Source organism: Dermacentor silvarum, chromosome 8 (assembly GCF_013339745.2).
Source record: "Dermacentor silvarum isolate Dsil-2018 chromosome 8, BIME_Dsil_1.4, whole genome shotgun sequence".
Taxonomy (NCBI): domain Eukaryota; kingdom Metazoa; phylum Arthropoda; class Arachnida; order Ixodida; family Ixodidae; genus Dermacentor; species Dermacentor silvarum.
Genome location: NC_051161.1, coordinates 16,398,817 through 16,542,058, shown reverse-complemented (window position 1 = coordinate 16,542,058; position 143,242 = coordinate 16,398,817). Strand labels below are relative to the sequence as shown.

The following is a 143,242-nucleotide window of genomic DNA, read 5'->3' as shown; positions in this document are numbered from 1 at the left end:
CTTTCTTTCGTTTTTTTCCTCAGGCGCGCTTTTTTTTTTTTTAACTTTATCGGCGACCGATTTAAGTCCACTGTGGGGCGAAGGCCTTTCCCGGCGATCTCCATTTACCCCTGTCATGGCACAACCTACATGCCTATATATCATGTATATCGTATAGGTATATCAGCTAAACTTCCTAACCTCTCCTCACTACCTAATTCTCTGACGCCCTGCAGTGGATTTTCTTTCCTTTCACACTCGTTCTATTACTCTAATAAACAGCCGGTTAACGGCTCAAAATGCATTACATTACCTTATTCTTTTCTTCCTGAATGTTTTCTTCTTCTCTTTTTTCATTTATTTAGCTTTGAATTTTTAATGTTTCGTGCCCGCGTCGTCCAAGCCTTGATAGGTTACTCCCACTGAGCGAGCTACATGGGGTTGATGTCATCATCGTCGTCTTCCGTTCTTTGTATCCTTAAAGAACCGGTGTCGTCGCGACAAGTCCTCAACCTTCGCCTATACTGCATGGAAGGGCCGCCTAATGACCTTTACCTTGGATCAAGGACCGGAGGCAGGCTCGCCCTTCTGACAGAGGAACGATGACCGAACAATGGCGTGTGCTCAGTGACGCTTTATGACCTAAGCGTTCATCGTCTCTTGTATTTTGGATTTTCTCTTCAAGCTATGGAGGAAACCCGGTTGCAGTAACACCCCTAACGGCTTTCGTCGGTCGTCACTCGAAGCAGCGCGGCATTGTTATCTTGCATTGCTGCCGAATCCAACCGCTTCCGTCGCGCCGACGCACTTCCGCGCCGCCGTTATGATTTACCGCCTCGTAGAAGTGGGCCGAAGATGCTCTGCAGGTCGGTCGAAGGACAATGGCCCGAGTGTTCGTCATCTATTACATGCCTGTGTGCATTCCTGCAAATGGGGCAGCCCGCTGAACGGAAACGACACAAGAAATAAGATTTCGTGCATGGCACGAGGCAAGGTCAAGTTCTGCGGGCTGATAGCGGTAGCTTTTGTTTCGGATTCGCTGTCTGTGCCACCGTCGCAGTGGTCCACGTCAAGTTTCGTAGCGAACGAGCACATGACATAAATGCGGAGATAGTTCAATACCACTCGAAGCTTACATATATGCATATTTACATCTTTGCATGTTCCCCACACTTTGCGGGAGCCGTCTTGCTGAGTAGACAACTTGGCCCACTCGGTATGTGCCAGTGGCCTAGCCATAAACTTTTTTTTTTCGGGCAGGTTTCGGGGGAGGGCAGGTTGACCCACTTGGAGGGGAGGGGGCTGGGCAGGCTACATAATGCTATAAAAATTCAGGGGGAGAGGAGAGATACGTGTCCGTTGTGTCACTGGTATGTGCCACTCGTTTTATGACACCGTGTATGTATGTGCCCGGATCTAGACAACTTTGGGCCACTATCGGTATAGGCAACTGGATATTAGGCGCCCATTCATAGCAAATCTGGAAATAGGCATGTGTCACTGCGACACAAGGGGTATACCATACGCATTGAATGCATTTAGACACGTGTCGTACTTCTCTGTGCACAAACTCCTCATCAACGTTCTTTCCTCGGCAAGCATCGTACGTCGTCCCCGCGACACTCGCAGCTACACAGGCGACGAGGCTGTGCTTGTGCAATCCGCTAATGCTGCTACCTCGCTGACTCAACCATTTATAATATTTCAACGTTGCGTCTGGCTCTGCGTATTGGTTCATTCTTTCGCCACATAAGATAACTAGAATAGTGCTACAAATCGCGTTGATAGATGACCGTTACTACTGCGGTTGCAGTAAAGCGTGAGTCGCCATACCACGAGGCCAGGAAGACGTCCAAGTATGCCATTTATTCCCTCTCCGGGCGGTAGCCCAGTTGCACTGCTGAGGTCGTGGATTCGATCCCGGCCGTGGCGGCCGCATTTCGGCGGGGCGGAATGCAAAACCTCTCGTGCACGTAGATTTTGGTGCACGTTAAATAACTATTCGGGTGGTCAGAATTAATCCGGAGTCCCCCACTACGGCGTGCCTCATAATCAGGTCGTTGTTTTGGCTCGTAAAACTCCACAATCCTTAATTATTATTTTTATCCCTTCGGTTTATTACGTCTCAATATTCCGATATATAGGACTTCGCATACGAATTAAATTGCGTAAATTAATGAGGACCTGTATTTACAAGACAGGCTGTATGCTATAGCAGTTTGGAAGAACAGGCTCTAACCAGCCGTGATAACGAACATAATATTAGTGAAGGCAGCTGGCCAGTGACAGGCATTTGTATACGAACTAAAAGCTTTGTCGATTAAAAGATGGTATTCAACTTTATATACAGGGTGTCCCAGCTATCACGCAGCACGATTTAAAAAAAAGAGGAACGGCGTTACGCGAAGCCAACCTAGTGCGTATTGTTTCCAGTACAGTGGAGTAGCCGCCAGTAATTTTTTCGTTACTGAGATTTAATTAATTAATTGTAATTAGTTATCTAACTCGAGAAGTACTGTCCTAATTATCAAAGTGTCAATGAGAAAGTTGTAGAGCAACATGAAAAACTCCCGATACAGCTATCTGTTGCTCAATACGTGCTACATAAATGTGTTTTCCGAGCGTGAAAGAAGCCCGCGAATACACGCAGAATTGCCGCACGACTGGCCGCTCGAGGCACTTTGCGTGTATTCGCGGGCTTCTTTCATGCTCCGAAAAACACATTTATATAGCACGTATTGAGCAACAGGTAGCTGTATCGGGAGTTTTTCATGTTGCTCTACAACTTTCTCATTGGCACTTTGATAATTAGGACAGTACTTCTCGAGTTAGATAACTAATTACAATTAATTAATTACATCTCAGTAACGAAAAAAATACTGGCGGCTACTCCACTGTACTGGAAACAATACGCACTAGGTTTGCTTCGCTTAACGCCGTTCCTCTTTTTTTTTTTTTTTAATCGTGCTGCGTGATAGCTGGGACACCCTGTATATATAAAGGTGAATGCTATCTTTGAATCGACAAAGCCTTTAGTTCGTATACAAATGGGGATATGTATATAGGGTGTATATCTACGAATTATACGCATTGTACACCAAGCTTTGTCATTTGTTTTACCGTCTTGGAAACCTCGCTGGACTCCATGCATTATTTGCTTGCGCACTGCCAGTGAAATCTTCATTAATTTCCCAAAAAGCACGATCGGCTTTGCGTGGATAGGATTTCTTAAACGTCATCTTCGCCTCGCCCCACATCACGTAAGATTGCTCGCTTACAAGTAACTCGTTCGACCTAGAGTACGCATCTGCCGTATGGAACCCACATCATGTTAACCTCATCAACGATCTAGAAGCAGTCCAAAATCGCGCTACAAGGTTCATCCATCCCTCTTATTCATATGACGTCAGTGTTTCAGCTTTGAAAACTAAATCTGCGATATCGCCTCTCTCAGTTCGCCGTCGCATAGCCACTCTATCACTGTACCACAAGTTCTATTACTCTTAACTTAATCGTGCACCTTACATCATGCCAGCATGGTACATTTCTCACCGCACCAGCCACACCCTTCAAGTTTTTCGTCCACGGGTCGTAACTGTTACTTTTCAGCTTCCTTCTTTCCACGTGCAGCTAAAGATTGGAACGGCCTTCCCCAACATATCTTCGACATCACCTGTGCATCATCATTCGCTGAAAATTTAAATAACCTTTACTGTATATAAACACTTGTGGCTTTGTCATTCATGTGTTGCTGACCCCACCCCTTATGTAATACTCCCACGTGGGGTCTTGAAGGAAATAAAATGAAATGAAAGACCGTGATCCCTTCTTTCGGGAAAATCCTATAACGGTACAATCGCATGCCGCCATCGAGCGACTCCTGGCGCCCCACCGATCACGCCATTATTTCAATCAACTATCCTTATGTCGAGCAGGCAACATTCTTCGTGCATTCTCGCCGCTCACATTATTCGTCGTCGCAAACCGTCCGTCCTGCGCAACGGCCCTCAAGTTGCAAGAAACTTGCTCGCGCGATCCCCATGCACTTGCCACAAGGGCGCGGTATAAACGCTGCTGCGCTTCGGGGGGGTATAGCAACGGTCGGCACATAACCGACGCCGTAACGAGCGGACAAAGATGTGGGTGGGTGGGTGGCCCCGCCACCATTACCACCTCCAATAAACAAGAGCAAAAGGGGTTCCGACCCCGTGATCGCGTTCCCCACTCGCGGCGGGGAGCGAGGCCTGACCCGGAAAGCGCCCTCTCGCTTCTGGCGGCGGCACTAGTGTGGTGGTGGGGGTCATTTCTGCAAACGCGCTTCCGGGATGGCAGACCGCAGGTGCGCCTGTCGTCGCCAACCATAGAGCGCGCGCATCTCAGCACGGCCCGCCGAAAACGATCAGACCGGCCGCGCATATAAACGTTGTGTTGCCCAGAGGGCTCGCAGGTGCGGGTGCCCGCTGCCCATCCTCTGGCGGGGTCGAGCGGTCCCCATCCGCAAGCGTAGACGGCGCGCCCAATTAAGACGGCCGAGGAGAGCGTTGAACTTGGACCGCGCGCCGCCGCTGCTCTCTCTCTCGAGAGCGCCGCGAGAATCGTCTCATTGAACTTGAGAGGCAGCGCGCGCCGCGTGCGAGCGACTGGTCCTGTTCCGAGAAAGGCTGCGACGACCCCTTTGCCTGCTGCCGCAAGTTGGCCCGAGGCCGTCACCGCCGCCGGAAGGTAGACGAGGCGGTGGGTCGGCAACGTCGGTGACTTTGCCGGTAACGGTCTCTCTAATTGCGACGTTTTATAGCCCCGCGACTATTTGTGCAGAGATAGCTTTTGACGCCGTAGACCGTTAGCTTCGCGATAATGATGATGATGGACATCATCACGTCAGGCCAACGACAAAACGAAATATGTACAAAATACTCAAGAAAAGTAAAGGAACCTCAATCGGTACCGAGACCGGGATCCTCACTTTCGAAAATTGACACACCGGACAACTTGCGCCAGCATGGTATCGATAGCGCGATCGCTGCAGAGCCCGCCATTTCCTCCAGGAGGCGATAGTGGTAGAAGTAGAACTTTGTGATCTACTGGCACGTACTATCGACCAAAAAAGTTTACGGACCAAGGGATCTGACAAAAAGCTGAATATCTCTGCAGCCTCAAAACGCAGCCTGTAATTCCCATTTCCGGCCTCTACTGGTATATGCGAACAACATTGTGACGTACGGTTTTACTGGCTACTTTAAAAGACTGTTGGGATATTTAGCGTTTTCTGAGATCCCGTGGTCCGTAAACTTTTTTGGTCGATAGTAAGTACCCACTCATTATAAGTGTTCATGTGCATGCCTTCGCAAGCTCTCTATACATAATATTTTACTCTCACACACCCGTATAAAGCCCGTACTGGGCTGCAGTTTCAATGACGGGGCAGCTGACGACAAAGCCATAGTGAGCAAACACTACTGGCGACAACCTGAGCTTTATCACGATTGTCATTTCGTTCATTTCTCCATTTCCCGGCAAAAGATGGCTGCCCCTTAGAAGCGCTGCAAATTATGGTTTGTACGGTAACTCTATAGGCGGTAGTTGCGATGTGCGCCTCTATACGGTGGACGAACCAGCACCGAGCAGAAAATTTTTAATCGAAGCCGGTGGCAAGAAGTGAAAGACCAGATAAAACACGGGAGGCAGATATAAAACAGCGGCTCTCCACTGTCCGCGTGTCGGGCTACGAATGCTTCCTGTAACTGATACCGCGCTGAACAGTGTGAGTCTTAATGCAGTAGTATTGCGCTGGTTATCGGTGTCACTGCTTAGTACATTGCTCTAAACTACAGATTTTTTCGACGTAAATCTGACCCGGAGATGGCAGACAGTGGCAAGTGATTTGGCGTCGTTCTTTTCTGAATCCGGGGTTATTATGTCGAGTCGCTCTCAAACCGCCTTCGCTGGGGCAGAATGCGTACGCGTTTCTAGACTTCCGGTGCTAAGGACCCCCCCCCCCCCCCCTCACCACCATCATCATCAATTTGACCAAAGCTACTCTAGAACCTTTGAATACCGCGTCCCACATAACAACTAATCTACTAGTGAAACAGCGTGCTCGTTGGAGATCTACATGCCCGAGACAAGTGCCTCAGGATGACGCGATAAACACCGCGCATCAAGATTACGCCTCTATAACATACGGCGGGATAGACGGTCATTTGTTATTTTTATGTAGCGCTTTGAGGGACATGTACTGTTCTCATCAACAGCTGTCAAACAAGACATGTTTCAGGCTGGAACTAACGTTTCTACATAAGGACAAGTCTTCATCAGGGCAACGAATGTCACACGAAGATGGGTCCCCTTGTCGAAGCGTATAGGCCCTAGCCTGAAACATTCCTTGCTCGACCACTGTTGATCGGTTCAACTCGCCATGTTCCTGTGTACATTTGTCTTATTTTGATGTACTGTTCTAACATCTCACGCCTAACGCTGCGTTACATAACAGGTATGTGCTGCTCTAAACGGTGTTACTGGGATAGTTGCCGTGACAACTATCCCAGCACTCAAGTAGCAGTGTGACGTCTCGTGCCTGTGTGCCCTTAGTGTTCCGAATTATCCTTCCAAGTCTTACTATATAGTTTATAAGTGGGTGGGCCGGCAGCCCTACCTGTGACACATGCGATTGTGATAAAACAATGGTACATCTTCTGGTATAAGCCCACATTATATAGTATATGGGAGAGACAGGCGCTTTATATACCGCGTTAAAGACCAATTTGTATAGACAGTTGGTTCTGCGACATTCGCTTCACGTGTGTCTATTTTCCTAGTTCTTCACACCCTTGTCTAGATCTGCTGTGCAGTGCAGTGTTCCACCATATATTGCGTTAAAGACAATGGGCAGCCGGCCACTGCCAAGGCAAAATATATACTACAGTACAGTGATCGACGGACGTTTGTGCTAAAGGCAGCCAAATTGCTAGTTCGCTTCCTGCGGTCTACCGGCCTGCAAGATAGGCTGTGAAAGTGACGTGTGCCGCCTCAGAAATGCGTTTGCCGATTTCAGTTTCCCTAATCCCGTCTTTCTCCTTTCCTATCTCTCTCAATCCTTTTCCCTTTACCTCTGTGCAGGTATAGCAAACCGGACCCTTAACCTCCCCACCTTTTCTCTCTCTATGTCTGTCTACAGCGTTGGACTGTCACGTTGCTGCCAATGTCGTCGTCGTTGACTGACCCACAATTAAATCTCAACACTGTCGTCGCGCTAACGAGAACGAAAAGAGAAGAAGGAAGTGCTGCTGAATTCCTTGTCCTTTCAAGGTTTTAGTCACCCCTACGCGCATGTGGGGGCGTCGGTCGGGGTCAGTGCGGGTCGAATTAACCGAAGAGGCATGCTTTTGTGTTCGAACTAAACGAGTTTTCCTTCCATAGCAATGTGTGGTTTCTTGCCGGGATATTTCAGTGCGTTCGAATTAAGCAAAAAGTCGAATTAACCGTGTTCGCATTAACGGGAGTCGACCGTATATCCATATAAGCATCGGCAACGATGTCATACATGCATGCGAGGAGGGAACGAGCCCGCAAGTTTCCGCGCGTGTAACCATACGGACCTCGAAGTGTAAACAGCCCGCGGCCACAGCTCCATAGAAGAGCTCCCGTTTGCTCCGGATGCCCGTGACCCACTTCGGTGCTGCCGCTGATTGCATTGCTCCGGAGGATCGCTGGCGGCGCGGCAGTTCTCGGTACATTTCGGTGATGTCTGTGGCCGCGGGGGAAGCGTAGCGATGGGTTGAAATGCTGTTTTAATTACAGCTTTCGTGTGCCGATCTTGGGCCGCAGGTTTGTACACAAAGGGGGCGCTGCGGCGCTGAGTTGGGTGTTTAGTATATGCAGTTTTCTTCAAAAATTACTATGTAACTGAAGTCGTTCAGCTGCCATGAAAATTACGGACGAATACATTGATTGTCTAATACGCGTGCTTGCGGACTTCAGACGCACTTGTGGTGCCATTACTGCGATTTATCTTTCTAAATTTCTAAGCAATAGTACTTTTCTAAACGCACGATGGCCTCTGCGCGCATGTACAGTACATTCATTGCGAATTGTTGCGTATGATGCATTTTCAAAGTCACAAAGCCGTTTTAAACCAAAAGGACGATGTTTAGGGAAATCCATGTACTATACCTATATATGATTCCCATACTGACTGCACCGCCATGCTAGCAGCTACCGTAGATGAAGATTTATTGTCATCCCCTTTTAAACGGAGCGGTGACAAATGGTCACTTGTAGCCTGCATGCTTGAGCAAATCAGCCATGCTACACATGCTTATTTTTCTAGCATTATGCCTACATCTCCCTAATGTTTTCTTTTTCCCTTAAAACTTCTAGCGTCAGTCACTATAAAGCGCGAGAGCTCCCTCTAATGATTTTGTGGGAAACTCTGTGGCATATACTTAACGGGAATAAGGGGAGCTGAGGAGGAGGAGAGATAATTTATGAGAAAGGCAGAATGGTCGGCTTGAGCTAGCATGCTCTGGCCTGCTACTCTGTACAGGAGAACAAGGAAATGGGACGAGAAAGAGTGATGAAAGATGATGATGAGGAGTTCGATCTTTGATTAGGCACAACTACGAGACGCCAACAGATAAAGGAGCTAAAAAAAAAAACACTGTAGAAGTTATACCTCTGGTTTTAATTGAAGTGTATAACCGAAAGTGGACGAAAAAACAACTTGCTGCCGGTGGAAGCGAGTTCCGGCAGCAACCATATATTTAATAATATATGGGGTTTTACGTGCCAAAACAATCATCTGATTATGAGGCACGCCGTATTTGGGGGACTCAGAATTAAATTTGACCTGCACCTAACGTGCAGCTTTAACGTGCACCTAAATCTGAGTACACGGGTGTTTTCTGCATTTGGCCCCCATCGAAATGCGGCCGCCGTGGCCGGGATTCGATCCCGCGACCTCGTGCTTAGCAGCCCAACGCCGTAACCACTAAGCAACCGCGGTGGGTTAACCATATATTTCCACCCACTTCCTCGGGTATTTGTGTGTTTGTGCAATATCCGACCGTGGGAGTGTTAGCCAGCGCCGCCGTGGCCATGTGTGCGTCGGCCTCTTCGTTGTCCTCCGGCCGCCTTGCACGATGATTTGCAGCTGATAAGTTAACAAAGCTTGCCCCGAAAAAGTGGACCTTCCCTCTTAAGAAAAAAAAAAGACAAACAGACAAAGAACTTTATTCACAAGGTCCTGAGAAGTCCTGCCCTAGGGCAGAGCTGCGGGCCGCTCCCACGCGGGGACGGGTAGGCCGAGCCTAACCGCCGCATCGTAGGCTTTCTGGACAGCCCAAGTTTGTCGCGAAATTTCTGAGCTCCGGATGGCAGAGCTCTATTCTTCTTCCGTGATGCGATTGTGTCCCTGTAACGAGGGGCATCGCCAGAGCGTGTGTTCTAGATTGCTAACAGCCGCACAGTCGGGGCAAGTAGAGCTAAAAGCCTCTGGAGTGATCGAATGAAGAGGGCCAGGTTGGGATAGGACTTAGTCTGAAGCATGCATAAAGTGGACGACAGAGGTCTAGTCAGTTTGCTATGAGGGGGGGGGGGGGGGGGAGGGAATGTCCTCCTACCCAGGTGATAGTGCTTAGTGATTTTGTTGAAAGTAGCGAGAGTGCCCCGAAACTCGAGAACCCCGGCCTCTGAGCTCGCCCTTGCTCCCGCGCGGTGGGTTAGTGCGCGCGCTTGGGAGTCGGCGATGTCATTGAGATTGGGCAAAGGTGAGACGTGCCCCTGCCTAGGTGGCCCACTTCCGCCCACGAGCATGCATGGTGGAGCTCCCATAATCTTCCTCATAATCATCTGCAATGCGCCACCACCACTTTACTCAGAAGGATTACCATATTTCTTTCGCCCTATTACTCTGTAAGGCGGAGCGATGACTAGTCGTTTATGCGAGAGTAGCTGAAAGGCTAGTACAGCACAGCATGTACTAGCCTTTGGCTAAGGGGTCATACAGTGTTTGCACACAATTTGTATTAACTTTGAAGAAATAAACTTGAAACTTGAACTCCATTTTGGAGAGTTCTTGTATTCGTCGGTAGAGTACGTTTACTCTCCTTAAGCCCAGCCGGAGTGAACACTCACTTTCTCGGAGTGTACACCCTTTAGGGTATAGTTTTTGTTATATAACGCTTTAAAGAAAGTTTGCATCCGTTGGAGCTGATCTTGTCCCCAAACAATATTCGTCATCTACCTGGCATGCCTTTCTTTCTTTAAAGCTGCGCGCCCGGTATTTTCATGTCACTACTGACATGCTTGTCATCAGCGTGCCTGACATAGCACTCTTGACAGGAAAGTAGCGAGCGCAGAGTTTTCAAGAAAGGAAGCACAAGCATGACAAATTACATAGACAACATACAACAAGCACTAGGTGCAATGTTTCTTTTTTTTTTCTTGCTTTTTTTTAACGGGTGAACAGCTTTCTAATCATCATCGATCTTGCGGGCCTTTCCTTTCTTTAACGCTGTTCGACCGCTAATTTCCCGTCAGGTCGCGAGGCGCATGGCGTTACTGGCAGGAAAGTAGAAAGCGCACAGCTTAAAAATAATAACAATAATAATAAAACATACGCGAAAGACCAATTACGGTGATTGTTATGAGGCAAAATCACACCATATAAGGCTGTGCAGTGTTTAATGTGGTGCGAGAATGCTCTAAAGCTAGGTTAAATATTGTAAGATAAGTACACCCACACAGCTACGATATAGTCGCTAACACAGCCTTTATTCTGAGAATGCACCACTAAATTGGCGGTGGCGCCGCACGATCCCACTGACGTCACGTACGGTGTCGCGAGTCACCTGCGGACAGCGCAGTAACCTTTAGGGTCACATGCTTAAGTTACATGCTACATACTAAAGTCACTTTTTTTTTCTTTCTTTCTTTATTGATACTGTTAACCCTCGCTTGAGGGTTGTTACAGGGAGGGAAAATAGTAGAACACAAGCAAATTTGACATTTCATAGCATCAGGTTGGGTGCCCACGATACAAAATATCAATCGAGCATTCAAATTTGTGCACATCTGTCTGATCTACAACAACATCAGGTAAGGCATTCCACATTTCAATTACATCTGGAAAAAAAGAATAACGAAAAACATCAACACGTGTGTTATAAGGCTTGACGGCTCTGCTGTGGTTTATTCTCTCGCTACGATTTGCAGGATAGTGGGCGTATTTTTCCATTTTTATCTTCAATAGCCTTTGAAGTATCTGAAAAAAAAAATCTTAAGTCTGGCTTTTTTCCTTCGGGTTTCCAGCAACTCAAGCCCACACGAACGCAGAATTGTTGTTACCGAGTCCGTCCTTCGGTATCTTGAAGCAATAAATCGAGCAGCCATTCTCTGAATTCTTTCTAGTTTGTCTATTAAGACTTTTTGGTGGGGGCTCCAGACAACACAAGCGTATTCTAAAGATGGCCGTATGAGAGTTTTATAAACCATTAATTTGGCATCCTTCGTTGCATGTTCCAGCTTTTTCTTCAGTGAATACAGTTTTTGTGAAGCCGTCGAGCACAGGTTGTCGATATGTTTACGCCAGTCTAAATTATGTGAAATTGTGACTCCTAAATACTTGAATGTATCTACATTTCTTAGTTTGTTACTTGCAATGTTATAAAAGAATGGCACCACACTTTTTTTGTTAGTAACATGTGCAAAAGTCGATTTGTTGTAATTGACTTCCATGTCCCATTTTTCACACCAAAGGTGAAGGGAATGAAGGACCCGGTTTATTCTAATGTGGTCGTCAATGTGTGTTACTGTAGAATAAATTAAACACTCGTTAGCAAAAAGCTTCAATTCCACAGGAAACTCGACAATCTCTGTAATGTCATTAATATAAACCAAGAACAGCAACGGGGCCAAAACGGACCCCTGTGGGACACCAGAAAGCACTTCTAACGGAGAGGACAAGCGCTCGTCCACACGCACAACCTGCCTGCGATTGTGTAGGTAGGCTTCAATCCATTTTAAAATATTATCATTTACTCCTGCCTTAACTTGAAAAGTAATTTATTGTGTGAAACTTTGTCGAAGGCTTTCGCAAAGTTTACGCAGGTGACGTCAATTTGCTTTTGGGCGTCTATAGCTGAAGTAAAATCATGAATAGTTTCTATGAGCTGGGTTACTGTACACAGTCCCTTTCGGAAACCATGTTAGTGCTGATAAAAAAAAAGTCGTTATTTTCAAGAAAAACGAGAATATGCTTACTTATGATATGCTCTAATACTTTACAACAGACGCTAGTCAGGGAAACTGGGCGGTAGTTGTTTATTAGCAATCGGTTACCGCTTTTAAAAACAGGAGTTATGACTGCGCAACGCCAGTCTTCTGGCAACGAGTGAGTTTGCAATGACTTCACAAAGATTATATTTAGGAAAAAGTACACCCATTCCGCGTATCGCTTTAGAAATTGGGTTGGTATTCCATCCGGGCCGCTATAGCTTTCTTGGAATCTAAAAGTAGCCGTTGATTAAACACGCCTGCTTGAGTGACAAGATCTTCCATCCCACATGAAAAGGAAGACGGCAGACAAGCGTCTGCGCAATTGCTGCTAGGCGCTGAAAAAACTGACTGGAAGAAATTATTAAAAAGATTCGCAATATTTGCTTTTGCGTCACTGTTTCACTGTTAACTTGGATCTTGTTTATTTGTTCGTTTTTGTCATTCAGATGAAGCCAAAATTTTTGAGGTGATGTTTTCATAAAGGTATTGAGTGTTTGGTTAAAGAACCGCTCTTTCGATTCCTTCAGAGCCTTGTTTGAGAAGAGGGGGGTGGGGGAGGGGGGGGGGGGGGGGTTGATCGCCGTTTACATCGTATGCTCACCCTACATGCAAATTAGGTGGTCACTGCGCTTTTTCTCAATCCTGACCACAACGCCGCAACGAGCTGTGGCACACTGCGTTGCTCTTGTTGTTGTTGTTGTTGTTGTTGTTGTTGTTGTTGTTGTTGTTGTTGTTGTTGTTGTTGTTGTTGTTGTTGTTGTTGTTGTTGTTGTTGTGTTGTTGTTGTTGTTGTTGTTGTTGTCATGGAAAAGGTTTGCCGGCGCTCCGTGCCCTTGTGACTCGCGGAACCAGCTCGATCTAGTCCGGAGAGCGCGCCAGCCGGCCGTGGATCACGCATGGGGTTCTGGACTGAGGACTCGAGTCACGCGCAGAGCCCCTGCGGGTCTCTGTGTCTTGTACGTAATAAATGCTTTATCTCTCTTCTCTTGCCGTCTGTCGCTGACCCCATCTAGAGCTCAAATTCGTGTACAAAAGAAGCGTATTATTGGCTTCTCCACTGCGCGTATTGCCTTCTCCAGAATGGAGCGCAGCCGTGCGACCTGCCCGTCCATTGTTGCTGCAACGAGCGCTGCAGCAAGGTGGTGGCGTTGTTAAAATGCGCCGTGCACTCGCCTCAGACGCCGACCGACTGGCAATCAACCGCCCCGGCCACCTTGCTCGTGTGTTGCGTGCGCGCTTCTCTCCCAGTCGTAATTTCTTGCCAGTCGGTACGGCGCAGGGAGGCGCCATCGGCTTCTTTGTTTTTTATTGGTCTTTTTTATTTGTTTGCTTCTTTTTTCTTCCTTTCCTAATTCTACTGCGGACTTTTATTGCACTACATCTGCTTTGCTTTGGAACAGCTGCGCAGACGCCACTTTTGTTCGCGCCATCTTCGTCTGTCTGGTTCCCTAAGGTCCTGCAGTTGCTTCTTTTCGCTTCGGCGGCAGTCAGCTTCGAAGGCATTGCTGCCGCGACTATGCCGGAAGTACAGAACTCGCCTGCTCTCAACGCGACGCGACGTACTGGCAATGTGGCTGGCACTACCACCACCGTTTCGCGAGCCTTGTTTGGGAAGGAGGGGGGGGGGGGGGGTGATCGCCGTTTCAAGTTGAATCAACTTCGACGAGCAAACTTTTTGCACGTGCCGCCACCTTGGAAAGAAGCGCTGACACCGATCGACACGCGGTCGTTGACGCACTACTGGATGTGGTTAGGGACAGTGGCGGAGGAAGGGAAGAGGTATAGGCGGAGACAACTCCCAGACTTCACAATGTCTACACCACTGTAAACTGCACACATAATTTCATTTTTCATCATAACCATCTGGAGTAGCACACTATAGGTATGCCGCCAGGCATACTTCTCCAGAATTCATTAAAGAGCCCCCCCCCCCCCTCTCTCTCCCTCTCTCACTGCAAATACTTGGCCAGGATGCGAACGAGGCACCGCACACGCCAATAAGTTTGCGGGCGCTGCTCGGCACCAGTTTGCGCTGATGTCGTTGCCTCGCTAAGCCAATGCCAAACGGCGCAGGCATTTTGGAGCACGCTATTTTCCAGCGATGGCCTTTGACTCCGAAAATTCTTAGGCTTAGTCCCCACTTTCCGGGCTGTCGCGTGGGCGAGCCAGCGATATTGCTCGTCGAGTGTTTGCGTATAGCAGAACGAACTAAGCTTTTGCGATGTACTTTAGCCCGGTGAACGTTGGCGACGACCGCGGCTTCCTAAGTCACGTGGTGTGCCTTAGCTACACCAACAACGGCGTGCCGCGACGTTGGACAGCGCTTCTTTTAAGAGCAGCATCCTTTTAGCAAGCGTTTTCATTATTCTCGCACATGATAATGCTCGAACATCATTTGCTTACCCGCTGCACTACCACAGCACACTATGCCGTACAGGCACCTTGCACCCGCCAGAGGGCGTTACGACGCTTTCATTTATCGCCCCCATTGTCGCCGATACCGGCCGCTAGGGATGCGATGAAAATGAAACGCCATTACAAACCATAACAACCCATGCTCCATCGCTTGTCCTAGCGTTAATTATTACGTGCAACGAGCTTTGCTGAGCTTATGCTCGGGGGAACAGTGTTCGCGCTTCTGGTCTCAATCGTAAGTATTACCACACATGCGGGCTATGCGCATTTCGACGTTCTGAGATGTTGGACACCCTCGCCTTGTAATAAGCGACTCGAAGTGCCACGACCCATGTGCATCGGATGCCTCCTATTTTGATTCTACCACTCCCTAGACAGTGTGTTCTGGCGCTGTGCCATACTGTGCAAAGTTTCAGCGCCAGGTGCCTGCAGCGCATTAATCCTATATGTGTCGTTTGCATCCATTTCATTCGATACTTGTCGTAGGGCTTGCCTTGCGTGAGGGAGGCGGTAATTTGCCTGGTGCCATTCAGATTGACCTACCACCTCAGCACATAGATCGAACTCAGGTATCCAGCTATATCCTCTGGAAACAAAATCAACTCTACGAATAGCTCGTAGAGTTGATTACGCTACCTCATTATACGAGCCTTATCATGCGATTCGCCAAAGTAGGAAGTACACCTTGATGCAGTTCGATTTATTGGCCAAATAGTGCATTCATATAATCATAGCTGCTGTGCTCATTCAACTGCTCCACGCATCAAGTCAGCACACACGCCTCCATTTTTCTTTCTTTTTTAATCTATCTCTCTTCAGCGGTCACTCGGCCGAACAGCGCACGCGGCGATCGCCTTCTGTTTCTCTTCCCTCATTCCAGCAGGTGATGCGCATATCTCTTATTAAAAATGTCACAGGCATGCACGGGACTCCAGCCTTCTCGAATATACGAAGCAAACTCGCGAGGGCAAAAGTTAGAAGAAAGAAAGAGCGAAGAAACAACGGGCCGAAATATTTCGAAGTCACTTTTGAGGAAGTCGAGCTCTCTGGGCACGGCACGTACACATGCATGCACGCGCGAAGATATCAGTCAAAGCTGCGCTGACACATCGTGGCTCCGCGGCGCCGTTCCGGCAATATTGATATCTAAAGTGCGCGCTCGGCAGGAACCTGTTCGCACGCATGCGCAATTCCTAATCGGCGTCTTTCAGCGTGGAAGCGCTAAAGAACTTCTCTCTCTTCGGGAGGACCCTCGCTTCGCGAACTCTCATGGGGCCGGTTACTCTGCTTTCTTTCTTTCTTTCTTTCTTTCTTTCTTTCTTTCTTTCTTTCTTTCTTTCTTTCTTTCTTTCTTTCCGCGTGGATTTTTTTGCTGCTCCTGCCCTCTTCGGAATTACTTTTGCTCTCTGATATTTTTTTTTTCTACTTTGGTTAACCAACATCGTCGTCGTTCGTGGTGGCCGTTTCCTTACAGTCGCTTCGGCATTTGCCGTCTTTTGATTGTTTATTGTCCGCCCCGTATTAAAACTTATTTTTCTTCCCATTCTATATCTCCTCGTCGACGCATTCGAATTCTTGCTTCTCGTCCTTTCTCTCTTTCTTTTTTCGTTTCTTGTCAAAGCCTAAGGGCAGTAAGTTTGTATTCATCGAGGCCAGATAACGGAGAAGCGCGCCCACCATATATACATATATATTAAAAATCTGCTTACACTGCAGCCTCTTTAACATCTCGTTTTCCGCGTCCCGTCGCAGGAAGTGCGCGTTTCGACTGACCTTGTTTCCTGTTAATGATTCGGACGCAATCTATTTCTCAGGACCTCGTTGCGGCAAAGTACGCACACGTATACACAAGTATATGCACAAGCAGCTACACACGATCTGCGTTTTAAGTAAACGTTGTCAGTTTACTGCCTCTGTACAAATAATTGTCAACTCGCTCCTATCCACTGAGATGCAACATGCAAGTCGGCAAGCAAGCGAGCTAGTCGGATGTCTGGCACGAGTTCACAGACGTATAGGCAGACGGATTCAGACAGCCAGTGTTGCTATTTCTTACAGGTTTGAAGCCAATTCAAACCTCCTGGTTCTCTTTGCGGCAGCATGGTGCAACACTAAGCACACTTGCTTCCACAATACCGATTGCTGGCCTGAAAAGCAATGGCCCAGTTGGCGCCGGCTTTTAGAGCGAATAGCTTCCTTTGGCTCTTTCGCCCGTTTTCATGGTCAGTGGTCGGAGGTTGATGGTGATTGGGCTTCCTCCGCCGAATTACGCAATGAAACAACAAAGAGTGCTTAAGTATTCTCACTACGATAGATATACTGCTTCAAGCGCATTGTTCTTTTAATAATGCGAACGGCTTTCTCGAAGCGTTCGGCTATTCGCTTGATGAAAGTAAGAATTGACATCCACCCGTATGTAGCACAAAAGCTACGAAGGGAACCAACGCGAGTTTCTCAGAAAAAAAAAAAAAGCTTCGTAGTTGAAGAAAAATTCGTCCTGGTCCGGGATTCGAACTTGGGACCAACGCCTTTGCGGGGCTGAGCTAACCTGGTCTAGGCTAGCAGATCGCAGCGCGAGGGCGAATTGACAACTCGAAGCACAAGGACAATGAGCATGGCAAATCAGTTCTGCAGAATTCCGCAAGGTGAAACAGCGTTCATGAAAGGAAAAAAAGGACGTCCACACGAATCTAGCATGGAGCTACCTTACTCCCCCTTGCGGAATTCCGCAGAACTGATTTGGTAGGCTATACATTGACGGTCGTCGTCGATGGTTCCTGCACAATTTCTTGCAGCGATAACTATTTAGGGTAATTTCCCCAGCTTTCGTGAAATTTGTCGTATAGATACGATGACGGTCATCGTCATTCTTACTAATTATATTTATATTTATTTATGTTGTTCACTTAGTCATACATTATCTGGGAAGAAAGGGCTAAAGGCAGATTCAACTGCATGACGAAGGCTCCGCTATACCCGTAGATTGCTGAGAATCGGAGAGCAACCAGAACACAGGGAAACAGTACAGAAACATCGCGAAAAGTAAAAAAAAGATAAATAAAAAGCAATGCAAAGGTCAACTAAAGAATATATACAAGAAGCTAAAAATTGTTTACAATTTATACGTGCATTATTCTCGGTATAATGCGAAGCAATCAGGAATAATTCTGACAAACAACATCGTTGAGAAATCATGCAAGTCCTTATACCATAAATAAATAATGAAAACACTAATTAACACGACCGCAGCAGAACTGCATACAGCACGAAGAGTGCCGTTCTACAGAACCAAACAAGAGATAATCCTTAGCCATATATATAAATATATATCTCTTTTGGTCAATAAACCGACCTGGATTGGTAGTCGCATCAGCAATTTCGCGATTCTTCTTTTTTTTTAAGAAATCGGGTATTCGGTAAACAAGTGTCTGTGTTCCATATTTAGTTCCGAACATTGGTGTTCCAAGCCGGCTGTGACTAAGGTGGTATTGTGTATTGTCCGGCAGAGAAGATGAGGACTGAGTATATTGGTTACATAGAATGTCCTTTTGTGTATACATAGCAATTGAACTTTAGTTGGAACAGCTGATTACTTTTAAGTGCGTGAAGATGGTGCTGTGCGATCTCTTCGTTTTAGGTTTTCTATGCAGCGCACAGCTCTTTTTTTTTGTATATTTATTAGTCTCTCTGATTTTGTCTTAATACTGGTACCACGATAGTGAATGAATCAATGAATTCCGGGGTCAAAAATCACGATTTGATTCTGAGGCACGCCGTAGTTAGGGAATCAAGATTAATTTTGACCCCCCCCTGAGGATCTTTACCGTGCCCCCAATACACGGGACACGGGCGTTTTTTTGCAATTCGCCCCCATCGAAATGCGGCCGCCGCTGCCGGGATTCGATCCCGCGACTTCGTGCTTATCAGCGCAACACTATATCCGCTAAGCCACCACGGCAAGTTACCATGTTGGTCATGATCGTGTTTGTCATCATCATGTTTCTTAGTTCAAACTCGCCACGTAATCCAGCGGGTGACCGAAGTTCAGTTAGCAGCGCATTGCATCTTGCCTTTAACTTTCTCTGTGGCACAATTAATTATGATTGATGAGTTAGTTATACGTGTTATCGAGATAAAGAGGCGCCCCGTGTCTTTCCTCTTGTCAGAAGTTTGCGCTCGTTCGTTTCTTTAAGTCGCATTTCTTAGGGGAAAAAGAGGACGGAAAACTGAACTAGTAGGTTTAACCTTGAAATAGAACAGCGAGAAAGAACGAACCACAGGACAGAAGGAAGCCTTTAACAAGCACTTCCCGTGTCCTTTTCTCTTCCTTTATACCTGGTCACCTCGCGCTGTTTTAATGCGTAAGCATTCTTTGACGAGTACCCCAGCAAAATCTGTCCGTTCCATGATATCTGCAAATCTATCTGCGCCGTTATATGTGCAAAATAAATGCTCAATTGGTCGACACATGTAATCGTTATAACAGTGTAATAGCATATGATTGGTAGTGATAAAAAATTTATAAACTGCTGACGTCGCCTTGCCGCGTCAAGGTCGTAACAAAAAAGGACAATAAAAAAAAGGCTGTGGTGTGGAAAAAAAAACAGTTGGGACAGTTGTGAAAAAAAAAAAACAAAAAAAAAACAGGCGTTTCGGCTCAGTTGATACGATATATCTGCGAAATAAATGCAAAATTAGTCAAGTTAACACACGTAATCGTTATAATAGCGTAATAGTAGATGATTGGTAGCGATGGTTAAGCATGCATAGCGAGCTGAATAACTAACCAAAAGCGAAGTAGCAGCCGAGCAAAAGAATGCTTACGCATTAAATGTAGATGTAGAACCTTGGAGTTACTGGCACATACCCACTCTGGGGGATTGGCCAAGAACCGGGTAGTTTGAAATAACAATCAGAAGGGAGATGTATAAAACAATACAAACATAAATGTGGGAATATATACGCATCTGAGAATGAATAATTAGAATATATCAAATGACTTGAATAGAATAAAAGAGTAAATGATGACAAAAAAAAGAAGTAGACAGCAAGTCATCAAATTTGTAAAAATATTTCGGAACCCTACGCCATGATTCTGTCATCTAAATATTTCTGACCCTGTAATGTAATTCTGGATGGCATCTACAACCTTCCCGTCGCTGTGCCCAAGGGTAGAGGCCCCCAATGATAGTAAATTTTGAACATTTAATTCTAATCTAAGAAGGCGGAACGGTGTTTCTAAGGTTCTTTTTCGCAATTCAGAATATCTTTGACAGGCAATGAGAAAGTGATCTAATGTATCATATTGTCCACAATAGGGACAGTTAGGTGAGGGAACCAGACCAGCTCTGCGTAGGTAAAAATTTAAAAATGGAATTCTGCAGCGTAGTCTAGTGATTGCGACTTCAAGTGATCGCGTTTGACAGAGTTTGCTATTCCAATAATGCGACAAGTGCTGAAAATCTGACGAGTTTGTTAAAGAAGGGGCGTGAAATTCACGCAGCATCATTTTTCTCCGAAATCTAGCCCCTATGATGAAAGCTGAAATCGGTAGGATATGAATTACCGGGCCATTCAGGGACGCTTTCGCCAACGAATCTGCCATTTCGTTTAGAAATAGGCCATTATGCCCTGGTACCCACACCAATCTAATCAAAGCTAAGTGAGGGGGCACTAACGATCTGAAAGCTCGCGAAACTGGGGAATTATCGGACGCTGTGAGGGAGGAGCACAGAGATAAAGAATCCGTCACGATCACTGTGGAACATGTTGGTGTATTGAGTTTACGGAGGGCTAGAACGACAGCTAAAAATTCCGCTAGAAAGATCGGTACGAAGTCTGGGAGGTGAAGAGAGAACGACCAATCAAGAATAGGAGAAAATATTCCAATTCCACACTTTTCTTCATTTTGAGAAGCATCAGTGGCAATAACTGTCTCGATCGGAACGTGCAAAAAGTAATCATTTAATATTGAGCTTAGCATGCGGTAAGATAATGCCTTTGCATTTTTAGGGAAAATATCATCATACTGAATTTTAATGGAATTGGTGTTGTAAACAACAGGACTCACCTCACGAATTTGTATGTTTATTTGATCTAGGAGAGTTTGAATAAAAATAATTTGTGGTGTGTGGAATCGCGGCCAGTACAAGCCGAAAAACAAGTCCGGCTGGGAGATGAAAACTGTTTGTGAACGCCTTATAGGGGATTCATATAGTCTTAAATATGACTGCACAGCTAATAATCGAAACCTCGTAACAAGAGATGGCATCCTAGCTTCCAGATGCAAAACTTCATTTGCTACAAATTTAGGTAACCCTAAACATTGTCGCAAGGCCTGCCTCTCCAGAAGAACAAGGGGGCGAAGTTTATATGCAGGAGCTCCAGAGTACAGTACGCATCCAAATTCCAATACCGGTCGAACATACATGCGGTATATTGTTAAAAGCGTTGCTCTTCGCATTCCTGATCGACTATTGCTCAGCCTACGCAGCAAGCCAACCGCACGAACACCTTTTGTTGCAATATAGTCAATGTGTGCCTTCCATGACAGTGAACCGTCATATATCACCCCAAGATACTTGACTGTCTCTACTTGTGGGATAATATTTAGATGATAAGAGAGTGAAATATATATGGGGTCCGTTAATGGAAACGTTAGCACCGAGCATTTGTTAACGTTGAGACAGAGATGCATCGCATCAAGCCATCTTTCTATAGCAGACAAGTATGTCTGTAATACTTGATAAAGTTTCTGGATGTCATTTGCCGATGAAAAAAAAAACGCTATGTCATCAGCGTACACATAAATATGTACATCAGCATGACATGGGATGGAACTCATTAGAATATTAAATAAGACTGGAGAAAGTACTACCCCTTGTGGAACGCCTCTTGACTGCGCGTAGCCGAAGAAATGCCGCTTTGGAAGCAATAAAATTCTCTGTTCCTTAAAAATTCTGTAATCCATACTTGAAGGTATTTTGGAAGGTTAATCTTTTGAAGCTGATTGATCAATATCACATGTTCAACACTGTCATATGCTTTTGAGATATCTAGAGTGACTAATGCCGCATACTGTCTTTGGCGCCTTGCCAACTGAATACGGCTGTCAATATGGGCCTGCCATATAGAGCACTGTGATCTGAAACCAATTTGTTTCGGACTTAGAATCGATCGCTCATTAAGAAAATTTACGATACGAATATTGATAACTCTTTCAATCAATTTTACGCATTAGAAGACGATTCTCAGAATTCTTGTAGCATTCTTCGGTGTGTGACTCTCCCATAGTGGACTGCTGTCTCGGAATCGACCCCCGGAAACCAGCACGATTTTTTTTTTTTTTTAGCTGGGCAGCTTGCTTTTCGAGGACACCGAGATGGGTCTCCTTGTACGTACATGTGTAGAGCATACCGCATGCTGCAGTCAGATGGATGGCAGCGACCTTAATCGTGTTCCGTCGTACATTTCACCGCGTTTCGATCATGCGCGAAAGGTGGGAATTATGTCATGCCAAATGCAAGTATGCTTTCAATCACTTACTCCCTAGACCTCACAAAACTCCATGGGACTGCTTTTGTTTTTTCTTTCTTTCAGTCACGTCAACGGTTATTCGCTCCCAGTTTCGTATTGTTTTAAATATTACAGTATAACTAGGTAACTAATAAAGAAGTCTATATCTATGCATGTTTGTTTTAGCTTGTTAACTTGTTATACATTATATTACTTCATATGTTAGTCATTCCTGCCTTTGTTTTGCTTTCGCTAATATTGTATTAACATGAATATATCAATACCTCTAATCATGTACCTATGTACGATTCGCGTTTATACTCATATAAACTCATATTTCACTAAAGCACAGCATGGTTCCCGAAAAAATCACATTCCTGCGAAACTCAACTTGTATCTTCATCAGTCGCATCGCATCCTAGATCGATAATTCTGCACCGACTGTTTTTTTTTCTGTTTTTTTTTATTAATGCATTTGGCAAAGTATGCGATAAACTACATTTTAAACCAACCTTGCTTAATACCGGTCCTAACCCTCTGAAATTTCCATTTTGTTACTAACCGCTTATAATTAGTTACCGCTAACGGTAACAACTGTCCGCTCACTAAAGTTCAATCAGCACAGATACTTGTATTACAAGGGTCTCTGCTGAGATCCCTATTGCTTCTCGTTTATTTAACGATATGGCTGCTACAATATCCTCTAACATACGGCTTCGCATACAATTGTGACATCTTCACTTAAATTGTTAACGCTGACGGGTTAACAAGCACCGTCTAGATTACAGAAACTGCTCTACAAAACCCTAATACGCTCCAAGCTTGAATATGCATCTGCAATATGGGATCCCAGTCACGTTAACCTTTTAACTTCACTCGAACTAAAACCAAATAATTTTGTTCGTTTCATCCTTTCGTACTATAAGTGTAACCTCATAACCTATAATTGTTCCACAGCCTAACAGTCTCAGCTTTCGCCCGTCTTTCACTGTTTCATAAATATTTTTTTTTATCATACCACACTTCACGACGACCTTATACCGGGGCCTCAGTACTGTTACGTCTCAACCTGGGCCAGCATATAACTTGGGCGTTTACCACAAGGCAGCCCCTTTCGTCAGCGTCGCCCAGACGGCGACAGTGCTCGACACCGACGATGGCGGGCGGACAAGCGTCCCAAATCGGGAGTGGGCATCCTTTGGTGTTGCCCCGAGGCAGCCCCTTTCATCAGCGTCGCCCAGACGGCGACAGCGCCCGACACCGACCCTGACAAGCTGACCGTCACGAAGATGCCACGGATTGAGGCGAGAGGCCAACTTCGAGGAATTGCTACCGTGGAAGCGGCAACGATATCGGTTTCCGAGTTGACCACACAGTGGCAGCAAATGCAAGGGCGAGGAGGCAGCAGTAGATGCGGAGTTCGGTGAACAATACAATCCCTCCGATTGGCCGCACCAAGGTCAGCAGATTCCCCAGTCGAGTCTCCTAGGAAAGACGCAGGGATTAAAAAGCGGTGACCGGTGGTGCAGTGCAGTGGTGTTGACGTGACCTGATACGAACTGAGACGTTGATTATGCTCCTGATGGAATGGGCTTCCGTACCAGGGGGCCAGTGTACATAATGTAAATTAAACCATTTCCCTATTTCCTGCTACTGGATGTGCTCATCGATGGGCTTGGTGGATTCTTGGCCCAAACGCCACCTCGAGCCGCAACAGTACATTTCAAACCACGTCGGTCATCCTAGTAAGGTATATACGAATCGATTCATGTTACACGAAGTCTTTCTTTCGGTCTTTCATCCTTTACTCCCAAAATGGAATTACCTTTGACCAAGTGTCGTATAGCCATCACCAATAACTTTTTAGTGAAACGTGAGCTAATACAGATGTCACACGGCCCCCTTTTGATCACGATCGAGCCCGATCGGCATCGAATTTTTCAGTCGCAATTGGCTCGTTTGCGCAATCTGCCGGAGCCAGCCAATCGCGGTCGAGAATTTCGATCCAGATCGGGCTTGACCGCGATTGAATAATCAGGAGAAAACTCGCTCTTCTTGCTTTTATATTGCTTTGTAACAACTTCCCTCTTTAATGTCATATGACTCTGAATATATTACAAAAAAGTTGTCGCAGTTTCACCTGAAAGGCGAAGCATCAATTGCGATAGCAAACTTGTAGAGAGCTAGACGGAGTAATGATATTAGCTTTATCATCTGTATAAACTTGGACATGCAGCAGCATCGGCAACACGCAGAACTGTTGTCGACGCCATCGGCGTTTTGCCCGCGTTAGCTCAAAATGCGTGCGGCGTTGGTGACTGTTGCCGGAGCCTCTGATATAAATAGGCACTTGGTGCCGCAGCTAAACGTCGCCTCCCTTCCCTCCCCCTCCCCCACGGCCTCTCGCGCGTCTGAAGAAGGCGCGTTTGCTCTACATATATGGTGATTGTAAAGGAGAAAAGAGACGCCTACTTCTGCAGCCCTTAAGCGAGCACGGCGCAGAACGCGCGTTTGTTCTCCGCCGTGCGTTCACTCCCCGTGAAAGACGCGCCCCTCGCGCCCTTTCACTCGCACACACAGCGTTCGGCGCGCGGCGACGATTTTATCTCCAAATGACGTCATACGGAACCTCACGGCGACGGCGACGGCAGAAATCTGCTTTTGAGTGTCCATATAATTGCTATCGCAATAATAAACAATGCCCCTGGCCCTAGCTGAGGGTAACATAAGTATAAGCAAGCAAGCAGGTAAGGTAAGTAGAGAAAGTAATCAAATAAATAAATACATTTTTTCTCAAACGTACCCTGGTCTTTGGGTCTTGTCATCCTATATATGCTAATAATTTCGTCATAATTACACATATCGGTAGCTTGTGCTGCCGCGGACGGCTAAAGTGCTTTGACTGACTGACTGACTGACTGACTGACTGACTGATCGCTTGACTGAGTGGTTGATTGATTGATTGGCTGACCGACTGATTGATAGATTGGTTGATATGTCGATCGCTCGTTCGATTACCATCGACCATCAATTTACCTCACTTCACACGACCTTTGTCGGCAAGAGCAGCTCGCCGTCTTTCCCGGGCCCGCCCATAACGCCAGCGCGGTGAGAGTGTCAGACGAGGTTCCCACGGAAGCGCCGTTATGCGAAAGCTCTGCAGGGCCGGTACTGAGGGCGGCGCCGCTCGCCGGTCGAACTCACTGTTGTCCGGGCTCGTTGAGCAGCGTGCGGCCCGTTACATTCAAGCGCGCACGCAGCGCGGGCCACTCAACGGGGGCGGGTACAAGGGTTGTTTCGCAGTGAGGCGCCGTTTCATTAGCGCTCAATTTTCGCATCCGGGCGCCGATGCGAGCAGACTGGTTCAACGCCCTTGGCCATCGGTGGGGGTCGTCTCCTTCCGGCTACTTTGTTGCACTGGGCCAGCAACAGCAGTGCAACCGCGTGCGCTGGGACGGCCGTGCGAAACATCGCTCTTTGGAAGCAGGCTCCAAAGAACAACAGGCTACGCGAGAATCTCTCCGATATGTCGATATACTGGGTGTCCCAGCTTACACGGAGCAAGCGGTCATGTCCATAGTCTTATTTCTATGAAACGTCGTTAAAGAAATCCTTGTTTCCCATACTTCCCACTGAAAAATTTACATGCTGTTAGAATCGCCCGGGACCATTCAACAATTTTCTTGTCTCCCGGAGAGTGTATTTGTACTGCTGTTTAGGAAAAATATATGGTTAACGTTGAGAGCATTTTATTGCGATAGCAATTAAACAGAGGCCAGAGGCCGCCGGCGTCGTGCTGTCCAGCCATCGACGGCGCACGCGCCGCTCGCACGCCGAGTGTTAAAGGGTCTCCAGAGACACGAAGTGCGTTGGCTGCAATAACGATGAAGCGAAGTGGACGCACCGTCAACATTCCGCTCTATCGCTCGGTCCAAAGTGGAGCCAGCCAGCGTGCTTCCTTCCGCTATATACTGGCGTGAGCGTTGTGAGCAGGCGTACTATAAGCACGCTTAAGAAAAGAAAAAGCTCCACCGCCAGCCGGCTGAAATGCTACATGAGACCATGAGTTCTTTCTCTATGCTGACACCATCATGCAAGGGCAACGGTGGGAGAGCGCTAGGATGAAGAAGACGACGGCAAGATAAAGAGATTGCGCTACCTTGAAACTTGTTGATGCGAGAGCATCAAAAGGCCCATCGAGCGAAAAAAGCCGGTGTCTGTAGCAGCGAAACGGCACCTAAATTCCCATTGGCTGCAATGTCACGTCACGTGCGCATCTCGACAGAGCAGAGCGGGCGAAAGGTCACACCTGCTGGCGCGCAAGGTCAGCCCATCGTTGACCAGGTGTAAGGGGAGAGGGCAGTGACCGCGACGCCACCCTCGCTCTCAACGTTCTAACTTCACCTCGGTAATCGCTATAAGGAAATTAATGTATAAAATACAGAATAAATATGCAAGGAAAAACGTTGCCGGTTGTGAGTTTCGAACATACGACCCCACGCTCAGAAGCCGAGTGCCTTACCCACTGGGCTAAATCAGCGCCTCCTGTAGATAGCAGACATGTGCCCTCTGCTTTATGACGTCATGCTACTTGCACCGAAATTTCCACTGCCAAGCCCGGCGTGACGAAAACGGTGGCATCAAAATCACTGCAGCTTACTCGGGAGCGTCCCCATTAGATTCTATGGCAGTCGGACAAGATAGCATGACGTCACGGATTGAAGTGCACCTGCCTTGTGCTGTCTAGGAGGCGTTGTCCGAGCGTTTCAACGCGCTCGTTTGCACTAAAGTCCCTATATATTGTAGCACTTTTCAGTGAAGCACACTAAACAAACTGGTTTATTGTGGGCGAACTTGTGCCCGGAAACTTAAGACTAAAACACACACACACAATTGGCAAGCACAGTTAACAGGAACGCGTTCCACAGTCAACCACGTCCGCAGATTAAGCCCACGCGCAGCCGCGTTCGCGTGCACGAGAGACACGCGCTGTCACGCCATGCGCGTGGTGTTGCTGGCGCTCTTCTAACGGCGGTGCGATGAGACGCCTGGAAGGATACTTCGCGTGGAGAGATCTCTGCGGCAATATATTTTGCTTTCAACATCTAGGGACTTTAGTTTGCACGCGAGGAGTTCATGACTCGAAGGACCGCTCAGCGGCGTTCAATTGGCAATTAATGCTTTCGCATTCACAACTCATAAGAAGTACTTAGGTTTACTCGGATTTTTTATACAGGTTGTCACAACTATCATGCACCAAGATTTAAAAATATGCAAACGCCACGCAGCTGGACAGAAACAAGGTAATGTTGTTTGTCGTTGATTGGAGATACTCAGATTATGTTTTTGCATTTCGCCTGATTATATAATTTGTCCTAATTATATATAAGCAATTAACTTCTCAAATGTTATAATTTGATCAAAAGTGTCAATGAGAAAATTGTAGAGCAACATGAAAAACTCCCTGTACAGTTTTCTGTTGCTCAATACGTGATACATAAAAGTGTTTTTCCGAGCGTGAAAGAAGTCCGCGAATACACGCAAAATGCCTCGAGCGATTAGTGGCGCGGCAATTTTGCGTCTATTCGCGGGCTTCTTTCAAAAAGCACTTTTTATGTAGCACGTATTGAGCAATAGAAAGCTATATCGGGAGTTTTTCATGTTGCTCTACAATTTTCTCAATGACACTTTCGAATAAATTATAATATTTGAGAAGTTGATTGATTAATTAAGACTAATTATGTATTTAGGCGGAATGCAAAAAGTAATCTCAGTATCTCCAAGCGACGGCAAACGTCATTATATTTGGTTCTGTCCAGCTATCTGGCATTTGCATGTTTTTAAATCTTTTTGCATGATAGTTGGGACACCCTGTATAGGGACCTCACACCAGCGTTGTGAGACGCGTGGTAACTGCCAGGGCGCTGTTCCTTCTGCGACAAACAGTAGACTTGATTGCGTGCTGGGTCGCGTGAACATGTCGCAACCGCGTATGGTTAGAACACCGTCCGAGGAGTTCAGCGCTACGCTGGACCTTGCTATGACTGTCAGTGCATTGCCCTATACGGGTGAAAATGCCAATTATATTATTTTACTTTGCTTGAAAGGCGTAATCCTGTAATTACACCCATTACAATCTGACGTTGCCATCGTTCTCACGTGTCACACACGTACAGTAATGGGAGCAATGCAATATCTTCATGCAATATCTTCATGCTGCATTTAATACAAGGCTGTTGCGTGAAAACTGCCTCGTATCAATACCCGAGCCAGCTAATTTAAAAAAAAAAGTCACAGGCCTGCGCGGCATACGCAGCACAGTCACATCGTAAGCTGGTGGAGCGGCTCAAGAGTAGCTACAATTTGGGCAACACGCACAACAGGGTTCGCGGCAGTCTGTTCGCTTCGTTTTGACGAGAACGATCTGAACTGTCCGCCCGGCGTCGACGACGAGCTGCGGCTTGTAATGCTATCTGCACAGCAGTCTGCTGAGCCCGATCAAGCCTTACAGCTGCAACTTACATGTCGGGCACGCTGCGTTTGCAGGCACCTTAACTAGATCGCGCCACCATACCGGCGAAGGCTCGGCAGCTCGGGCAGTTCAGGATCGCGTTGATTGCGCGCCTAGTCTGAATCGCATCTCGTCGTCTGCGCCTGCGCACGCTGCGTTTGCCACCACACTGGCGGAGGCTTGGTTCGTTTGCCCCTGCGCGCTTGGAAGCGTTTTAGGGCATTTTCCGGCTGCCCGATAGCAAGCGCTTACGTGGCTTAGTGGTAGTATCTGGCTCCCACGCAGCGGGCGCAGGTTCGATCCCGGCGGGAATCGGGTACTTTTTTCGCATTTCCGGCGATAGTGGTTACGGCGGCAACATCGCGAACCGAAACGGCTATTGGAATGAGCCCATAACTGCTTACGCTGTAAAAGAGAGAGAGAGAGCCAAAATGACCACTGTTCTATACTGTATTCCCACTTTATGGCACCATCACTCTCTGAATTACCACTCCTGACGCCACATTGAACGGAGCTGCTGGACTTCTTGGGAGTTGAGCCACTTCAGGATGCAGTGGATGTGGAAACAGTGCAAACACCGACCCTACACTGCAAAATAAATATTTGGAGAAATATGTCACAGTGTCGCCGGAAAGGCGAAGCATTGATTAAGAAAGCAAGTTGTTAGACAGCTATACGAAGTAAGGTTAGTCGTTTTATCAGCTGCATAAACCGCTGTAAACATTCGCTTACTATTGACCCTTTTCGCGGCGATCCCGTGGGCGCTGCCATATTTGATCACGTGGTGACGCGTCAATTGCTTGCCTCAACTGCCTTCGTTGCCTCCTTGTTTACAATGGAAGTGTATGACGCCGGCGCGGCTTAGAAAACCTCTGTTTTCGGAGATATCGTAGACTGTGACTAGGTGAACGACACGAATCTTTGATCATAGCTTCAGAGAACATGCAAAAGCGCTTCCGGAGCTGATTAAGCTATATGTCGAAACGACGCAAGCAGCGTATATATGGTGCTTGTTCTAAAAGCGGGTCTAAAAATGTATTCCAAGCTGTCCAAGCTTTCTAATTATGAATTCAGTCAGGATTAGTGTGTTTTGCTCTTTGTTCTTTATTCGTTAAATATTTTGAAGCAGTGGCTTGTCAGTTTCCGACTCAGTGAAGTTCCTCGGTGCGGCCACTATCTGATTATTTTCTGCCTAATCGCTCGCGAGTGTGCTCAGTTCCGATAGATTTGTTCTTGCTGCGCACAAGGCTTGAAACGTAGCTGTTTTGTACATTGTAATCCCTTGTAGCAAATATATATTACAGCTAGTAAATCGCTTACTCTTGTCGACCGTCACGAAACATTCAGCTTCGACCATTCGTGCGCCATAGGTGTAGTCCGTCGTTTATTGTGCGTATACAGTGCGCATATATTCAAGTGTGCGCCCGTTCACTTATACTTGATACGGCGGCTATAGAGTGGGCGTAAGTTTTCCTGCCATTTGGGACAACGTGCGCGAAACTTACTATGACAGGAAGCGGCGTTACTCCCTTTGTCATTGTTTAACGAGTGGTACTCACTCTTGCCGACGTTCTGGGGATGAAGCCCTTTCTTTGAAGGTTAGTGATACAAGGCTGACGGATGAGCTAATTTCTGTATCCTCGACGAAAGCCGCACATCACGGAGTGCTGGTAACACGTTCGGACAGTTGCAGCAGCGGTCCGCGAACTTGGCCACACAGATTCATTCTATTCCTTAACATGCCATGTCACTATTTTTGCAGCCAAGTACTGCACACATCTTCAATCCACGTTATTCAATCTAGCATGTGTTAGCGAAAACTCAGTCGCATTTGCGACAGCTGATCGCACAGAAGCAAGGCAGAAGCGGTAATGGTTTCGTATTAGAGCGCGGGCGCTGAGGAGAGGTATGGCGCGCAGCCGTGAGCGCCATCTCGTTTGTCTAAAACAAACTGCTCCGCGAAAAGGGTCAATAGCTAAATTAACAAGCACGTTCTCTCGCGCCGCACAGGCAAACACGAACACATCTCACTCAATGGGCGCAGACACGCGCTGTCATGGCAACGCTGGCGTGATAAAGAGCGGCAGCAGCAGCAAGCGAATTTTCCTTCCTGCTGCCTCTCGTTTCAATGCTAACTAGGCGCGCGAGACACAGCGCACACGAAGCAATTAGCTAGCTCAGGTCCGCTAGCCTTCGAACCCATCGCAGAACCCAACGTTTAGCTGCGGCACCAAATGCGTATTTATATAAAAAATGTCACAGTTTCGCCCTAAGGGCGAAGCAATGAATGCGATAGCAACACAGCAATGTCATACGAAGTAAGGTGAGCGGCTTTGGTAGCAATATGAATTGTAGTAAACATGAGCTTAGTAAGTAAGCAGGTGTGCTGCGGCGTAAGTAGACCGACATGAAGAGAGACTCGATGACCACGAGAAGGCGCGTGTGAAACGGTGGTGTTGATGAGAAGCGCTTCCCGTGGGCAGCGCGTGCGAGGGGACACACCTGTAGCGCTGCACTGCCGATCCGGGCAGCATTGCATGTGTAGCGTGCTTTGGAAAATGTGGCCCGACTATTACTAACTGAATGAACAAGCGTCGTGTGAGCGCGCACAAACAAACATGAATAGATCACACTGAATGACTGCAGACAACGACTGTCAAAACGCTGGCAGCACGCGCATACGCCGCAGCGGCGAAAGTACGTGCGGTCTATCGCTTCAACGGAAACTGAGCGGCGAATGCACGGCGCACAAAGGTCAGAGCCGTGGGGAGATAAGAGACGGTGCGGGCTGAGCGACGAGTGCGGTTGTTGGCAGAGTAAAAGTGCACCCCCCCCCCCCCCCCGCTCCCTCCGGCGCTGGCTTCCCGCTTCCTTGCTTGCGCGTGGGAGATTGAGTGCGTTCGCTCTCCGTGATAGCGCGCGTCCCCGCACGCTTCCGCTCGGGCATACGGCGCGCGGCGAAGATTTTATCTATAGGGAACCTCACGGCGACGGCGACGCCGACGGCAGAAATCCGATTGAAGTGTCCATATAATTGCTATCGCAATAAAACGTTGCGAGGCGAGAAGGTGGTAAAGACTTCCGACGCTGCTCTACGAGTGCCCCGTTGATCTCGTCGGAAACCTCCGAGCCGCCGCCAGAGGCACCGACACCAGTCACCAACGCCGCGCGCGTTTGGGGCGAACGCTGGCAAAACGCTGACGGCGTCGACAACAGTTCTGCGCGTTGCTGGTGCTGTTGCATGTCCAAGTTTATACAGCTGATAAAACTACTATCCTTACTGCGTATAACACTCTACTAATTTGCCATCGCATTTGACGCTTCGCCTTTCGGGTGAAACTGCGGCATTTTATAATTATAACTTCTAGGATAAAGCTTGGCTTCAGAAACGTTGTCATACTGAATGATTTCGAATCCATGCATAAAAGAAGCACTGTCCATGTAGGAATTGCTTTACCGATCCTGAAACCTTGCCAACGACCAAGCAGGCTTTGGAGGTGGGCCCATAAACGCTTCCTGCAACTCTTGGCTCATCAAAAATAGTACATCATTACACTTTCACACAAACGCGCCAGTTTATGCACAGTCAAATCTGAATTCTGGTCTGTGTAACATTTGGAAAAATATTTTTGACGTAGGTTACATCAGTGATAATTACAAAATAAGCAACAACAGAGTGATGATGTTCATAACACAGATCGCAAGTTAACACGTAGCTTGGGATTTTGATTATTTTGTCTGTTTTGAATAATGTCTGACGCGTGCAGCCTTCTTTCGTGTAGAGGGCACGAAGTTCTGCGCATTGCTGGTGCTGCTGCATGTCCAAGTTTATACAGCTGATAAAACTACTATCCTTACTGCGTATAGCTCTCTACTGATTTGCTATCGCAATTGATGCTTCGCCTTTCGGGTGAAACTGCGACATATTTTTCTTACATTGGCTGCTGTGGCTCAATAAATCTTCTCGAAACATGATAAGTTCAATTTAATTGGCTTCTTTAGAATGGCATATAGTGCATCTTTACCGATTAAAATTTAACTAGGCGCGAGCAGACGCTATTAAAAAATTGTGCAGAAACCATTGACTATATATTATTGTCATGAACGAACGAATGAACGAACGAGCGAGCGAACGAACGATCAAATGAATGAGCGACCGTACGATGAACGAACCAGCAAGCGAACGAACGTTTTCCTTATCGATCGCTCCACAAAGCTCACGTGCGACTGTTCCCCCTCCTCGGTGCAAGGTACCTATCAAGCAGTTGGCTGTTATCTTGCTTGGGGAATGCTTTTATTCTGCAAGCTATAACATGAACCCAGATTACGGTGCAATAAAATGCACGCAAGTTTTGATATACATGTAAAGGGGCTCTCGAATCAAAAAACTAAAACGTGGAATATTACCCACCCATAACAGGTAGCTTTCGCTACAACGAGGCATACCATAATTTATTCCTACATTGTGACATTAGTGACATCTGTACCACTTGACACATATCTTCACCAATTCACCGTGACTGCAACTCCGAAGCCGCCAAAGCTGTCACCGTGTTGAGCAGAACATCACACATCGTACGTGTCGGATACAGTGGCGTCTACTACACGACAATAGCTGCGTCTGTGCAGCAGCCGTGTTGTCGGACCACCAGAACCAATTGGCCAGAACCTGCACTCGTTTATTATGCTGCTCAATCGAGAGAAGCGCTGATTTCGCTTCTGCAATACGGAGATTTCCCTCTGAACCTAAATCGTAATCGCATTAGCGGACGAATACACACACGCACGCGCGCGCAAAGCACCCCGCTCTGGAGTAATGCTCATGCACGAAGCCTACGCGATCATTTATTTGCAGCTCAAAGCTTTACAAAGTGTACCCGATCACACCCCCGAAAACGCAGTTTCGGCAGTATTATTTTACGGCACAAATCTCTCGCACGTACTACGACGCAATACGGCGCAAGTACTGCGACGCCGCATGCCGCGACAGGCGTCGTCGTCGTCGTCGATGAAACGCGTGCACGGCGTCTCGAACTTCAGCTTACAGCAACGCTGCTCAGCCTGACAAATGCAAGCGCGCCAGTCAAGACGCCAAACATTCTAGTGTTTTTCAGGCAGTGGGCTGCCAATTTCACAATCGCCAGTGAAAATGTCTGTTACATAGTGCACGCGTCAAAAGAAGAAGAAAAAAATGAGGGAAAAGAAGAGGAAAAGAGAAAAATAAATGGAAAACGCCGGAGAAATTAACACGAAACGCAACAGAAACTTTCCCGAATCAGCGCCTGATGAAGCGGGCTATGGTAGCACGAAAAACTTTTGGAGGATTGAAACAAACTCGTACGTTTAATCATTACTTTCATCCCGATTACAGCGTACTAGAATTCTAGTACACTGTATCCCGATCCAACGAACTTGCCGGGTTAAAAAAAAGAACGGTCAACGGACAAAACACATGACGTCACCGCTTGACATGACTTCCGCCGGAACAGGGACTACTTTTTACCGAGAATTTTCTCGAAGCTTCTAGAAAAATCGAGATGTGTCCGCATAATACTGTTTCCGGTAAATAGTTCTTACAGCTCAAGTGCGTATATTTTATTTGTAGACTTAAAGTCAACAAAGTATTATCGCGAACTAACATAACACGCAGAAATTGATATCGATAAAGGCCAGGAGACCTTCGTGTTTTTTTTTTTTTTTTTTTTATGAACCGTAGGCTACCTGCGGGGTCGGCACCGGAAGTGCGGAGCACTACAGCAAAGAGATAGCTGCCTGCGCGGCCCAGAAGATTCGACCACATTCGACGACGTCTTCAAAAAGCCGGTACCGACGGGCGTGTGAGGTTGTTCGTCGTTTGAGTGAAAGTCTAGCCTCTGTAGTGTCAGCATTGCTTATTTCCGTGCCCAGCAACGGTTGCAAGTGCACGCACTTTTGTCAAAGTAAGTACAATGGCGATTCATTGTCTTATTGTGCGGATATTTCCTTCTGGTTTTGTTAGCTGTAGCTGTTAGTAGTTCTTCTTTTTTTCCTTTTTTTTTTTCTTTTTTTTAAATGCGTAGCGTCTTCTTTCTGGGGTTTTACGTGCCAAAACCAGTTCACATTATGAGGCACGCCGTAGTGGAGGGCTCCGGATTAATTTTGACCACTTGGCGTTCTTTAACGTGCACTACAACGTAAGCACACGGGCGTTTTTGCATTTCGCCTCACTGTGGCTTCATTAACGTATCATAATACTTTACTAACGCCGTAATTATTAGGGACATTGTTTCCTCATTTCTTTAATCGTTTGTATTCGCGCGCGTGTGCATGTTTTTTTTTTTTTTTTTTTTTTTTTTTTTTTTTTTTTTTTTTTTTTTTTTTTTTTTTAGTTTGAGCGTACTTAGAAGTGTGACGAACGCGAAGTCTGCAGTCCTCTTAATCGGTTCTGTGCATCTGTGCAGATGCCTGAGGAAACACGCATAGATGACTCCGGGGACGTGGAGACTTTCGCCTTCCAGGCGGAAATCGCCCAGTTGATGAGCTTGATCATCAACACCTTCTACTCGAACAAAGAGATCTTCCTGCGTGAATTAATCTCCAACTCTTCGGATGCCCTAGACAAGATCCGCTACGAGTCTCTCACGGACCCGAGCAAGCTCGATGCCCAGAAGGAGCTTTTCATCAAGATCGTCCCCAACCGCGACGACCGCACCCTGACGATCGTCGACACGGGCATCGGCATGACTAAGGCGGACCTCATCAACAACCTGGGAACCATCGCAAAGTCTGGCACCAAGGCGTTCATGGAGGCGCTCCAGGCCGGCGCCGACATTAGCATGATCGGCCAGTTCGGCGTAGGCTTCTACTCAGCCTACCTCGTCGCGGACAAGGTGACCGTCACCTCAAAGCACAATGATGACGAGCAGTACACGTGGGAGTCGTCGGCCGGCGGTTCCTTCATCATTCGCACGGACAACAGCGAGCCTCTCGGACGCGGGACCAAGATCGTGCTCCACCTGAAGGAGGACCAGGCCGAGTACCTGGAGGAGAGGCGTATCAAGGATGTCGTCAAGAAACACTCGCAGTTCATCGGCTACCCGATCCGCCTGTTGGTGCATAAGGAACGCGAGAAGGAAGTATCCGACGACGACGGAGGAGGAGGAAAAGGAGAAAGATGAAAAGACAGAGGACGAGAAGCCCGACGAGGAGAGCAAGCCCAAAATTGAGGACGCCGAGGATAACGACGAGTCGTCTGAGAAGGACAAGAAAAAGAAGAAAAAGATCAAGGAGAAGTACTCGGAGGATGAGGAACTGAACAAGACCAAGCCGATCTGGATGCGCAATCCCGACGACATCTCGCAGGAGGAGTACGGAGAGTTCTACAAGTCTCTGACCAACGACTGGGAGGACCACATGGCTGTAAAGCACTTCTCGGTGGAGGGCCAGCTCGAGTTCCGCGCGCTGCTCTTCGTGCCCAAGCGCGCGCCGTTCGACTTGTTCGAGAACCGCAAGCAGAAGAACAATATTAAGTTGTACGTGCGCCGGGTCTTCATCATGGACAACTGCGAGGACCTCATCCCGGAGTACCTCAACTTCATCAAGGGTGTCGTCGACTCCGAGGACCTGCCGCTCAACATTTCCCGTGAGATGCTCCAGCAGAACAAAATCCTCAAGGTGATCAGGAAGAATCTCGTCAAGAAGTGCCTCGAGCTCTTTGACAGCATCGCCGAGGACCGGGAAATGTTCAAAAAGTTCTACGAGCAATTCAGTAAGAACATGAAGGTAGGTACTGGCTATATTTCGTTCCCTTACATTACGTAACCTAGCTGCACTTAACGCGCCGCGCACAAGCGCCGACGTTGGGCTTCTCCCCAATCTCCGATGTCGGCACTGTGATGTGTGTGGTGGTGCACATGGAAAAAGATAACTGGACGTGACTCGGATACGTCCTCTGTATGCCCAAATCACCGGCACGCTTATTCCGCAAGTCTTTGCCTATTGCAGTCATTAGCATCCACTTAAAGAAAAACCCGAAGACGCCTAAGAACTTCCTACGAGTTCTGAATGCGAAGGCAATTATGTCAAATTGAACGCCGTTGAGTGGTCCTTCGAGTTGTGAACTCCTAGCTCGCGGGCAAGCGAGCGCGTGGAGGCGCTTGGCGCGTTTTGATTTGGCCTTACCGACGCTTAGAACGCGGGCTTGCGCGGGCAAGGAACGCGCGGAAAGCACAGGCTTCCGAGTGCGAGGGTGATGTGGCGCAACATCTATTTCTGCTGCCCAATAGGGAGCACACCTAAACAAGTCTAGGTTGTGCTGTGTTGCGTCGCGGCGATGCCCTCTCATGCAACGCCTGGCGTGCTACTGCATCAGCAGGTGTTCTTTCGATCGCTCTGCTCCGTCGAGGCGCGCTCGTAGCGTGGCGTCGCAGCCAATGGGGATATGTGCCGTTTCGTGGCTAAAGACATTTCGGCATTTCGCTCAATTAGCCGTTCGACGCTTCCGCATCAAAACTTCTTCATTGCTGTCTTCACTTATGTCGCACATTATTCATATCTGGTACAATACGCGCTACAAATACTCGGCTGCATGTTTTTAACCCTCCTGATTTTTTTTTTTTTTTTTCAGCTGGGCATCCACGAAGACTCCCAGAACCGCAAGAAGCTTTCCGAGTTCCTACGCTACTACACGTCCGCTTCTGGTGACGAGATGTGCTCGCTGAAGGATTACACATCGCGTATGAAGGAGAACCAGAAGCACATCTACTTCATCACGGGCGAGTCCAAGGACCAGGTGGTCAACTCGGCCTTCGTCGAGCGCGTACGCGAGCGTGGCCTCGAGGTCATCTACATGATCGAGCCCATCGACGAGTACTGCGTTCAGCAGCTGAAAGAGTACGACGGCAAGACTCTGGTCTCCGTCACCAAGGAAGGCCTCGAGCTACCCGAGGACGATGCTGAGAAGAAGCGCCAGGAGGAAAACAAGGCCAAGTTCGAGAACTTGTGCAAGGTCATGAAGGACATCCTGGACAAGAAGGTCGAGAAGGTGATAGTATCCAACCGGCTAGTCAAGTCTCCGTGCTGCATCGTGACATCGCAGTATGGCTGGACCGCCAACATGGAGCGGATCATGAAGGCGCAGGCGCTGCGTGACTCCAGCACCGTGGGCTACATGGCAGCCAAGAAGCACCTCGAGGTGAACCCCGACCACCCCGTCATGGACAACCTCCGACAGAAGGCGGACGCCGACCGCAACGACAAGGCGGTCAAGGACCTCGTCATGCTGCTCTTCGAAACGGCGCTGCTCTGCTCGGGCTTTGCTCTGGAAGACCCCCAGCTGCACGCAGACCGCATCCATCGCATGATCAAGCTCGGCCTGGGCATTGACGAGGATGAAGTAGCTGGTGCCGGAGACAACACGTCGGCGGGACCCGCGGTGGAAGAGATGCCGCCGCTGGAAGGCGACGACGAAGACGCATCTCGCATGGAGGAGGTTGACTGAGCTGACCACTATCTGTGCCTTACTTGTCACATCTTCACTCGCACCATCACATGTTCTTGTGTGCTTTCTTTCCTGTCTTTTTTTTTTTCTTGTTTGTTTGTTTGAAATAAATTTGTTCGCTGTTTGTGCACTTGGTATCTCATTAAGCTGATATGACACGCGTTTATCTAACGATAATTACAATATTTGCTTGCAATTGCAGTTAAGTGCTGAATGTAAAGCAAAATGATGAAACTAGGTTGCCCTGTGTCAAGCAGGGAATGCAAATATGTCGTTAAGTGGAGCACATAACAGCTACCTGAGGGCCGCGATGTAGAGGGGAGGGGGGGGGGGGGGACCTCTAATGTATTAAATATATGATGTGGTATCGCAATAAGAAAAAGTTTGTGTAGGCGAAATATTAGCCCCGGCTCCTGCCCCAAACAATGCACAGCCCTGCTTGCCACTCTGCCTCGTGAAAGCTAGCGCTTGAGGTGCGTCCCATACAGCAACAATTATAAAAAAAAAAAAAAAAAGAGCTAGGGCGTCCGTTTTGCCCATCTTTCCCTCGGGACAGCTAGCGCTTTTGAGGCGCTGTGGCATAGCACGCCTTCGGTATATCGGCCAATGTTTACCCAGTGACAAATCCATGGCGGTGCCAGAAAGGGGGCGCCCAGCGTTACGTAAGTACGTGTTGTGTAACAATACACGACAGAAGCAAGACACGTTTGTCACGAGGTTCACGCACAGTGGCGCTATCATGCCTGCACTGGACTGCGAAGTGCAGCCGTGCAACAGCCGCACAAAACGACGACGCTTCAAACACATTAAAACGAAAAAGTTCAGTGGCGATTTAGTGGTAAATGAGAGAAAGGCGTTAGCATTACGTAGCACCTTTTGGACGTCGCGGATCCATATGGTTTAAACACTGCGTTCATCACATGTATAATGTATACGTATATGTATACCACATGTAACCACACACGCATCCCCCCACACATATAAACATAAATACACTGGGACCGGCTTCACAAACATGTTTCCCCACTTTGACACTCCTGATCGATGCTAACCCATTAACAGTGGCGCACCGACGCGGGGGGGGGGGGGGGGGGGGGGTTACAACCCCCGAATCCCCCCCCCCCTCCTTTTGTTTAACCCCTTTTCTTTCCTAACGCATTTGAGTACTGCAACTAAGATGTAAGACGCGCAATCGTCTGTACACTCGCAAAAAGCGCATTTAAAAAAAATTTCCCGTGAAGAAATCGAAATGAGTGCTGTTTAGATGGTATTGGCAAACTGTCACCCCCCCCTGGCAGAGATCCTGGGTGCGCTACTGCCCATTAATAAAGAACACAAGACAAGCACGTTATGGTGCAAAACATGTAAGGTTCGCTTACTTTGACAATAATTTTTAATTACTTTTGCCATTTTTTGTTTTTGTTTTGTTTATAGGAAAGCGGTTTAACACTTGCAACGAAGGGATACCAGGAAGGCGAGGTTTAGGAGATCCTACAAGGGGAACAAGGTTAATTCAGGAGAGACTTGCACCAAGATACTCTCCGTTGACAAAATACACGGTAATACATCTTGCCTCAACATTCTGCTCAATGTTGCCTTGCATTCAAGCACAGCGGAAAAGCAGCAAGGACTCCCGTCAGCAACTTGTTTAGGTGGCTTTGGCAAGGTGCACATATGCGTGATTGAATCGTGAGCATGATTGAATCGGTGTTCTCCAAGCCAGAGAACCCACACACGCCACTTAGTTGCTTTGGAGTAGCATATGCTGGGTCATTTGCTGCGAAAACCGAGTGCGTACTTCAAAACGTTTCTTGCAGTTATTCAACACAACTGCACAGTTGTATGTGTCCCAGCCTAGTCCTAAAGTTCGATCCATTTCTATACCTATCGCCTGTTAGTTTGCTTCACCTCATACATGTGTGTATTGCAAAGAAGATCGATTGCAATGGGAGAGTGATAGAAGGATGAGAGGCCCCTGCATCATTTGAGAGGCCTAATGGTGTAAGGCCTTTCTATAAGGCATAAATTTTAATATTGTGGAAGAGGACTTTCCCAATATCTGAATTTATGTCTTACAGATATACATTTAATTGTTTCCCAATAGTCGAAGGCATCTCAAAGGATATATTCTCTCAATAAAGTTAAATATTGGCGCCCATGTACCTTTGTGCTCCTCCGATTCATAAGCGGATGGCGTGAGGCCTGGTTTCGTTTCGGAGGGGAGGAAAGACAGAAGAAACTTGAAGAGGATATGTTGTTGGATTAGTTGGTACACGAAACAACGCAACGAACGCAACAGGAAACAAAAGTTTTACAGAGTTTTAAAAAAATCGCCTGTTGCAGATAGCATTATACTTGAGTTGAAATTTTCGAAGAGGCGGACATTACAATGAGCACGAGAAATCGAAACACATATTCAACTAATTAACGAAAATTCACTAATTATATTCTTAATTATATTGCGGCCCCTATAGCAAATTACGAGTCGTAGCCGGTGAGTTCACAAGACGTATCCTTTGAAATGAATTTCGAGGATGACAAGAGCCGGTTATTTCCTAAAGTGTGGCACGAAATACATGGGCGTTCCAGTTACGTTTGTGCCTCAATACACAAAAGAGCGGTTTTTTTTTTTTTTTTTTTTTTTTTACGACCGTTCATTTTTACGGCGTTTGATGACGCATATCTCCAAAGTGGTGGACGTCATTCTGGAAATTCGTTCCAATAGAGACACCTTGCAAACTCACTGGCTACAATTCGTAAATTGTCACATGTGCTGTAAAGTAATTAATAAGAAGTTAGTTAGGAAAATTGTGTTAATTATGTTAATATGTGTTTCGATTTAGCGTGCAAGTAATGTCTGTCTCTCCGAAGAATCCAGCTCAAGGACTACAATATGTTATCTGCAGCAGGCGATTTTTAAATATTCCGTAAAACTTAAACATGATCACCCTGTATACTTAAATAAGCGAAAGAAAAACAATTCGAACAGATATGAGCACTTTATTTCTTTATTGGAGTATTTGACTGAACGGTCCTTTGAAGAGGCTGCATACAGGCGAGCTCCGTGCAGGCGGCGTGGCTGAGTAGTACGTCGACGGGGTTCAGTGGCTGCTTAATTACGCACGCAGTGCAGCGTTTCTGTGTTACTCCTTTACACACTTCTTCTCCACCCCTTTTCGCTTCCCTGCTTTGTTGCAACTTTTTGAGCACAGCTCTTAGGCGCCAGTTCTTGCGGCGAGCGTCGGCGTAACCGAGCGAACGAGCACAGCGAGGGATGAAAGACGGCGATAGCGAAGAGAGCGCGAGGGGAAAAGCGGAGGACAGTATGAGAAGAAAAACGCATACGTTTCTGTCTTTCTTCTCACGCTTTGGCCATACGGCACTATAGTGCCTCGCAAGACGGGCTCTGCGGCGACGATGGCTACGAGATGGCGCCAGAGTAGCATGCGTCGTCTGTTCCCCTATGACGCCACCGATACCATATATGTAAACAAAGCGCTGCATGAGCGGAGGTCTGTCTGCGGCGGCTGCTGTGAATCGCGCCCACGCGTCGCCCACGCGCTGCCTCTCGCGATCTCCAGACCAGCGAAGCAGTCGCGCCGCACTTCACTCCGTTTGCAACGTGCCGCACTTGACAGATTGCCCCGCCAGCTAATATATCGCGAAATGAAAACACGCGTACAGAGCTGCGCTCAAATTTCGGATTACGGAGTATCGTAATCGTCGGCGAACCTTTAAATTGTAATTTGCACTTTATCGCATTCACATGTGCTTTCTCATGACGTAATTAATCTTCAGTTGGCATGAACTGCAGCGTTATTTTGATCCGTAACACTTACCGGGAACAAAAATACACCCTAGGGCTATCACTACCATATTACTTATCACAAGCTAGCGGTTTCAGTAAATGATATATATATATATATATATATATATATATATATATATATATATATATATATATATGCGCGCTTTGGATGAAACGTTTCGCCTGCTCTCTGGTAACTTTGGACAAATTGCGCCGCATTTTAGAGAGCGCGCGCTACCTGCTTGTCGGCACGAATACTGATCCTTCTGCTCGAAATAATTAAGCTGTTAAAAAAAAAAGGGGGGGGGGCAGGGGTAGGGAGGGGGGCTACGATTGGACCAACGGCGTTTTGTTAGCAGTAGCCTTGCGCACACTCGTGAATATTTCTGTTATCGTTGATTAGCTAATCAGCCAAATTTATTGCCTCAATTTATTATTAATTACCCCTTCTTTCTTTAGTGCCGGACTTGGTGCATGAACTCTCTCCCTCTCTTCTTTCTTTCGTAGGTTACTTCAGGTCCGTTCGATTCGCCTGCACCTCTGTGAATCACAAAAAGAAATATTCAGTGGCGATTTAGCGGTAAATGCGAGAGAAATGCGCTAGCATTACGTCTCACATCTGTGAGGTCCCGGATGCATAATTTAAATCGCAGAAGGATTAACAATTGGGATAGTCGGTCTGACATTTTGACTGGAAAACTAAGCGCGAATAAATTACGCGGGGACACACGGGAAAGCGCTTGTCCTCGTTCGATCCATGTGTCTGCGTAAATCATTCGCGCTTAGTTTTCCAGTAAAGAAGCAGAAAAAAAAAAAAAAAAAAAAAAGAATTGAACCGCGTTCACCACATTGCAAACCACTTCCACTCACATACACGCTCCTCTAAGTATAGAATAAAGAACTTCGCTTATAAGCTCTCCCATCTCCTCTGTACCTCTGCCGCGTGACCGGCTTCCCACACTTGCCACACAAACATTTTTTTTTTTCTTTGACACTCCTAATGCTAAAAAAAAAAAAAAAAAAAAAAAAAAAAACGAAATAGAGGAGGGCATGAACGAATGTCGGTCTCTGGATGTTGAGTGGGCTCATCTCAGGACCAAAATAAAAGTTCTTTGTCTGTCTGTCTATGCGTGAAAGGGGGAAATAAGGTTATGTTTACCAACACGCGCCTGACGTGCGAGGTGCGGTGCACAGACGGAGCGGTTAATTTACCGCAGAAAAATCATGTGTTGCGTGACCCATGCGCCCAGCATAAAGTCGCAGGTCATAGGTTTGAAGTGAAGTTTTTCGTAGTGCGATCGGGGTCGCTACTAGGTACGGTTTCATACAAACTAGATGACATACTGGGATCGCAGAAAACCGAAAGCGCTCCTGGAAGCGCGTGACCACGTACGCTAGCGTTATCGACACCACGAGAATTTTCAGTTTCCTTCCGGGCCGCTTCGGACCAGCAGCTTCTGCGTCGGGCTGCGGGTAAGTGTGCTCGCTGCGCTGTATTTCAAACTGCTGCTATCCTTTCACTTTTATTCTTCTTGTCTGTATTTATTGCACGTCAGTCTTAGTTGCAATAAACCATTTCTTCTTCTATATCCTTTGACCAGAGAAATAATTGATCTATTCGAAGTCGTCTGTGCACGTTGTCTGCAGTGCAACATCGGTTTGTTATTAGCATTCTAGTTGATCAGTCTTTCATTTTGTATATATGCCAATTGTCGATATTAACTTCTATAAGCTGATGTTGCCGAGTTAAAAAGCCGGTTGATGAATATCTAAAACTAAACTAAATGTGAAACAGCCGGGTTGTCCGTTTGCCCTTGAAAACGTGTGTTTACCACTTGCCAACAGCATATACGGTCTACTGCGCAGATTCATGGACGGCCAAGGCTCGTAAAATCATGGACGTCGCGCCCAAAGTTCACGCTCAAGCGGCAGCGCCCGCCGAGGAGAAGAAGCCGGCTTGCAGGCCGTGCTGCCGAGGCAAGAAGTTGAAGAAACCCAGCGAGGTACACACCGCGCTTTAATCGCCACTGTACATATGTGACAAAGGCGTTCCCCCTTTCGCATGTCAAGCTGTCGTCACTCTCGTACCGTTTACCGATTTTCACATTAAGTCAGTTCGCGCAATCTTGTTCGTACGCATGCTTCACTACGCGTACGCGTGCCATTATTCTGTGGTTTCCACTTATTGACTGCCCAGGACCCACTTTCTCTATCAATATATAATTATGATTGAAGTAGGCAATAGTGTAAGTGTAACAATGTAAAGAACTATGGGTTGAGGTTAAGTTGGCCCTGCTGATATGTGCAAGGCACGAATGACTGCAAACCTTTTCGTGGCCTGTTTTGCAGTTGCCGCTCTACAGCTGTCCCTCGGAAAATGTTGAGTACGAACTTGTAGAAGAGCCTCCTGGTCAAGTTGAAAATGCGGTTCATTATGTGAGGACAAGCCTGAGCCCATACTACAGTGCAGTTGAGGTAAGGCCCCATGGACACATTTGTTAATGGATTTATCCTGTGGTGTTTTCATTATGTCGATACATAAAGCTCTGTCAAGGCATGGCATATGTAATTATTGTTTTGTTCAAATTACCACAGTTGACAGTCATGTTAATTGCAATCGCACTCACGGAGGCTTATGTGAACATGTTTTTTTCAGCCACATATTTGTGTAAGCACAGCATCTTCTGCAAAACTTGCATGCAGGAACTTGAATTGATGGTCTCTAAAAGATTTTTTTTTTCTTACAGTCAGCAGGTGAAAGGGTTGGGGATCTGTACACAACTGCCATTGAGCATTCAAAATGTGAGTCTCTGTCTCTTTGATTTGCATAAGACATTTGAGTAACTTGATTGCTGAAGTTCTTGATGTTGACTTTTTCATTTCAGCAAGCTATGAGTATGTAACAAGGGAGGAAAACATGGTTTCAAGGGCCATGGCCATATCCTTGGGAGGTCTTACAGGAATCGTTCTTGGCGCCAGGGGTAAGCATAATAATTCTCAGAGGAATGATTGTGACATTTGATAATACTTAGGTTACGCTTTCTGTGTGGTGCTCTGCTGGATCTACAAATTGCACAGCTGAGGGAACAAAGATGACAACAAGTGTTCTTTGAGTATTTGCTATGTTATCACACTAGTAGAGGATCTGGGCTGGCATTTTGTAGCGATGCCTTTTTGCGATGCTAATACCGTTCCATGCGTTAAGCGTCCACTAGTGGACAAGCGATACTCCACCCCAGGCAGAGTGTCGGACATGTCCACTCATGAGCATGAAAAGCACCAAAAGGTTATAGCATCAAAAAAGGCATCGCTACAAAATACTGGCCCTGCTTTGCCTTTTCTGGCTTTTGGGATGGTCGGCACTTAACAGGGATTTATGATGTGCTCGTCATACGAAAACTGATTGTGTAGTCCACGGAGTAAGATAAGACAGGAGTGCCGACTCCGCTCGTCTGGAAGGGACACATTCTGCAACGCCGGCTCCTGCTTCACAGCGTGTTCGCCAGACGGCACTACGAATGAAGAAAAACTCTGCAGCGGAGAGGAGCAAAGGTGCGGGGGACTCTCTCGCGGCACCTGCTTGTCAGCTGCTTCCGCGCACGCCCTGACGCCTGTAGCGCGCATAGCTCTTGCGGTTCACGGAGTGATGTTAGCAGGAGAAACAAGTCATGTATCATTTTATTTAATTTATTTTATACAGGCCAAATGCAGGGCATTTGTCAGGTGGCCTACATGGAACATTACAAGGCACAGGAACAGAAAATAAACAAATTACGGAAACTAAGACGGAAAGAAAAACTATAGCAAATGGTAAGGCGATATAACAGGCAGTTCGGGTGGTCTCAAGCAATGACGGACGACAACGAAAAGAAGTTTTTATGGAAAAGCTGACGTTTATCACTCTTTTTTATCTGAGCACACATCAAGTGCTAAGATGCTTCGCTTGCTTCTTCGTTTCTCGCGGTGCTTTTCGTGTCGCCCGGTGCTCTTGCGAGCAGAATCGCCACATTCTCATTAAACATAATAATTAGGAATTCCTGCCAGTGTTTCCTGCTCATTATTTCACAAGAGAAGCTCTGATTATGTGTCTGCTTAACTGGGGGAATCATCTCGAAGGCAAGGCTGAGAATTTACAGGGTAGCCAGCTGGTATTTGCACTGGCTAACCTCCTTGTCTTTCTTTCCCTTTCTCTCTCTCTAAATTACGGCATTGTCTCTGGACAAGGAAAGGCACCTGCACTGTGTGTAGTTGTAGACAAATTTAAATTGGGCTTCTCTCGTGCTTCCGCATTGGCGTCTTCTGGCTCCTCCTGGCATTCAGCATCATTGAGCTACGCCAGGCTTCCCTAAACAAATTGAAGGAACGGCTCCGCTTCGAAGTCGAGGCACTTTCTTTACATCTAGTAGGACATCGCCTTTGTCTTTGCTGAAGTAACTATCAAAAATAAGCTCCTTCTCGAAGTATCGCGCACAAATTTTGTCCAGTTGCTTTAAGCGCTCGCTTATTTCAGGAATTTTTTGACGCCACTGGTGCAGTAGTTGAAGATCAGATGGCGATGCGAAGAGCGAAAACTTCTCGCGTCCTTTACCATAACCAGATTTACAGCCGGGAACAAAACACTGTCCTGTTGCTCAGTCTCTTCACGCACAAGTGTCAAGATACATTGTTTCGTCAGGCATGAATAAACATACTGCAGACACGGTAAACAAAGCGACGAAGTCGAAAATTCGCACCTTCGCTTCCGCGCACACGTAGGAGTGAAAAACAAGTACTTCTGTTGTGTCTTTTTGTACAGTATCATTTATCATCTGTTTCCTCTAAAGGCATCTAAAAATGTTTCGTATGCATGCATAAAAGCACTACCGCGTGTTTATTTGCGCTTTTATTATTTGTGAGCATATATTTTTGTGTTTGATTGCTGTCAAATTGAGACGGCCGAGGGTCCAGGTTTGTTGCAGACGGCACGCTCTGCGGGTGCCGCGCTGCCCATTCTGCGCCGCCCGCCGCCGGTCTCCGCCACTCAGCGCATGCGCACATGGTAGCAAGCTGTTGAGTGTTTTACACGTGCCTCGACAGATGGCGCTATGCGATGTATAATTTGCGTTGCACGGTTTCTCCCGAGCGAATGCGTTGCGCGGCGACGGAGTCGGCGCTCCTGTCTATCTTACTCCATGGTGTAGTCATACGAATGCTGATTGTGTACAGAACGTTTCATTTAGAATGCATCTATTTTGACCTCCACAGTGACAATTTAGAGCGAATGGTACAGAATAACTCATTTTATGTTTGTTCTCAGTAGCAGACGTAATGTGAGCACAGTTGAGGTATATATTTGTTTTGATGGGCTGTGTTTTCTTTTCCAAGGAGGAATGTTCAAGAAGCTGATCTATGGAAGTGTGGGAGCTACTGCGGCTGCTGCAGCCTGCTATCCCAAGGAAGCCAAGAAGTTCTCTCAGGATTACCTGGTTGTTGCTCGTGACCATGCTGCTGCTGCTGTGAAGCAGGCCACAGGCAAGCTAAACTATGAACGAGTCGTTGAACAGGTCGTGTGCACTGCAAAAATGTAAATATAATCGAGAGGACCCAGTTCATGTAATCAGCAGGTTCATAAGTATGACTGGTATGCAGTAACATGCCAGATCTACTCAGGGGTGGATCATTGAAAAGGTGAGGGGGAGGTGTCCCTTCTTCGTATCCACTAGTGGTATCACGTAAAATAGGCGACAAAAGGCTAGCAGCTGGTTACAGGAATGAAAGCATGACATAGGTGTAGTATCGTAAACAAAATGGGAAATTGATTTTCAAAAAATAAGTGAGAGGAGTGGATAAAAGACAATGTCTTTTTTTTTTTTTTTGTAGGGGCTCGGCTTAACACATCAGTGCTATCCATTTCTTAGTGCTTGTGAAGTAGTGTAGCCCATGCTTTTGGCCAGTAACCTGTTTCACATTCTTAAGAGTGGGTTGCCATGACACTGGCTGCATTTATGGCTGTTGGCCTCCTTTATTTATTTCTATTCCTTTTTGTCTTTAATGTGCCAATTTGAAAACACTGCTTCTGATAGGTGGTTGTGTGCATTGATCAGTGGTGGCCCATTCATTCGTATTATGTCTGCATTTATATGCTCTCGTAGTAACATTTTTTTCTTTTTTTAACTGCCAACGCAGGCCATGACCTAAACGACCTGTTTTCGAAAGTGCAGCTTCCAAAGTTGCCCGACTTCTCTGCGAAGACGATTGACCAAGTGGGCCAGCAAGTGAGTGACGTTCAGTATTATGGTTTCAGGCTGGCCGATCCTGAATCGGTAAATACTGTGTTCTCCACTTCACAGTTGCTGCATTTTGTTTATTGTAGGCCGCAAATTCTGTGTAAGTGTTGTAAGTGATCGGGGAGTTTTTTGCTTGTAGTAACCATTGGCTTCCTTTCTGTTTGTCTTTTGCAGAAGAGCTCGTAGTATCGTTGCCTGTCTAAACACTTCAGGCAAGTATGAGTTTCCATCCTTTCATTTAACATAGCTCAATCATTTAACATAGCTCAAGCTGTGTATTACATTGGGGAAAAGTAGTTACAACTGTATGAGGAAAACAAACAATTCAGCTAGAGAGCATAGGGGAAATTGTTATTCTTCATTGAAATGTTTAAGTAATAAGTAAAAGGGAAATGAAAGTGAATGAAAAGACACCCTTGTCCATGATATGGCCACCACACACTGAAGTAGACTCGCAGCTCTAATATGGCTGGCTGGCATATTAGACGATGTAGTACCTATTACATTGTAATAATACAGTATGAAAAGACAACTTGCCACAGGTGGGAGGCAAACCCACATATTCCACATCATACATGAAGTTGGCAGTCTGTTGTATACAGCCAGCCACTTTATTTTGTGGGCATCGAAAACTGTACAGTGCTGTCATACTGTGTCATTACAATATAATAGGTACGGAATTGTCTACTAATATGTCAGCCAATCATCGGAGCTGTGAGTCTACTTCGGTGTGTTGCAGCCATATTGTGGGAAAGGTGAAATTGGCTTCAAGGAACTGTTCTGAAAGGATAACTCCCGCATTCCAGAACGTTCCTCCACTCAACATTCCACCTCAACACAAGAAAGTAGATAGCCGCGCCAACCCTCTACAGAAGCGGTCACTGCACTTCATGATCATCCACAGAAATTCTTGAAAAGTGTAGCGTCTTCTTCAGTCAAGGCTCTGTGCTCAACTCGGCGGTAGAGTTACTGTTGTATGGGCTCCCTCTAAAGGGAGCCTATACAGTAACTCTACTCGGTGGAGTGGAGGCAGAGGTTCGAGTCGAGGATCGTTTGGGAATACGGGTGTAAATCACTTGTGAAGCCATGCCATGCTTCCTGTGATGGCTGCTTTGTTTTCACCTGCTATTACAGTGCTTTTAATCATTTCCTTCCATTCTTTTTATGCACAGGTGCGGCCTTCCAAGCCAGTAGGATGAACAAGTGCTAACCTGTGCAAGAAATTTAGGCCAACGCAATAAATGTCACCTAAATGTTTGATTGGTGTAGTGTTCTTTGTTTTTATCATTGGGTTGGCTGTAGTTGAAACCACAGTAACCTTACAACTGTTGTTTTGCTTTAATTAAGGTGAGAACTGGCCTAGACGAAACCGGTCATGATGATTTAATTTATCATCAATATAGTGTACAAGTAATATCTGACCAGCTGCAGTGCTGCAATAATGCAGCGAGGCCAGTCAAGTGGTGCTTTGTAAACAAACATGAATTATTGATAACTTAGCTGGGTGTAAGGATATTGAAAAGTCGCTACTTTAGTAGCCGCCATGGAGTTATTGGAAAACAATTTTCAAAAGCAGTAACTTCTCAGCATTGCTGTAAGTGCGAATACTTCCTGATTCGGTATTTGGCCGCTGTGAAAAGCCGCTACTTTGTCTTTAAGAGTGAAACGCGATAGTATTCAATGATCTCTGACTGCTGCTCACGCTTCCCAGTGGCGCTGGCGGCGAACGCTATGTACGAAGGTGAGCTTTCTGGTAAAAACGCGGCCTCTTGCGTGGGCCGATCCCGGAGGTAGTGCACAGCACCCCCCCCCCCCCCCCCCCAAAAAAAAAAAAATCATTTTCAGATTTCTGTTATTGTTTCGCACCTCTAATATTTCAGTGTGACAAAATTTAACATAAAAGGCATGCGCTGTCGTTGTTTTGTTTCATGACGTTTGTGGACTGTCATTGTCAAAATTCCGAGGAATAACTTTGTCAAGTATGTAAGACAAGGTATAAGCAACTTTAGTGATAGGATGGTGTAGCAATATAACCCACATATGCCGCAGGTCATATAGCAAGGCGTGGCATATACATATACCTGAATATAATTTTCTCCCCTGGGGCCGTTAACGCTCTGTCTTGGCTCTGTCGCGTTAATATGCGTTGCCTACCAAACCCCACGCGTACCACACGCAAGTCAGGTGGTCAGGTGTTGCCATCTGTCGATAGCAATATGAACGTATCTGCGCGTTGCTGAAAACATACTTGTAGTACCCCTATAACTTGAAGTTGGTAAAAATAAAGCGCAAATAGGCAGAAGAAACAAACAAAAATGCTGAAGTGTAATGGTATTTGCCATTGCAAAGTATTTATCGAAGAGGTTGCTCGAACATCTATCTACATGTTACTAGCACAGCCGGAACTTCCGGTAATTTCTCCCCCCCGAAAATGTAAACTTCCTGGGAGTGCCTACTTTCGTGCTTCTTGACCGAAACTGCAAGAAGCATGATCGTCTCCCCATGGAAGTCATTACCTGTGATATGTTACTTAATTATAGTGACTTCAAGTCATGGTAAGTAGCAGTAATAGAAGCCCACGGCAGTTTCTTGGACGAGGCGCAGATCAGACTCGTGTCCGACTCTGGATCAAGCTCGTTTTTTCACACTCTAGTTGGAGGCTGTTTGCTTTCCTTGTGATAGCTGCCTGTTTTCTTTGTACTGTTTTGTTCAAGACCACATATTCCTTTTTTAAGCCAAGCACTGACATCTGACATTCTTTTGCAGCCGCCAACATCTACGATCAGCTCAAATATTTTGAAACTTTAAAGGTTACCGATCTGAGTCATTCCATAACAAAGCGAGGCACGCAGCCAAGCAAGCATAAATTCAACACAATCAAAGAAGTAAGCTTCAGAGCCCATGGCAGGTACGTGTGTTGTTGTGAAAGCATGTATTAGCTATGTTTGCTGTCTTCGATGGATAACCGTTTTCGTTGCCGATTAGGGATTTTCGGCTCATCCTGAACCCGACCAAAGGCTTGTTGTCAGCCCACTTTAAAGCATACACAGTGGATGGTTCTGGCAACAAGAGACCTGTATGGGTCGACCAAAATCAGTTCTTTGAAGGCCGAGTGTTTGGTAAGCCACCATTTTTTCCTGGGCTCCTTGTGCACTGGAATATTGCATAGTCAATTATCTTGCTGCTCACTATGCCGAGGTGTAAGGCGCACATGTGAAGTGATGTTTCATTCAAAGCGTAGCAGTTGTACAGTACACTTTAGGAGATTGGCAAAAAACTGCCTGACAAGGCCATCCCCCTACAATCAGTCGTAGCATTTGACAGACAGCAGCAAAGATACTTAATGACACAGCGAACATAAAGCAGGGTCAATTTAACAATATGAAAACACGCATTGAATAACATCGTGTAACACCTGACGGCACTTGCACTGAATACATATACTAGTTATTGTTATGTAGCAACCACTCCATAATGCACTCTTTGTAAGCCCTAAAAGAAGTACTCAGATAGATGAGGTCTTCAATGTGTTTGTTAATGTTAAGAAAATCTATTAGTTGAAATTCAAATTTAAACTTTAAACATCTATTTCTCTCATTCTTACATTCTGCATCGTTCTCTGCAGGGGAACTTGTCTCTAATGTGAGCGCGCACATTGATGAAGGCGTTATGACAGCGTCAATACGTCTCAAGGACGACATATATGTTGTTGAACCGTCGTGGAGGCATATACCCAATGACCACAATGACACAATGATTGTGTACCGAGCATCTGATGTCAAGTACTCCTGGGATCCAACACAGGGAGCCCAGTCTTTGTGAGTAATTTTTTCTTCTCTGAATTTACTTTTATTTACACCTAATCACAACATTGTTTGCAGACTTTGCCGATCTGGTGGCTAACACATTGCATTGGGTTTGTTGATTTATCATGCTATACCAGCGCTATGAAATGGGACACAAGGCAAAGGCTAAAAAACTACTGAACTAGCAACTGAAGCTTCATTCTGACATGCATCTAAATAAATATTGGGAACATTATCCATACAGTGTAGGTAAAGGTGCAAATAAGAAATATATAATTTAAGAATGCAAGGCAATACAGGTAGCATACATATGCAGCAGAGCAGGTCTTTTTGAAGGCTAATGTTAGTTCAGTGCCGTGTTGTGCCGCCTTTGTCTCATGTCCTGTCCCTTAGCACTGGCATCAAGTAAATAACCTAGTGATTCCTGAAAAATTTCTTCGAAGAAAGTCTTTCACAGATACAACAGTATATTTCTGCCCAGTAACTGCATCATTCTGCTTCTGTGCCTACAGTCACGAGTTTGAACCCTAGCTTTGGCTGCCGCATTCCGATTGGTGAAATGCAAAAATGCCATGCTTTAGGCACATGAACCTCAAGTGCTAAAAGCTATTCTGAAGCCGTGAATCACAGCACCTTGCATGGCCCAAGTGTTGCTTTAGATTGTTCAGCACTATCAATAAATTTAGCTGCGTATCATGGACTTGAAGTGTGACATCCTAGTTTGTTACTTAACCACTGAAGAAAGGAAACTTGACATTGCTGAAACAGTATTTGCTAGTAGGATTGAGTTCAGTAGTACCTGGCGATATGTTTGAGGGTTCAAAATAACCTTTCTCAATAAAAGAGATAAGAGGCCAAAGAAAGCTTGCTTCAATACTCTCTAACAGATTGTAAGGCTTGCTGCGAAGTGAAGGCTCTCTCAAGGAAACCTTGAAACCACACCAGACTTTATGTTAGGTTGTTATGCCTTGTTTATGCGTATTACTAATAAATTCGCTTGACTGGAATGCAGAACCAAGTACTGTGGCTATGTCAAGGAGAATGGAAATGCCACGGAGGTTACCGGCGACCTGTCTGAGAACTTGAGCCACTGGAATGATGGAAGCAGCATCACGTCTCATGTCCAAAAGCGACAGGCTATGGAACCCTACCACTGGGAACCTGTGCAGACTCGCTGTTCTCTTCTCCTGGTGGCTGACCACCGTTTCTATGAAAACATGGGGGGCCGTAACCTCAAGAGCACCATTAATTTCTTGGTGAGTGTCCCTGAACTTTATCAATCCTTAACCCTTTAAAGAGCAAGCCCAAGCTGTACCTTTCCTGCCGGTTTGTACCAATATTGCCAAGGATGAAGCCTGCTCGTACGCCACACTTTGCTTTGCTTTGCTCTCCAGTGACGGGTCATACACATCAGCTCATTTCACCAATAGCTGTGGGCTGTGAACACTTGTGCGTATCATTTTGTAATTTTCATGTGGTTTGCTGTCATGAGTGCAAGGAATATTAGGAAGACTTTATGTACTTCTGCTAATGCTACCCTGACGGGATTGACGAAATTGATCGAATTATCCGCCAGGTCGAATTAAACAAGATGCAGAAGAAAAAAAATGCCAAAACACAAAGCTGATTCATTAGGCAGTATTTGCCCGATTCTAACACAGTCAAACACCATCAAACGCTCGTCCACTTTCATTGTGTCCAAAGTAGAAAACTAACATAGCAAAGGCATTAAAGCTCCTAAACAAATTAGTAATCTAACGCACACCCAATTTTTGGGAAGAACAATGAGCAAGGGTCTGCACAATAGTGTTCCACAAAGGTGTCCTGTTTCTTAACGTCAGCTTCGCAGCAGTACATCCGTCTTATACTGCAAAACATACAAATGTTGCAAAAGTAATTTTGGTTTCGTATCTGATGGCATCATGCAGACAATTTTAGGCACAATTCCCAAGATCAAATTAACTGTAGTCAAATTAACGGAAGTCTGCTGCATTTGAGAAAAACTCTCTGCTGATGTCTTACTCAATGGTTCCATTGAATGCTAGAGACAAACCATACAACTAATATTTTGGAAGAGGAACATTACATGCGGGAAAGTTGCAATGTAAAAAATAAATTGGGAAATTTTATGCATTTTTCACGGAAACAACCTGAGAATTTTTTAATCTGCAATGAGCTTGTGGTCGTGCTCAGGAAACATGCTGGAAGCAGTGATAGGTGAGCACGATAATGATTACACACCGGCATTGGTCGGAAGTAGGCAACAAGTGCGGTCCCAGCTGTAAGAGTGTAATATTTTGTTTATGAAGCCGATGCTTCTGCGGTTTTCTGAAGTGTTGAATTATTAGGCGGGGGTGTGCAAATCTTCACCCCAGCGACAGCTGCCTCCAAGTAACAGGAACCAATGTCAAATGGTCAACGTGCTGATTGTTAAAGTCAGAATTTGGGCTAAATCACCTTGAATTTTCCCCCTTGAATTGTTTCAAAGAGATAGCACTGAAGCTGTTGTTCATACAATGGTGTAGAATATGCTTTCCAAGCTGCAAAGTGAATTTAATTATCAGCTACCGCATGGCTCTCTCTTGCCTCGTAATTTTTGCTTGTGTAATGGCTGTGGCTTTGCAGTCCCACGAGCCCTGCACATATTATGCCATGTGCAGATAACCCTGATCGATCGAGTCAACAAGATCTTTCTTGACACTGAATGGCGAGACAGCGACCGCCATCCTGGCTTTCGTGGAATGGGCTTTGTCATTCAAGAAGTGATGGTACACACTGAACCGACGCCTGTGCTTCGTAACGAAGTCCATTACAACATGGCGGGTGTGACTTGGAATGTTCGAGACCTCCTGGAGGCAAGTTCTATATTGGGATCTTCGTGTTGCCTCTTAAAGACATGCTGCAGTTATTCCATTTCAATCAGTAGATATTGCCGCCTGATTGTCGTGACGTGGCACGTAGGAGGTAAGCAAGTAGAGAACATGTGCATCAGCTTGAAGTAGATTTCAACTTTCTATTATAAAATGCCTTTTGCCATCCGACGACAAGTTTGGTACTTAGCATCCACCAAGTGCCGCCTCACGACACCAGGTGGAGGTGTAGATACCATATTTTCTGGATTCTAAGTCGCACTTTTGTATAATTCACACCCCCAGCTTCTCGCGAGTTTCGGAAAAAGAAATTGGTATGTCTATATATACATGGAAACTTTATTTAAGGGAAAGGGGGTGAAGGGGTCAAGGGTGGGGCTCTCCGTCCAGGGCTCCACTGGCCTCGGCTGCCCATTGGACCTATCCAGGATACTCCTGGATGGCCAGCTGTGCCTCCCACTGCTCCGTACTAGAGGTTCGACAAGTGCCTAAATTGGTATTAAGATTTACGGATTTCTGCACACACCCCCGCAATATGTGGTAGAGCATGGGCCTTACTCCACACCCACAAGACCTTAAGTGAGGAGGAAGCAACAGATTTAAGAAAAATACAGACGGACATGTACCCACATTTATCAAGATTACATGCCATTCACCCAACACACTCTAAGGGCCCGTGGAAGTGGTATGCAAGTCTCACTGGTATTGAAGTGCAACTATTTTAACTCGGTTGGCACAATGAAACAATACATGCATGTACACTCATCCCAAAATGCCAAATTTGCCCATTTCAGGGCACTAAATTTCCGTAAGCAGTATTTTTATGTACCACAAATTCTAGTGGGAAAAAAATCTTCAACGAACACTCCTCTTAGGTGCAGCAAACCAATATTTGTTGCACTTCCCTCGCAGCCATCAATGGCCTCGTGCTTCGACCCAATGTCAAATACTTCAGCCACTTCGGCTGGCAGCATCGCATTCACAGACTCATAAAAAAGGTGAAATGGGGATTGGAAGCCAGAAGCACTGCAACTTTTCGCCCAGCAACTGATGATGATGGTAACCAAGTGGTGCTTTTAGTAACGGGTGTATTTTGGGCAGCACACCGTAATAGTAAAAAATTGTAGCACCCTTTAGGCATTTATTGAGTCAGTTCTATGGGTTTAACCTTTTGTTTAAGAAAAACGAAATTAAAACAGCAAACTATACCATGACCTCCAATCACAGAAGCACCTGTATCACGAAGGCCTCGTAAACGGCCTTCACTGCTGTTGCCGCACTGCCTCCATGGCGAGCCATAGGAGCTGACGTCTGTTTGAATGGTTGCTCCATTGTTAATACAAGATTAGATTTTTTTCGTAATGCTGTCTGCTGTGCACGGTTTCTCATACGTACTAGCAAAAAAAAGCACATATTCGTCACGCCCACGTGCATGGTTTTATGCATGTATAAGTCACACCATTGTAAAACAAGTACAGGCAAACATTTGGGGAGAAAGCCACAACTTATACACTGGAAAATATGGTACTCATGTATTATCAAGTCATATTTAATAAAAAAGAGAAAGAAAATGCAATACGGAAGTAAGAAAATGACAGGTCATGCATTCATTATCTGAGGAAGAGCACTTGTCCTGTCTTTTGATGTTTTGTTACTTGTCCTATTTCCCATATGGTTTGCAGGATTTGTCCTTGTGAACTCACTTAGCTCTATGCTCAGGTGCAATTTTATGTGGAACTTGATGGATGCCATGATCTTGAGTGCTGTTTGTGTGGAAATAACCAATCAGTTTAAGTTCCCCCATTCTCAGCTTGTAGCATTTAGTTCTTGTTGGCTTCGAAAGGTTCCTGATTGGTTATAAATAACAATGGTTTTATAGATAGAACAGTATTAAATGTTTTCATATGAATAAACGCTCACATAACAAAAGAACTGCATTTTGTTATGCTGCATATCTAATTTAAATACCAAACGAGGCTAGTTGATAGGTTTTTGTAAATATTAGTCCAGTGCCAGGAGGTGTAGTGGGGCATTAAACATGGTACTATTAGGAGCACTTTATTCATAGCGGTGTAATCAACTGATTTATAGTGAAGTGATTTGTAGCATGTCTAATTCTTAAAAATGTTTTAATCTAATTAAATTTATTGCATTTGTCATTTTGTGTAGACATTACATAATTTGGACTTTTTACATAGACCCTAAATGTACCTATGCACAGAGTTAGTAAAGAAAAATTGTATTTTGCATGTTATGGTGCAAAAGGATATATTTTTATAGACATTGTTCAGCAGTCAGTTGGCTTTTATTAAAAACATTTGATTCAGATTGAGGGGATAACATACAGTTGCGTGCCTCTACAATGAACACCTCTAAACGAAATGGCCTGTATAACGAAGTAATAATTCTGTCCCAGTGCTGTTGTGAGGTGTGCACAGCGCCATCTTTACAATGCAGTGAGCTCTACAATTGATTTCGGAGGCCCCAAGCACTTCGTTATAAAGGTGTTCAACTGCATGATGAAAGTGGCAATATTCTTTGGGCATAAGAAGGTGTGCGTGTCCACACGTCATCTGGTGGGTATGCACACATGCATGCACGTGGGCGTGCATGCGTGCACGTGTGTGAGAGGGAGTGTGTGTAATATATGAATGTTCCATGGTGCAATTACCACAGAAGTACCACAGGTTTCACTCTGATAGTAGCATGAACAACATTACAGGGTCTTTGTCAACTGGGACTTTTTATCTAAAGTGCTTGACTTAGTTTCAGTGGGTCTAAGTGCACCATAGACAATGTTAGCACGAAATAGTTTTGATCATCCTAACAAACTTGTATTCATGTATTTATGTGCTGGTTTTAAGTTGCCGGAATATTTTAATATATCATTCTTAGGGCTCTTCAACTTTTGTGTTCGTGTTTCCCATCTGTTGTTTGCCATTTGTGTCATGTATGTGGCATCACGTTGCATGTGCATGTTACCTTGCACTTTGGTTGCATGTTTCTCTGTTTTTGCAGGCATTTTCCACTAAGTGTAGAACCAGCACTTGCTTGTGCCACCTGTTCACAGACCAGTCATTCACTGATGATGGCAATGTGCTCGGGCTGGGATATGTGGCCTCTGCTAATCCTTTCTCCCCGGGTGGCATCTGTGGCACCGAAGGTTGTTGGGCACCATCCCTACTCCTCCTTCCTCACCTATCCGCCACCTCTTTCTCCTTCCTTTGCCTTAACGCTGCACTGCATGATACATTGCTTGTCAGTAAATATTGCAATGTGGACCACTGGAACATCATTTATGCGCCTTTATGTGGTGCACAGAATGGAATGTCGGGTGACTGCACATTTTCTTACTTTAGAAGGACTAATTGTTCCTTGATGGGCTCTGAATTTTTGCTTGTTTCTGAGATGAAAGCAGATATTGCTGCAGGGGAAGGCTTGCCATGTGTTTCCACTTCAGGAGATTTTAATCAGGTGGTTACTCACTGCAGTTGCTCAGTAGCTATAGCATTATGCTGCTGAGCATGTTTGCTGCATGAACATGCCGCTCACATGTTTCATTCTCAGCACTGGCTGCCACATTATGATAGGTCAGAATGCAAATACGCTTGTGTATCTAATTTAGGTGCGTATGAAAGGACCCCTTGTGGTCAAAATAATCTGGAGCTCTCCTTTATGGCATCTCTCTCAGCCCGTGTGCTGCTTCGGATGCCAAGATCAATCAATCATTCAATCAATCAGGTGATTACTGGCTACGTCAAAGTGCTACTCCAGCAACTTCTTTAAGTTCACAAGTGTTGCTAGCAGCTTTATCAAGTGATACTTGTGACATTATGTGAGTACCTGATGATACAACTTCAAGTAAGCTTTGATTTTTCACAAATTAAGTATGGAGTCTCAGCCCCACAATTGTGCTGTTAAGCTGCTTTCTTTCAGCAGCCTCTTTCTTCTAGTTAAACATCTGCAGCATGCTCCATCGTAATGTTTTCTGACGCATACCTACAGAGGATGGCAGTCTCTTGAGTGATACAGCATTGCAAGTTGCATCAGTCTGGGTTTCTGTTTATGAAGCGCTGACTTTGATTTGCACTTTTTTTCTTGGTATAAGATGGTGTAAATGGTATAAGATGGTGGTAAAATTATTTCACTTTTTTAAGACAATGTTATTTTTTTTTTAGTTTTATGATGACCTTGTAGGTTGTTGAATGAAAGAGTAGGTGTTGCGTGTTGCCACACAAAATAATTGTGTAGATGAAGTAACTGTGGGCTTGAATTGGTAAAGGCAGTGTTGGAGTTTTCCGTTATGAAAAGAATGAAGCTTTTGTTTTTATTGCTGCTAGCTATGTGGAAGTGCATCTGAATGTCAAATTAATGACATGGAGTAATCATAGCATAGTGGGAATGGGCAAGGTAGTGACACATTCTGTGCAAACACCTGTGACACATTTTGTTGCTTCATTTTCATTCTATGAGAAAGCTACCAAATTTATGAATGATATAGTATGCCTGGCAAATAAAAAAAAAGGCTTATTTTCTTCTATTTCTGCTTTTTATTAGTACTTGTATATTGCTCAAAACTTTCAAAAATTTTAAAGCAGTTGTCAAAGTTAAAGCAGCTTGAAATCAAAATGATGTTCCAGTGCATGTGTTAAAAGCAAGGGCATTTCTGCTTGTGGGCTTGGTGCTGGCTTGCCTTATATTGCAATTTCTTTTGTTTACCCACATGAAAAATGTTTTCCCTGCACATGTTTCTAGCTTTTATCTGTGTGCATCATATGCATTTGCTTATTTAAAAATTGGAATCAAAGGATGCTGTATTATTTATTTGATCAAGGGGTCCTGTATTATAAAGAGGTTTGCTAATTAAAATTGAAATGCCATTGGAACAGTTGGGTTTATGAAGTGCAGTATCCTTAATTCTAAAAAAAGTATGTGTGTATGAAACAGTTCAGCACTGCTTATCATTGCTGCAAGTACAATGTTGAGAGGAATATATTTTCAGTGGGCTGTGAGGTTTCTGAACCATGTTTGATGGCAATGCAACTAGGGGACACACACAAAAGAAGTATTGCAGTGGACACAACAGCACTTACTTGCAACTGAATAAGCTTAGTGAAAAAATGTTCCACATACATTCAAACACAACGCATCACAGGTTCTTGCACTGCCATTAAACATAGTTCGAGTCCTCCATGTGCTTGGAAATGGAAATGTTTGTCATTGGCAGTCTCAGTGATGTGTTAATGTCTAGTACTCTGTGTGTCCTTGTGGTGTTACATGTGGCCACTGCCGTTCAGGTTATGTTTGCCCAGTCGTCTGGGACCGAATAGGCTGCTGTTAAGTGTACAGTGCATCTCAACTGTTCTAAGCCTTAGTAATGAACTGTCGACGCGCACCAGTCCGTAGTGTTTCTGTGAAATTACATGCCAGCACATTTGTGCATGTGAGTAACTGTGCTGCCTCTTACTTGGTTGGGTATTGGCTTGGACTAACCTCACAAACATTGGCATGTCCTCCGCCACCCGGCAGGTCTTCTCTCGCAGCCTGAACCACCGCTGGTTCTGCCTGGCGCACTTGTTTACCGATCAGAAGTTTGAAGGGGGCATCCTGGGCCTTGCTTACGTGGGCTCCCCTCGCCGCAATTCCGTGGGCGGCATTTGCAGCCCCGGTATGAGCACGCCTTCCTTTCTTCTTTTTTCATGTGGCCTCCTTTCCTGTCTTCGCTGGGCTGCTTATTTGCGAGTCGGTAGTTGCGCATATTGCAACTACAGTGAGCCTGTTGCTGCAGCCATTGTCAAGTGTTTCAAAGCTGCCATGCAAATGACAACAGCTTTGTCACGGCTGTTTTGGCAGGGCTTCTGTAGCACTTTAGGTGCTTCTATGCTCAATGGATTAAGGGGACCTGTACCTATGAATCTGCAGAGCTTTGCAGCACCAGTAGTTACACATGGGTTTTTTATGAAAAATACAGTGCAAGGAAGATAAAAAAACACAGAGCCAGAGAGGTACGCAGGACAGGTATTTGTACAGGTCAGCACCTCTGCTGTGTAATTCTCCGGGTCTGCATTTTTGTCTTTTTTACGCTGTGTTTACCACTGTGAAGTTCAACTGACCCACCCAACTCACTATTTTGCTGCTGGACATGGGTACTTTGGCTATTTCTCTAGTCTTGTCTAGGGTTGTACAATCTCCCTAAAGCATGCTAGAACATGGCACTTGAGGCTGAGACTTACTATGGGCTATGCATTGGAGAGTCTGTTTTGCTCTCGGTTCTCCATCATTCTTAAGAGTAAGGAGAAGCCCCGTCCTTTGCCCAACAGAAACATAAAACGGCAAAATTTTTATGACTTCCACTAGATGACTTTATATTGGCTGTGGTTGAACAAGGCATGGCCTGCATAGGGTATGGGTGACAGAAGGTGTACTTGCTTAGCAGCGCTGCTTGTCATCAGGTGTCGTTAAGATGAGGTGAGGTTCTGTATTTGGAGAATTAAAAAAATGAGATTTTCATTTTTTGCCAATTAACACATCAGACAGATAAATAAAATCACTTTTTGTATAAAATCTGAAAGAGAACTACTTCACTGGTTAAGAGATATATTTATAAATGCTGTTAAAGCAATTCTTGCACGGAATGGTAAAATGATCAGTCTAATTTTAACCCTTTCAGACGCTGTGTGCACCAAGATAGTGCATCAACAGCAAAAGCACTTATGAAAGTAATGACATTTAACATGTGTTGCATATATCTTGAAACACTCATGATTGGAGTTATGCTGCAATTTTGGATAACATGTGCAAAATGTTTTAGTAAAATGAGTGGAAAGGTAGATGGTTGGGTGTTCTTGCTCGGTGTCAGTATGTTGTTGTATGCAGCAGGTTCACTTCTTCATGGTTTTTCACAATGTCATGCACCAGGCATAATTTTCAAGTGGCTGGATAAGTGTTTTTCAAGCTTTTCAATACACGAAATACTTGATCTTCTCATATTTGATGTTCCTGTAGCGATTTTTTGCGTGGAGTCCACATTCTGTGAACTTGACAAAACTCACCAAAGAATTGAAAATTCGTAATCTTTTCTGCAGCTGTACACTTTCTATGATTCTGAAGATGCCATAAATGTGGTAAAAGTAAGTTTTCAATCAACAGGATAAAGTGGCGTCTGAAAGGGTTAAACAACACACACCATGAATATTTTGCCAACAAACATTAACACCTGTAGTTATTACAGAGTAGCCATCTCATGCACAAAAGAATATGCACAGAAGTTTGGAATACCGGTGGTGGTGTGTTTGTGAAAGCAGTGGTATAGCTCTGCATTAAAATATTTAAATTATGCCTTTTTGCTTTGTAATATGAGTATATGCCTGCAAAGGCTGGCATCTCTGCTTGCAATTTGCTGAAGCTGCAACGCCATCTAGCTTACATATCTTTCCTTATTTTCTTGCCAACTTCACTTATTTGATCATTTTGTTGTTATCTATTTGATTATCTTTATTTGTCACAAAATCTTGTGGTGGTGCTAAATTTTGTGCAGTAATATGATGTTTATTATACATTGCATCTACAGTTGTGGAATGTCTATGCATGCTTTTATGGACTACGTACTACTATAAGGTCATGACAAAACTAGTGTTCATGCTGAGACATTAATAGACCATTAAATATCCTTGGTGAGACTAGTGGGCTTGCTGACGCTATCAGTGAAAAATGTTTCAGAGCAGGTGGTGGCCAGAATAATCTACTTGATTCTTGTGGCCAAGGGACACAATGTTGCAAGACTGTGCATATTTTTCATAATAGATAGCCTAGATCACACAGATGCTCTGCTCAAACTCTCACCAGACATATAGAACCGAATGATTCATTGGTGTACCAGAGATCTATCAGTGCAAGTCTAGTGGCATGATGGGGTATGTTTAGTTTTTTGACAGCATATTGATGTTAGGCTTTGTATTGCAAGATCATCTCAATAGGGCACATAGCTGGCTGATAAGCTGTAGGGCCCACCAAGTGAAATGTAAACTTTTTTTTTTTTTGTCTTACACAAGTATAAAAATTCTTACAAGCGTTTCTGGCAGGTTATGTGAAAAATGGCTACACATTATACCTCAACTCTGGTCTGAGCACGTCACGAAATCACTACGGACAACGAGTAATCACAAGAGAAGCCGACCTGGTCACAGCGCACGGTAGGACTGCTTTCAGCTGTTCGTTTGTTTTCCTAACTGTGGTTATGAAAAACACCATTAATATGTTTTGTGCTTGTCTAAACTGTAAGCATTATTGACTGACCTTGAAACTTTATTTTGTGACTTTACTGCACGCATTTATTTAATAGTACTATGCTGTATCACAAATTGTGCAGTTAAATAAACAACTGCAAAACTATAACATTCATGAATGACTCTGATGCACATTGACCATTCTAAGTCTTTACTTGCATAGGTGCTCTTTTCTCAAAGATTTGCCAAGATTTTTAGTTCTCTCGAGACAATTACTTCATTTTATTGTTAATATAGTTTTTGTAAAGTTTTCATTCGTAGTGACTATTGCAATTAGCCTGTTATTAGTACCCATGGTGATACCTGTAATGAACTGAGAAAGTTGAACCACAAGGGCGGCATCCCATGATCCATAGTGCTTATTTCAGAGGAAGAACCTCTAAACATAATTTTTCTCTCTATCTCTTTTTTTATGTGTTGCTACATCTGCTGCTGTGGCTGAATTTAGAATTTGGTAAGTGTAATCTTGCTACTTTCTCCAAATATTTCTGCTTTGTCATTTAAATGTGTGTCAGAATAATTTATTTGAGATATCTTGTCTATGTGAACGTCTTAATGCCAAGTTGAACCTTGTTATAATGAAGTTGCACCTGACACAAAAATATCATCTTATATCCAGTATTTGTTATAGATCTACACGCTGATATTAACGGAAAAAGGAATGTCCTGATTGGCTCTGTGCAAAATAAATTCAAATGTTATGCCTCCAGTGTGCCAGTAAAGAGTCTCCTGTCGATTTTGATTACCCATCGGTGGCTTGTTGTGCTGATACCTGGCGCGTGAACAAACCTAATTACAAGTGCATTTTGTATTGTCAATATGCGATCACAGTGAATTACATGTTGGCGTACTGGCTCTGGGTGAGCCAAGGCATGCTGTTGGCCAAACATGGATGCAACTCCAGTATTTGCTTTTTCAAGTTGCTTTTGCTAAGTACTATTTGACACTTTTGCTATGAGGATACATACTTTGAGTTGCGAGCAAACAAATATTTCCTTCGCTGTAATGAATATTGTCTCACATCTTGCATTTTCAGTTTCATTACTGCATTACAATACTCACTGAAATAAAGCGTTGCGAATCAAACTTTAGGTTATGCTTTGTTATATTTGATAAATTTTTTGCATGTTCATTATGTGGAGGTTTGACTGTATTGATAATGTCTTCCTTGTCCATCAGCCTGTCTTTATATCTCACTCAGTAATTTATATCACATCAGTAACTGTTTATATACATACGAGACATATGTACATGCAGGTCACAACTGGGGCAGTGAGCATGACCCAGACCTGCCTGAATGTTCTCCGGACTCTCAGCGAGGTGGATCGTATTTGATGTACACTTATTCTGTCAGTGGCTATGACCCAAACAACAAGGTTTGTTTTGTTTGCAATAAATGCACAATGTGGACAATAAGGCAATTTATTGCAGATTAAATTGTTGCCTCCTTTCATTGTGTTTTTCCCCCCAGAAATTCTCCCCTTGCAGTGTGCGTTCCATCAGGGCAGTTTTGCTGGCAAAGGCAAGCAAGTGCTTCTCAAGTAAGTGTGTTATTTAGGGTTTTTTTTGCGGGAAAGCTACCACAATTGCATAGATATTACGCAAGTTTCTCACCCTTATAATTTATAGCCTAAAAAGCATGCCTCACTTGTATTTAGAATTGCTCCTCAAATATAATAGAAAGTTGGGCTTATGATTTTACTGCATGATGCTTGACCGTTCAGCGTATCAGCTATGAGGAGAAGCCATTTTGTGTGGCTGTTTTTTTAGCAGGCCTCACAGAAATTTTGTGTATACACCTATCCTAAGCTGGATTCACACATTCAGCCAAATCACTTGTTCAGCCTGTGGAGCACGTGTGACGTAACTTGGCAGTACAGAATCAGACTTTGAGGAGTTACTAACTTGCAGTGTGATTTGATGCTGTTTAACCTCATTGTACTTAGTTCACGGATTGAATTGAAGCAACAAGTCAGTCTGTCACACAAATCTTACTTCAGTGTTGCTGCACATTGTAATGGTAGGGGCAGCTTGAAATTGGCAAGAACCCAACTCCATTGCTAGGTTGCCCTGCTCATAGGCCGTGCAAAACTAAGCAGAGACTACAAGTAAGTGAATTAATAATTTACAAGTCTAGCGACTGTGCTGTTTTACTGCGCTGTTTCTTATGTTGTTGAAAGGTCTTGACTGTGGTTGCAATGGATGTTGTCTGATTGAATTATAATTCTGATACTAGTGTTCTTATAAGATTCTTGGTATGTTAAAAAGTCAGCTCGAGCACCATTTTTTTTCATTACTTCAAAATGATACTAACACAACGACAGTTCAATTTATGCATGTGATCTAGTGACAGTGGTATTTAGAAAGTGTTCTCACCCTGTTGTCTGCCATTTGCAGAGCCTGAAGAGTCGTTTTGTGGAAACTCATTGGTGGAAGAAGGAGAACAGTGTGATGCTGGCCTCATTGGTAGTGAGGACAGCGACCCCTGCTGTGATGAGGAATGCCGGCTAAAGCCTAACGCAAAGTGCAGGTACCTTGGCAGTAGTTTGTTTCTTGAACAAATGGATGCTCTGCTTTTGTAGCTAAATTTGTTAACTGTGAGTGGTGCTGCTTTACTGAAATAGCCCAATTTTCAGTGCTATAACCTGACATTCTAGGAGCATGGAAGGTGTTGAGAAGTCATGTTTTCAAATGTGCACTAAAGTGCTCACATGCAGAAGAGCAAACAGTATTTTTCACATCAAAGATACTAGGACCTACAGGGAAAAAACTTTTTTTTCATTGCTTCCATGTTTCATAAGTCATTGCTGTAGTACTTATGTAAGTACTAATTTTGTACTGGAGAATCTAACTACATGTGCTTCCACTTTCGTAGGGTTGCTTAGAAGCAACAGTGCTGCTATTGCTGCTGTAGTTGCAGTTGAGCAAATTTTAATACAGTTGATCCTGCATATATCAAACTTTGGTATATCGAAATATTTTCTATATCGAACAGTAGTAACATCTCCTAGAAAATCCCATGCAAAAGTATAGCGCTGTACTACGTGTGTATCGAGCTCCCATTCACCGCCGCGTTCAATATATTGAATGCTGTGCCGCGCTGTGCTGCACCCCTGTAAGTGTGCTTCTCCTAATGGAGTCATGATCACTTATTGCACTGTTGGAGATATTTAATGCCAACAAATTCAAAACGACATTGTTTTGGCAGATGCTATCAAACAAGACATTGAATCTGAAGAGCAGTACATGCTATGGAGAAAGAATGAGCAGCGTACATGTCTCAGTTTTTCTCACTGCACCTCTGAGTAGCTCATGTAAATTGTGTCCATTCACCATCAGCAAGAGCAGATCAACACTCCACTTCAAGAACGCGAAAGGTCTGCCAGTTCAATACATGTTCCAAATGAAAACGTGGATGACACTCGATCTTTTCACTGAGTCGCTCCGGGCACGGGATGCCAAACTGAAAATGTCTGCGCCGCATCGTTTATCTTGTAGATGTAGGCAATGCTTTCTGTGAACATTTTAAGATTTCGTGAGTGCCCATAACATATCTGACCTGAGCCGCTACTTGTACAGATTTTAACATTACATTTAGGATTTAACAAAACCACCACATGTCACATCTTTACTTCGAAAGACCATTGTGGCAGCATACGCAAGACTCGTCAATAAGTGATTCGCGAGCCTACAGTGTGCGTTGAATGCATTTCGTTCACGCTTGCAGGGTTACATGCGAGTGGACTCTGATGTTCTACAAGCTCAAAGTCACTTTTGAATGTAACAGCGTTTGCCTGGTTTACTCATTGCCGGCATATGATGACCGGCCGTTTAAACAGTGTATTGCAAAGGTCACGCGGTTGAACATGTTCACGCACGATTTGCAGCACAAGTGTGCGGTTGGTGGCACAGCGCTAATTCATGCAGACTGGTTTGCTTGTGCACTGCGTCCATGTCTACCTAATCCTGAATAAAAACGCACAAAAAGCACTTGAACATGCACCAGGTACACTGCGGTCTCGCGTCCGTGTGAAGGAGGCTTTTAGGTTTAGCATTATGATCAGTATATCAAAGACCACTTCACAGCGGGAGTGACTTGCGGCATTCGTGTGCCAAAAATAAGTAAACTTTTGTGCGGTTGACATGGCCTTGGGGAAACAAATTGGTAAATTCCCACTTTTCACAATCTCGAGGAACAGTCTCAAGATGTGCAGAGGTTCCAAATAAGCTTCAGAGGGGCATATTTTACTTTTGGAATTATCAATATATTGAACTATTTCGACTTCTCCTTCAAGTTCAATATATCTGGGATCAACTTTTGCTCTTCGTACATACATTTTTAAAAAACTCTTTTTCCTTTGTATTCGAGTTTTTGCACCTAATTTCTCTTTTTTCTGTTTGTATAGTGACAGAAATTCGCCCTGCTGCCGAAACTGTGACTACTCCCAGAGTGGGGCGCTGTGTCGGGAGGCACAACCCAACGCTTGCAAAAATGAAGCCTACTGCACATATCCTTTGCTGTTGTACTTGAGCATGTGGAAATTTTATGGGAAGTGTTTGGTGCAGTTTATCTGCCAGATGTGAAAAATTGAAGAAAGTGATTTCTGCTATCTGCTGTGTGTAACGAAGTTTCCATACCATTTTGTATGCTTTGTTTGTTGTAAGCTAATACTCTAGACTTCTGTTAATTCAACCATGAGACAAAGTTTATCAAGTTACACGGCGGGCCGAAATAATAGAAGAGGCACAAAAAAGTCCAAACACACTTCGGCTTTATTTGGCAGTACTATACAGTGGAATCCCGATGATACGAATCTCACGGGGTCATGAAAAATATTCGTATTAGCCGAAATTCGTATCATCGAAACACAATTAAAACTAACTAAATTATGGGGGGATGAGGGGATCAGATCTCAAAAATTGCGAGAAAAATTGATTTTTAAAAACCACGCGTTTCGGTATCTGCAACACCTAATCTACGCTGTATCAAAATGGTTTGGCTGAAAACGCACTAAAAGTGGCCGAAAAAGATTTATTCGTCAGTGCGCAGGGCGAGAAAACAGCTTTAAATCACGCCAGATCACCGCAATTCACGGAGACATATCTCGTATTTCCCGCCACCGAGCGCCGCTATCTTAGTATCGTTCGAAAGCTCAAAGTTTCGCTGTTCTGCTTCTCAATTCGTCCGTCATCGCCATCTTGTAACAAACGCGCAAACTCAAAAGAAGCGTGGGTCTGCGATAGGTAGTCACACGGGCCCTCCAATGAAAGCGGGCCTTCGATTGGCTGCCGCGCTGAAAGGTGTCTCTCCATTGGTTGCTGCTGTGGCAGGGGCAAGATGGCAACCGCAGTTGTCTGCTTTGTAAACCACGCCGGCGTCTTCACTTGACACGCAGAATTCGGATTACTAAGAGCTCCCAGATAGTGATGGATCGTCGCTCGTTCGAGAAGAAATTTTGGACGAAGCACGCCTTCGGAATACGGAAGCGTAAGCCTCCTACGGCAAGAAAAATACGGCGATTAGCGGGAGAAGCGGAGGAGCACCCGACTGAACATGCCACGCTACCTTGCACCGTGTGACTCCAGCAGCGAAACCGACAATCGCCCTGTGCCATCGGCACTGATAACGCAGTCGACGGAAGGCGCCAACGCCAAGCGTTGGCGCCAACAGAGGCTCCCGCGGCTCGGCGTACCGCCGCGTGAATCAGCCGAGATCGTATCTCGGTCGACATAGCTCGCTGCGACTAGGCAAAATGGCGCAAACGCAAAGAACGCGGCCTGAAGCACAGCAGCCACTCCGTCCGATGGGCGGCCGCCGAAAAGGAGGAAAAGCACAAAAGCAACAAAAGCGCCACCGCTTCAAACTCTTCGCGCCCAGTCACGGCCTCTGCGCTGTCCGGCGTCGCGTCCGCGCCTCCGAACCAAAAGAGAAAGGGAGAAAGCACGTGACTCCGCGCTGTTCTCTTTCCCGGCCGTCGGTGGGGCGGCATTTATTCGTATCAACCAACGCGCGTCGAAAATCTATTCATAACAACCGTACTCTAGCACGTTGCAAAGTAATAGGGCTCGGCCGGGACCGCGGAAAAATTCGTATCATCCGGAAATTCGTATTAGCCGTGATCGTATCATCAAGATTCCACTGTATTGCTCGATTATAACATTCCCCAAAATCAAATACGAAACCAGCATTTATGGGTTCATGGTACAAAAAATTCTTGTTACCTTGCCAAGCTGTTGAACATTATCTTTGTCTCCTGCATATTAATCTTTAACCCCACTCTTATACTTTCTCAGTTAAAGTTCTCAAACATTTGTTGTAATTCGTCCCCATTGTTGCTAAATAGGACAATGTCATCTGCAAACGGAAGGTTGCTGAGATATTCGTCGTTGATCCTCACTCCTAAGCCTTCCCAGTTCAATAGCTTGAATACTTCTTCTAAGCATGCATGCATGCATAAGGGAACAAGAATTCAGAATCGCCAGTCAGCCTCTAGAGCCTGTAAAGCAGTACATTTATCTAGTCAATTACTCATAGGGGACCCTGATCATGAGAACGAAATTTACAGAAGAATAAAATTGGGTTGAAGTGCATACGGTAGGCATTGCCAAATCCTGAGTGGGAGCTTACCACTGTCGTTGAAAAAAAAAGTGTACAATCGTTGTATTCTACCGATGCTAGCATATGGGGCAGAAACTTGGAGGTTAACAAAGAAGCTCGAGAACAAGTTAAGGACAGCCCAAAGAGCGATGGAACGAAAAATGTTAGGCCTAACTTTAAGAGACAAGACGAGATTGGTGTGGATCAGAGAGCAGATGGGGTTAACCAATATTCTAAATGATAATAAGAGAAAAAAATGGCTCTGGGCAGGCCATGTAATGCGTAGGGTAGACAACCGGTGGACCGTTAAGAGTTCCAGAATGGGTTCCAAGAGCAGGGAAGCGCAGTCGAGGACGGCAGAAAACTAGGTAAGGTGATGAAATTAGGAAATTTGCAGGTAGAAATTGGAATCAGCTAGCGCAAGACAGGGGTAGCTGGAAATCGCAGGGAGAGGCCTTCCTGCAGTGGACATAAAAAAATAGGCTGATGATGATGATGAGTACAAGAAATGTGCACCCAAATCTAGCATGAAGCTAATTTTATAGCATCGTGCCTCTGATTCTGGCAATCGCAAATGAGATGAAACCTGTAGAGTTTACCTTCACAAAATTGAAATTTATCTACACTTAATGTTCATCATTGTCAATCTCAAACAGCCTTTTATTGCTGTATACAGTCTACATGTTGTCCTCCATGTGATCCATTGTGTTTGACGTTCCACACATCTTGAATGACTCCGCAACAATCATGATTAGAATAGTGCCCTACGCCTAGACTAACCACTTCACCAGTTTATCCTGTGACGCATGCATGTCTCCGGAGCACCAAAACATGTGACACGACTTTGTTGTCACTAGCTTAGCAAGTGAAATAACTTTTCATTTGAACAAGGCTTTGTAATTAAAGCCTAAAAGTGGTATGTCGTTGTCACCATGCCATGCAAAAACATTTGCCGGGGTATTGTGATAACAATAGCAGTGACACTGGCTCTGATGGTAGACTGTTGCTAATGTTCTGAACGGGGCATAGGTTTTATACGGTTGTAACGTGCAGGCAATTTGCGGACAATTTTTCTTCAAAAAAGGTGTGCATTAGAATTGGGTAAATATGGTAATCATTGTGAGCTGCCATTCTGGCTTTGAAAACATTTCTTGTATAGAAAAGAAAGAAAAAAAATGGGAGTTCTTTAATTTCAAGTGCTGGCTCTTATAATGGCATACCCATTATCAGGGTGCTTCTTCTTGCATTTTATTTTGTGATATAAAAAAAAATACATGTTGCTGTTTGCTGTGCAAAAGTTGCAATGGCCATAATTGCACATTTTTTCTTAACGAGATGTTCACTGGCAGATCAGCAGAGTGCCCTCCATCACCACCACAGCAGGATGATAGCCCATGCTTGGACAAGTAAGTAAACGATTTCTGTTGTGATTGCGTCTACGTAAAAAAAGTAGTGTGAACCTACAATAGGAAATAAATTTTGCTATATGGCGAATATGCTTGTACAGTAAAGCTTTGCTTTAACAAGCTGACCGTCTACGATTTCATGTAAACGAAGCCATCAAAATGTTCCCAACAGGCATTACGTTAGACCTTGTGCAAAAAAAATTTCGGTTCAATGAACTCAGTTCGAGGCAGCTCTTTCAGTTCTAATAACTTTTTCATTTGTACAGTCAACCTGATTTACAAAGTTTTTTGGCAATGATACTGCTTAGCGACATAAACTCTTACACTAATTAGCATTTGTTGAATGAGGGAAGCTTCAGGCTGGAGCCAAAGTTTCGACATGGAAACTTGCTCGTCTTTGCCCTGGTGAAGACAAGTTCCTTTATCGAAACGTTGGCTACAACCTGCAGCTTCCCTCATTTGATGACTGCTGATTGTTTCAAGTCTTGATTTTCCTGGGAACTTCTGCCTCGTTTGGAGCTCTTACGGTGTTATTCCTTCCTTGAAAAGTTGCTGAGAAGGAAAAAAAGAAAAAAGAATGTATTGTTGAAAGCATGAAAGCGAAAAAAATAGCGTTTTTTCGCATGATTATGTAAGCTACTGGAACATGCCCGAAATTTTCTGAAGTCATAAAAAATAGTCCATAATTGCTCCAGGTTTCATTTCAATGTTTACACATACTTTGATCTTTGTGTAAAAGCTGTTGTACACATGGTCCAGGAAAAAAGCAATCATTTCGGTGGATTCCCTTGCAGTTTGTTAAGTTTTAGTGTATTGTTTGGAGACCTCCTAGCTTCTTTAGCAGTTCACAGAAAGTGCGGACGTTTGATGCCTATGTTAATATGGTGTCCTTGCTCCCTTTTTGATATGTCATCTCCACTTTAGAAGTATTTTGCTTAACCTCATAGATATGTACCAAGAAATTTTCAATAGCAAAATGCTGTGAATATGAAATGATCTGCTCATAATATTTGGTTTCTGGACAAGAGTAGGCAGGTAGTGTATTGCTGTATATACAAAGCCAATTGAAAACTATTTGTGGCAAGAACTGTGCAGAGGCAGTAGTGACTTGTGAAACATTGTCTGTGTGACAGCCACATCTTCATCCACGTGTTCTTTTATCCTTAGGGGCAAATGCAGAGCAGGGGACTGCATGCCATACTGCGAGACAAGAGGAGAGGTTTCTTGCATGTGTGACACAGGTGAGAGCACCCAGAGTGAAAACATCAATGCTGCTTGCTTAGAAGAATGAAGCATAAAATGGGGAAAAGCCTGTTTGTAATGGTTCTGTGGTAGTTCTTCGCTGCATCCTGCATCGTTTCTGTGAAGTCATGGGGCACACTTGCACAGATGAAATTTGGGGGACGCGTTTACTGGAACGTAGGCAATGTAGACTAAGGCAGTTAACACAGTCACTGTAACAACACATTTTGAAGTCTCAATTCATGTGCATGATGACCCACTGGTAGGTCACTTGTCCAATTCCTCTGGTGTGTTGTGACCCACCAAGATTTTTTTTTTTTCTCTCCATTAATTTCTAGCAAAGATGTCGCTTCTGCACTGCAGGAAAGCCTTGCACGGCCATACAGGGGGAATAACTGCTGTGACCCATGACACTGTGAACGTGCTAAAAAGGGCCTAAGAGTTTTGAGGAGTTTCTTACTCTCAGACTCCTGCCACGTTTGTGGGCTGCAGTGTTTTTTCTTCTCAGAGTGACGGTTGGGGAGAGCACTCTGGCCACATGAGGTGTCAATGCGTAGTACTGTTTAAAAGTAGCTGTACAGGATCATGAACTGTTGTACACTGTTTTGGTGTGGTGCAAATTGTTACCACCTGATGGGAAGTGGCAATCATGTCTTGAGTATGTTGTGGAAGCATTGCTTTTGCCCTGCACAGCTATAATAACTGTACTATAACTTGTTCTATATCCGGCACTAATATTTCCTATATACGTAAACAAAAAAATGTAGGAACCATGTAGTAGACCATTCCTGGAAAAAGAAAGCTTTAGGAAGTGCTGAGACACAGACTCAAACTACAAAATGCAGGCAGCTGAGAAAAGCTGCATGAACTACATACTCTGTGTGTGGGTTTAACAAAAACTGCATGAAATCTGCAATGTGTGTCCATTTTTTCACCAACTTGTAGAGGTGGATGCGTGCAAGCGGTGCTGTCGACCTTCACACAATGCTACCTGCAAGCCGACGGAACCAATGGAAATATTGAGGGACGGAACACCATGCATACACGGCTACTGTGAAAAGGTCAGCTCGTCCGTGCACCACACACATTACGACACAGCATAGGCACACTATATTGCTGTTAGCGTGCGCACCATATAGCAGCTCTACATTCTCTGGATGTCATTTTGCTGTGCTGGTGCATACTGTGGCCATATGTCGATGCACGAGCTGCATGCTAAATATGGCAGGAATTTTGTCAGAACTTTGACCCCTATATAATAAATAACCTGCCTTTATATCTTTGAGGTTGTCACCTTCTGTGCCGCACGGCCTTGTATTTTCTAGCCAAAAGGATGCATAGTGCGATGTTTCAAACCATACTGGCCATCTAAAACTTTTTGATTGCATCAGGCTTAAAAACTTGTGGTATAGAGGAACTCTGACCCTATACTCATAGTATAATCTGTAGGTGGATGCGTATATACAAGGCACATGCCTTGGAACTTAAAAAGTGTAGGCCCGGATGATAAGTTATTTGACTTTTAGATTCCTCAGCGTAGTAACCTGCTGCATAATTGGCGACAACATATCCAAGAGTTGGAAGGTCATAATTGCTGCACATAGTAAACAAATTGGCAATCTTTCGCTAGCGGAAAATTTTCTCTTAATGTTGCTGCTGTTTCTCTTTGTTCTGTGCGCATTGCAGGGAAGATGTGAAAAGACAGTTCAAGACATTGTCGAAAGGTTTTGGGACATTATTGAGGACATTGACATCAACACAGTTTGTGAGTCTTGCTTTTTATTTTTTTTTTATTCTACCTTTTGTCTTTAAAGAACCAGCCAATTTTCTTGGGTTTTTTTTTTTTTTCTCAAATTTTTCTTGCTTTCATAGAAACTAGTGTAGCTCTGTTGGTCACATTGTTGGAAAGGCTAACAAATGTCCCATGTTTTTGTGAGTGGGTGAGACAGCGAGCTGTACTGCAAGCATTTGTGAAAGCATGTCTAAGTGCAGTACACTCAATAGACTTGTGGGAAAGTTAAACGCAGGTGCTTTTATGATAGCTGAAGGGAGCTAGTCCTTTCTTATTTGTCAATTTTAATGCCTAGTTCACCCATACTTTATTGTTCTTTTCTTTCAGTGAAATTTCTGAATGACAACATTGTGGGCACTGTCATTGTGGTGTCCATGATTGTGTGGGTACCAGGAAGCTGCCTCATCAGTTATGTGGTGAGCATTGTGGTTCATGATTGGTGCATGCCAGCATCCTGATTTGTGATAACTGCGTATTCTGCGAACCCTGTGCACCAATATGCTGGCACCTCTCCCTTTATACATGCTTTGCCGACAGCATTTGCACTGTTTTTTATTGTTTTTTTTTCCCTCTGCCATGTTTCAGGATCATAAGAGGAGAGCAGAGTATGAGAAGTCCAAAAAAACTTGCCGGAAACGGGATGTGAGAACTGCTTGCTTCCTAATTTATTTATTCATGCTGGAAGTGTTTATTGATTGGAGGGTTGAAACATATCTCAAGCTAAATTTCTGAAAGAAATATGAAAGAAACAAAAATGTTGTTTTCGAATGTGTACATTCAACTGTCTTTTCTTTTTCTCACATGCTAGACTTTTGAGCAGTATTACCACTAGCACCTCCAAACGTACACTGGCAAACTATTAGGGTTGGTTGTATACATCTACCAGTAACTTCATAGGCAAACCTTTTCTTCTTGCATCAAGACCCTCTGCTAACGTAGATACTCTCTTTTATTGCTTGAATTCAGTGTATGTGTGCACTTGTGTTTCAATGTGATGTGAGTCAATTTGGTATCAGGCACAATTGTGTTCTTTTTCTTACTGTTGTTTGCAGCAGAATGTGGTATATATAGGTGCTTCATTAGGCGTGCATTTTGTCAAAAGCTGTACGCTGCCAATTCTATTGTGTTCTACAAGTGCACCTTGTTTCTGCATAGCTTACATTATTATTTTCTGTACGTACTTTCTCTTAAGAAATATATGGGGATTGTACGTTACATGCGGGTGCGTTTGGTAGGTGGCTTTTGTACCCTCACTGTGCTCCTTCTTTCTCTCCCTGCAGAGTCTTCAGCCATTTCGTCTGCCATCAGACAGCAGCGTCAAAGTAGTCCATATTTCACGCCGGCAGCCACCTCCACAACCAGAGCCGCAGCCACAGCCACAGCCTCAGCCACAACCAAGAACACAGCTGCCTTTGCAGACACCATCAGATGAGCAAGTGCTGGCTCCAACACTGCGATTGCCAAGCCGGGCTGCGGCAAGTTCCGACTATTGGCCGGCGCCAAGCCCCTATGCTAGCTCAGAAAGAGGGTAAGCTGCCTGTTGAGTGCTGAATATAACTCATGATAATGCTTCAATATTCAAGCATTTCAACATGTTAAGAATTCAGCAGATCATGCCACTGAAGTGCTATTGATATTTGTTTGAACTTCTTTCTGGTTTTGTGGATGGCTGTTATGTGTTTTACGAGTCCTAAGATGCAGTCGTATGAGCAGCTGCTCAAAGCATAGTTGTGACTTTTTTAACTGGAGATCAAAGATTGGGCTCAGTGCTAAGTGCTATGCTTACACTTTATTTGCTTAATAGTGATATGTTATCTCAACTGTGTAAAGTGAATACATCTAAAATGGAGAAAATTAAAGGAGGCTTGACTCGTGCAGATGGCAAACAGTGCGGCATCATCTCGATCAGCATACTCACGTGCAACCTGCTTCTCTTGTAATGTTTGCGGGACATCATTACGTTCCTTATTGCACCGAACGAGCGCTGTTCTGCCATGTTTGGTCATTTCGGTCACTGTCTTGCATTACTGCTGTAATCTGTGTTTGTGTAGCTTTTCCAGCCATCCGGATGGCTGATAGATTGTCATTATGTCTTTCATAATGCATGGAAAGAGCGCAAGAAAGGAAATGAGGACAAGATTGATGGCAGGATGAGCGCTCAGTCACAACTGAAGTTTATTAAGTAACATCGGGGATATATATATATATATATATATATACGTCAGAATAACACTCGACAGTTAGCAAAATTTATTACACTCCTAATCTAACAGAGTCACCTATAGTAATAGAAACAGCTTGAACATGCGTAAACAGAAGATTACATTTAATGCCCTGAAAGATATTGCACCTCTTTGTCCGAGAGCATGACGGAAGGCTGACTGAGTCACGCATTACTGTGCGAACTGTGATATCACAAGCATTATGGCTTCCTGCCTATTTGGGCTAAGAATGTCTGTTTCATGAAAAAGTGCAGAACTAAGCTAATTGAGCTAAGTTAATTGCTCAATTCTCTGAAAAGTTAATAAGGAAGATTAAGAACAAGGATGCACAGAGAGATGCAAGAAGTGATATGGATAAGCCAAGGAAAGTAGCTGTTGTTCCTTATGTCCATTACATGGTTTAAAAAATGTTGCTAATCGTTATAATGTGACTGTAGCCCTCGCAGATCCTGTGAAGCTTAGGCAAGTTTGTGTGGCGGTCAACAGAAAGAAAAAAACGAGATTCCACAATTGATCGCAACTTGTGTAAATTGAACCCCAAGGTTAGGTTTTGGCTTTGCTGCACAGGTGTACTACACAAAATTACATAATCTTGTAGCAAAGTTTATATTGGCCAGAATGGACAATGCGTAAATTATCGACTCAGAAAACATAAGAATAACATTCGTATAATGTGCAGTCTTATTTAACTGCTTATTGTAACGTGTGAATATGACGCCATTTTTCATGAAACAGACGCTCTTAGCCCAAGTAGGCAAGAAGCCACAAACCTTGTGATAGAGGCCTATCACATTATGCACAGTAATATACAGAGGTGAAATATTTATCTGGGCATTGACTGTAATTCTATGTTCATGTATGCTCATGTGATTCTATTACTACATAACCCTGTTACATTGAGTAGTAAATTTTGTCATCTGCTGGTTGTTATCCTGACATGTATATATATCACATTATTTCTTAGTGAGTGCTCCTCCTGTCTTCCATCTTGCCCTCGTTCCCCTTTTTTGGGCTCTTTACTATCATTATGAACAAAAACCAACTCGCCAAATTTTCTGTATTACTGTCATTATGTCTGTCTGGTATGTACCATTATGTCTGACAGTATTGAGTACACGTTGTTGCCAGTTGAGAATTATTTCTTAAATATGCACAGCCTCTGCTACAAGTTTCAAAGGAATTACATGTGACGAGCTGTCATCAGGCATTGTGGTGACCAGGCAGCACTCCTTATATTCCAAAGCCAGGAGTGTGGCTGAAACTTTCCTCTTCTACCTCGGGACATTGGAGCACTGCAAGCTTCACAGAGGTCCCAGTACATGGCATGGAAACAGCCCTGGTTGCTTACATAGTCGCTTTGAAACTTTTGGCAAAACCTGTGCATCTTACCGCAACTGTTATCAGTAGTTGTGAATGGGAGCCCTCATAGAGGGCATCTCATATCTAGCTATCATAGGGCACAGATAGCTTGCATGAGGAAGCCCTTTCTTGTGATGTTCTAGAGTTGTCGCAGACGTTTTTGATTCCAGCGACCTCACATTTTAACTGCACTTTCTTGAAGAATAATAAATATGTCTTGCAAAAGCAAGTTGTAGGTAAGATCCAGAAGTAAGCACTTGTTTTGGTAGCAGACGGGTGAAGGAAGTCTAGCGGACGATGTGTGATGAAACCATGTTGGCTCTTGTTTCAGCGGCATGCATCCACCGAGGTACGAGGGACGGCTTTACGCGAGGCCGAGCAGCGTTACTGAAGGTGGCAACTACAGCAGGCATGACCCGTCTGACTACTACCACCACCATCCCCTGCACACTCAGGGCTACGGGCGACCGAGTGCGGCATCTGTCTCGTCCGAGCGACCTGGCAGCCGTTCGAGGCAACACATTGAAAACTACACAGCCCTTTAGCTAGCAGTTGTCATTGTCATTCACATATGCTTTTCTCATAATTTTTGTCTTGGTTTGATGAAAATGACTGAAGTGATGTTACATGTTTTTGAGAAAAAAAAAAGGGCAAAATAATTTATTTCACTTGGATGGGAGACTTGGAGCATTAAGAAAACTCCCTGTCTGAGAATACAGCCTTGAATGAATAAGGGTGATGCTGAACATGGCAGAAACACAAACAGCTCAGCTCACCTGATATTCAGTCAGTGTTTGTGCTATCCTGATTACTTTCATTGCTTTCCTCTTCCTGTTGTTTCTTGCACATGAAACTTGGATAGTATTCTGTCATTATGAAACAACAAAGCTCAAATACAGGTGACTGACACATCACGTTTGCACATGTTGCATTATATGGTGTACTTTCGGAAGAGAAAGCAATGTATGTGAACAGTGAGACAACAGATAGAAGCACATTCTCACTTGGTTTGCAAATTTTCTATTTTGACCATGAGTGTGAGCGTGACATTTCATTTTGTGTAGCGTGGATGAGGATGACTTTTGTAGCAGTGCCCTTTCCTTGAGCATTGCTGCAGTTCCTAATGTAAATGGCCTAAGTGACTACCTGTGTCATTGGTTGTGTACTCTGTGGCTTGTGTGCATATCACCTTTATGCCATCTTCGTTTCCTGTAACAAGGATGTATTTCTTTTAGGGGTGTGCAAATATAAAATTTTTTAGGGAGTAGGGTATACAAACAGAAATTGAAGAAAGGAAAAACGGAAGTGAAGAGGAAAGAAAGAACAATATGACAGATCACAAAGACTGATGTAAAACAACGACAAGGAAATACGAAAGTACATAGCAGCAAACATAAAGAATTGTGTCTGCTCCCACACTGCCAGCAATGTATTCGATTTGTTTTGAATAATATTCGTATCGTATCAAGTTTTCAAAAAATTTCAAATACATGGTTTCTTAATTGAATACAAATAATAAAACATATATGTATGACTAGTATTTAAAATTTTCAAATATTCCCACACCCCTAGTTACTTTAAATGCCACTTCCACAGAGTCAGATCACCAAATAAACCGGCCCAAGTTTCTTTTGTCTTCCTTTTTGTTGGATACTGGAGGTATTCCTCTTTGCTCCGAGTGGCACCAAGAAGATGCATTTTAACGCAACTGATAAAACAATCTTGTCTTTACCTTGTGCCGACACTTATTCATGCTTATAAAACTTGGAGTTGACAAGCATGGACAGATACTATGGAGAGTGTTGGCAATATGTACAGACAAACTTCAACCAAGAAATTGGTCACATCAGTAAACAGCTGAAAACAGCTTTATGTTCCGAAACCAACTGTTTCATTACCGCACTGGGTAAAAGTTTACGAAGACATTTAGCATGTTTTGTAAGACAGGGAGCTATCACTGCAGAGGTGTTGCCTCTCGAAACATAGAGATGTATAACTGCACAGATCAATTGTGTGTGCGTTTTTAACTATGTTGCCAGTATGTTTTAAAACCAATCACTTATTGTCTTTCTCTCCAGAGAAACAGCTGCGTGGCAAAAGCACGAAGATATTCAGTGCAAGCCTCCAGTAAAACCTATCCATATTGTTCTAAGCTTGTATATTTTAAACGCTGGGAGGTCAGAAAAGTTCACTCCTTGCATGTGAAAACAGTTCGTGTTGCCCAGTTCTTACAGACTTCTATTTTTTGCGGCCTTTTGATTTTCACATCCCAAAAAGCTATAAGCAACTTTCATTGAAGGTATTGGAACAAAATATGTTTGTGTAAATTTAAGAAAGAAGATAGAACACTCCTGGCCTCCATTTTCTGTTTTTATCAGCAGTGTCAGGAGTGGGGATGGAAGGACTGGGCAAGTGGTTGCCTTTGCTTCTCTATCTAAACAGAGCATTGGTAAAGCAGTGACTGTCATCCCCCCCTCCTCTAACCACTTATGATGCCCCTTCCTTCAATCCTGCATTACATTTCACCCATCTCGTTTCATGATATTGCTATCTGTTCCGTCATGAAAGGTGGCAGCCGTCATTGGCAAGTCTCTTTGTACGGCAGAAAAAAGCATATTCACAGACCTGTAAACGAAAGAGATTAAAAAAGGGAAATTTGGTCTGGTTACGTTGAACTGAATAAGCAACGCGGGAATTGCAGGTGTTGCACTCTGCCCGCTCTTGTAGCTTACATTATGTTACAAGAGCAGACATGTCAGGACAAACATGACAAATTGCCATGTTTGATATTATGATGGGAGCCACAAAGCCTTGTAGATAAGGACGTGCAGTTTTCACAAGCAGCCCTTGGGGTCCCTTTCATGTGTGGAATGGTAGCAGTTTTATGAGGCAGTGGCATGGTTGTAAATAACAGACCAGGTTACACTTGTTGCGGGTTATTTTACATCTTGTTGGTAATCGTAACAGTGTTTGAAATGGAGGGCAAGTCCTGTGTCCCGAATTAATCATTTCAGTTGCAACAAGAGTTTATTTTATCGAAAAGTAAAAACATTTTAGTGTCTGCTCAATTGCTATTTTCATCAGGTAGACAGCATAGCACTTGAAAGTTAGGGTATTTCGCATGATTTTACAATGTTTTTTTTACCTTTATCATTGGTTTACGTGTTTCCTACCTTGTTCTGTTGTGCCATTTGCATGAAAGTGTTGGTGAATTTTTTTCCCCAGAAAGTATGTAACACTTTTTCGGAAATGTGAACCACATTTCTTACTGCGTTTTACAAGGGGTATACTTTGGTTGTGAACTTTTACCCTAACGTGCCATGCTTAGTTTTCTTAGCGTTGTTTGACCATTGGTTGTTAAGCATGTTCCTACCATTTTGTTCCCTTCTAAACTGATGTTTTGACCTTTTGCGGCTTTGTTTCTTATGTATTTGAACAAAATTGATTGAAGTGTGTATGGCAACTTGCCTGGTGCTCACGTTTGAGCTTTTGAGGAGTTGTGATTTTTATTGAACTCTGCTACATTGTGCATCTTTGTTTATTGTTGTGCACTGCTCAGTTTTGCTAAGACAGCAGAGCATCCGTGTCTACAGTGGTTACATTGATTTAATGTTTGAACATGTGTTTCAAGCCTTGTCACCTTTTTTTAGCAAACATTACTTTCACATTCGTCAAAAAACACCGAGGAGGAGTGCTTGTTTTGTGCTCATTGTTTTGCTCATGTGTTAGTGTTGGTTAAACTTTGGTGTTGAGCGCTATCGCTTTTTTTTTTTTTTTCCACTAAAGGCCCTGTGCAACATCCCACTTTGTGTTTGGAGACATGTGTGCGTAGTGTCACCCCTTCATCAAAGTAACCAGTTCAGGCCAAGGAATGGATAACCTTCTGAAGAAAGGAAAGAAAGAAAAAGCCTCCCCCAAAAAACAGAGAAGCTTTTCCAAAAAGAGCTTGACGCAAGTGGCATGTTTAAAAAATAAAAGTGCATTTAAATGTCCGGCTCACCTGAATTTAAAGGAAACTCCATGCTCTATAATTTACATGCCTTTAGAATGTGGTTGAATGTATTAAACAGAGAAACTTGCCATTACCAAATACAACACTGCCTTGTTCTAAGCAGCTATGGTAATAGCTTTTGAGGCACTCTTCTTGCTTTTAGTAGTTACAAACCGAAGTGATTGCTCCAATCCAGGCCAACTGTAAAATAACTTTTTTTTTATGAAACAACTTTAATGCAAACAAGCCCAAAAATCCGTGGTAAGCAAGTGAATTTTACAAGCAACTCTGCTAAAGCAGCAAGCCCAAGTTCACTTACAACAACCGGAGCTGGTCACCTTGCCGCCAATTCCAAGTCAGTCATTAAGCTTCATGTCGTTCAATATGCACCTGCCCCACTTCGTGTTCACTTATATTATTTATTGACTTGTAGTCACCCTGAATTAAAGAGTATGTGTATTTTGATTTAAATTGTTCTAGTCATGCTAAAAGTTCAAGAAAATCATTATTATGTCCTGATGCAAGTGCTCAAAATTCAAAATAAAGCCATTTCCTCCTCCTCCTCTCTCATTTGTGTTTCTTTAACCATATTAGCACAACCAAAACGTTAGTAAGTTGAACAATGTGAAACACTTGGGATACATTGGGCAAAACATTTCATCGTTTTGTGTCTTGGATGGGTCTGGCTCACAGGTGTATCTACCGAAAGGGGGGGGGGCTTTATACACAGCATTTAGTCGTTTGCCCCCCAGTATACAAGGTAAACTATGTGGGGCACAGTGTTTATATTAATTAGAAGTAGGAAGCAATGTTCTGAGTGACAAGCGGTAAATGTTTATTCTGTGTAAGTTCATTACAGCCTTTGTAGATGGGTACCTAATTGAAGTGTTCCAGTGTACATGTCATACTGTCGCTTTCCCAGTCTCCTAAAACAACTGCAAGAAATACGGACTTGAAATTCCATGAAAATAGGTAGAATTTTAAGCACAGTGCATTGTGTAACTCACTTTCCTGCTTTAAATGCAAGTGTTGCTGATAATTACTAAACCCTCGTTTTCCCTTGTGTTCTTATGGATCATACGGGATGCGTATAGGTTTCCAGTTGACCTCCCTGCCTTTCCTCTCCTTGCTCTCTCTCTCTCTCTCTCGCCTGCGAAAAGTGCTCCAAAGCATTACATGGGGGACAAGGTTTCAAATGGAACAGTCATATATGGGCAACTTTTTAAAGTATGCGATATAATTACAGGAAACTGAAACATTTATTCGAAAAAAAAAAAAAAAGACAGCTTTGCTGGAAATCGAGTTGTAATGCTCCAAGGTCACACACATCTGCTCTCTTTCTTTGTTTTTTAGTATTGAGAGTAATTTGTGTTGATTGTACTTCGTTCTGTAGAACCTCGACAATACTATTACCTTAACTAGCGATACATTTGTGCTGTAGACTTAAACACCAAGTAAAATGAGAGACAGAGAGATAGTGACAGCCTCTGCAGTTTGCCCGCCCACTCGAGAAATAGTTGGTACGCCGCTGGTCTGGCTTTATATTGAAAGCAAGGTGTAGCTGCATAGCTACTACACTGCTGACAGAGTCCCGTCTCCACTACTAAAAGAATATGAAACAAAAGAATATCTCACTATTGCCCTTAACCTTATGATAACAGTTCCCATCATCATTTGATGGATGTGTCACAGACTACCTATCACTACTGCACGCTAATATCTAGCTTAAAAAACCAACCTTGATTCTGGATGGTGTTCAACTGGTCACTTCTGAGGACTCTGGCAGTGTTTGTTTTATTCTGAGCTTGAGTAACATTCCATAGACGATAATGCAACCCAATTAATGCTATATCCAACCAAGCTATCCGTATTCTTGCAATACAGCTTAAAAGCTGCCTTGCACACGCTTACTGAACTGATCAGTGAAATTTACCTTGACTAATGGTTTCTCGTACTTTCAGATGAATATGCTAGCTGAGTAATTTTCAATGTAACATGCGGCATATGAGTGGTGTTCAAGGGGAGTTGCAACAAATTTCGGTCACCGAATTTCGCCGGGCTGACAACAAATGTGCAAGTTTTGACAGCACCAGTATATTATTTTGTCAGTGCTGACATCAGAACTTTTTTTCTTTCTTTTTTTTCATATATATTATGGGCATGGTTCTGTTGGTCTGCTGGTTCAGCTGGCAAATGTTGGTCAGATCACTATGTTCAAATCTGTGATGTTTCAGGGATGCTTAGAATAAATTTCCCGATAAATAAAATAAAATCGGGAAAGCACTTGCTAGAACAATATTCTGCTGATATGGCGAATTTCAGCACTAAATAATTTATGCGCATATGAACATATAGGATCCTTTCTTTGCCCTCATCATCTGTGATGATTAGAATAAAATCGAATTTCGCTTCAAAATAAACTTATAAAGCTCGGAGCCTGCAGCAATATTTATACATGCTGCTGCTAATTATTGCAGCTCACTTTCAGCTAGTATGCATTTGCCACTACAGCTACATCGCTTAAACAGAAGCTTAGCTTTAATGTCTTGGATAACAGCCAAACAGAACTTTTAGGCGCCTCTTTGCTGAAAAGGTTCGAATAAAGCCTCTCCCTGACGTTTTCCGCAAGAAAGCTCGGAAGAGCGTCGATCAAGGGGCTTTAGTTAAGAAGTGATCAACTGCGCAAACTTGAACGCAAACAACGTGCCGTGTTGGAACATTTCGGACGAGGTGTGCTGTAACACAGACCATATCACATGCTCTATATTCTTGAATAGTCCAGTCGGTTTAGTTTAATTGTTGTTGTTGTTGTTGCCTCAAAACATGGCTCGTACCCACGAGGGGGATTGGCCACACTAGATAAAATTGTAGCGTTCTGGTAGCGACGTAGACGTCGTCTGCTTCTTTTGCCTACCAGCCCTCTAATAACGCGCTTGCACTGCTGGCGCTCCGAATAGCAGTGCTAAATTTCCACGTACTTCGCGGTCGAGATAAATTATAAGGTTAAGAAAATATATACATATTAATGCATTTTAGTAACAAATACAGAGACCATCAATAAAGGTTCACCAGAGCACAAAATTATTTTTAGTCAAAGTGCAGTTAAGTTTTTCACTGCTAAGTGGCGCTGCCGCCGAAGTCGGTCGATTTTGCCGTCTGTTTGCCCTTCCCGCATCGAAAGACGTGCGAAAATACAGTATGCAGTCAAACTTGTGGATGAGGTTAATTCCAGCTCTAAGGGTGAGCATAAAATTCACTTCAGAAAGCGTGGCCAAACCTCAGCGGTTGTTACGGGCGACGCTAGCCGAGTTCTTGAGTGCATTGGCAAAGCATGCTCTGATGCACCTTCCTAAAGATAGCAGACCGAAATCGTTAGTGCTTTTGACCGGTGCCTTATGTGTTCACTCAAACTGTAAATGATTATTGCTTCATGGTCTTTACGTATGTCATACTGCGTATAGGCCACGCGTAACGTGTGTTTATTTACATTCGTAACAAATTGACCAGGTGGTCTCGGTGCGTGTCCATGAATATTCCGTCGTAGAGCGTCGCGTCGGGCTTGTTGACTTTCTGTAAAAAGTCAGCCACATTATCGACATTATACGTGAATCTGTTGCTGCATACTTGAACTTCTGCTCTCAGTTTGCCGCAGGCTGTGTCGGTTTTGACATGTTTTCGCACGGACACAGGCTTCTACCTTGCAAAGGTCAGCGTGTACGGGCATCGCGGTACCCGGTGTCCAGACGTCACACCACCGGAACTACTCTAGCAGTACAGGTAAAGACTTACTTGGAGTCACAACAGTCAAGTCCTGAGGCTGGACGTGTACACATATTACGTCTCCCGTTCCCACGATATGTCTTATCGCTCTCGCATGCGTTTGTAAACAGTCTCCCACTTCCAGAACGTACCCTCGCTGTAATATATATATAACCCATATTAGATTTGTAGATGCTTTATAGTTAATATTTGTTTGTTGCATGATGCGTCTTGCCGTTTGGATATGTGTGTGATAATGAACGTGATCGAATTGCAGAGGAACAAGATTTGGTTGTCATCGGTGGTGGTCCTGGTGGTTATGTGGCCGCAATTAAAGCTGCACAGTTAGGATTAAAGGTAACCAAATCTTACACATGCCTTTGGACATCTTTATATTCTCGGCACCGCGTCTTATGTGGCGTTGTGCCGTTTCATGCAGACTACGTGTATAGAAAAGGATGACACCTTGGGTGGAACCTGCCTCAATGTGGGCTGCATTCCCTCCAAAGCATTGCTGCACAACTCACACCTCTACCATATGGCACATTCGAGCGACTTCAAGAACCGAGGAATTGAAGGTGATCACCCATTGAAAACACTCATGCAGCATGTAAAAATATTCTCCAGCATTGTTTGTAAGTTAGGACAGCTGTGGGCCAACATCTTTGGTAGTTGTAAAGTCTCGGGGAGCTGTAACAATTCTTAGGTATACTGTTGCTATCAACTAAGCTTTATGCTGCAGTATACATCTGCCTTAGTAACCGCAACACACTGCTTATGATGATAACTAGAGTTCGAAAACCCATTTGTTGTAACCATGTAGCATTGTATCACGATGAAGCTAAAAGTGGTATCATTGTGAATGGACTGCACTGTGTATTTTACTAAGTAATGTACATTTTACTAAGTGCACTGTACTGGAGTGTACCCACAGGCATTTGGTTGTGTATATATTAAGTCCTGTAGTCGATTTTAGCAGTGTTGTGTTTGTCTCGATCACTTGCTCATCTCATTCTATGCGCTGTTTTTGGTTTTAGTAATGCTAGTTAAGCTATTGAAATGAAAGCAGTGTGATTGTACTGCCAGTTCGAAGTGCTTATGCTAAGTTAGCAAGCAGAACAGTCATACTGAATTATTCACCACTGCATTAGTGTGATGACAATAATGCAAAGTAATGAGATAACAATGTTAAGAAACACATTTTCTACATGGTCCCAACGTTGACTGACTGGAAAAGCTGTTTGCACTTTTCTTTTTCTCATGGCACACCAAATAGTTGACAATGTCCGTCTAAACCTTGAAAAACTTATGGAACAAAAGAGTTCAGCTGTAAAAGCCCTCACTGGTGGAATAGCACATCTTTTCAAGCAGAATAAGGTAAGTACAACTCTGAAAGCATGCTGTTGTAATTAGCCTAAGCATAGGAAACAGACTGTCAGCAGCACCCAGTGTCTTGTTCCTGATTTCATTGGTGCAGGTCACACACATCCAGGCTCACGGCAAGATTACTGGCAAAAATGAAGTCACCGCACTTAAGCGTGATGGCTCGTCTCAAGTTGTAAAGACCAAAAATATCCTGATTGCTACAGGATCAGAAGTGACACCTTTTGCAGGGATTACAGTAAGTATTCTCACATTTTTCTTTGTGGAACCGTTGTAGTACTTTTCCCAACCATAATATCTTAGCTGAAGGCAACACTGTACTGTTGCAATGTGTTAGGCTGCTCACCACCACCTGTAGCTGGCAGACTTCTCCTATTTAACAACGGAAAGTGACTGCTTGTTCGTTCAAAGGAGTACTGACACATTTTCAACTTATTCAACAAATAACGTCCAAGCACTCTAGACTCTATAAAGAATACTGGCAAGAGTAAGAGTGGCCTAAATAATTTAATACAATACTAATTGTTTTTATGAACAAGTTTTGAGTTTTGGAATTCAGGTTGTGGGGGCGTCATGACATCATTATATACTGGCTTGCTGTTTCTGCAATCACTGCGGTTACCATACTCAAGTGCAGCCACAAGAAAGGCATGAAGCACTATTGTTTTTTTTTTTTTTTTGTGCGCAATGTCATCCTACGTAGCTTTGTTGCTACACAACGGCGACAAATATCGCTGCATGTCATGATGTCCCAATTTTGCCAATAACACTCTGTCCGGCATTTTGAGTTAAACTTTAGTGTCAAGTTTAGATATTTCGTGTGTCATATCATTTATGCTTGATAAATGTTATTCATAGGTATATGTGCAAAAACTATGAGAAAGAGCATCTACAACTTTAAAAATGTGTCAGTGCTCCTCTTAAAGTGGGGTGAGTAGTGAATGATTGTGTTCCATGTGCGCAGGCAAAGTTAGCCTTCCAGGGTTATGTCGGCATTGCTCTGCTTATATATGCCCCATGTAGGGTGTATGTGGTCAATTATGAAATTAGGTCTGTGTGCTCCAGGAACTTCAACAGGACGCACAATACCTCCCTCCTTATAAACCTCGATACCTCCAAGCAGATTAAAGGTACAGCATAGTTTGGGCACATTCAGAATAAATGGGATCCTTGCATCCACAAGGCAAGATTGTCACAAAAAAAATTTGTATTAGACATGTTCTACATGCTTTGTCATTTCTACAGTTTGTCATTGAAATTTTAAAAGAGCATTTCTTGACATAGTGAAGGCTTTTTTCCAACAACTGTTCATGATGTTAAGGGCAATTGTCCTGCCTATGTATTTTGTACAATATATTGTGTGCTCTAAATTGTTCATTTGTGCTGCATAGTGTACTGTATGATGTCGTTAATGTATTTAAGGCAGTTCCTGCATTTGTTGTAGATTCCAGAATTTCTTGTAGATGTCCGTGTGCCTATTTTTCTTAGTGCCTTTGACTGGCACATCTGAGGCAATCCATTCCTTTCTGTGCACAATGTTTTTTTCTTGTCTGTGCGCTATACTAATGTCTTGCACTCCTGTAACAGCCTTACCTGGGCTGATGGTATTAGTGAATGAAATGAACATAGGCAACGCTAAGCATTTTAAGTTGCGGTAAATGCATGTGCTTTGCACATGAACCTAATTTTCTTGCAGGTGGATGAAGACACCATTGTGAGCTCGACGGGTGCCCTGAGTCTCAAGAAAGTGCCAGAGAAGCTGATTGTAATCGGCGCTGGTGTAATTGGACTTGAACTGGTGTGTGGTTGCAACGTGGTTATTTCACATGCTTACTTTGGAAACTAAAAATGTGAGCAGTTGTAAAGTAACTTGAAATTGCCAACTCTTGAAGCACATTTTCTTTCAGTTTGTGTAGCTGTTATTCAGTTTGACAACCTGTCATGCCGGAATTAAATGTGAATTGGAAAAAGCAAGACAGACCACATTTTATGCTTAAAAGATTCACATTGCAATGTTTCGTTGTAGCACAAACATTCACTAAATGCACCTTAGACACAATACTCAATGAATGACACCTGTGTCATACAAGCTGACAAATGTAGAAAGGACCCCGCCGTGGTGGCATAGCGTTGCACTGCTAAGCTTGAGGGCGTGGGATCAAATCCGGCTGCGACAGCCGCATTTCAATGGGGGCAAAATGCCAGAACACCTGTGTACTGTGCATTCGGTGCACATTAAAAGACCGCAGGTGATCAAAATTGATATGGAGTGTCTCGCAACGACATAAGTCCCTTACTACGTTGTAATCATATTGTGGTTTTCGAGCTTAAAGCCCCCAAATTTTTAATTAATGTAGAAAAGGAAATGCCTCTTATAGCTTGGTTTCACGAGTTCACACATAATTCTGGAGAGATGGTACATTAGTTCGGCATCATTTTGCTAGGAATGCACCTCTGTATGCAAATTGAATTACATATAATTTATTTCTCTTATAATCACTCTTTAAATTACACATGTATTTGTGCCGCTGTTATTTGCTACTTAAGCACCAGTGTCGCTTTGTTTCCATGTTTGACTAAACTAAATAGTGATGTCATGCTGCCATATACTACAGAATAACGCTGACTACAGAATAACGATGATATACAAATGCTTCCTCCGTTATAATGAAAACTATTCTCTCTCGTTAGCGAAATTGAAAGAATATCCGTGTATAAGGAATACTAGGTTCAAAGAACCATGGGCTGTGCCCACCACCAGAGTATACGGTTATACACAATCATTGCGTTACACGGTGCCTGTACTAATAAATAAACTATTCAGGGAGGATTTTGATCCTCTGTGCGCTTCTACTACAGCCATTAAGTGTTTTTGTCGGGACAAACTTTCCTAGAATAGCAGTGTTTTCTTACTGTATTATTTGAATGAAGCTTTTTTTTTGTTTTCTATTTGTCTGTGCAATGTAAAACCATGTTCTTGTATGCATATTGCCTGTGATCAGTGTCTAAAGTATTTATCTATGAACGATGTTCGTTCTCTGCGACAGCTGTACTGCCATGTAACAGGGAGTCGGGACCTCTGTCAAGTCGCTGTTGCGACTTTTAGTCCCGTCCCCTCCTTTTTCACGAAGGAAAATAAAATGGAATGGAATATACATAGCGCACAACCCTTTCAAATACAGAGCAGAGAGAAGTATTTTCTTATGTCTAGCATTCACATATACCTATGTCAAACAGCATGCCTCGTAGCGCTTAGCTTGTGTTATCTCATAGGGCAGTAGCAAGTTTTTTTTCTCTCCATTATTAGATATTGAGTGCATGTGAGTATATGGCCACAATAACGTAATAATTCTAAGCCAATTCTTTTCCTGGTCCGAGCGGCTCTCCACCCACATCACCATCAAGGATTGACCAGTCATGAGTGGTGTACAATAAGAAAAAAAAACCGAAAGCGGTTGCCTACATTATACCAGACTAGGTTTACATTAGATCTGGCAGACCCAACATAAATTGAAGCGGAATAGTGTCATTTTTCTGAAACTTTAGGGTCACTTTTTGTCTTATGAGCATAACTGTGCAAAACAGGGTTCCGTCTGGTCTCGGCTTGGGGCTCAAGTAACAGCTGTGGAGTTCCTGGGCCACATCGGGGGCATGGGCATCGACATGGAGATCTCCAAGGGCTTCCAGCGCATCCTTACAAAGCAGGGTTTAAAGTTCAAGCTGGCTACAAAAGTGATGGGCGCCACTCGCTCAGGTGGCACTATCAAAGTCAGCGTGGAAGACGTCAAAGACCCCTCCAAGAAGGAAGATGTAAGTCATTACCGTGTCCTCCTCTGTGAGCTTAATTGGCATTGCCTTAAGCAAAGGAATTCTTTAATGCAACACCAAATGGAAATGCTGGCTCAAAGTCGTTTTGTAGACTACATTTCTCTAATAGGAAGCTGTTATTTTACTAATGAACACCACAAAAATGAAACGTTTGTGATAAAGATGTTTTTCAATCCACGAAGCAGCTGATGTGGTATCGCAGGCAGCAGCTACTACTTACCAAAGTTAGTTGAAGGATCGTCCAGCAGTTAAAAAAAAAAAAAAAGGTACTTTATATTGAAGATGAGCTTTGACCAACATATCATGGTTGAAGGAACAAGATGTGAAAGCTTTACTTTATGGCAAAACTGACTGAGATGTCCCATACAGTTTATTAAAGGGCAGTTGGGGACAGGCATGCAAATTTGTATGACCCCCCCCCCCCCTTTTTTTTCCCCCCAGATGGAATGTGATGTCCTTCTGGTGTGTGTTGGTCGACGACCTTACACTGATAACCTTGGCCTAGAGGAGATGGGCATACAGAAGGACCAACGTGGCCGTATCACTGTCAATTCTCGTTTCCAGACAAAGCATCCCCAAGTGAGTAGTATCTTGTTGCATTTTGTTCTTGCTGAACATGGTAATAGTGGCATGCTTGGCACTTTTCTGCATAGGTGACTTGTGAGTGAGTGATCGAAGCATCCAAGAATGTAAATTTTTGTTGTCAGCTGCTGAAAGCAGCATGAAGACCTACAAAACCTAAGGTGGAAATATTTCGAAGCATTACATACATCAGTGATGCAAGTGGAGTGGCATACAGACTTGCTGACGGTTCCTCTTTAGTAATTTTTGTTAACAAGGACACTTTTCCAAACAAATAGTGGCATTGCCTTTGTTGAGAAAATGACTCTTTCAATATGATCAAAAAATCTTTGAACATATATAATAGTTTTGGTCATTTCTCTGTGAAAACTGTGAGCAACATTCCTTACTTTACGGCTAGGACCTTAGACATAGTTACTGCTTTTTCATAAAGTTCTTACTAAATTGCTTTTGTCAACACCCACTTAAAGCAGCTTCTGCATCCTGGCAAAAATCTGCAGTGTTCTTCATCAAAGTAAAGTTCAGGCGCCTCTGCATTCTTGAGGTGTTCCTACTATTCAAACTTTTAATGGGGGGTATACAGTGGAACCTCGTTGATTCGATTCTGCGTAATACATTTTTCGGGATGATACATTTCTTCTCCTTTTCCCGATAATATGATTCGGTTGGATGATAGGATTGTCGAGGGATACGCTATATTTTCCGGTTCCCGTGAAAATCGGATCAACGAGATTCCACTGTAGACTTTTTTTTTTTTTTCATGGGCATTGCCATATTCGCAGCCTGTGAGCTGTTGGCATGCTGGCTTGGGCAAACGCTCCATGTTGTATGCCAGGTATACGCTTGGCTGTAGTTGCTGGTGGTTTTTTCTTGCTCGTACAATCTATTTAGTATGATGTGTCGTCTTCTACGTTGGAAACGTTTCTGTGAGACGTACTGAAGTGATTGAACTTGGCATTGTCCGCCGAGTCTTTTCTGCTGGTGAGGCGGATGGAGCACCCAGCACAATGTGTGCACACGTGTTTGAGCCTACATTCGACCTCAAAGATTAGTTGTCTATTTATTAAAAATTGTTTCACGAATGTGCCCTTACTGCATCATTCTCTGTGTAATTCAATGCTGTGGTTTAGCAGCAATGAGTAGTTAAGACTTAACATACACGACCATCGTAACAGTGTGGGTACCCTCCCGCTACGGAATAAGTTCTGCTGTTTATTTGACAAGCATTCAAATTGTCATCTGTAGATGCATTGTGCAACTACCTCGTTTATTGGATGTGTTTTCCACCAACGAATAAAAGAGTTTTGGTTAGCAATAACAGCATGCCGTACAGTGTGAACCACCCCGACAGGCTGTGGACTGCACGAGCTTCCAAAAAGTGGTAACTGCTGGGTTATAGATTGTTTATTTCATAGCGCATGGGTCGAGCATGAGGCATCGCCATACGTGGTCTTATTGTGGCGTTAGCCCATGATATTGCTTTTGCAAGATGGCAACCAAATTGGCCAATTGACTATTCTAGGCAAGCTTCAAACTTCACAGGGCTGAAAGGGAGGAAAACCGATTTTTTAAAATTATTTTTATTTATTTACTTTTTTTTTCATTTGTTTGGATCGACCTCTACTGTGTACTAACCCGGGAAATTACATCCTCACAGAGCCATTGCATTTTTTCTATTCGATTCCCTTTGGATATTACTGCTTTAGAGAGAAAAGAGGCAATGCCGAAGCACAAGGCCTATATGTATCATGCTGGTTAGCCAACCGCATTGATTGCTGAGTTGAGCCACGCCATCGGCCTCATACAGGAGGCTAACATACACATAGCATAGTAGACTTTAAATGCGCGAGAATGATGCCAGTGGCTCACATATATATTCTATGACAATTGGTGCTTACATGTTCTAGGGTTGCATTGGGTTGTACACGGGCACTTTTATGTTTTAGTTCTCACGCCAAGTGATCACATAGAAGATTTTCCCATTCACTCTGGCAATTTGCAGGCACCGCTGCTCTTCATTGAGTGGAAACTGATGCAGCCAAAATAGTTCATACGATGTACACACTGCGGCTAATGATGCTTGTTGCATATTTGTGCAGCTAAAAGAAATTTCCATACTGTAGTTACTGCTGCACCCAAGGGCTACGCAGTGGTTTCCCCGCGACATTGTATGACTAGTCATCACTGCAATTTCCTGGAGAACAAGCTATAACATCTCCAAATAATTTCGCAGCAACGCGCCACCTCGCACAAGCCAGAGAGGAGGAAAGGCTTGCGGCGCGCCCTTTTCTCCTTGCCCGATGAAAGATCTACAAACTGTGCTGGTCCCTCTCTCAGAGCCCCTGATATATGGCTAAATGTCAGCGTCTCTCCTTTTTTATGAGCTTGCTGTGGGGGAAACTAGATGCCCAGTAATCGCTGAAAGATCTGTAAGCCAAATGTTTCATTTCAAAAATATTAAGTTTGTGTGTGCCTGTGTTGGCATTGAGGGTAGACGTTTGTGTTTCTTTCTATTATTTATTTTATATTGCAGTCTGATATCTTTTGTTTACCTTGTAACACTGCTCACTCAAAAGCGTCAGGTCCTTTTGGTGAGCAAGAAATGTAGTTGAAGAATGCTGAAGGGAATAACATCATCATCTGTTCTACTGTTTAGGTGTGTTTTACTGCTTATTCACTTATTGTAATTTTGTACAAATGCTTCTTTCTTTCATAAAGCATTTATGCAATTGGTGATTGTGTCCCTGGTCCAATGCTGGCGCACAAAGCAGAGGATGAAGGTTAGTGTCTGTATGTACTCAGTTACACCAAGTGTACAGTTTACTTGTAGGAGTGTACTAACTTTTAGATTTAACATACTTGCTGTATGTGTATTGTGCTGCAATGTTCTAGATACACATTTTTGTTGCAGCCATTGATGAGTACATTAAACTGCCAGGCAAAGCTATGGAAACTTGGGTTGCATCCAGATTTTATTATCAAAAGCAATTTTTGGTCATTTCAGCTAGTCATTGTAGTTTCTAAACATTCAAAATTAGCAGCACTTCTTGACTATCAAGTTGTTGCCAATGTATACGAGGCTTTGAATAAATGAAGTTTGTTTTAAATGATTGTACAAGGTTCTGCCTCTCTTCAAGTTCTTTTGTAGTGGAGCCCATTGCCTTAATAATGAATAATAGAAGTAATCAACAACTAATTTCCCTTGCACGTACAGGCATTGTCTGCGTTGAGGGTATCATGGGAGGTCCAGTGCACATTGACTACAATTGTGTGCCGTCAGTTATCTACACGCATCCAGAAGTTGGTTTCATTGGAAAGACTGAGGAAGATCTGAAGTCCCAAGTGAGCAGCCTAGTTTTTTTTTTTACTCATGATGTTCCGTGAATTATGTTTTTGCAGTGACTTGCATGCCAGGAAATTTGTGTTCAGGTTGCATGCATGAAACAGCATTAAATCCTTGACCTTTCTTGGCTCATTAGCTGGCTTGATACTTAACCTTTATGAGCCTGTTAGGCATCAGTGGCTGGGTGACTGCAGCCAAGCAAGAAGTCACGAGGTCAGTTACCACAAGGTTATCTTTTTAGTTCCTAACCATAGCAGCTGCATTCCAATAATGGTGAAACATGAAAATGCCGGTGTGCTAAGATTTCAGTAGAGCTAGGCCCACCTGGCCAAATGAGCTTTGAGCCTCCCTCGGTGTCCCTCACAGCTGTGTTGTAGTTATGATGTAGCCAAGTTGTTGCTATTGGACAAACCAGTCACTTGGTCATAAGTCTTTGTCAAGCTAACTGAGGTTAGGCATTGCTTGTTATACGATGACAGCCTAACCATGGCCATACATACATGAACTTTAAAGTGCAACATACCTACCTGATATGTTGCTGTCTCGCAATGTTTTGGCTTGTTGCGACACAGTTCAGATGCATGAATCATTAAAAATAATTGATTCCACGTGAGGATGGTAAGCACATAATAAGTGAGGTCATTGGTATAATTGGTTCATGTGGCTGAATTCCTTTTACAGCTGTAGTGGCTCCGTTGCTACATCAGTCTCATGTCAGTGGATGTGTCCTTGATTTGTACAGGGTGTTGACTACAAGGTGGGAAAGTTCCCTCTGGCTGCAAACAGCCGTGCCAAAACCAACAATGAAACAGACGGTTTTGTGAAAATCCTGGCCGACAAGCAGACGGACAGGATACTGGGTTGCCACATGATTGGATGGGTGAGTTGTTGGGCCACCATTTGGTTGTGCACGAAATCGATAAACGATGTGTAAAGTTGGAAAAGTCAAACAACTCATTATTGAACATGTTGAAACAACAGCGTGAACAGTGGAAACTTCAAAAGTCAACTCAGGGCAATATATATTAAACGTTCACTGAACGTAAAAGCAAAGAACTTTAATCAATTCGAACAAAAAGTTGTGACCTGCAAACACGCAACGGAACGCAGGGTGAAACACAGTGCCCGAGGCGGTGTTTGCCTCGGCACGCGAATCGTTATTCACTGTCAGAAATGTCGCCTTCGCTCTCCCATTGGAAAGCAGCGTCTGCTGAGAGCACGGCTGCACAAGAACGAACGCCACATGCGTGGTGCAAACAAAATGAAAAGTTAGACACAAGAACTGTCATTCCATGGTTTTGACACCAACTGTTCCGCCTTGTTTGCATTTATAGTTTTGCTATAGTGATGCTTTTAACACGGCGGCGTTAAGGGCCCCACTTTGCAGAAAATCTGATGTTGGCATCGGCGGATTTGTCCGTGAGCGAAAATTTTCGTATATATTTAGGTATATGTATATGCCACGCCTTGCTATATGTTTCTTCAGATTTTGTGCGTTGCCCGATGATGTAGCAAGATGAGAACGCAAAATTGCACGTAGCTGACCGGCATATGCAGGAATCACAACTACTAGATGCAATAGGATGAGTATAGTCGTCATAGGTTCGCTGTGTGACAAATTTTTGTTTATAATGACCATACCAATTGGTTACATTGGTTACATTGGTACAAAATTTTATGACTATACTCGTCAACTGGAGGTAAAGGGTTAAAGCTTCCTTTGTGCTTTATTAATAGAGGACTCAATAGCAAAACAATCCTTTGTCGCAATAATGCTTCTCTCTATTTAAGCATCGGAGCAGCGCGGTGGTCAGCAGAATTTAATGAACTGCACAAATGCTTTCTCTTTTTGGCTTGTTCTCAAGTTGTGCTGCCATGCAAACAATTAATAGTACCCCTTGTGGGCTTTACAGTGTGCTGGGGAGATCATCAACGAAGCTGCCTTGGCAATGGAGTATGGAGCATCTGCTGAGGATGTTGCTAGGGTTTGCCACGCACATCCCGTGAGTAGCATATGTACCGAGTTCTCTCATACCGCCATGGGGGACTTAGTGCCTACCTTTCTACAACTTATGAACACATTCATTCCTTTGGAACACTTTCATAATGCTTTAATTCATGCTGTGTTCCTGTAATCTACTGGTTATTGAGCTGAAGGGTGTGAATGCAAGTGTGGGAAATGTCACCTTTAAACTGCTGCATCTTATAGGTTTATGAGGCGTTAGAAAATTTTTACTTGTGATTAAGAATTTTCAAGCCTTAGGTACGGTAACCTGGTGCACATACTGTTTTATTCACATAATGTCCAACCTGGTTTGCAGTTGTAGTATAGTCTGCTTAAATGAACCTGAAAGGGGGCTGAAGCCTTGTTCTTATTTAAAAAATTATTTGTGCAGACTACACAGTTTTACTGAAATATGAATGTTCGAAATGTGCCACATGACCAGTTGTAGAATTAAGGGCTTGTCGTTTTGTACAAGGCATTTTATTTATTTTTCAAAAGGAATGTGTTCACTTGAAATGTCGCAAAATATTTGAAAGAGCTTACTGCTCTGAACGAGGTTACATCGTCTGCATAAACATAAATAGGATGATGATCGTTTGATGAAGGCTGTCACACAATTCTCAGCATGCCATGCATGTATCTTACCTTTTCTACTGTGGTACTAGTACATGGGCACTGCACACCTGCCATGGCATTGGCATTGCACTGCTAAGCATGAGGTCATTAGGTCAAGTCCTGGCCACAGTGGTCGCGTTTTGATGGGGGCAAAATGCAAAAACCCTTTTGTACTGTGCATTGGGTGCACGTTAAAGAATCTCTGGTGGTCAAAATTAATCCATAGTCTCCCACTACAGCGTGCCTCATAATCAGACCATGGTTTTGGCATGTAAAACCCCAGAATTTAATTTTTTCTAGTGGGCACTGCTACCAAGGAAGCATACTTGCACATGGGAATGCTTGTACAGTCAAACCTTGATTATAACAAACCTCTATTTAACGAAATTCGCGATGTAACAAAATATTTTTATTTCCCCGTCTTAGTTCTATTGAATTAACGAAACCTTTATATAACGAAATTCTCGATATAACGAAGTTTTTTGGTTCAAGTAGAACTTCGTTATATCGAGGTTTGACTGTATTTGCATGCAGTGCCACAGTGGCTCAATTTGATGCTTCGTACTTGCTCCAATATATCTTCCTAATTTAGTTGATTTGCACCTGCTGAACATTTTTTGTCTTTATTTTTGTGACCTGTGTGAGTGGGTACTTTGTTGGACTTTATAATCATAGCAAGCAAACGTATCTATGAATACTATAGTTGACTCTTGATAGCTTTTGTCAGGTAGCTTGAACAAGGAGGCCTAACAACTATAGTAGCAGTTACAGTATTCAGAGTAAACATGCATCTGCACTTGTTGAGCTTAGAGCATTGCTTTTATGAACTACAAAGGCTGCCATAAAGCCAAGCAGTGTGTTTTGTCATTTGTATGTAGTCCCTTTATGTGGAAACATGAGTTCTGCCATGGGATTTGCTGTTATTCATAACTAGACCATACCATATTTATCTAGGCAGTGGTATTTTGCACATTGCTGCCTTTGCTGAGTTTGCATCACAGTGTCTTGTCACATTCTACCAGTGTTAATAAATGATGCTACACAAGCATTGCAGATGTCAATTTACGATGGTACTGATGAAGGGCAAATTAGATTACCTTTGCAATTTAGTCCTTGCTGAGTTCATTGTTGTGGACCTGGCATGCAAGGAGGTACTTTTGGTGTTCATTTAAGTTTAGAAATCAGAGCTGGGGGACGATGCTAATTATGTGAATGCTGTTGTCATTTTAAAAAAATTTAATCGAGCCAAAATTATATTGTAATACATAGTTCTGATTATCAGAATGCATAATCAATTTGTCCAAGTTTCGTTAATCTGGAATCTAGTACACTTCAATAACTTAGTTTGCTGTGCAGTCACAAATCTGACGTAAATAATGCTAACTTATGACCCGTTGAGTGCCTCCTGTCGATGCACTTCATACAAAAGCCTTTTGGCATTACGGTAGTCTCATTACAGCATGTCACATAAAGTCTCGCACTGATATTTCACAAGCATGAAGTTCGACACAGGAAGTAAACAGCTACAGGATATCATCTCTTGTTCGATGTGTAATATTCAGCCAACTTAGATGACAGTGAACCATGCATCACCTTCATTCTAGTTGACAAAACTTATGCTTTGCCATCCTGTTTCTGCAAGCTACAGCTTTCATGAACCTTTCTCCACCTTGCGGGATTCTGCAGAACTGATTTGCCATGTTCAATGTCCCTGTGCTTTGAGTTGTCTATTAATTCGTCCTCACTCTCCGATCTGCTAGCCTCTTGGTTAGCTCAGATAGTAGAATGACTGCCCCGGTAAGGCGTTGGTCCCGGGTTCAATCCCCGTACCTGGATGAATTTTTCTTCAACTGTGGAGCTTTCTTTCTGAGAAACCCGTATGGCTTTCCTTTGTAGCTTCGTGCTACACTCGGGCAGATGACAATTTTTCACCTTTTGATGAAGCTTCCTCCACCCAGCGCCTGCTCTATTTCAATGCCAGCGCAATCGCTCGCTCCCTAATGGAGCCGTTGGTGCGCCTTAGTTCAGTGAGTTGCTGCAATGTGACGTTACCCAGATGGTACGACTGCTTGTGTCACGTGTGCGGCTGAGCGCGCGCCGCTGCTGTTCAGGAGGAGATGCGGTAGATGCTCCGTCCCTCAGCTATTTCACGCGTCTGTCAGGATTAGTTTCTCTGACTTCTATCGTGAGGCGCCACCCAGATGGTACTCTCCCCCATGACTGTAAAGCAGGCGTGAAGGCTAGCCGACGGGGGAGAGTAGGAAAGGACGATAGGAGAGGGCGGTGAATGGTTGGATCGGCCGCATCTGGCTGGCATTGAAAAAATAGAGGAGGCGCTGCTCCACCTTGCGGGATTCTGCAGAACTGATTTGCCAAACTCATGATCAATTAACTGATCTGCTGTGGTGCATCCTTTTTTCTTCCAGACTGTTTCTGAAGCATTTCGGGAAGCAAACCTGGCTGCTTACTGTGGCAAGCCCATCAACTTTTGATGTGACCATGAAGCACATGAAGGCAGCATCGCATACATTACTGGGTTACCAGTACTGTCTGCTGCAACAAGGGAGGAGCACCATGTGCAACAAACTATAGAGGAGCTCGCGTGCATTGTATAGAGTCATGTTCTTAATGAAAGCATTGCAAAGTGTTTGAAAGTGTAATAAACCACTTGTAACATCTGCTTTCATGATTCACTACTCAACTTGCAAAGAAACAGGAGAGCTAAAAGCTTTCTTCCTAGCTTTTAGTTGCAGTACTCTGCCTTTATATTGTAAAATAGGTTAACAGTGTTAGCACATAGTGAAATATTGACAATAATTTGCAACCTATACTGTCTTTTTCTTGCTGTTTTAAAGTTTTTAAATGAACTGTTACCTCTAACTAAATCGCTACATTACAGCAAAAAATTGTTTCTGCATTTTTAGAGGCATATACCACTCGAGGCCAACTCCAATTTCGCTATTCAAATATATGCAAAACACAGAAATGCTTTTATAAGGCAACCGCTGCACCGATTTGAATTTGTTGCACTTGAGAGAAAAAGTTCAGTTCTAGTGACTCTAGGAAGCAGAATTTCGATTTAGGGCCTGGAACTTTTTACGAAAATTCATAAAAAGTTGCAAGTTCCAACAAAATTTATACACAAAATTTACAAATCTAACTATGCATCAAAAACGGATATCGCAGTCCTATAAACTGCCTATGTTAGAGCACCTAAAGAGGACAAATTTTATTATAAATTTACTGCTTACTTGAAATTGTTGCAATGTTTACGAGGGTCTTGCAAAAGTACTACTCACATATTAGTGGTATATTTTACAGTGGTGTATAACACATCATTTTTGTTTGCTTTGAATGTGTTATTAGGTGCAGTTTACACAATTGTAATATTTTTTATTGCTGAGTTAGTGTTGTAAACTTTATACATGGCAATTTTGCAATTTCCAGGAATTTGTTTTAAAAAATTGGTGGCCTGAATCAAGTGTCCACTTCCACAGTCACTAGATTTTAATTTTTTATTTAAATGCACCAATGCTCGTCGCAATCAGTGCAATGGTTGCTGAGAAAACCTATTTCTCCGTTTCCATGTATTTAGTTAGGAGTCCACGAGCTAGAGGCAAATGATTGCAGTCAATGAGGAGGAGCTTCCAAGTGCAATTAAAGTAACAGCTTCCAAAGCTCTCAACTTTCCTCTGACATGTAAACTTTCATATGCAAATTTTACTGAGTAAATGACATGTCAGTTAGTGTTGCCAAATAATGGGAATTACCTTGTCGTGGCCATACACATATAGAGCTGTTATCTGTCCTTGTGAAGTAGCTTTCATAGTTCAACAGCATGCAAGCTTGGTCATCTCTGATTTACAGCAATCTACGAATGTTCAACCACATTGGCTGGAAAAACTATTCTCCAAGCACACTGAAGCAAAATGTTGGTGAACGAATTTTAAGGTGACATTATTGTCTGCATGTTGCCTTCGTATTGTTGTCCGACTTTCTCTCTAGGCCATTGCTCTAATTAAAAAGTCATTTCATAATTTGGCATTAAAAAGTTGTACGAACTAATACACAGTCCTCCGCTACACCATTAAAAGCTCATAGCCCCACAATGCATCTTTTACATGCAATTAGTCTTGCCGGATACAATACATCAAAAGTGCAGCCTACTTGCAGCACAAATCATAGTGTTAATTGGAGTAGCCAATTAATGAAACCTAACTTTCGAATTACCGAGTAAGCATGCTAGTATTCCACAGCTGCAGTGATACTCATTGTCAAGGTCGTCGCCATTTGTCCAAACTGTCGAACAATGTGTGCTGTGCACCATGGCTGTGACGATCCCTCGGCATGAATTTTGCACAGTGCATTGGCGAACACCCACTTGCGTTTCCGACAGCAGATCGCACAGTAGCAGGGCATATGCAGTAGTGGTTTCGTATTCGTTCGCATTCGCTGAGGCAACGTATGGCGCGCCGCCGAAAGCGCCATCTCGTTCCTATAGAGCAAACTGCTCCGCGAAAAGGGTCAATATGTGGACATGCCACGAAGCCTGCAGGTTTCGAACGCTTTCGCTAATGAGGTCAGGCCGGCGCTGCAGACCCATCCATTTACATGATTCACTTTTCCCATCTTTGGCGACCGGCCATCAATCAGAACAAAGGCTCGAATGCCGAGTTTCCGAAACTACGGCGTCCGCTGAATAGCGTGGGGGCGGATGACATGAAAATGTGTTTAGTTTCGGCTACGTTGCGCTAAAACCAAATCGTTATTGGGAGTAGCGTAAGCGCTGCGTCCCTCGTTGTAGTCGCAACCAGATGAAAGTGCCGCCAGGTGTAATTCCAACACTTCGCGAATGCCAGTGGACCGAAAAGGAAGCAGCTTCGGGCAGCATGCATCTGATGGTGTGCTCGTGGAATTTTCATCGGGACATCCTGCAAGGGGTAATTATTTTTCTTTGCCTTCTCCGGAACCGAAGTTCTGTACGACTGTAGACTTTATTTAGTGTTGCGCAGATCTAGTTGCCTGTATGCGCAACTTCTCCCAGTTCCCAGTTAATTCCTTGACACGGGACCTGCTGGCATTTTGTTCCAATGTGATGTAAGTAGTTCTAGAGGTTATTTCGTGCCGTGCTCGCCGCAGTGTAGGTATATTTTAACGCGCGTGTTGAAGTTCAATTATATAAGTGCACTATTGTCTAGCTGTCACAGTAGTTGCTGCAGGCATATATCGCGCAGCTGAGTTATCATGAAAGGGCAGTGACGAAATAAAATTTGCCGCGCTCACGCGACAATTTGTGTGCTATCAGCTAGAGTCATTGTACTACGCCCCAGTCGGTCGCGGCACTACTTATGCAAGTAAACACGATACTCAGACAGCATGGCGGCCGGCGCTTTTTGCGCCATCGGTGATCGCTGAGGGGGCCGAATGCAGTTACGATGCATCAAAAAGATTCTCGCTTTCATGCGACACAAAAATGCATCATGGATGGATGGATGAGGCTGAACCCTTTAAATCGGGCGGTAGCATACGCCACCTAGCCATGACTATTAACATATTTTGTACTTTGTGGTGGGTGAAATTTCACCCCTGCCTTGATTTTAGCCACCAATCCTTTTGGTTATTTCTACCCGCTTAGAGTATTTTGCCTTCACTGTCCCTAAACCCCAATGCTTTGAAAAAATCAGCCCCGTTGCTTTGCACCGTAGGGTTAAGCCCTTTACAGAAAAGTATGAGGTGTTCAGCCGTTTCCTCTTCTCCACACGCACCGCACAACGTGTCTATACCTTGGTACTTGACTTGACATCAATGTCACCAGCGCCCACTGGTGGCGAAAAAAAGTGCCGGCCGCCATGTTGTCCGAGTATCGCGTTCCAATCGCTGAGCACTGTACACAACACTCCGCGTTTCTTTCTGCAGTACACAATCTGCAGCAACCGCACTTAGCAGAATTCTGCAGGCGTGACACTGCAGAAAACTCTTTGAAATACAAGACCAGACATACATGTCTGCGGGTAATTTTGTACGGATTTTCATTTTCGCACAAAAAGTAGTCCAGACTGGGCCTCTGTCGTCCCGGGCTGTCCAGGGGAGGTATTCTGTAAGAGCCCACCTAGTGGACATGTCCATTTCGTCTGCTGTTGAAGTTATGATTGGCTGGGCTGGGGTGCGCATTAGCACGCGCCACCCGCCACAGCCAATAAGCACTTTAGCAGCAGACGAAACTGACATGTTCACAAGGTAGACTGTAGCAGAATACCTCCCCAGGACTGCCTGATCGAGACACTGCACATGCAATGCTCATTGGCTGAAGGCACCGCATTGGGCAGTGCGAAACTGTCAGGGGCGGATAATCAAAGAGGCCCACTGTCATGCATGTCTTATATATTACATACAATTGTCCCTCAGACGTCCTTTGCTGGATCTGGACGTTTGGTTCTTTCTTGGACGTTCTGCGAATATTTGTTGTCCAGTGGAGCGCGTTACCAGGAAAGGAAACGCAAGCAAGACAAATGACGATCATTGTTTGGGGACAATTAATACACCCAAAGCACTGTAAACATTTCTTAGAGAGTGATAACCTCGTCAATGTGGCCGTCATCAAATGGTACTAGCGCATCATAAGCTGTGTAGAGATCGAAAGAAAGAAAGCTCTGTGTTAAAAGAGATATCTGCTGACGTGTGCAAATCCGCCTACATGCTACTGTGCACTGGGAAGGGGATGAGGGATTAAAAAGCGCTCAGATAGAGTGGGCGGAAGAAAAAGGTGTGAAAAAGATGGCTTGCTTGGCAAGCTTTAGAAAATGTTATACATACGCATTAGAATGACCAAACTGCATTTCCACATATCCTTCCTTTTGAATGCACATAGTGGACATCATTTTACATGTAAAAGCTGCGTAAACAAGAAATCTGACAGCATGACCGCATGACAGGCATGTGTTGCACCAAGCGACAAATTGATAAGTGATAACCTGGTGAAACACGGTCACCGCTGAAAAGCAAAATGATCTATGCATGATACGCTGCACTGATGTCATCGCACAGTAAGAAGCGGCGTTCATGACCTCATGTGCAAATGACTGTTGAAAAGAGCCATGCTTAAAGTGTAAAATGGCCGATTATCTGCCATCAGCTCTTAATTGTGCCCATGATGATTGCACAGTGCCAGCATATAGGAATTGTCGTATCTTCTGCATACACCACGCCTCTGCAAACACACGCTACATTTGGTTTTCTGAGGTGAAGTTACTGTAATACGAATTTTCGCAGAGGGCGAGTGCATTGGCACGGCAGTCATGCTGGAAATGTCTTGCAAAATAGCCTGAAAGAATGACAGGCTTCATATCCACAATATTTTATTACACATGCTGTATACTTAATAATTATTAAGTTACAGAATAAAAATTTTTGAATTGTCAATCTGGTCATTGTGGTTTATTTCAGAATTTATGTCCACTTCTCCTTACTATCTAGCTGCAACGATGAAACTGCGTGACATGTTGCACTCGATTTTTAAAAGTCATGCTCAAAAAAAAAAAAAAATCTAGAAGGGTTAACTGGCGCAAAGCTACAACGTAAACCTACGGGCTTCTCAAAGAATATGCTTCCTTTGCACAATATTTTCAAGTAGATGCTAAATTTTCTTTTCGCAAAACTTCCTCAATAACATACAAACTGCATAACAGATTAAGAAAGTTTTTCAATTACTGATGAGCATTATATTACTGTGTGCAGCAGGCTTTCGCCTTCACATGTTACAGGAGTGTAACATGCTGCTGAATTTTGCTGCCTCAAATACTAGTAATAAATTATACCTAAGTACAGCTGCCATCAAACCTAACCTGAACACTCTTCTGCCGGAGAAACGAAAAGGTGCTTCTAATGTGTTCAGGTTAAGTATAAGGTTCTGCATTGAAAAAGATAAACTGTGTTTTCATAGATGTCTGTCCTCGTAGAATGCAAACAATGGATGCAGGTCTTTTGCTTGGGCCTTTATTTTGATCATGGCACCAAAAACAAATTACAAAAATAAATGCAGCAAGTCAGCTTGTCACTTAAACATGTGAATAAAATACTCTGAAACATGTAACTGTGACATCACTACCATCTTCTCAGGGTCTTCAGTAAATGAAAAGGTAACTTCTGTTCTTCTGCACTTTGCTGCCTTAAGTCTCTTTTTGTTTCCATTTAAACTTCATTAAAACTAGGTATTATACACTTATGTTCTGTACAAGATAATGCTGTTGTTGACATGACTACACAGCAAAAGCTAAGAAAGGAAGGACCATTTAATACACTGAAAAAGCTTACAAAAAATGTTTTGTGCCACATAAAACCTTTTTTTTTTTTTTTTTTCATTCACAAACTTATGTCACAGCAGCTAAAAGGCACTGAAATATTGTGCTTTTACTGATTGCACGATTCCCTTTAGGATTCATTCTGTTAAGATGAATTCTGTGATAGGCTGAACAAATTGCAGACGAACTTTTGTTAAATCTATCATTGATTTGCTGCTCTTAAATTAAGGTGGACTTTTGGTAAGATACAGAGATTTAAAAGCTGGCTTCATGTTTGTTTTGAGTGTCTTTCATGGCTGGTTATGCCCCCATCATTTTATGGAAAACAATGTTGCATGGATTCACTGCAGTTGTACTACGTGAACAGATGTGTTTCTTTCGCATTCTTGAGTGTCTGGAGAGGCATAATCATCTAACATTCGTGATAGTAGTGGTAGCCACATGAAAATTCCAGAAAACAACACAATCTTGGTCCAACCATGTGTGCATGTTTTTCATTCCACCAGCTGGAATGCATGCATTGCCCTTTAGCAGTTCTGTTCCCCATGTGAGGACACTGTGAGCATTGTGCAGAAGCTTCGTGCATTAATTTTTTGCACCCAGGGCTGACTGTTTGCCTTTGGTGCACAATATTTCATTAAAAAGTTTGCTATGCACAGAGCAAACTCTACATGGCTGATGACTGGTGTAGTAGCTCTAGTAGAAGGTGCGACATTCACACTGTTGCTTAATGCTTAATTATCTTCACCATAAAGACGCGCATCATGCTTCACTTGACACTGCCTCACTTGTGCTCTCAACACCGGTATCCTGGCTATTGTAGTCCTCGTCATCATCATCTAAAAGACTCATGCTACTTAAGTCTAGCTCGTCAAGGTCTGGCATTTTCAGCTCTCCACCACGCAAGTCTCGGGTCACGACTACTGGTTCATGCAGCGGTGCTGCTGTGGAGGTGGCAACTGCATTGCCTGATCCATCGCTGGCTTTGCTCTCGCTGGAGCGCTGTGCTGGGCTCTGAGTCACACCAAGTATAGAAACCATGGGCAGCTGGTTCTCTGGTGATGACAGGGGCTGCTCTAACATCGCTGGCAGACAGGCTTCTGGGACAATTTCTTTTTCCAATGCAGCAGGAGGAGACGTTGAAGGCAGTACAGCACGAAGTGGGAACGTGGGTGACATCTTGGGGCTGCAAACAGCATATGTTTAAAGACAATGCAGCTTTAAAAGTGTCAGGTCAGACTATTGTGGTGAACATAGAAAATTGGTCAAGTTGCCTCCACAAAGCATTCTGTGTTTAGATTTCATTGATTGATGAACTGATTGACACATAACCACCCCAGTGAAAATTCTTGAATATAAGAGGCATCTATTGTGATCGTCAAAATTATTTGCAGCCCTTAACTGCAGCATTCCTCATATCTTTGAGATGTAAAAGGTTCATAGATTATTTCTATCGTCTGTAAAGAGGTCGTGATTATTCACCACTGCACAGTTAAACCAATATGACAGCCTGGGCTTCTTCAGTGGCTTAGCCAGCACAATAACTTTTTTCTTAAACAAGGGTGAAAGATAACACATATAAGGCATAGGCACTTGCCTTGCTGCAGCTGCGTTGGTGGGTGTGGTGGACAGAGGAGTGTTGGGTGTCAGGTAAGTGGGCTTTGTGGCCTGGCCTTGCCGAATGTCATACCACCTCTGCAGGTCAAAAGGTGATGGGCTTCCAGGCTGGCTGGGAGGAATCAGTGTGCCCTGAGACAGCCCTGCAGTAATACACACAATTTCACATCAGTGATCACTTGCTGCTGAAAAGATTCTGTTCCATCATTTTACATTAGCAGCATGCTATCGAGTGAGATCATGGCAAATAGGAACTAGTGGTTGGTAGTTAAGAGGCTTCATAAACAGCGCTCAACATCTTCATAAAGCTGTCTATATGACAAACTTTTCAATAGAATGTGTTCAAATGAGTGTGTGCTTATGCACAAGTGCGTGAAGGAGAGAGAGAGGCCTTATGTTACGTCGGACAGTATCGTCATGCTGGTTACGCAGTCCAACACAGCAGTATTGTAATTTAGCTTGCTGCAAACTACACAAAAGATGTGCTTACGTCAGGTGGAAAAGCAGTTACATTTACCAATGTTTGGATATATAGTCAAACCTTGCTATAATGACATAATGGATATAACGAAGTGCAATTCCCCTTGAAATCCTCATAGAGATTTATAGTGCAGTACATTCAAATAATGGATATAACAAAGTACTTCTGGCTTCCCCTTCAACTTAGTTATAACAACTTTTTACTGTATATCAAAAAGCACAGGAATGCCATTCACAATAACGCTCACTGCCCCATATATGAAAGTGCATGGAAACTTGAAATGACAGGGAGAACAGAAGAACAGAAAGATGAGAAGAAGCAGTCCTTGCAAAGTGGTAATCACAATCAATCTCTGCACATAACCACAGGTACGTGATATCACAGTCATTCTCAGCGTAGCAGCACAGGAGCTTTCGCAACTTTTTTGTGTTTTCCTTTATTTTTGGGTGAGTGCAATGTGTGTGGCACTTAGTCAAGATCTTGACTAAATGTTACACCTCCATTCGCTGCACAGCCCACCTACTCAAACAAAAACATGGTTCAGTGGAAATCCTGACATACAGTGGAACCTCGTTGATACGATGCTGCATAATACATTTTTCGGGATGATACATATTTTTTCTTTTCCTGATAATACCGATTTCGTTGGATAATACGTTGGATGATACGATTTTCGGATGATACACTTTATTTTCCGGTTCCCGTGAAGATCGTATCAACAAGATTCCACTGTACTAGTCATATCTCGGGATTGTTATGAGTCAATCTAGTCACAGAGGACATTCTTGTGACAGGGATTAACAATGCAATCTAAACACCAGAGAAAAATTATGGTTAAGAGCTGACAAAAAAGAATGTGCACTTTCTTATGGAAAGCAAAAAATTCTGCAGAATATCTTGCTGACACAACATGTACAAATGGTTTGAAAAGTTTTCCACATGCTCCACTTACTTCGAACTGCTTCATTGGGATTTTCCTTAAACTGCTGAAGCACCTGCAAATTCAAGACAATGTAATTATTGTAAACTCACAACATAAACAATGTCAAAAGAATATTTTTTAACTTCTCTCATTTTTCTACATGACAATATAATCTTCACCTGCTCCATTTCCGGCCTCTCCTTCCTGTCATAGCTTGAGCACTTCTGGCCCAGATGTATGAGCAGACTGAATATGACCTGGTTTTCGTCACCAGCATTTGTGTCTCTGAGGCTGTCCAGCTGATTGCTCTGCGCACAGTCATGTACCGTCTCAATCTGAAAATGTCACGGTACATCAGAGATTAGTCCAGCATGCTTTGAATGTGAGTAAGAGCATTGAAATATTCAACAAATGCAGACAACAGCCTAAAACAAGGTTAAGGCTCTCCTTTAACTCTGAATATACATTCAGATTGGAAGGGTGTGTGGTGTGGGGGTATATTATGATATGTGTGGGTCGTGCATATCAAAGAGTGAAGTCTACAGACAACAGTATAGCTTTGCCTTTCCTTTTCTTTTCCAAGCTTCCACGTGAACATGTTTCACATGTAAAGTGCCATAAAACTTGAGCTAATAGCTGAGAGGCTATAAGTTCCTTCTGTGGAACTTATGAAGAGGACCAAAGCATTAGCTATGAGCAAAGTTGAATAGGCGGAACACTGTCCACAGGCTGCTTGATTAATATTCCTGGTACAGAGCTACACAAGTTTGAGGGGAAAAAGAAGTACATTAACTTGCCAGTGTTCGGGTCTTGCGCCGCCTGTCATAGACATGCTTACTGGTAGCAAGCTCTAGAAGAACCTGAAAAAAAGAAAAGAGAGAAAGGGGGGGTCAGGTATGTGAAAATTAAATTATGGGGTTTTATGTGTCAAAACCACGATCTGATTATGTAGCACGCCATAGTGGGGGACTCCGGAAATTTGGACCACCTGAGGTTCTTTAACGTGCACCTAAATCTAAGTACACGGGTGTTATCGCATTTCGCCTCCAATTTCGCACTTTCGCCCCCATCGAAATGCGGCCGCCGTGGCCGGGATTCGATCCCGCGACCTCGTGCTCAGTAGCTCAACACCATAGCCACTGAGCAACCACGGCGGGTAAAGGTCAGGTATGTGTAGTGAGTGAGTGAGTAAGTGAAACAACTCTATTCAGGTCCGCAATAGATGCGAGTAAACTCAACAGTAGTTAAAAAAAAATTAATGCCATGAATTCTAAGACAAATTTGATGCTGCCTTCGATCTGCCACATGGACACAGGGCCAAATAAACTAAAAAAGGCAGCAATGTTTTTTGAAGTTGCAACAAACAAGTTTAGTCTTAGCAGGCTGAAAAGGGGTTAACAGTCATTACTGCACTTAACAACGATAGTAGGAGCTCCAGGTGTTCCTTGCACAATGCGTGAGACTATACAATGCTTGCCAATGCAGATAAGATTACTTATCAAAAGGCGTAAAAGCCCACACATACTAACAATTGGCTCCTTTTAAGAGCTTGGTGGAGCACCCTGCTTTAACTTCTTTCTAAAAATGGAGTTGACATTACCTTGAGACATGCTTCTGTCACAAATGCCTCAAGAAGCATTATCTTGGAACTATATGCATGACAATACCAATTCACTGCAGTTGGATTAGGTATACCACAGTGCTTCACAATACTATCGTGTGTAAAATGAAATGTGGTACATAACACTTTAACAAACTGAGTTATACTGGGAAATGGCAAGCATTTTCCAGCTCAACTGTAATGATTAAGCCATGTAACTGTTTGACAATCAGTTTGCTTACAATTCCGTAGCTGTAGATGTCCACCTTGGTTGAAAGCTGCCTACTCTTCAGGTACTCGTGAGGGAGGTAATACCTTGTGCCGTGAACATGGGACACCACTACCATGGATTTGTCCGCTTCTGGCCCATATCTAGTCAAGCCAAAGTCTCCTATTTTTGGCTCCAAGTTGGTGTCCAGAAGAATGTTTGCACTTAAAAAAAAAAAAAGAAAATGGGGAAATAATGAATGCAATGAGCCTTTTTTTTTTTTTTTTGTCTGACAAACCATGCACCAACATATTGCTGAAGGGGTTGCAAAGTTGTCAATTTGTATAAATACTTTGCAATCCGATGTCTGTGTAAATAAAAAGAAAGGGTAATATCAGACTACATTAATTTACACTAATCAGAAGATACATTTAGCTCAAAGCTTTATACAAAATAATGATATAGGACAGATTGCAGATGCCAGTAACCCATTTATAGTAAAGATCATAGGTAGGGCTACCCAAAGTAAGGACAGTTTAGTGTGCAGCTACATCAACCAGGAACGACTGCAACCTGTTGGAGACAGGTTTGAAATGCGGCGCCGAAAGTTTCGTGCGCTATTGCACCAACATATTGCTAACAGCGATATCTAAAAGTGTTTAGGTAAAGGGGGCAAAGCCAATCATTTAATCGATCAATAATCCATTCCGGAAAATTATCGTGATAACTTGGTATTAGCCCAAATGCCAATATATAGCTAATCAATAGCTAATCTTTGCAATCCATGACTTGGTGGTGCTTAGATGTCTTGCGATAGCAAATCGATAGCCAATCAGTAGTAAATAATAAAAGAAAGGGTAATATAGCCCAGACTACATTAATTTACACTAATCAGACTTGGTAGATACATTTAGCGATCAATCAATAGCTTTATACAAAATAATGATACTGGTAGGACAGATTGCACCTTGCGATGCAATAGCAGTAACCAAATAATCATTTATAGTAACGGGTGTTTTCGCAGATCATAGTATTACCAGTACCACCTATTAGGGTCTCTACTTTAGAAAACTCCAAGTAAGGACAGTTTAGTGTGCAGCTACATCAACCAGGAACGACTGCAATTCTTGAAGTGAAAACAAAAGCAGTCTTTAATATACAGCTGTTAAGTTTGAGATCTCCTTCCGCATGTTATATGTTGTAAATTTCTGATGTGAATAAAATTTGAATTAACCTAAGAACACCGCACCATTTACAGGCTGGATTTTGTGCAATGGAAACCATGTTCCATTAGTTTACCGTGCTTCTGTGATTCTACGTGCAGGGTAGTAAACTGAACGAAGTCTAGTCAACCTTCCCGCAGTAATAATAATACATATATGATCACCGATGCCACAGACCTCTTGATATCGCCATGAATAAGGGGCTTGCCATCAACCAGACTAGTGTGAAGAAAATACAGTCCACGAGCAACACCCTTGGCAATCGTTCCTCTCTGTGTCCAGTTTAGGGTTTGTGTGTTGTGCTGAGCAGGAAAAAAAGAAAAGACAACCACAGTTTCAGTATAATACACATAAGTGGAAAAGTTGATTTTTTTATGGCTCATAATAAGAGCGTCAGGACTGCAATACACAACTTCTGGCTTTGAAGTAATGTTACGTAAGAAGCTTGTTCCACAAAGAGAGGCAAGCATTACAAACAGCATGGTACTGTATTTTGATTTTTGGTTTGTTTGGTGCACCTGCACAAATAATTTAATGCTGGATGTTTCCTTGCTCAGAAAGTAATGTTCATGACACTAAGACGTCATTTACTGTGCTCTGCATTACATCTTTTCCAAATATATAATTTACAATGCTAAACTAAAAGTTTTCACTTACTGTAATGATTAATAATTCAGCATATGAACCACACTGATGTTTATATTGTAAAGATATGAGTGGGTCATATTGGTATTCGTGAATACAACAGGTAGGGGCAGGTTACTGTTACATATGCTGCTTATTCAGCAAATCAAAAAACAAGTGAGACGAAAATATGGAAGAAACTTAGGATTAAAACTATTTTATTCACAACGAATTAGCATATATTGCCGATATACTGCACATTGTCTGTTCCGACATACATACTGCAATGCATCATTGGTTGCTGCATCTGCAATGTTCTTTCAATTAGGTTCAGCTCCTGTAATTACTTTTTGTGTCTTTTGTATGCAGCCAATGCACTTGAAGCCACCATTTCATGAAAAGGAAAGCTACAAAGGAAATCCACAGGGGTTTCTTTGTACTGCTCTAATCGTACAGAGTTCGATTCCCAAAGACAAATTTTTTTAAATAGCAAGACTTTTTTTTTTCTTCCGAGAAACCAATATGGGGTTTTCTTCGTAGCTTCATGCTACAGTTGGGTGGATGACAATTTTCTTTTTTGTGAACCTTCCTTCACCTTGCCGGCTTCCGTAGAATTGATTTGCCACATTCAGGTCGCCATTTCTCGCCTGGATTCCCACCACAAACTCTTAAGAGGTTTTTTGTGTTCTCAGGGGTTTGGCGATTGTGCCTGGCACTCAGCAAGGGCAATAAATATAGCTCCTGCGCATGACTGTTATTGTTGCTTAAATTCATTACATGTGCGACACAACAGTGCACACTGTTTTACAACGTACAAATTCTGTGCACACAACATATCCTCTGCCTGTGTGCTTGTTTTAACATGTTCTGGTGTGCGCACATTAAAGTTCATAGGCAAAGATTATTGTGCTCTTGCATCATCACCTCTCGTCTTCCTCTCTGTCAATTCTTATGCATGTTTTCTTATCCAATGCGGCCGACTTTTGAACTTTTGTAGTAACATTTCATTTTGCAACTGTGGATATGAATTTAACTTTAATGCAACACAACCTGAACCAGCAGTGATTGTTGCAACAAACATTTTATGAGCTGCATCTGCTCTAAACTGTTTCTACACCCAATAACAGGTGCACTGGTGTGGTATGATTTAAAATTTTGACATGCTGACTAATGCAAACCAGTTAGTAGTTGTTACTGCTTTATTTATCAAATATTTCCTACAAAGTGCACAAATTTCCCTGCCAGAGTTCAATGACAGTTCATTCAGTGAATGCAGTGCCACTCCTTGATGTTTGGGTAACAACTGTTTCAAGAAGCATATAGAGGCACACAAACCTTGCAGCGAAGCCTGTCTTCAAGTGAGCCATTCTGCATATACTGGTACACAATGCAGGGTTCTGGTCCATCAAGAGAGACACCATAGAGAGGCAGAATGTTGTCGATGCGGCAGCTGCATGAGTGCCATTGCACAACGTAGAGTACACAATCAGAACTTTGTAAAATCTTTATATACTCCTTATAAATTCCTTACAATCCTTTTATTCTTATATTCCTTATTTAATCTAGAGCCCCATGAAGTAGATTACAGTGGGGTCCAATGCTAGAGGGAAGACAAAAGCAGGTCTTGGCTCCAGCTAGGTTTATAAGAAAGTAACCAGCAACTGCCACACCTCTGCTGCAGCACCAGCTGCTTTTCCAGTAGTTGCCACAGAGGACACTTTAACTGCGCCATGTGCTTGCAAGTTAACCCTAACAGTGGACCTGGTTTCACTACTGCACATACCTTTGTAGCACCTTCATCTCTGTCAGTGACTGCTTGAAGCTCTGCTCCTGTCGTATGTCACCGTCCTTTTCTTTCTGTGTAAAACAAGTTCAATTGCTTTGTCACATCCAAACATTGCAAGCATGTAGTACTGAACAAGCTTCTTGCAACATGTTAAATGTTGTCAATTGTTGTGGTGTCATGCATGGCTAACATCACTAATAAACATTGCTTTGTTTAAAAATTCTGGTCATATCTGACAGACATGTTTTACATTTTGCCAGTTATGCACATAAGACTTGTTAGACATTGGTCAATCATATTTCATTTGAACATTCATGGCCACTATGCTGCTTGTGGGTAGTGTGACAATGCTAGGTGTAATACCTAATTTTGGACTTCTAGCTTCTTTGCAAAGCTGCAACTTTAACAGGGGGAACACTGCACATATTCTTACAGGCAACAATGAACATACCCAATTTCATTTGCACTGACAAGAATGAGATGAGCTTAACTACCATTATCCATGCTGTCTGCAGAACCCACTGCCCCATCCAGGAAGGGATGAAGTAAAAAGTGAAACTGAGCACTGTGCACTACAGCCTGGGCTGGTATAAGCAAGGTCACATGAAGGAGTGTGATACTGACAAAACAAGGGCTGTTAGCATTAGTGCACCCACTGCTACCACAAGCTCACAAGACATGTAATCCTTTTGTGTACTCAGTATCAGCATAACTTCCCTGCAAAACACAGAAAAGGGATTACCACATGTAGCCTTTTAACAGCTACTATTGTGTCCTTCCAACAACCCTTGTAGACTGTTCCAAAGCCTCCCTTGCCAAGGATCTTGTTGTCACTGAATCCCTCTGTGGCTTTCTTCAGTTCCTCGTAAGGTATCGTATTCACAAGAGGCTGCCCTTCACTCGGCTCTGAAAGGCAACAGCACTTTTTATGCATGCCACATTTGTATCACTATGAACAACAATTTTTGCACTAGCAAAGAAGCAGCACTAAAATTTCATGCTTGTTTCTAAGAAACAGTAGGCAGACAAACACATGGTTTTGTGGGAAACAGACATACACGACTACAGCACTTCTCGTGTTTATGATTTGTGGTATAAGTTGAAAACAAGTGATCTATATATAAAAGTATAATTTGACACATCGTTGAGCAACACTAAAGCAACTTTAAGCATCTTTCGAGCCTCTTTAAGCAGCCAAGCTTAAAAGTCTCCACTAATATGGAGTCGCATTCTCCTTAATACATGAAATATCTTCACGCGAGGAGCTTGCACTGTCTTTATGACGAATGCTAGAAGTACTGGAAGCTCAGCTCGTGTCACCTGAGACGAACAGTGCTTGAGATGAACAGTGAAGCACACTACATTCTACACAAGTGGAGCTTATATTATCACATTTTTACATTAATAAAATTTTACAGCACGCTTTCATGTCTAATTAAACATCACTGCACAAATTGGTGTGTGAAGTATAGCATGCACCTGCTTTTTTGTTAGATCATGTTTACTGTAACAGCACAAACTTAAGCATCCTGCTATACAAAGCGTCCCTTACCCTTTGCGGCGCACGCTGCTCCTTGCCTGTTGGACCTTCCCTCTACACTCTGAACTCTTTCGGGAGCAACATTTTGCACTTTTCCTTCGGGAATACTTGACTTTGGTTCATCACAAGGTTGGCACTTTGGAAGCTGAGGGTACAAGTTATTTCCATTGGCATAGCAGTTGTTCGTGACTGAAGGAAATGTGCTCTGGGGAACTTGCACGGGACTTCTGTTGCCCTGCCCTGGCCTGGAAACGCAACAGGGTAATTAGGGCATATTTGTGTTCCCTTCAAATTGCACTTCACACTCGTGGTGAATCCTACTGAACTACTGTTTTTCACTCACTTTGTATGCACGCATTGTAATTTATAGCCAGGAATTATTGCTGCAAGTACACTTTAACTAGTGCCACTTATTACAGGAGGCCTTGCTATATCACATCTATCACTTACGCATTGCATTGTCAGGAACAGTACTCACAGTCCAGGATACACCATCTTGACCTTGGAGCTATTCACTTTGGCTTGAGAGTGTCCTTTGTCCATGTTCATGTGGCAGTCATCAGGGTAAAAGTTCTTGCTATAGGCAGCAGCACCCATTGTAGACTGCAGCCAGGAGGACATGCAAATGGTACACAGGTAACATTCGATCAAAAGAGCAGTTGTGACAGGTTGCACAACTGGTACCCATTTGCACAGGGTGCAACTTAGCAGAAGGAATTGTGCAATAGATTTTATGGGGCATTATCGCTGTGATGATAACACTGCCAGGCATGATGTACCGAGGATTTTTTTTTTCGTAAGAGAGAGAGAGGGGGGGTACCTTTACTAGTACAAACGTGAATAATGCCCACCGTTCCCTGGGTACGTGCCTGATTACTGCAAATTCTGCTATTACTCTAAAATGAAGAGAAATATCCTTTTGCAAGAATTCATGTGCATAAGCTCTAATGTAAATGGTGTGCTGGAAGTAAAATCAGCTACATCTAGCTGCAAAGCAGTAACATGGCACTAAAAGAGACCACTTACATGTTCAATAATGTTATGAAGCATGACATTCTGTATGACACACTAAGAAATCATCTTCACGAACAATAGCTTCAAGATGAGGGTTAAGCATGACACGGTGATGAAGTGAACCTTACAGTATAAGGGTCTAGATGGGTCACAGTCACATTGTCCGAATGAATCTGTGCTGTCAAAGACATTGCACTGGACACTGTACAAATGACAGAAATGTTGAGTAAGTAGGATATCGACGGCAGTGACAATGTTATAATGTTTTCAGATGTTAGCATACTGCACCTCACCCAAACATTTCTGTGCTAACCATGAACAGAGGAGAGAATCATGGCACCAGAGGCCCTGGCTACATTTCTCTGTAAATAACTCAAGTGTTTGCGCTAATGTATTCTATTACAATGTACATGCTACATGTAGACTGGGAAGACTTAGGAGTGAGGATTAACGGCGAATATTTCTGCAACCTTTGGTTTGCATATGACATTGTCCTATTCAGCAACAATGGGGACGAATTACAACAAATGATTGAGGACCTTAACCGAGAAAGTATAAGAGTGGGGTTGAAGATTAATATGCAGAAGACAATGTTCAATAGCCTGGCAACCTGGCAAGGGAACAAGAATTCAGGATCGCCAGTCAGTCTCTAAAGTCTGTAAAGGAGTACGTTTGTCTAGGTCCATTACTCACAGGAGACCCCGATCATGAGAAGGAAATTTTCAGAAGAATAAAATTGGGTTCGAGTGCATACAGCAGGCATCACCAAATCCTGAGTGAGAGCTTACCACTGTCATTGAAAAGAAAAGTGTACAATCATTGCATTCTACCGGTGCTAACATATGGGGCAGAAACTTGGAGGTTAACACAGAAGCTCGAGAACAAGTTAAGGATCGCACAAAGAGCGATGGAACGAAACATGTTAGACCTAACGTTAAGAGACGGGAAGAGAGCGGTGTGGGCCAGAGAGCAAACGGGGTTAACTGATATTCTAATTGACATTAAGAGAAAAAAGTGGAGCTGGGCAGGCCATGTAATGCGTAGGATGGATGACCGTTGTACCATTAGGGTTATTACAGAATGGATACCAAAAGAAGGGAAGTGCAGTTGAGGACGGTAGAAAACTAGGTGGGGTGATGAAGTTAGGAAATTTGCAGGTGCAAGTTGGAATCAGCTAACGCAAGACAGGGATAATTGGAGATCGCAGGGAAAGGCCTTTGTCCTGCAATGGACATAAATATAGGCTGATGATGATGATGATTATGTTACACTCATAACTTTTTCAACCAACTTTTCTTAAGAATTTATAATAAAGATGAACTCTTGTTCTCGCAGGTACAGTGCTCACAGACTTCCAAGTGGTTTTGATGACAACATGCAAATTTGCAAGGTAACCCATGAGCTGATAGCAAATGACAACTATAAGCAGTTCGCATTGATAGCAAAGCACTTTGACGGTACAAGAATTAAGGCTTCGTACATCTACTGGTGGTGCGGTGCCTTTGAGCATTGGAGATGAATGAAGGTACATATTGCTGCTCAGAAGTGCGCTATCCAACTGGGTCGTTTCTTCTCTGTCCAGGAGGTATCGATATTTTGGGCTGACTGAAGAGGAAAACAGCAGAAGCACACATGAACAAATGAAAAGTAAATGAGCAGAATTTTATCAAATATGCATAACCATACATAATTATAGCATTAGTTTTTACAGACTTTGTTTCTCATTTATTCTGATGAGCCAAGTATAGCACCATGCCAGGTGTTTCAGCAAAGACTTTCAGTAATTATTAAACTCGATGTAGTAGAGATATTGAGGTTTATTCTTCAGCAACACATTATTCACACTAGAAAGCATTGCACATAATGTGATAATTGCAGTTTAGCACTTTAATTAAATAGAATTCTCTAATTAGTTATTAGGTTACAAGTTGCAATTTTAGAATCAAAGCAAGTTTACTTTGAAAGGAGATCTACTTTGAAAGTATTCTAGGACTAACACCAGTCTTGAGGTCGCTCCATCTTGTGCCAAAGTGCATGGATGTTCCAAATATTATTCTCCCAGAAGAACCTTCCTTATGAACTCTGGGAGGAAAATGTGGAGAATACTGGTTTCATGTTGGGGACCATGGTCAGCTAGTTTTGCCATTTACCACCTTAATCAAATTTTGGAGCTTAGTGGTCGCACACACCAACCTGACCAGGCTCACTGCATCCCTTTTGTCTGATATGAATGCATCCGACTTGCCTTCCTGTTTGTGTTCTCAAATTTTTGCATTCTTTCAATTTGGGAGAATTTGGCTAGACCTCGGGAGTGTTTCTGAATGCTGTTGTTGAGTGTACTCTCCTTCTCAGTTTTCAATTCAGTGTGGCACATTGTAAATTTTTATTTATGTATTATTTTTTTTCTCATTCCTACTCCCATGCTACAGTCTTTGCTGTAGTTTCACTGTGGTCCTGGTGGTATGCTGTATTTTAATTTCTTCTGATCACCCTTCTTTCTACACAGCTTTCCGTAGCATTTTCCCTGAATCGCACACTTTCTAGTGAGAACTGTTAACCTGTTCCTTACAAATTTTCTCTTTGAGCTTGCTTCAAAAAGATGACAGGTGGCCATCGTTCCAAGCAACTTACTTCTCTTCTGTTTATTGCCGCCACCACTTTCTCTTCCTCTCGGTGCTCTTCCACACATTTTGTCTTCACACTGTTTATATTGATTGATGGTGGGGTCAACATAGCAAAGCAACACACCAGTTATGAAGGACTCTGTTAACAGAGAATTCTTGCATTCCACAACCAACAAAATGTGGTTACAGCGGTTACTCAGTCTTATATAGCCATTCAGCTCCCACAACACGTAGCATCTTCACACCTAATGAATAAATAACAATTTTCTAAATGCCCAAACTTTGGGTTCACCTTCAGGCATCAGTTTTGGCTCGGCTCTCAAGTGAGGTGGGTATGTATGCCTTATTGCAAAAAAGTACAGGCCAGGTGGTTGTTGCTGTAATGGCCAGCTGGACTTTCTTTTCCTTTTTTTGCAATATGATGTACATTGAAAACTTTAAACTATGTCATACAATTGACTGGTTGGAACAGAAACTCACCAAAGTCCTTGATGATGAGCATTGCCTGCATGTGCTTCATTTTGTACAAATAAACAAACAACTGATTCACTGTGCCATTTTTTTCGCCCCACTTGTGCAGAAGTTCGTCGGTAGGGCTTTCTTTTCGCAGGATTGCTTGTTCCATGAGGCTGATACTTATGTGGTCCATGTGCATAAAGTTGAAACCTGCAACAGGACGTAGCAGTTGTGATAATATGGGGTTGTTACCTTTTGGTGTCTGCACCGATAGTTGATGCTGTACGTACTAAAGGAAGCAAGAAAGAGCTGTCGTCCTCAATCACTACAGCAGCGAAAGTTTCAGCATGCTACCCGATGCCAGCTAATTCAGTCATTCCCGCGCTCTACGGCTTGGATACATATCTGACAAAAGTTAACATGCACCAAATCAAAATAAGGTAGTTTGCGATCTGTATTCAAATGATATGATCTATAAACGGGCATAACACTGACAGCTTGTGTGTATAGTGTCGGGCACTACTAATTTAAAATTGTAAGGAAACCGAAACACGAAACTAACGTTACACACTTAAACGGATAAAGTGCTGGCATGACCCATTTCTTGAATATAAATACCAGCAGCCGGTATGATTCTAATGAACCAAAATAAACTACAAGGGAGGCGGTTTCAGATGCAGCGATGGTAGAGTGTACTAAAACCTTAGCAATGGTAGTAACGTAGTGTCAATGCTGTACGTGCATGGATGTCAGCGCTAATTGACACACGCATTAATCCTTACCCAGTTCTTTCCATCGTCCGCCGGCGTCCAATAGTCTGCACAGCTTGTTCCGTTGAGCATAGGGCAACTCGTAAATATATTTCACCTGTTGACTGCTTGCACACGCCATTCCGCGCTTGGCGGAGCTCAGCGAACGATGGGAACTCATCACCCTGTCAGCAGACTGCCCACGACAGTTGTGACACAGTACAAAAGTACTGATCCATAAAGTAGGATGACACTACTACGGCGCTGATGAATGTCACGGTTCCTTGTTTACGCACGCTGATTGCGAAATGAAGTGAAACGCCTTGGGGCATAGATACCTTTCCGCCGTACTCCCACTCTGTACTTTCCTCGTTGAAAAGTTTCGGCCAAGGTAGCCAGAGCAACGCTGCGTGCCGGCCGCTTTTTCAAAAAATGCCAAAGTGGCAGTTGAAAACAGCGAGATTTTCCTTATCGCACAGCTCCAACCTTCTTAAAATAGACAGACTGTTCAGCAAGTTAATATCTCGGGAGAAAATTACGTCATGTTTTGGTTTTGAATTGCGTAGCTCCATGTGAGCGCCAGCCATGCTGCCCGTGTCGGCTGCTATCCTGAGCTAGAGTACTTGAGCAATGCGGTGGCATAAAAGTGTTAGCAGAACCAGCCAAGCTTTTCATAAGCAGCTCTTCCAGAATGTTTGCACAGCGATGAAATGCTTTATCCTTGGCCCCTATCGGCCGCATTCCTGATACAGTCATTTATAATAATTACCTATTTTTCTATTCACTTTGACATAATGACTGTACCACTTTGAACACCGAGCAGAATACATCTTCCCCTAGTATTTCGTTAAAGCGCAGCTCTTAGGCAACCGTTCCTGCGGTGAGCGTCGGCGTGCCTCGGCGTAACCGAGTAAACGAGCACAGCGAAGTATGAAAGAGCGATCGCGAAGCGGGGGATGAAAGGCGGCGAGAGCGAAGAGAGCGTGAGTAGGAAAGCGGAGGAGGACGGTATGAAGAAAGCGGGAGAAGAAAAGCGTAGTGCCGCGCAAGACCGGCTCTGCGGTGACGACCGCTAAGAGATGGCGCCAGAGTAGCGCGCCGTTGACTGTTCACCGATGGCATTGCGGCAAGCGCGTCCACCGATACCATATATGGAAACAAAGCCCCGCATGAGCGGAGGTCTGTCTGCGACTCTGAGGCGGCTGCTGTGAATCGCGCCCACGCGTCATCCACGTGCTACTTCTCGCGATCTCCCGATTAACGAGGCAGTCGCGCCACACTTCACTCTGTTTGCAGTGTGCCGCACGAGACAGATTGTTCGCGCCAGCTAATATATCGCGAAATGAAAACACGTATAGAGCTGCGCTCAAATTTTGCATTAGGGAGTATCGTAATGGTTGGTGAATTCTTTTTCTAAACTTTTTCATCTATTTTCCCCAAACCGTCCAATTCTTGGCTGATCCCCCTCGGTGGGTATGTGCCATTTGTGCAGAGGAACAACAACAGCTCTTTGAAACAAATTGAACGCCTGGTCACGACGTAAGAAAGAATGACCTGGCTGTTCTAAAACAAAGGCGGTGGCGACGTCCTGGTGTATCACAACCTGGCTGAGCCGGTCAGGGAGCTCCGAGAGAAATGAAAACTGCCGGCTTTCCTCAAAATACACTGCTGCGGCACCACATTGTACTGACTGTAGTTCAGGTATCAGCAGACTGCGCTTGACATTTACTGCAGCCATCGTCGAGGAAGACTGCAAGAGCAGATTCATGTGCCAGGTCACCAGTTTAACGCATCAATGTAAAAGTTGCACCGTGGTCGGTGTCAAGCATGGCCACTACATCCTCAAGTGCAAATGCTTCACGGAGGACATTTCGGTGGTCATTGTATTCAAGGCCATAGGCCTGTACAGTGGCGCACCGACTGGGGGGGGGGGGTTGTAACCCCCCCTTGAGGCCGACCTAACCCCCCCTTTTTTTAACCCCTTTTCTTTCCTTGCGCATTTGAGTACTGCAACTAAGATGTCAGACGCGCAATCATCTGCACACTCGCAAAAAGTGCATTTTTCGACAATTTCTCGTGAAGAAATTAAATTAGTGCTGTTTAGATGGTATTGTCAAACTGTCAACACCCTCCCTGGCAGAGATTCTGGGTGCGCTACTGGGCCTGTAGTGTGACCAAGGCATCGTGCAGATGATCGGCACCTCCAACGTCGTTCAGGCAGCCATCGATTCGTTCCTTGGAGGGGTGCCACCGCGCCAAGGTGTTCACACAGACCGAAGCACTGCAGTACTTCAGCAGCAGGCTAAAGCATCGGTGCATGTTCTTCGCTGGTGGAAGCGGCAGCGGTGGCAAGGTGTTCACACAGACCGAAGCACTGCAGCAGGCTCAAGCACTGGTGCATGTTCTTTGCGGTTGGAGGCGGCTGTGGTGGCAGTGGCAGTCAATGCAAATTCATCGTCGACGACACCAGGGGCCTTCTCGCTACCACCGTGCTGTCTTGCATTCCGGTTGAGGACTTTAACTTCTGCATCAAGTGCTTCTACCTTGCCATTGTGGTGCGGAGAGTCATTGATGCTCAGCCCAAAAGGAATTGTTCGTCAAACGCGACTAACTATGGCAACAAGAGATTTGAGCTCACATTGCTCACTGCTGTCGCTCCTTTTTGAAGCCTGTTTAAGTGGTTCAATGCGAAGCTCAAGCTCGTTGCCGACGAGAAAATCCCAAAGGTCCAAGCAATGCAGTTGCCAAGTGTATCCGGCAGGACCTGATCACCCATGGACTGTGCATTACCAATGCAATGGAAAACTGGACTGTCAAGCGTTTCAAGATGGAGCATATTGATGTCACACAGATGCTCACACAGCTTTCCTACATCTCGGCCTTGGCATGAAGACGAGGGCCAACAACCAGTTCAAAGAGACCCGCAAGCTGTCCGGTCCGCGGTCGCTTCAGCCATCCTAGTTTGGCATGCAGTGCTCCCGTAACATTCCCAAAGGTGAGGCCTGCGGTCTTGTCAAGAACCTTGCCCTCATGAACCACATCACCACCAATATAAATGAGACGTTCATAGTGTAGATACCTTGAAACCGCGGTGTGCAAGACCTGCAACTCCTCAGTGGCGAAGAAGACCTGAGGAACTGTTTATCTATCGACCGTGGGCTTGGCCACTGCCAGGTGTACAGCTACAACCAGCAACAAGGTGGTGGGAACGCTCGTGGACAGCATCAACATGATGCCGGTGTGAAAGCACGAGGCCCTCGATGCTGACCGCATTGTGCACCCTGGCTCCCGAGATGAGAATCGTCAGTTTCTCATCAAGTGGGTTCCCACAGCCACTGTCATGCCTGCCCAGCCTGGGCAGCCATCACAAGCAGAGCACAAGGAGGTTCCTGTGACTAGTGCTCATCACTTCCAACGTGGAGAAGTTGTTCCTGATGGAGCTGCTGCTGCGGCAGGTACGCCGTCTTGAGATTGGCAACAAGTTCAGCAGCCGGCATGGCCAGAAGGGTGTGGTGGGCTTCATTGATCAGCAAGAGGACGTGCCCTTTAATGACCAGGGCATTTGCCTCATCATGAACCAGTAGCGCACCCAGGATCTCTGCCAGGGGGGGGTTGACAGTTTGCCAATACCATCTAAACAGCACTAATTTCGATTTCTTCACGGGAAATTGTAAAAACAAAAATGCGCTTTTTGTGAGTGTGCAGACGATTTCGCGTCTTACATCTTAGTTGCAGCACTCAAATGCGTAAGGAAAGAAAAGGGGTTAAACAAAAGGGGGGGTTAAGTCGCCCTCAGGGGGGGGTTACAACCCCCGAATCCCCCCCCGTCGGTGCGCCACTGTCATGAACCTGCATGGGGTTCCCTCCCGCATGACTGTCAGCAAGCTAATTGAGCTGCTCGTGGGCAAGGCTAGGCATCGTCAACAGGAAGTTTCGCTACGACATGGCCGTTGGCGGTTGCAAGTTGCAATTAAGGCGTGGGTGAAGAGCTGGTCTGGTGTGGCTTCCACTACCAGGACAAGGACTGCCTAACTTTGGGCTTCACGAGTGAACACCTGTTGGCATACATCTACATGGGCCCCATCTACTACCAGAAGCTGAAGCAAATGGTCATAGACAAGATGTATGCACGGGTGCAAGGTCCCTGGGCCGTGCTCACTCGGCAGCCCACTGAAAGTAGGTCATGAGGGCAGACTGCGGCTGGACGAGATGAAGTGTGACTGCCTCATTGGACATGGTGGCAGCATGCTGCTCCTTGAGCAGCTCATGCTGTACAGCAATACCTACAAGTTGGACTTGTGCCGAACATGTAACCTCCTGAGCTACTTGCACTGGTGCTGCTTTTGCCACTTGTCTAGTGCCATCGCGTCCCTGCATATCCTGTACGTCTGCAAGCTACTCTTCTAGGAGCTGCTCTCCATGAACATCATCCCGTGGCTGGAGCTCACGAGCCACTGCAGTAACCACAGCTCTGCCTCCACCAAGTATTGGTGAACCCCCATTAGTTGCTGTACTCTGTTTACGGTTCCATCAGGAGTCAGTAGCAGACTGTCGTTGTGTGACCCACAGCTCAAACCCATCACCATCACTGGCTGTCCTCTGCCAGATTCAGCAAGCTCCACTCAAGCTAGTGCGAGGTCTAGCACAAAACTTTTTCCCTGCTATTTCAACTCAAGATACTGGCCCTTGAAACTTCATCAGAAGTTGCAAAAAGTGCATTGTGATCCGAGCTGGCGAGACTTTTGAATGTGCGAGATGTATCTGTATTGGCTCAGTGCAACACAAGAGTGTTACATATGAAAGCTGTTACCTGGCTTTTTGACTGGATGGGAGTGGTGTGCAAGCCTATAGTTTCGAGGCTTTTGTGTACAGAGCTTGTTTTAAGCTGATAACCATTAATTTAAGTTTAATGGATAAAGAAATATCTAACAAGAAAGTGTGCCCACTGTGATTTACATTAGCAGAGCATCAAATCCTTTGCTTCAGCTGTCCATGAGTAGGTTGTTTCTACTAATTCTAATGAACAAGCTCTTCGTGCAAAGGCGCTTTCATGTCTATGGCATTCAGAGCCGAGAGCTTGTCATTACCATAGATTGTGGGTAAAGTTCCACTGTAATGCCATGTTGATGTCATACTACAAATACAGGTTTCCTTTTTTTATGTAAAGCACAAATGTGCAATGTGTGCACAGCTCACAGCTGTTTCAATCCTATAAGCCAATTGTTTGCATATGTAGGTAATGTGATAAACAGACTGGAATATATTCTTTTATCATTTCCGACGATAATACTATCTAAAAAAGGCCTTTGGTTTGTTTCTCAACATACTATTCGGATAGGTTTTCAACTGGCTGTTTGAGATTTAGATTTGTGCACATTAGGCACATTCAGCTGAAGTGCTCTAATCCACATTGCCATTTATTTTTCTATTGTCACTTTTGTAAAACATTTATAGGAACAGCGTTTGGCAGTTTCATGCACCGATTATTTAAGAAAGCAAGGCTAATTGTTTGCTAGACTTTTAAACTTGGGGGGTTTTTGGCAAGCATTTTGTATCTTCAGTTGCGCAAATCTCTATCATTAAAGGGACAATAAAGGAAAATATTGAGTTGAGCTAGATTGAAAGATTAGACTTCTGTAATAATTAATTCGTTTGCAGTGAGAACAGAGCTTTTGTAAGCCAGAAAATGACTAAAATTGGTGTTGCACCACCAATTGTAGAATATGGTGCCTCTCATGCGGCATCAGGACTGGCCTGATTCACAGAGTGGCATAGAGAGAGGTTACGTGGAGATTATGTTACCTCGTCCATTGAGGACCAGCAGCGGAACCTTCGGCAGCAATTTTCTACTGCAACAAAGCGATATATTTGCACACAAAACAACAATGATAGACTTCTAAGCAAAATCTATCGATCGAGCTCGACTTAATATTTTCCTTTCAGGGTCCCTTTAAATGATCACTTATTATAAAGTCTCGTCAGCTGTCACGCTATTGGGGCAACACAATCACAAAGATTATGTAAGTGTGTTGTTAGCCGAAAATAAAAGGCTTCAGTCCTGCTTAGTTGCAGACGCTGCTAATGCTGCCAAGAGAAGTGCGAATAGGTATGGTTAGGTGGTACCTGCTTAGAATTGAGTATGTTTCATGTTGAGTTCGATACAAGCAAACATTTTACATTGACAGTGTTCACGTAACTTGCTGCATCTAATTTTGTTACAACAGGGTTTCACTTCCATGTAATAAAATAAAACCTGATGCAATGAAAAACTGTGGTCATAATTGATTTTGTTCAATCTTCACACATTTTGAGCATATCCTCTCAGTTGAACATGTGTGGCTTATGTGTAAGTGGTCGCAAGGTAGAAATTGAAGGCAGAGGGCTTAGCACACACTTCCTTAAGTTTTCAAGACATATTCAACAAATTCCAGCCATACATCTGGACCATGTAGTCTACGACACTTCAATATTCTTTAATGCACCAACCATATAAACGCACCTTACCAAAGGTGTACCACCTTGAAACATTCATTTTTATTCACAATAACCTCATATAAACCAATGAGACAAAAGCATTAATGAATTTATTCAGGAATGACAGGCACCACACCACCACCATGTGTGCCACTGTCCATTTTTAAACCAGTACAAGGAATCACGAAAGTATAATATCCATTTTTCTTGTGTTATATTATAGATATTTTCTTGCAGAATGCAGCATAAAGAAATCGTGCTGCTGCTACATGCATGCAGCCTTTCATCCAAGAAACGGAAAGGAAAGAAAGTGGTCAGTCTCTCCATTGATGCCCACACTGAGGACTGCAGCACTTGTAGAATGTAGTCATGGGCTCATCGGCTGATCGTGTTTGAATCTGCATGAAATAGGCACGGCTATGGCTGCACTTGGGGCATTTTTCCTCGGTTGAATCCACATTCTCCCACGCAGCAGCACCTCCGAGCACGTCGTCAACATCCTTGAGCCGCGGGTACTTGCGGTTTGACATCTTCTGCTTGATGTTGTACACGTATGGACATGTGTTGCAGGCAAACCGAAAGCAGCTGAGGCCTTCCTCTACGATGAGAATGTTGGAACAGGTTGGGCAAAATAGAAGCATCTTCAACAGTTATTTCTTTCCCAATCACTTAATGAAAAGCAGGTAACAGCCAGCCAGGACACAGCTTACAGAGACGAAGAAGTGCAGTCGTGTGCCTATAACTGATGCTGGAAAAAACGAAACACAATAACTGATGTGAAACAAACATGGCCACGCACAAAATTGTTCTCAGCTAAAGTTATATGATACATAGCATATACTAGTGACAACATTCGCATGCCCTCATGGTTCGCCGGGCACTATGCTCCCACCCCGTAGTACAGACAAAAGCGTGACACCCAGTGAATCCCGAGAGGGCAAGCGAACATTCAGAAAGCAAGATGCTTGCATAATCTCGCCCTAGTGGACAAAAAAGGGAAGCCTCAGGCTGGAACGGAGGTTTTGACAAGTGGGCTAGTCTTACGTCAGGGCTGGTACAATGTAAGGGTATCTTTCGCTCAATTCTACTTTTCTTACATCCCACCATTCATGACTGGCTGATCACAATGATAACATGGGCGGGGTGCAGCTCAGACCACTGAAGCGCTAAAAGGAAAATGATTGTAATAGAATTGTTATATTATCTCAACCCAGGGCAAACGCCCTCGTCTAAACGTTGGATTCAGGCTGAGATTGCCATTATTCCGCCAGTGCTGATCAGCTCAAACCTTCATCTTCCCGAAAACCTGTCTTGTTAGCATAGCACACACTTGTATGCAAGCATTAAACATTACTCAGTTCTTTGTTTTCGGGTAGACCCCTATAACTCCTGATTTTTGCACCCTGAAAGAGGTTTTTTGAATATCAGGTTAAACCCAGTCTGTCCCCAAAGTTTCGTTTTTTTTTTTTTTTTTTTTTTTGTAAAGGGTAAGTATAATTAAAGGCGGTTACGAAACTAATGAACACTACCTGCCTTGTGTGAGCAAGTGATCACGATCTATCGCAATATTAATCATATATCTTACTTTTCGCTTAACAGTCAAGCAAGAACCAGGATATGTCATATATTGAGTGTCTTCAGGCCTTGAGTGAACAAATGGTTGTAGCCCTTTTAGTAGCCGCGTTTACGTGAATGAGACTATGGCACATGTCGCGTCACAATTCCAGCACGTCACACACATGTTAACGGCAAATGGTCACATTAATGCAAATGGTCACTAAATTTGAGATCATGATATATGATCCCCCCCTTTTCATACTCAGCAAAACAATATATTCATCATTACCAAAGAGCAGGCTTTACTTCATTTGGAAGTGTAATTTGCCAATTTTACTCTTACCTTTGTAAAATACGCCCCAAAATCCCTTCTTCTCAGAAAGAAACCACTGCTTCAACCGGGGAACTCTGCGCATATAAGCGCAGGTGCAAATCACCAAGAGTCCAAACACCACCAGGCCATCAAAGGTGTACGCTGCAAGAGTGCAAATATTTCTATGTATGCTGGCGCAAGCTACAACTGCTTATGCATGCAATATATCTGACAACTGAACGATGAATGATGCTGCCTGTACAAGACAAAATTCAGTGTCTAAAAACTAATGAACAAAGAAGTCGAAGATAGCGTTATCGACGTTCGTGTTCCTATCATCGAGCAATATAGTACCAAAAGACTAGTCGCGCTGCACCGTGATTGGGAAGCTAAAACCACATGTTCATAGGAAGTGCAATGGGGAACTCTGCATGCCGAACACGTCGCATTATGGGAAGTTTGTTAGGCGATAACGCCCTTTATCCACATCTCATGTATGTGTATCGGTGAATACATTTCGTAAGGTGAGCACTCTGCGCGTGAACTGGATGACGCAAATACTAACCATTCGTCATTATTTATCGCGAGAACATGGGCACGGTACCAACGCAAGCAATCGTCAGTCAACAGTCACAACACCAACAGCACTAATCCGGCTTGGATTTTTCTTCGGCTCGCTTCGACTTGTATGGCTCCGCTGCTAGCGATGGCACTGCGAATTCAGGAAGGGGAGTTTATGGTGCGACGCGTTCTTGCAACTGTGGAACGGCGCCATTCGAAACCTTGCGCGCTTGGAAAATTTATCGCAGTGTTATTAGAGAGGCTAGCCTCTCTAGTGTTATGGTGTTTGGTGCTGGGATAATAAGAAATAAATATAATGCACTGCATGTCTGACTTGTTCTTCTGCCGCCAGCAAACCATGGCGCCAACGCCGAACCATTCTTACTTTGCTTTAGGGGTGTGCGAATACTGATTTTTGAGACCGAATCGAATACGAATCGAATTCTGTCAGTAGCGAACAGAATCTAATATGGAAAACGCTTTCGCATAATTTTGCGAATAATGAACAGCCGTTGTCACAATTGATATAAAACGTTGTCCACATCCTAGTATCCTTAAAGTTAGCAAGTTTCTGTCATTACATAGTAAGTTATGAAGCGTTGTTTATTAAAAGTACATTAGGAGCAAACAAGTAGTTTCTTCGCATGCCCAGGACTTTTCAGAAAGCGCGAATGACCGCTGATAGCATGTAAAGTACGTTTACTTAAGCGACGTAGCCTTCTCCACTACGCAAGTTCTCGGGTTTTATGCTCGCGGGGGCGGAAATTTACCGTACTTTTGCTCCAATATTATATTTAATTGGGTGCAGTTGACGCGTTGAAATATTCGAAAAACATTCGTATTTACGAATAGTGGCTATTCGATTCGTTATTCGAATGTTTCGAATATTCGCACACGCCTACTTATCTTGCTCTCCCACGATGCAAATTCCCCTTGGTTTCCTGATAGAGCCGTCGCCAAAATAAAGTAATTGTGTGTAAAGGCTGATTGCACGATAGCACTATATTTATGCATATAAACTGTAAAACATGATTTTTGGGTGCTAAAGAAACGCACACAAGGGAGAAACACAGCGTTCTATGTGTCTGCGTTTTTCTCCTTTGCGTGTGTCCTTTTAGCGCCCAAAGATCATGTTTTCCAAATCGCACCAACTTGCCAGAGAAGACGTCTTATTAAATATAAATTGTGCATACATCCATTCTGTCCTTGTCGCTTGCAAATACACAGGTGGTATCAACATCGCACACCCTGCAATTGTGCTCTCAATTTGCACGAAAACATTGAAAATTGAGGTAAAATAAACGCATGAGTGGTTCTGTATTGCGCCATCGATTGCTTGTGGCAGTGAAACAGGTCGGAAATCGACACGCAAGCATTATAGTTATTTGCGCGCTGTCACTTTTATAACACCCGACAGACAGATGCAGTTTTGCATGACCTCTAGTTGTGACTGCGGCCCTTCCTCTGGTTGCGATAGCGCGTATTTCTTCTTCTTTTCTTTTTGTCAAGCAAAGCTTGTATGGCCTGACTCGTGCCGACTCGTGGCGACATGTGTGTGCTTGGAGGGAAGGGTGGTGTCAGCACATACGAACAACTTGTAACGTAACCGCACGGACAAATCAGCTTACAAAAGTCAGAAAATATGCAATGACAATGGCAAAAAAACGAAATCTAAACTGACTAAATATGAGCGCTCAGACGTGGTGGCGCATCGCGCCACATAAAAACGTGCTACTTTCTTTTTTCTTCTAACGCGACAGCGTTAAGGGCCCCGTGTCACAGAAAATCTGGCGTCGGCTGCGGCATCGGCGTTAAAGATCGGCGTCTGGCGGAAATAATCATGCCGAACCACATCATCCCGAACCACCCCGACCACACAGGCCCTCCGCGTGGCGCAAGGCGTTAGTGAACAAAAATTGAATTTTGGACACGCGCGCGCCTCGGGGAACAGCAAACAATTAATAAAACAATAAAAAAGAGGACCTTCGCATTTTGATATAAGGCTGCTTAGATTGCTCATGTAAACATGTCTTCCCAGCAATGCATTTGTGTTTAAAAGTCAAGCCAACTTTAAGGGGATCAGTGTAAGCTTGGTCTTTGTAAGCTGTCTTTCCCACGTTGTGTGTTGCAGTGAAGCCTACTCATAAAGAAAAATGTGATGCGAACGGAGCCCGATAACGCTATCGCGTTCCACTCTTAAAGGCGAAGCTTAAGCGCCCTCCAATTTATTAATTCATCATCAGCCTATATTTATGTCCGCTGCAGGACGAAGTGCTCAAAGTTGTGTCGTCTGTCACAACTTATCTCATCAATCAATAATGTAACTGGTTGCTGAAAAAAAAGCAAACAGCAATTGGATTACGGTGAGCGTTACCGAGTAAAAAGCTAACGGATTAAATACAAAGTTACTAGAAATGTAATTGATTACAAGTAATTAAATACGTGCAATTTGGTACGTGCAAGCTTGATGTACTTGTGCGGAACCAGTGCCGTCGCGTGGCCGGAGCTACACCGGATATTTCTTATTTTTTTATGCTGTACAAGTTGACTATAATGGTTGCGGATTTTTTTCTCAATAATTCGTTTGAAGGAATTATTGCAACCTGCAAGCGTTTGTGTTAGTTTGACATATGCGCACTGCCTCAGTATTTCTTTAAGCTGCCTCAAAGCGTGTACATAGGTGGGAAGCTGCGTCCTTTTTGTCTAAAGTGATCGACGTCCTTGACCGTTTCAAGCTCAGTGCACCGAATCGTACAAAAGGACCTTTATTCTGGTGAAAGCACAAGAAATTTATTAAGGATGAAAGAAAGCTCAAGCTGCGGAGGATGACAAGCATGATTATGTAGTTCTTTTCATCTATATACATCAAAGCGTCGTCCTTCAGCCGACGGTTCTCGACATGGTTCAGTATCTGGGCAAGGCGAGGTTCTCCTTGTTCTTCTTGTAGACGTAGTAGCAGAAGAACATGGACACGACCGCAGCACCAAGGCATGCGACGACCACCATCGATATTCCGGCCACTTGTAGTGGTGAAAGCTGGCCTGCATGTGCGGGAAAGACATGTCAAACCAATATGTAAACGACGACAGATGAATTGGCAAGCTACTGCAGAGGTTTATATCACAAACTTATTGACTTGTGGCAGACAGTGCAGTCGTCACGATAGAACTGTCCCTGTCTTAAAGTGGAGCGCTTGCGACACAAACTGCCTCCGATACGACAAAAGCCGTTGTTGATTCTTTGCCTTTCTCTCTCTCTCTTTTACTCTTTCTCACGAAGTTTGTCTTTTTAATGTAACACAAAAATGATCGTGCTCGTGTCTGCATCGCTTTTTCTCCTTTGCATACCACTGCATCCACCCATAACTAGCCTCATCCTAAAGATTCAGACGTTGTCGCCTGACAATCTTCTATTCAGAACTAAATAAAACTATTATTATTATTATTATTATTATTATTATTATTATTATTATTATTATTATTATTATTATTATTATTATTATTATTATTAACTTGCCCAGTGATTACTGACATAAGACGTCGTCATGCCGCCTAAGCCAAAGTCGGCGTGCAAGACAAACACGGCCCACAGGCATGGCTGAACGGTACCGTACCTCATATCACACGCTCCTCTCCTACGGTGGCCGGTTTCTCCCTGCTGTGGCAGATGAGCGTGGGGATATTTTCACCCTTAATCCCGTCGCCGTCGCTGGCCTCGAGGCAAACTGTACTACTTGGTCCAGCTTTAGTTTGAAATCGCGTCCGCAGCTCCGCCTTCCGCTTTGGTACCACGGACTGAGTCAACACATTTTTTGTCACCTTTGGCTCGGCGTTAGTTTGACTAACTAACGCTGAGCTAACTAATAACTCATTGCGAATGCCTTGGATATTTTGTGCGAAGGGAACTCCTGACCGCCCTTGACAGACTGTACAATCGCCCTTCGTCGGTGGAAAGAGTTTTTGGACGCTTGGCCACGCCGGCATGAACGCAGGTGGCTTAACACGTTGTTTGGCGGCACATGACTGCGTGATAGGAGCAAAATCCCACCTTTAGTAAGTGAAACCGCTAGCTGGGTTCTTTCAACCCGTTCTTTAAAACGTTCTTTTTTGTTAATTTCACGGTAATAATTTGATTACTGGATTAAAAAAAAAATGAAAGCCAGACTTCAATTTCTTAAGATCGCGCACCGGAACTACGCCGCCGTTCGCCACTGTGACGTCATGGGTTTCAAAATAAATTTATCGTGTTTGTGCCGTTGTGGAGTCATAAAGGTTCTCTAAACTAGCTATGTTCAGTATTTGGCTCCGTTATAGTACCATTCTGTCCTTCTTTATCGATAAACAATTAACTAGGCCCGGGCAGATGCCCTCGAAATTGATGACGCCATGGCGAGAACTTCAAGGCGGCGTCGGGCCACCCGTGTTTCGTTTTTTTCGTCTTTTCTGGTTTACCAAACTTCCTCTTACGGTGAGGGTTCCTTTCTTTCTTTTCTTTTTTTTTCTGAGTTCCAGTAGAACAATTTGCTTATACAGCTCAACTTAATTTTCTTATTGGCGTCCCTTTAAAATGTCGATCGCGTGAACTGCACAACTGTTTCTTTCCCATATCGCATATACAAATCCATAGCGACAGGCATGTGTGTCCTTGCCGTCTACATATGTCTTCTGCAAGTTTCCTTCGCAGCTCTTAATGAAATATTTCTTCAGCAATAGTAAAAAGCGCAGTGTAGCTGCAGCATAAGAAATTGTTTCTTCGTCGGCGTATGCCTTCTAACGTACTTCAACTAGCGCGACTAGTAAGAGTTACAAGGTAGGATTTGGCATCAAGGATTATTGCTTGCCGACATGATGTTTATTATTTAGCTTCCCGAAGGGTTTACAGCACGTACATACACGGGGCAGATATAACCATTTTATACCCCCTTGGGATATATAACCAACCTCATTTGATATAACCAGGCATGTAACGCGTGCATTATAAGGTAAAACATGCATTACTCAAGCAGCTGCCGGGTTGAAATTCCAATCTGAAAGCTCGCTATAATACTGACTTGCCACGACACACCGCAATGTGTTTTTTCTTTATCATAACTGGTAGCTAGTTGTATGAGAAATGATAGTTGTATGAGACTTATACATCGTTCAATTTCGAAGCGACACCGCGCGTTTAAGTTAGGCTTGGAGCGGCTCCGCTCGAGGCGTTCCGACGCAAACGAAACATACCGAGCGATCCGAATTGGCAGGTTTTTAAATCTCGAATCACTTAAAAATTATACGACGTGCCACAGTCGCCGTGCCCGGGCCTGTGAACATTGTACGCGTGTATACTGTACTCGTTCAATGTGGCATTGAACACGTGTACTTGTGAATCACATGCGGCAAGCTACAATTTTATATAATCGCTCAAGCAAGTTAATACAAGCCTCATAAGTCTTCAAGTAGTTTCTAAGAAATACAGGTATAAGGAGACAGCTGTAACGATAACGCTTCGCAGTGGCTTTTCTATTGAACATGTAGAAGTCACGCGATTATTATTTTTGAAAAGTGCACAATGATGTTCTTGTGTCTCCTCATGGTTGTCAGTGTACCAGACATTGCAAGGTTACCTTTCACAGCTGCTTTGTTCAAGACAACGAACTCCATCGTTCATGCATACTGACAACTGACACGCTGATGCTGAAAAACACAGATTGCGTCTGACACCCCAAAGTCAAATCGCCAACTTTGACTGCAAACTATGATCTTCCAAGCAGCATAATGATAGCCTGGAAACAAGCATTGCTATCTGACCTTAAAATCAAAGTAAGTCAGCGATTGTGTGCTGAATTCCATGGTTGTTCCAACCGTTTTGTGAAGGCGCATAAGTTGATTCATTTGACTATCCAATATTAGACATATATGGGTCAAAAGGTCAGGTTGGCACAGGATGTCTTGCAGTTTTGCAGCTGCAGCACGTGTCTTGCTTCAAAGTGCGCTCACACATTCCCTAAAAAATAAATAAAAGTAGGATTGCATAGTAATGTTGAGGCAACTCACCGGTTAGCTGCCCTTCGCTCTGGGCGTTGAAGTCGTATCCACCGGCACCCTGAGCGGTAACTTCAGTGACAATGGCTATAAGGCCTGAAAGACGGCAAAACGGGGTGAAGTAAAACTTGAGTATAACTTGAAGCAGCGCGAAGAAAACGAGAACAGGAAACGAAAACAGACACAACAGGACGAGCGCTGTCCTGTTGGGTTGAAATAGATCGACACGGACGCTTTCCAAGATGCGTGACTCACAACCCTGGAAGCCATGGACGCAGTCGCGCCTGAATCGTTATCTATTGTGGGTAAACGTTTCCGCCATGCGTAACGTGTCTGTTTTCCTATTTTTTTTCGCATTTCCACTTCTGTAAGATATTCGTATGGATACAAGTTCCTCCTGAAGAGTATCCATTGTATACATTCACGAGGCAAAGGCTGTCTTATCGCTGTACAGAAATCTTCGTGACATATTTCTTAGAGACAAGCCTAAACTTGACGTTCAAGTCGCTGGTGAGGCAAAGCTGGTCAAATTGAGCGAGTCGGACATGCTAGGTTTACATTCAAGTTATCCAGTGATAAATCTATCGAATTTTTACATTGCATCGAATCATGAGAGATAGCACACGAGTGTTCGCGTACAGGGACTCTTGTCAATTCGTTCTCGCCTTTGCTTAAATGAGGAAACAACACTACGCCATATTTTACTTGCGGTATGCGGTGAAAAAAAGATAAGAAAGAAGTAAGCTAATTAGTCTGGTAGTAACTTGCTGCTTGCTACTGCTAGTAGTAACTTGAAATGCGATTTTAGGCCGCATACATTGAAAAGCCGAAAAGGCTTCGACATACGTGCCATTACCGGCGCTGGTATTGTCCTACCTTTAGTATCTACACAATAACAACAGAGAACGTCAGGTAGTCCATGTTATGAGGACCATTATGTTTTCATCGAACAAACCGTAACGCGACGGCGCTGTGCACGGATCGTACGTTCGACGCCAAAGGTGGCTACCATGGCGCCCAACGTTCAACGCAAGGGCGTAGACCGCGTTCTCGACCACTCACCCAGCAGCGTGGCTAGTAGTAATTCCATCGCGATGCACGGCTACAGGTGTCACTCGAACGAAGTCCTCCGAGGATGTCTCAGTGCTTTTCTGCCGTCGTCGACAGTATAGTAGCTCGCGGAAAGCTGTCGAGTATCGTTCGTCTGGTCAACGACTCACAGCGATCGAAATAATTCCGAAAGGGCCAAGAACTCGCAGCGCTGCAAAGCCTTATCTAAGCTGTCTCGAGGCGGGGCTCCCTCAACGGCCGAGTCTCTCGCATACGGAGACCTTTGGAGCATTCCTCCTCACCGCGTTTTATTGGTTCTTTTTTAGGTGACGACGCCTCGGCGCAAACAACGCCGTCACCGGCCGTTGCGTTGTGTGCGGGGCTGCAGAGCGAACTCCACCTGAGGCCGATAACGGTCCCGTATGCGCGAGCGGGGTCTCGCCGCTTCGCCGCCGCCAGTGTCGGCAGGACGTCGGTAGGTGCGCGTAGACCTAAAAGAATGAGCTGCGACTGTTCAGCGTAACTGCATGAAGTAACAACCCTGTGCGTATTTGATTACAATTGATGTGCTAATTTATGCACATAACACACACACGCGAGCTCTAATATATGTTGGTTTTATATGGCAGGGATCAACAAAGCTCGGGCTCCTCGGTTCCCCCTCATCCTTCTCGTTCACACACGCACACATGTACAACAAGATATTGTTTGTTGGATCACTCTTTAAATATAAGAAGAGTGAATAATCATTTGTGCACATTGCAGACACCATAGCATATGCGTGTATGGTGTGTTCTGTTTAAGTACATATCTATTTCTTTCAATGGCTAATTTCCCAGTGCCCGGTGTGTCTCCTTTTCCATTGATGTTGCCCGCTCGCTATTCGAATTATGGATACGCATAAACTCGCCCAGGTTTTTTTTTTGTGTGTGCTGTGGTATATAAGTAAGGTTCTGCGGCTTACTTTCATAGTCTGCGTGCCTTTTTTTTTTGTTTTTTTAAGGCATTGTCGGTATCGAAATAATCTGCGTGCTCCCCACTGAGCGCAGTCCCTGCGCGCTCACCATGGCAACGAACGGTAGTAAGCACACTTCTAAGCACGCGATTTTCACATCACCCACTCGCTTCACGCTATTATTATTATTATTATTATTATTATTATTATTATTATTATTATTATTATTTGCATTCATGAACGGCTTCAATAATAGTGAAAAACGAGAATTATGAGAAGCTGCGTATGTGTTTGATCTGAAAGTCTGAGGCTTACTTTCTCATTGATGATCGATCGTGACTTGGTTCGAATGCTAAACTGTAACGCGCATTACTGTAATGTGTTACAACTCATTGCAATAGTGGTTTGTATCCACCGACTGTCCCCTGCGTTCACCTGCTTTCGAATTAACTTATAGATCTCCACACTAGACAAATTAAGTAACTCTCCCTGTAGCAAATTCATTCGTTAGTTTCAGCCCTAGCATCGGAGAACATCCGATGTTAGGGCTGAAGCTAACGAATTTTCAACGGGGATAGTTACTTAATTTGTCTATAGTCTAGAAATCTAGACGTTAGGAAGTAGATATATTATATAGGTGTACACTCATATGGTGGAGATGATGATGATGATTTAATGGCATCCCCTTTGAAACGGGGCGGTGACAAATAGTTACCTAGCCTGCTTGATTTAATCAGTTATACATACATATTCTTTACCTAGCATTTTTGTATACCTCTCATTAATCTTTTTTTTTTTTTTTGCAAAATTACCTTTGTACTTTTACCTATGATTTTAAGAGATCAGGTCGTATCAATCTCTTCCCTGCTTATTTTTCCACCAATACTCTAATCGTCTCTTGCTTATCTCTACTGCTGATCGGTTGATGTTTCCTTCCACTTTAAACCCAAGCGCTTCTGGAAGTTGTACGTTACCTACGGTTCTCGCTGGGTGAATCCCTTCGCATTTCATTAGAATGTGCTGAGTGGTCTCCGGATCTTTACTGTAGCTTACAAATGCCTCATCTAGTTCCGAATATTCGCTCCGGTATGTTTTGGTCCTTAGGCAACCGGCTTGAGCTTCAACTAGCAAGGCACTGCCTTTTGTGTTATCGCACAGATTTTCCCTTCTAATTTCTTTCTTCTCATTCTTGTAAATATTCATTTTCCTTTTTGTTTCCATTATTTGCATCCAATTCACTGTCTCTATTGCTCTCACTTTCTTTCTGATGGCGCCTGGTTGTCTGTTCACAGTTTGAATTATCCTGTACTTGGCTGCCAACTTTCTCGACCTCTTCCTCCATTCTGTGTCCGCGCTTTTCCGATACAGATACTTGTGCGCTTTAGCCGCCCATTAATTTTCATCCATGTTCCCGAGTCTTTACTCAAAACTAATTTTGCTCTGTGCTTCTCTGACTTGAAAAGAAGGCCGACCTATGCCACCTTGCACTGCCTCATGTGTGGTCTTAACAGTGGGCTCCCAAAGCCAACCGGCCTGCTGATCTTTGGTTAACTTCCGACCCTGGCACGATATCCGATTTTAAGCGTAGAATGGCATTTGCGAACATTAGCGCTGGCACCATTACTCCTTTCCAGATTTCAGCCCAGAGAGTGATGATGATGATGATAATTTATTGGCATCCCCTTTGAAACGGGGCGGCGACAAATAGTCACCTAGCCTGCTTGATTTAATCAGGTATACTACACATGTTCTTTATCTAGCATTTTTGTATACCTCTCATTATCTTTCTTTTTCAAAACTTTACCTTGTACCGCTGCCTATGATTTTAAGAGATCAGGTCGTATCCATCTTTTCCCTGCTTTTTTTTCCACCAGTACTCTAATCGTCTCTTGCTGATCTCTACGGCTGATCTGTTTATGTTTCCTTCCACTTTAAGCCCAAGCGCTTCTGGGAGTTGCACGTTACCTACGGTTCTCGCTGGGTGGATCCCGTCGCATTCCATTAGGATGTGCTGAGTAGTCTCTGGATCTTTACTGCAGCATACACATGTCTCATCTAGTTCCGAATATTTGTTCCGATATGTTTTCGTCCTTAGGCAACCGGCTCGAGCTTCAAATAGCAAGGCACTGCCCTCGCAGAGCCCTCGCGTCGGAAGCGCCACCATGCGACAACGGTTTTGCTTCCCGTACGGGAATGAGAATCGTAGTAGAATTTGATATCGCGAGAATTTGTAACAAGAACGCGCGAAATACGAAAACGGCCGCATGATTACGCGTACGCGTGCCGCGACACCAGCGGTCCCATGCGTTACTCGGAAGAACTAACTCTGCTCAATTGATTAGTCCCCCCCCCCCCCCCCCCCCCCCCCCTTTCCTCAATGCCGCTGCGCACTACATTGGCTTTGCGCTTCACGCGGAAAAGACAGCTTGCAGATCTCGGTGACCAATGCCAATACGCCTCGCCACTTTCACGTGGCCTCCGAGCCAGGCATTGAGCAGGGTTAATTCTTCAGAGTAACGGCTGGGACCGCTGGTGTCGCGGCACGCGTAATCATGCGGTTATTTTCATATTTCGCGCGTTTTCTTTGTAACGCGGAAAAAAATAATTACGCGAGGTATTGCACATTCAAAATAACTGAATCGGGCGTTTTAAAACACAATTACTACTTTTCTATCAAACTTTGCGTCCTCAATTCATTACCAAAGAAATCGTTAATTAATCTACTCTAATTATCGTTGCTTCAATTATGCAAAAAAAGAGTTATTCTGGTGTGTACGTCATTGCTGACAGAATACCATTGGTCGCGTCCTCGCATATTCTATATTTTAACAGCGGAGCTGTTTAAGCCGGGCGTAATGTGTCTGCTGAATCCAAAAATGTGGGCCGATCCTGGCGGCCGTGCACAAAGGGTCCAAGCGCAATGGCACATACCGCTGTGAGCTAGCGAAGCTGAGCCTGGGTAAGTCTAGATAAGCATGGTTGGCACTACTTTAAGCTTAGTCAGTCATCGACAGGCAATTGATAGCCAATCAATAGCTAATCAATAATCGATCAATAATAAATAAATTCCGGAGAATGCTGGGGATGACTTGGTAGTGCTTAGCCTAGCCCTAGTACGTGGCCAATACCTTGCAATAGCCAATCGATAGCCAATGAATAGCTAATCAATAATCGATCAATAATAAATTCCGGATAATGCTGGGGATGACTTGGTAGTGCTTAGCCTAGCCCAAGTCCGTGGCCAATACCTTGCGATAGCCAATCGATAGCCAATCAATAGCTAATTGATAATAGATCAATAATCAATAAATTTCGGGAAATGCTGGTGATGACTTGGTAGTGATTAGCTTAGCCCAAATACGCGGCCAATACCTTGCGATAGCCAATCGATAGTCAATCACTAGTTAATCAATAATCGATCAATAATAAATTCCGGATAATGCTGGGGATGACTTGGTAGTGCTTAGCCTAGCCCAAGTACGTGGCCAATACCTTGCGATAGCCAATAGATAGCCAATCAATAGCTAATTGATACTAGATCAATAATCAATAAATTTAGGGAAATGCTGGGGATGACTTGGTAGTGCTGTCTAGCCCAAATACGTAGCCAATACCTTGCGATTGCCAATTGATAGCCAATCAATAGCGAATTGATAATCGATCAATAATCAATAAATTTCGGGAAATGCTGGGAATAACTTGGTAGTGCTAAGTCTAGCCCAAATACGTGGCCAATACCTTGCGATAGCCAATCGATAGCTAATTGATAATAGATCAATAATCAATAAATCATGGGAAATGCTGGGGATGACTTGGTAGTGCTTAGCTTAGCCCAAATACGTGGCCAATAGCTTGCGATAGCCAATCGATAGTCAATCACTAGTTAATCGATAATCGATCAATAATCAATAAATTTCGGGAAATGCTGGGAATGACTTGGTAGTGCTAAGTCTAGCCCAAATACGTGGCCAATACCTTGCGATAGCCAATTGATAGCCAATCAATAGCTAATTGATAATCACTCAATAATCAATAAATTTCGGGAAATGCTGGGGATGACTTGGTAGTGCTTAGCCTAACCCAAAAGCCAGGACTAGCTAGGTGCCCATCAGCTCCGCTGTCTTTTTAGCGTTGCACGTCCAGTGCATGCTACGCAAATTTTTATGTTTAAGAGCCTGGCTAATGTTACCTAGGACACCACATCATCATCATCATCATCATCATCATCATCATCATTAGCAGCAGCAGCAGCGTTTCATGTCCATGTCCGCCTATATTCATGTCCACTGAAGGACGAAGGCCTCTCCCTGCGATCTCCAATTACCCCTGTCTTGTGCTAGCTGATTCCGACTTGCGCCTGCAAATTTCCTAACTTCATCACCATATATATATATATATATATATATATATATATATATATATATAAAGTATGGGCTGGCCGCTGTCTGGCCTACTCGACAACTTGGGTGACTGGGCATATGTGTGGCGGTGTGTGCGCCCATTCTCGGCCAATCCTCCAGAATGGTTTGATGTGCCAAGGTGACACAAGGGGTATAGCCAGCACCCCATCCACAACAGACCCCTCCGCGTCGAGAGTGGTTGATTAATGGAGAGCCATTGCAACGAAGTTGCAGTCTCGGTAAAAGAGATACTATGGTGTTTCCATTGGGGTCCAGTGATTACAAAAGAATATACCGTATAGTGGTACCACGCACTGAGATTGCCACTTCGCGTGTCTGCGGTGGCAATACGGTGTGTCGCCGCATTAATTGCTTTAACGCTAGTCACAATGACGTCGACGCTTATCGTGAGATTGGTTCTGCCGGAATTTTACACATCGTTTAGCAAGATGTCTATACAGACAACTTTACATGGGGCCTCCTTCTAAACCTTACAACGCATGCGCATATACGACTTGTATTCTAAAGAAAGTGTTAATTAACCCCCAACAATGTTGTCTCTATTTTTTTTTTGTTTTTTTTTGCTTGTCCTTGGTGGCTGTTTGGAAGACGCTGTACTTATATTTTACGTTTTCGATCCTCTCATACGCGATGACAAGCTCACCATACCTTCACTAATGTTAGTTTGCGTTCGGATCACATGCGCAGAATACATCATTCTTATCGTGCACTTTTTAGAATTGTGCACTCTGAGCTCTTTTTTCTTTCTTTATTTCGCTTCCCGCTGATTCGCCTACCTCGCACATGTGTTGCCGGTTTCGCCCTGCAGTAACCAGCACGTCCCGGCACAGATACGCATCTCTCCGCAGCTTTTTTGCTGACCCGCGCTTTGTTTGGCGCGCAGAATGGGAAATAAAGTCGCCGTTATTATCATACGCGGCTCGGAGAGCGCGCGCGCGCGTCGCTGTTCTTATATGCAGGCGCGAGATCCTTAGAAAATATTCATTGGCGTGCGTGGCAGGCGCCACTTGGCGAAGGCTAATCAGGGCGGCTCGTTAGAATTGCTGACGAGCTCCGGCGCGATGGCGCAAGCGAAGCGTGGGGCACTGTACGCTCTCGCCCTCTCATAGCTTTGAGCGTCGAGCCGCGTCGTCGACGTGCAGCTGACGCGACGGGCCTTTACTTTGCACCGTCTTCGCGTACGCTACGCCAGAGCTAAGGCGAGCAGCGTCAGACCTCGCGGTTTATTGCGATAACTTCAACGACTTTCTTTCTGCTGCTGCCAGGGCCTATATTGATTGATCGATTGGTTTTTATCTGACTGATAGGTTTATTTATTTATTTATTTATTTATTTATTTATTTATTTATTTATTTATTTATTTATTTATTTATTTATTTATTTTATATTGAGAGGAATAAGCACAAAAGACGAGTG

At 43.8% G+C, this 143,242-nt stretch overlaps 6 protein-coding genes and 2 pseudogenes across 9 annotated transcripts; 5 read left to right on the top strand and 3 right to left on the bottom strand.

The window, feature by feature from the left end:
• Positions 1 to 34,473: 34,473 nt before the first annotated feature.
• Positions 34,474 to 38,301, top strand: LOC119460686 (heat shock protein HSP 90-alpha-like; annotated as a pseudogene).
• Positions 38,302 to 43,295: 4,994 nt separating this feature from the next.
• LOC119460691 (MICOS complex subunit MIC27-like) lies at positions 43,296 to 49,505 on the top strand. 2 transcript variants are annotated; one of them, XM_037721740.2, is made up of 9 exons: positions 43,296 to 43,452; positions 43,846 to 43,982; positions 44,329 to 44,454; positions 44,727 to 44,781; positions 44,865 to 44,960; positions 47,344 to 47,490; positions 48,145 to 48,281; positions 48,420 to 48,457; positions 49,418 to 49,505. In XM_037721740.2, exons 2-8 carry the CDS (start codon positions 43,875 to 43,877, stop codon positions 48,429 to 48,431), a joined length of 681 nt encoding a protein of 226 aa, XP_037577668.1. In that variant the 5' UTR covers positions 43,296 to 43,452; positions 43,846 to 43,874; the 3' UTR covers positions 48,432 to 48,457; positions 49,418 to 49,505. The 2 variants fall into 2 exon arrangements, with proteins under 2 accessions (XP_037577668.1, XP_037577670.1); XM_037721742.2 differs by having other exon boundaries at positions 43,297 to 43,452; positions 48,145 to 48,233.
• Positions 49,506 to 50,565: 1,060 nt separating this feature from the next.
• Positions 50,566 to 82,379, top strand: LOC119460684 (ADAM 17-like protease). Its single transcript, XM_037721730.2, has 21 exons — positions 50,566 to 50,800; positions 51,012 to 51,153; positions 51,231 to 51,364; positions 51,871 to 52,063; positions 53,064 to 53,307; positions 54,712 to 54,906; positions 60,451 to 60,589; positions 63,003 to 63,113; positions 63,655 to 63,660; positions 64,464 to 64,582; positions 64,678 to 64,747; positions 65,604 to 65,736; positions 67,613 to 67,714; positions 71,148 to 71,210; positions 72,378 to 72,451; positions 73,398 to 73,513; positions 74,139 to 74,217; positions 74,572 to 74,660; positions 74,830 to 74,886; positions 75,525 to 75,772; positions 78,157 to 82,379. Exons 1-21 carry the CDS (start codon positions 50,734 to 50,736, stop codon positions 78,368 to 78,370), a joined length of 2,595 nt encoding a protein of 864 aa, XP_037577658.1. The 5' UTR covers positions 50,566 to 50,733; the 3' UTR covers positions 78,371 to 82,379.
• A 2,537-nt stretch (positions 82,380 to 84,916) lies between these two features.
• LOC119460694 (dihydrolipoyl dehydrogenase, mitochondrial) lies at positions 84,917 to 100,012 on the top strand. The gene is made up of 14 exons (XM_049655144.1): positions 84,917 to 85,056; positions 85,506 to 85,593; positions 85,853 to 85,932; positions 86,015 to 86,153; positions 86,852 to 86,952; positions 87,053 to 87,196; positions 88,655 to 88,756; positions 90,544 to 90,768; positions 91,228 to 91,355; positions 94,087 to 94,148; positions 94,583 to 94,710; positions 95,454 to 95,591; positions 96,625 to 96,714; positions 99,758 to 100,012. Exons 1-14 carry the CDS (start codon positions 85,015 to 85,017, stop codon positions 99,821 to 99,823), a joined length of 1,533 nt encoding a protein of 510 aa, XP_049511101.1. The 5' UTR covers positions 84,917 to 85,014; the 3' UTR covers positions 99,824 to 100,012.
• Positions 100,013 to 105,343: 5,331 nt separating this feature from the next.
• LOC119460682 (interleukin-1 receptor-associated kinase 1) lies at positions 105,344 to 120,865 on the bottom strand. The gene is made up of 15 exons (XM_037721728.2): positions 120,506 to 120,865; positions 119,748 to 119,933; positions 118,124 to 118,248; positions 116,108 to 116,232; positions 115,642 to 115,874; positions 114,832 to 114,995; positions 114,087 to 114,160; positions 113,639 to 113,753; positions 111,857 to 111,981; positions 110,491 to 110,680; positions 109,446 to 109,508; positions 108,828 to 108,983; positions 108,679 to 108,721; positions 107,226 to 107,388; positions 105,344 to 106,814 (listed from the first exon to the last, which is right to left on the bottom strand). The coding sequence occupies exons 1-15, from the start codon at positions 120,651 to 120,653 to the stop codon at positions 106,391 to 106,393; spliced, it is 2,334 nt and encodes a 777-aa protein (XP_037577656.1). The 5' UTR covers positions 120,654 to 120,865; the 3' UTR covers positions 105,344 to 106,390.
• A 1,770-nt stretch (positions 120,866 to 122,635) lies between these two features.
• On the top strand, positions 122,636 to 126,875 carry LOC119461961 (DNA-directed RNA polymerase III subunit RPC2-like; annotated as a pseudogene).
• Positions 126,876 to 127,038: 163 nt separating this feature from the next.
• On the bottom strand, positions 127,039 to 129,519 carry LOC119460680 (DNA-directed RNA polymerase III subunit RPC10). Of its 3 annotated transcripts, none has more exons than XR_007468276.1 (3): positions 129,382 to 129,519; positions 128,847 to 128,978; positions 127,612 to 127,694 (listed from the first exon to the last, which is right to left on the bottom strand). XR_007468276.1 is itself a non-coding variant. In XM_037721726.2 (2 exons), the coding sequence occupies exon 2, from the start codon at positions 127,585 to 127,587 to the stop codon at positions 127,261 to 127,263; it is 327 nt and encodes a 108-aa protein (XP_037577654.1). In that variant the 5' UTR covers positions 127,588 to 127,694; positions 128,847 to 128,911; the 3' UTR covers positions 127,039 to 127,260. The 3 variants fall into 3 exon arrangements, 1 of the variants encoding a protein (XP_037577654.1); XR_007468277.1 differs by having other exon boundaries at positions 129,331 to 129,474; XM_037721726.2 differs by lacking the exon at positions 129,382 to 129,519 and having other exon boundaries at positions 127,039 to 127,694; positions 128,847 to 128,911.
• A 2,653-nt stretch (positions 129,520 to 132,172) lies between these two features.
• On the bottom strand, positions 132,173 to 136,732 carry LOC119460679 (uncharacterized). The gene is made up of 3 exons (XM_037721725.2): positions 136,463 to 136,732; positions 135,413 to 135,496; positions 132,173 to 132,418 (listed from the first exon to the last, which is right to left on the bottom strand). The coding sequence occupies exons 1-3, from the start codon at positions 136,488 to 136,490 to the stop codon at positions 132,282 to 132,284; spliced, it is 249 nt and encodes an 82-aa protein (XP_037577653.1). The 5' UTR covers positions 136,491 to 136,732; the 3' UTR covers positions 132,173 to 132,281.
• Positions 136,733 to 143,242: the final 6,510 nt, after the last annotated feature.

Coding starts and splice junctions, on each gene's coding strand:
- LOC119460691 (XM_037721740.2), top strand. CDS start 43,875: ATGGACGTCGCGCCCAAAGTTCACGCTCAAGCGGCAGCGCCCGCCGAG. Junction 44,782..44,864: donor TGCCATTGAGCATTCAAAAT/GTGAGTCTCTGT, acceptor TTTTCATTTCAG/CAAGCTATGAGTATGTAACA. Junction 47,491..48,144: donor TGCTGTGAAGCAGGCCACAG/GCAAGCTAAACT, acceptor CTGCCAACGCAG/GCCATGACCTAAACGACCTG.
- LOC119460684 (XM_037721730.2), top strand. CDS start 50,734: ATGATCGTCTCCCCATGGAAGTCATTACCTGTGATATGTTACTTAATT. Junction 51,154..51,230: donor AGCTTCAGAGCCCATGGCAG/GTACGTGTGTTG, acceptor GTTGCCGATTAG/GGATTTTCGGCTCATCCTGA. Junction 74,218..74,571: donor CATTGACATCAACACAGTTT/GTGAGTCTTGCT, acceptor CTTTTCTTTCAG/TGAAATTTCTGAATGACAAC.
- LOC119460694 (XM_049655144.1), top strand. CDS start 85,015: ATGCAGTCAAACTTGTGGATGAGGTTAATTCCAGCTCTAAGG. Junction 86,953..87,052: donor ATCTTTTCAAGCAGAATAAG/GTAAGTACAACT, acceptor TCATTGGTGCAG/GTCACACACATCCAGGCTCA. Junction 90,769..91,227: donor ACCCCTCCAAGAAGGAAGAT/GTAAGTCATTAC, acceptor TTTTCCCCCCAG/ATGGAATGTGATGTCCTTCT.
- LOC119460682 (XM_037721728.2), bottom strand. CDS start 120,653: ATGAGTTCCCATCGTTCGCTGAGCTCCGCCAAGCGCGGAATGGCGTGT. Junction 114,996..115,641: donor AGCAGCGTGCGCCGCAAAGG/GTAAGGGACGCT, acceptor GTTGCCTTTCAG/AGCCGAGTGAAGGGCAGCCT. Junction 108,984..109,445: donor GGCGCAAGACCCGAACACTG/GCAAGTTAATGT, acceptor TGACATTTTCAG/ATTGAGACGGTACATGACTG.
- LOC119460680 (XM_037721726.2), bottom strand. CDS start 127,587: ATGCTTCTATTTTGCCCAACCTGTTCCAACATTCTCATCGTAGAGGAA.
- LOC119460679 (XM_037721725.2), bottom strand. CDS start 136,490: ATGGAATTACTACTAGCCACGCTGCTGG. Junction 135,497..136,462: donor ACTACTAGCCACGCTGCTGG/GTGAGTGGTCGA, acceptor GCCGTCTTTCAG/GCCTTATAGCCATTGTCACT. Junction 132,419..135,412: donor GAGCGAAGGGCAGCTAACCG/GTGAGTTGCCTC, acceptor CCGCACATGCAG/GCCAGCTTTCACCACTACAA.